Source organism: Pinus tabuliformis, chromosome 5_1, assembly GCF_031772625.1.
Source record: "Pinus tabuliformis cultivar Carrire ecotype Pingquan chromosome 5_1, CPIR1, whole genome shotgun sequence".
NCBI lineage: Eukaryota > Viridiplantae > Streptophyta > Pinopsida > Pinales > Pinaceae > Pinus > Pinus tabuliformis.
In genome coordinates this window covers 308,959,234-309,103,412 of record NC_142305.1, presented here as the reverse complement: position 1 = coordinate 309,103,412, position 144,179 = coordinate 308,959,234, and positions in this window count along the sequence as shown.

The window sequence follows — 144,179 nt, the reverse complement described above, 5'->3', positions numbered from 1 at the left end:
TGAGAAATCAGAATTCTATCTTTTTGGGGCTACATAGGAGCTCTTTCCTCAAACCATGGTCCTTGAAGGGAGGAGTGAGGCCAAATCCACCTACTAATAGATTTTTGATATTCCTTTATCTTCCTAAACTACTACTAAAGAAATTCACAAATGGAAGAAAACTAATCAAATCCACAACTACATGCAATGAAATAATGCTAAAGACAATTCACCCATTAATCTATGAAATCAACTGAGCATACAAATACAAGAAGAGGAGCCTTTGCTGCTAGGGTTGGTCCCTAACCCAAGAGCTTCAGCCCTCTGAGTCAATTCAGTGTTGGATCAAGGAAATGTTCATTCTCATTATCATATCAGAAAATTACATAACAATGTCTTCCACAAGTCTTGAACTCAAAAAATGCTTAGTGCTTTTACATCAAAAATTCGAATCCTAATGAGGCTCTAGGCCTGTTTATTTATAAAATTGAAGTGTTGGGCCTTAGTTTTGGTCTTATTTTTGCTCTAAGAAACTTACTAATCCATCTATTTACCATCCATTTTCCCTCCATTCATCCCATTTTGATGTATATTTGATATCCATTCAGGTATTTAATTTTAATTTCTCAATTTCTAAATTTTTTATGAAAGTTTGATTTTTAGTGCAAAATTGGCAGATTCAGAAATTCCTGTAATAGCTCTATGGTTGATACAGTTTCAGGACACTTGGGCACGAATTCAATGCATGGATGGACAACTTGGGAACTATGACTAAGCCAGCTATGCTTAGTTCGAACAGAACAAGCTTTATTAGGCCCATTTGGTGCTAGTCAATCATGACTAGTCATTCAGAAATCCCATAGAAATAGGGCAGTTTTGAGATTCTATAGGATTGGTCATCTTTCTTGGGATGGGAGTAATGAATTCGACTTAGATAGGTGGATGAGAGTAGATGGGTTTGTTTGAGTGAATATAGATCAGTTTGTTTCATGAGACTTCTTATTTAAAAGCCAAAACTTTGATGGCTTATGTATTGCATTATTATACTTTTATGTTGTGGCACCTTTGGATTGAAGAGTTAATTTGAAGACTTGTGTTATTATTATTTTTCTGTTCAATTCTATGGATGTGTGACTGAATTTAAGCTTCTGATATCACCTCTCAAGTGTGCAAGGCAAGGGTGGAGGGCCCCCATTCCAAGTTAAGTACACTTCCTTGTTAACTAGTTTTATTTCCTTGTAATTTGGTTATTGTAGAACTGGTTTTTCAAAGCTTTATTTCAGATTGCTTTATGGTTCATGCATAGTGATTGATTTCATTAGTTCTTAGCTTATTCATCACTTTATCAAGTTGGAAAAAAAGTGGTCAAGTTGAGCATCCCTTCTACTAAAATGATGAATTAAAACTAGTTTCCTTTGTTTGCATGCAAGTAGTTTCTTATTGAGATTTTGATATTGAGATGAATGAATTATGATGGAATACCTTATGTGTCTCTTAAGTTAAGAGCTTCTTTCATTAATAATTTATCCATCTTAAGTTCTTGGTTTTAATCTCTGATTCATTAAGTGGTAATTGAGGCAAAAGTGGACTTCTTGAGTCAAGAACCATTTCAATGTTTTTCCTCTTTTAAACTAATTGAATTAGAGTTATAGGATGTATTACTTTCAGCTTTTGAATAACTTATCTTTCAAGGTTTGATTACATCTGATCTTCACATACAGTGAACTTTCCTCAAGGCATAAACAACCCGGATTGATAAGAAATAATTGTGTTAATTTAGGTACACAAATTAGCTCAACATTTTGGCGCCGTTGCCGAGGAGGCAAATATCGGCATAGTCAATAGAAAGATAAATTTCAAAACAACAAAAACATTAGTTACATCCCTTTTTAGTTATGTTTCTTTATGCCTAGATATAGAGATCCTCAAGGTAGATTTATTAAAAACCCCCCACAAATAGAGATAGGATCATCAAACACCCCAGTTACTGGTAATCCAATAATTGAGGAATTGGCAAAAAAACAAAGAACTGGACAAAGATTAACTTTAATTGAGAGGCAAACTTTGTTAGCTTGGGAAGCAAAGCAAAAACAATCTTCAATTTCTGGAAAACAAAAAGAAATTATCAAAGGAAAACAACCTGCCTTTCCATCCATAAATCCTCCTATCTTCCAACAACCTGAAACTCCACTCAAAATTGAAACAAATCAACCAATGGAAGAAGAGGGACATGGATCTGTTATTTTCACTCTTGAACAACGAGCTGAATATGAAAGACAACAAAGAGAATGGAGAAGAAAGAGAGAGGAGGAGGCAAAACAAGAAAATGATAGAAATATAGAAAACGATCGGAAAAGACAAGAAGATGGTAATGATCAAGAGGCTACCTTTGGCTTTCCAATAGTAGACACAAGTGAAATATTAGGAGAAGAAGTGAAAATGAAAAATATTCCACCTTCTGTATTGCCAAATTTTTATGGAATGTCCACGGAAGATCCTGAGGCATTTATGTTTGAATTTGATATTCTATGTAGAACATATGGATACACTGATGACATTCATAAACTTCGTCTTTTCCCTGCAACATTAAAAGCAGCAGCTTTAAAATGGTTTATGGGTTTAGGAGAACAAACAATAGCTTCTTGGGATGATATGAGATCAGTCTTCCTTAAAAAATATCAAGCTTATTGTAGATCTAGAGATTCAAAGGAAGATGTTTTCAGAATGACACAACAAGAAGATGAAAGTTTAGAAGAATATTTGGAAAGATTTGCATATAATCTACAAAAATCTAAACAACACTCTCTAAATCAAGAAACCATTCGAACAATCTTTCTCAAGGGTGTAAGGGATGAATACCTTGACATTTTGAATGTGATGGGTAAAGGAGACATTTCAAACCTACCATTCGAAGAAATTGTTGAGTTATGTCAAAAATATTCTAGAGGAAGATCAAAAACAGGAAAAAGAGAAGCAAGTTCAAAAGCAGCAAAGTCAGCTGCAGGAGGGATAACAAGAGCTGAAATAGGAAGCTTATTGGAAAACTTCAAAACAGACCTCTTGAGTGTTAGCCTCCTGTTGCGACAGGTGTTCATTTTTCATGATTGACATTTTACATGCCAAATATGTCATACTTTGCATATTGCAATGTTCCATATTTCCAGAAGAGACCAAAGAAGAAGCCATGAAGTGTGCTAGTCCAAATGCCACTGCTGAGTTCCAAATTTTGGTGACTTAACCATTTTTAAAAGAATGTTCTATAAAAGGGAAGGCCAAACAGCTTAATCTTGGCCTCCCTAGGTTTCAATTTCCTGTTTTAGAAAATAGAAAATGATATCTGTCCAAACAGCTTAATCTCGGCAGATCTGTAGATAGGTAGAGAATCAAAGGAGCCCAACTGCTTAATCTGGGCCCTTGGCAGAAATAAGTATAGACTTAGATAAGAGAACAGAAAAAAGAAAAAATTGTAAAGCTGGGTCTGCAAGTCTAAGTGCACCCACCAAAAGAAGAAAAAATGTTAGGAAAGTAGGCTAGGTAGGCCGTTTTCGAGGTTGTAGAGTGATGATCCATGATCAATTTTGTGGTTCTAAGTGTTATATCTTTTCAGATCATAGTCAGGATGTAGTTTTTCATCTGGAGGAACTCAAACTGGACATAACTAACTCCCCTCTCTTATTATTCCCCAAATCACTCACTAATTTTCCCAAAGAGGTCAAGATTTGCTTGAGCCTCTTAGTCTCTTCATGTTCCATAACATTGGCCTTGGTGAAGATTTGCCTCACTCAAGGATTTCCATTCTTCTTTTACAAAGTTCTATTTCCCCAAAATAGCATAAGGTTCCTTACCTTAGCGCTTTCTCATCATCTTCATATTAACCACTAACTCTATTATGTAAATCCCTATCTGTTTTTCCCTTCCCCTACTAAAACTATGTTAATAACTCCCCTATGTACATACCTCACCTCATAGCACTATAGCTATGTATTTTTCAGTTCTGGGACACAGTAGTCCACCTGGGACTATTGTGAACCCACCCATGTCATGAAACTGGGATTGGTCTAAACCTCTGGTTAGACCAAGAACCTTTACCCACCTCGCTGTCCTTAAAACCCTATAACTTTAGCCCTCCGCATTCGTTTGCACAAAGATAATGTTTAAAGTGTTATTAAACATTAAATTTTGTTCTCCCCCGCTTGTATAAACCCACAAAACCAAAGTATAAACCCTCCCCGCGGCGTTTATGAAGATCCGAATATTCGCGCGCTCGTCCATTATTCCCCCGCCGATTCACCTGTTCCGTCCACCGTTAGATCGAGCCCTCCCCATCCGACGGCTCTCGGCGATTTCGAAGGCGCCCCGCTGCTTGGCCGTTAACTTCCGATGGCGAGGCGGTTTCTCCGCCATACAAAAGACACTTGTCCACTTTCTATTGCATCGGAAGGGCTCTGACGGATACCGCCCTCGTACAGAAAGCAGTCCGATGAAACCGCTTTCTGCCTTCTGTATACGCGCCCCATGTCACTTATCCAGTTCTACGTGCCTGCCTCGTCACTGCACCACGCTATCTACACAGTATCGGCCTCCTACCAAGTCACTCCTACCACATCATCCACCGTACATGATGACGTCACCCTGCTGACGTCATCCTGCCACGTCATCCGTCGTACCATGGTCCCACCCGATGACATCATCATCAATTTTGAGGCGAAAGGCGAAAATCGTGCTTAGGAAGCCCGGATTCAAATTCCGAGGCAATTTTTCATGCGCGATTAGTGCCTAGCATTAATCGCGCATGGCTACGGGAAAAGGGCCGAAGTGGAAAGCCCCTTATTGCACAGCCTCCAGCAAGCCCAAAAGGCGCCGAATGACTCGTTTTTCTTCGCGAGGCATACAGAAAGGATAAAAAGACAGTTCTAAAGGAAACAGAGGGCCGAACAACGGCCATTAAGTTTTGATTTGACCCACAACGAAAGAGAGAACTGGCCCGATTCGTTCATCAATGAGTATCAGAGGAAGGATGAAGCGGCAAAGAGTATCAGTTAAATTTTTTAATGAAAATCTTCAGTTCCCAAAGCAGGTCAACATTGAATGGCCTCCAACAAAGTCAAATTAGGAGGTGGAAGCCCATCCCAGCTCTCAAATCACTGTTAAAGAACTTAAAGCCACCGAACTACAATGGAGCAGAATTCCATGCATAGTTATTGCAGAAGCACTGCACCGAGCCACCAAGGACAACGCATTAATTCAGTTTTGATACGGCTGCCCTCGGCATAGCCCATAGATATTTTCTTGCATTTATTTCTGATAGGTTTAGGTTAAAGTAATCTTTTACTTTCAGACGTGTTTAGGTCACAACTATAATAAACAATTTTGGAGAATTTTCCCTATATATACCACCCTCTCTATTGTTTCAAGGGTTGGTCGATTGATAACTTTTCATTAGAGACTCTCACTGTATGTCTGAGACTTTTTCTTTAATCAAAGATTGCTGAAGAGATTGGAGGAATGACTGTCTGATGTGTTGTTAATGGTCTCTAGAGACTAAATGATGGAATTCTTGTGCTGCAACATGAATCAATAAGTGCTTCTTACCTCTGTTTTCATTTTTCACCATCTAAATAGCAAAAAGGAAGATTAGCTTAGAACTTGTTTAACTGCACTCTAGGATCAATTTCTGTTGTTTCTTTATGTTTTCATCTAAAATGAATTGGACATGAATATGAATTTCCCGTGGCTCATATTTACCCTAATTCACATGTTTTTGACAGTTATCTAGGGATTCTTTACTGCCCTTAGATAGAGCTCATCCGCCCTTCTGTGTTAAAAAGACTGAGAGATTCTTAATTGCCTCTCCTTCCTTAGCATTCTTTCCATCATTTAGACTTTGAAAATTGTTCCATGTGCAGCTACCTTGCTCCTTATTCCTCCCGTGACCAAGAAAACACACCAGCAGTCTTACTCCTTGACTCCATGGCCAATGGTTCGAAACTTTCACACTATACTTGCCTCTTTACCTGAAAACATCAATCTTCCCACCAAAACACAAACGAAACCCCAGAACTCAATAGCTAGCCTAAAATCATCATCAACAGAGCTAAATCAGAATGAGAGAGCCCTATCTGATTGCAGGTGGGCTAGAACCTGCAGTTCAAAGTTGGTTTGTGGTTGCCTCGGCCGTATCCCCTTACTCCAACCTGAGGGACAACCTGAGTGATAACATTGAGTACATTAGGGACACAAGTAGATGTGCTAAAGGCAAACAAGATGAAAGAAGAACAAGAACAAGCTCTAGCAATCTTTTGTTCCAAATGTAGAAAGAAACATCCATTGAGAGAATGTCCTTTGGATAGTGTTCAGGTTTGTGGTCTTTGTACAGAAAATCATTCCACAGAAAATTGTCTAAGATTGAAAGAATTACAAATGAACACAATGGAAGAAGTGCCAGGAATAGAAGGTTTTCATTATGTAGCACCACGAAGACCATGGCAACCTAGGATGCCTCAACAAAATCAACAACAATTACCTCAACAAAATTACCTCTATCCACCTCAAAATCCTTGGAACCCTCCAATGCCATGGCAAGCTTGGCCTCCACAACAATATTCACAACAAACTGCACAAGTTTGGAGAGGATATGGTTATGGAAACCAGCCACCTCAACAGTATCAACAACAATACCAGCAACAATACCAACAACCATTTTCATATCGACAATATTCACAATCCATACCATTTCAACAACAACATTATGCATATCCACAATCCATCCCATTTCCACAGCAGAATCCACCACCGTTGTTGACCCAACCACAACAGCTACAACTACCCACAAATCAACCCAGACCAACTCAATTACCAGCCCAACCAATGGCAAATCCGAATAATAAGGTGGACAAATCTGCATACACTATAGAGGAAGCAGCATGTTTTCCCACATATTCAATTCTTCCTCTTAATGATGTCCATCTAAGGTCTGGAAAAGTGCTTAAAAAGGATTCTCCTCCAATCATAGAAGAACCAACTGAACAAGGAGAATCACCTGAAACATCAAAAACTGAGATACAAATTCAGAAAGGAACAAACATTACAACACAAACACCACCTTATCCTGAAAGGTTAGTGGAACAACAAAAAGAAATAACCCTTCCTGAATTTGATATTTTAGATGAGTTAAAAAATGCTTATGTAAAAATTCCTTTGTTGAAGGCAATTAAAGAAATACCAATATATGCTAAAACAATAAATGAATTGTGCATTAAGAAACCAGGGAAAAAGAAGAAGGATCCTACTACAATCCAAGTCATTGGTAAACTAGCAAGCCTCATGTCTACACAAACCATAGTAGAGAAATATATTGATCCTGGTATCCCTATGGTTACTATATCAATAAATAATTTCTCAATACCAAACACATTAATAGACTTGGGAGCAGCTATAAATGTAATGACAATGGAGACAATGAAAACTTTGCATTTAAACAACATTAGATCAACTTCTACAATTTTAGAACTAGCAGACAGATCTAAAGTTGTTCCTGAAGGAATATTAGAAGATATCATAGTATCTTTGGATTCATGGGATTATCCTGTTGACTTCCTTATCTTGCAACCAAAAACAAATTTGGGAGGACACCCTCTAATCTTAGGCAGACCATGGTTAGCTATTGCTGATGCCTTTATAGGATGCAGATCAGGAAGCATGATTATTTCACATGGAGATGAAAGGAAACACATTGCTCTTTATTCACCTGCACAATCAACTTCTTTAGAATCAGTGCTTGAAACTCAAGAAAAACAACAAACTAAATCAGTTTTAAGTATAAATCAATTCTTTGATTTTAGAGAAGAAGAAGAGAATGAAGACTTAATGGATCTTTTCATTTCAGAACCAAGTATTTCAGAGCAGCTTAGAGAAGTCCAATATGAAGCTGCAAGTAACCTTTTGAATCAATGCTTTCAGGAAACTTGTACTGTTCAAACTTTGCGGAAATCTTTTATAGACATCTTTCCTGTAAACACAATCTCCAATCCAATAATAAAAACAATTGAGGTATATCCTGGAAAACATTTAAACATTGGAAACCAGTTGCAATCAACACAAGAGAAAGAGGTAATTGCATTATTACAGAAATATTCAAAAGCTTTTGCCTGGGATTATACTGACATGCAAGGAATCCATCCTAGCACATGTATCCCTATCTGTTTTTCCCTTCCCCTACTAAAACTATGTTAATAACTCCCCTATGTACATACCTCACCTCATAGCACTATAGCTATGTATTTTTCAGTTCTGGGACATAGTAGTACACCTAGGACTATTGTGAACCCACCCGAGTCATGAAACTGGGATTGGTCTAAACCTCTGGTTAGACCAAGAACCTTTACCCACCTCGCTGTCCTTAAAACCCTATAACTTTGCCCCTCCGCATTCGTTTGCACAAAGATAATGTTTAAAGTGTTATTAAACATTAAATTTTGTTCTCCCTCGCTTGTATAAACCCACAAAACCAAAGTATAAATCCTCCCCGTGGCGTTTATGAAGATCCGAATATTCGCGCGCTCTTCCATTATTCCCCCGCCGATTCACCTGTTCCGTCCATCGTCGGATCTGGCCCTCCCCATCCAACGGATGTCAGCGATTTCGGAGGCGCCCTGCTGCTCGGCCGTTAGCTTCCGATGGTGAGGCGGTTTCTCCACCGTACAAAAGACACTTGTCCACTTTCTATTGCATCGGAAGGGCTCTGACGGATACCGCCCTCGTACATAAAGTGGTCTGATGAAACCGCTTTCCGCCTTCTGTATACGCGCCCCATGTCACTTATCCAGTTGTACGTGCCTGCCTCGTCACCGCACCACACTATCTACAAAGTATCAGCCTCCTGTCGAGTCACCCGTGCCATGTCATCCACCGTACATGCTGACATCACCATGCTGACGTCATCCTGCCACGTCATCCGCCGTACCATGGTCCCACCCGCTGACGTCATCATCAATTTTGAGGCGAAAGGCGAAAATCGTGCTTAGGAAGCCCGGATTCAAATTCTGAGGGAGTTTTTCATGTGCGATTAGCGCCTAGTGCTAATCGCGCATGGCTACGGGAAAAGGGCCGAAGTGGAAAGCCCCTTATTGTGCAGCCCCCTGGCATATTGGCATATCTGTTATCCCTGTTGTTCCTGTTATCCCTGCCAATATGGCTAATAGATATGCACCCCTGCAACTACCCGCTAATCCTGGGGCTTTACCTCAGGAGTACCAATCCAAAATTACCTATTTTGACAGTACCAGTCCTTTCACAGCCCTTCAGCATACCAAAAAGATGCAAGACTATTTTGAAAACTACGAAATAGATGATGATAGCGTGAGAATGAGAATTTTTGTTCAAAGTTTAACAGGTGATGTAAGAACTTGGTTCAGATCACTTGTTGCAAATTCCATCACTACTCCGGATGAGCTTTACCAATCCTTTACCAACAGATGGGAGAAAAAGAAAGACCCCTTGCACATATTAGCTGAATATGATACAATTAAGAGAGGTCCTTAGGATACTGTTTTGGAATACTGTGCAACGTTCAACAATGTCTATAATGCAATACCACAGAACTTAAGACCCCCACCCGACCTTGCGTTGTATAAATTCCCTGATGGATTCGACCCGGATATGGCATACCAGTTAAAAGAAAGAGCTCCTTAGACCCTTGCAGATATGCAAAATGTTGCTGTTAGCGTAGAGGCCAACCTAATTGCCAAAAGAAACAGAGCTAGAGTGGAAATAAGAACCACCTTTAAGGAAGAACCCTCAGCCCTTGATCAAAAGCTTGAAGCTATTATCAGTGGCCTACAAAGGCTGGGAGAAAGAGTAGAAAGCATTGAGAGGAGATCATCATGGGAAGGACAACAATCCAATACCATAAGGAACCCAAATTTTAGGAAAACACAGAACACAAATGTTGGTAGGTCAAGCCCAGACCATGACATAAGACCCCCTTTTCAAGATAACTATGTTGAAGGATCTACATCCAACGAGCAAACATAAGACACTCACATGAATCTGATGAATCTAAAGGGTGAGAATCAAACTTTCCTAAGCCAAGAAGACCAAGATGAGCATAACCTAAGTCAATTTCAGACTAAGTCTGGTGAGTCTTTTGATTTTAAACAAGGTTATGATACTGCTGTGTATGAAGTACACAAACAATACAAGCTGAGAACTAGGACCATTGACATTTCTGAACCTAGCAAAACAAAGGATGGCAAACAGCCCAACAAGATTAAGAGAAAGGCTGTCATAACAGAACCAGCTGATACAACTATCCCAAACCCACATCAAGTGACTGTAGAAGACATTACAGAAGCGCAGCCTTCTGTAGATCAGTTTTGGCCACCTTCTTCCTCTGAGCAAAACTCGAACAGTGTTCCAAAAAGCCCTCCTGAAGTTAAAAAACCACAAGCAATCAATTCCCATAACGCTGATAAACAAGAGCAAATAGCAGATAATCCAAATGAAACAGAAAAAACTGCCATTATCAACACCAAGACTCCATTGGAAAAGCCATTTAATTTAGAGGCAAAAATAGCTGAGTTGAAGATATCCATCCCCCTCTCAGAACTTGCCAAGCATGATGTATATAGGAACCAAATTCAAATATCACTTCAAATACCAGAGAATAAGGATGATGTAAATATTCTGGATGATACCCCTGAACTGTTGTTTGGCCCAGAAGTTAATGGAAAAACAACATATGGACCTATTCCACCATTTTATGTCAGTTTGCATATACATGACAAAGTTTTGCACAATGCTATGTTTGATTCAGGAGCATCACACAATCTGATGCCCAAAGCAGTTATGGAAAAGCTGAACCTTGATATTACAAGACCCTACAAAGATTTGTACTCATTTGACTCAAGTCAAGTCAAGTGTTTAGGCCTCATTAAAGACTTGTGTGTCTCCTTAGTCCAATATCCCAATAAGACCATCCTCATGGATGTGGTGGTGGCTGACATCCCACCAAAATATGGTATGCTCCTGTCTAGATCATGGGGAGCAAAGCTCCAAGGATCCCTTCAACTAGACCTCTCCTATGCTACTATTTTAGTCTTTGGGAAACCAAAGAGATTGTACAGAGAAACACTCATGAAATATGTGGTAAGTAGTGAGAGTAAGCCTGAAAATTTTCCCATTCACTCAATCCATTCTGATATGGATTCCTTTATTTTGTTTAATGACAATACAAATTCTCCAACTGATGATGAGCCTTTGGCTCTAGAACAACAAACACAAATCAACAAAGAATCGGTTGCACATACCCATGAGACTGTCACAACAATTAATGCAACCAGCATCCTAGAACAACCTCCCCAAACAGAAATTTCAAATCTGCCCGCTGCAAGAATGACTGAAACTCTTAGTACTAAACACAAGCAAGAAATCACATGGTATTTAGAGTTTGACGGCTCGGTCAACAAGTTAGGAGCAGGGGCAGGTGTATGGATTCACAATACACATAACAATCATGTGGAAGGTCATGTCTACAGACTGAATTTCAAATGCACAAATAACATGGCAGAATATGAGGCTCTGCTTTTAGGCCTTAAACTGCTCAAAGCTCTAGGAGCTGCAAAAGTGTCTATTTTAGGGGACTCTGACTTAATCATACAACAGATGAAAGGTAATTTTGTAACCAATGACAATAGAATGAGGGCCTATAGGACTGCTGCCACTAATATACTTAATGCGTTCACATAATTCAAGCTGGCCAAAATTTCAAGAGAGCATAACATTCATGCACATAGCCTAGCCACCTTTTCTAGTACATGTAAGCTTCCTTTTGAGCCAAACCATCACTTTACTGCCGAAATAAAACATAGGCCTGCTGTCCCAAATAACGTTAAAGACTGGCAAGTTTTTGAAAATGATGCCCAGATCAACAATTTCCTCACCCTTGAGCAAGAGTTTTCAAATATCAACATTGACATGGATGCTATGAACGATGTCCAACAACAAACAAATGAAAACCAGCAGGCTATAACAGCTGCAACAGCCAAACAAATCCTAAACCCCACTGCTTTTGACAAAACAAATATAGAATGGCTAAAACAAATGCATTTGGAAGAAATTGCCAAAACAGAGGCAGAGATCATTGACTTAAAGGACAATTTTCTGCCTACTGGCCTAACCCCATTAGAAGACATGTTTGACGCTAATGATGTCCCCAGAAAGCCAAAATTACAACCATTGAACGCTGCTATAGAAGAACACAACATTGGGACAGCAAAGAATCCCAAAATGATCAAATTGTCCAAAAATTTACCACCCGATCAAAAGCCAAAGTACATTGATTTGTTTAAAGAGTTCCAAGATGTATTTGCTTGGAGTTATGAGGACTTGAAGTCCTATGACGCTTCAATAATTCAACACACCATTCCCTTAAAACCAAACCAGAAACCTTTCAAACAGAAACTTAGAAGAATTAACCCTATGCTTCTTCCCATGATTGAGAAGAAAGTAAAGAGGATGTTTGAAGCAGGCATAATAGCACCCATCAGATTTTCTGAATGGGTATCCAATCTGGTTCCCACAAGAAAGAAGACAGGTGAGATTAGACTCTGTGTAGATCTGAGAAATTTAAACCAAGTCTCCCTAAAAGACCACTATCCTTTGCCCAAGATGGATCACATCCTACAAAGAGTAGTGGGGTCATCTAGAATCTCTTTGCTAGATGACTTTTCAGGTTTCAATCAAATACTCGTTCACCCAGATGACCAAGACAAGACAGCCTTTACCACACCGTGGGGAACATTTAAGTATGTTAAGATGCCGTTCGGACTTAAAAACGCTGGTGCTACCTTTCAAAGAGCAATGGATATTGCTTTTGCCAAAGAAATACATGACTTCCTAGTTGTCTATCTGGATGATCTCACCCCATTTTCCAAATCTGATGAAGAACACCTCAAGCACTTGAGGCAAATATTCATAACATGTAGGAAATATGGCATTTCCTTAAATCCCAAGAAGTCCCTGTTTGGCCTTGAAGAAGGCAAACTACTTGGCACATCATATCAAAAGATGGGATTAGAATAGATCCTGAAAGAATTCAAGCCATCCTCAAAATCCCTTATCCCAGAAACATAAAAGAGCTGCAAGCATTCCTTGGAAAAATCAACTTCTTAAGAAGATTTATCCCAAATCTAGCTGAACTGATATAACTATTAAACAATATGTTAAAAAAGGATGCCAAGGTAAAATGGTCTCTTGAAACCAAGCAAGCATTTGAGAGTATCAAAACGGCCTTAACCCAAACCCCTGTCCTCACCAGCCCACAATTTGACAAAGATTTTATCATTTTTTCTTTTGCATCTGATCATACTATAGCTGCTATCCTTTTGCAAAAGGATGAACAGGGAGCTGAAAAGCCGATTGCATTTTTCAGTCGAGCCTTAAGAGACGCCCCTTTGAAGTACCCAATCATGGAAAAGCAGGCCTATGCGCTCGTTAAGGCCATCAAGGATTTCAGAGTGTACATTTTATATTCACATGTGATTTCCTATGTCCCAAGTGCTGTTGTAAAAGACATACTAACCCAAGAGGGATTAGAAGGCAAAAGAGGCAAGTGGATAGCAAACATCCTTGAGTATGACATAGAAATAAAACCAACCAAGCTGATAAAGGGACAAGGTTTAGCCAAACTGATGTCTGAAACAAACTTTCAAGCCTTAGATATTAACCAACTGGACAATGAACAGGAGCTGGCGACTCCACAGATCAGTGAGACCTTTTTGCAATCTCCATGGTATGCTGATATATGTTTTGTACTATTAAACCTATTTGCTCCCCCAGGATTGTCTAGAACCAAGAAAATATTTTTGAAAATGAAAGCTTTAAAGTTTTGTGGCATAGATGGTGCATTATTTTGGAGAAATCATGAAGGTATATTGCTTAATTGTTTAACCATGAGTGAAACTAACAATGTCATGAAAGAATTCCATGCAGGTGACTGTGAAGGACATCTATATTGGAAGTCCATTGCTGATAAAGTCTTAAGAGCTAGTTTCTATTGGCCCTCTCTTTTTGCAGATGTAAAGAAGTTTGCCATGTCATGTCACAAATACCAAATCTTTGAGGGCAAAAGAAAGTTGTTGCCCCTGCCCCTGAAACCCATCTCAATCGAAAAGCCTTTTCAACAATGGGGCCTTGACTTCATTGGAGAAATCCATCCCTTTTCCTCTGTCTAGCACAAATGGATCCTAACAGCCACCGACTATTTCACTAAATGGGTTGAAGCCGTCCCCTGCAGGCAAGCCAATGACACCATCATCATCCAATTTCTTGAGTGCAATATCCTTTCCAGATTTGGCTGCCCTGAGAAAATTATCATTGACAACGCTACTGCCTTCAAATCCAAAAAGATGGTTAGTTTTTGCCACAAATTTCATATTACCTTGGGCCACTCTATAGCCTATTACCCTCAAGGCAATGGCTTGGCTGAATCATCTAACAAAAGCCTCATCAACATCATAAAGAAAGTGCTAGAAGAGCACAAGAAGAACTGGCACAAAAAGCTGGTAAATGCCCTATGGGAAGACAAAATTTCAAGCAAGAAATCCATTGGAATGAGCCCTTATGAGCTGGTATATGGCATGGAGGCCAGATTTCCATCATCCCTGGGCATTCCTACTATCAGACTGTTACAGGAAATTTAGGCTGAACCAAACGACATTCAAAGAAGGATTAATCAGACCATTCATCTTCAGCAAACCAGAGAAAAAGTTTATGACAGAGCTCAAATTTTGCAAGAAAAACTCAAAAAGATGTTTGATAAGAGAGTTAAAGCTGAGGATTTCTACATTGGTGACAAAGTTCTAAGGTGGGACTCATGAAGAGAAGACAAGGGCAAACATGCCAAGTTTGATTTTTTATGGAAGGGACCATTCGTTATTTCTGCTGTTCAAGGAAATAACACTTATTTTCTCAAGTCTATAGAGGATAGTTCTGCTGAAGAAGGCCCTGTCAATGGTCGTATGCTGAAACATTACCATGATCCCTTTTAAGGGATACAGTGCAGCTTTGTATGTATCTTTTGTATAGTCATATTTGTATATGTCAACGTTTTGTTTTATTTTTCTGAATTTTAGAGGAGCAGCAATAAATCTTGTGAAGACACAACCAACACAAGTGTTCCAGTTTTAAAAGCTCTGTCTCTGTACTAATTTTCGACAAAACAGCAAGAGTGGCACAATCACATAACAACAATTCATGGTAAAGGGGAGCTGTTTACAATCTTCAGTCGAAAATATCAAAACAGAGGAGTATTTTAGTTCATATTAGCACCCTTGGTCAAAGCAAAAGTAAAGCAAACACATCAGTTTTTGATCCATGTTTTGAGAATGTTTCAAAGGCAATTCTCAAGCAACATTCTGCATAATAGCAAGCACGCAAAAGAAAGCAGGCAGTGCTATGCATTTCACAATATTGCAGTTAAGGAGAAGGGTGTTCAGATTACAAAGTTTCAATTATCTAACAGCCAGCATAAAGAAGCTCCTTCAATCCACAAAACCATAGAAGATCAAGGCAGTCTGACCTACTGTTCTTGGCTTTTCAGAAGGAAAATCCATCCCCAAGTGGAGCCACTGTTAGCCTCTTGTTGCGACAGGTGTTCATTTTTCATGATTGACATTTTACATGCCAAATATGTCATACTTTGCATACTGCAATGTTCCATATTTCCATAAGAGACCAAAGAAGAAGCCATGAAGTGTGCTAGTCCAAATGCCACTGCTGAGTTCCAAATTTTGGTGACTTAACCATTTTTAAAAGAATGTTCTATAAAAGGGAAGGCCAAACAGCTTAATCTTGGCCTCCCTAGGTTTCAATTTCCTGTTTTAGAAAATAGAAAATGATATCTTTCCAAACAGCTTAATCTCGGCAGATCTGTAGATAGGCAGAGAATCAAAGGAGCCCAACTGCTTAATCTGGGCCCTTGGCAGAAATAAGTATAGACTTAGATAGGAGAACAGAAAAAAGAAAAAATTGTAAAGCTGGGTCTGCAAGTCTAAGTGCACCCACCAAAAGAAGAAAAAATGTTAGGAAAGTAGGTTGGGTAGGCAGTTTTTGAGGTTGCAGAGTGATGATCCATGATCAATTTGTGGTTCTAAGTGTTATATATTTTCATATCACAGTCAGGATGCAGTTTTTCATCTGGAGGAACTCAAACTGGACATAACTAACTCCCCTCTCTTCTTATTCCCCAAATCACTCACTAATTTTCCCAAAGAGGTCAAGATCTGCTTGAGCCTCTTAGTCTCATCATGTTCCATAACATTGGCCTTGGTGAAGGTTTGCCTCACTCAAGGATTTCCATTCTTCTTTTACAAAGTTCTATTTCCCCAAAATAGCATAAGGTTCCTTACCTTAGCGCTTTCTCATCATCTTCATATTAACCACTAACTCTATTATGTAAATCCCTATATGCTTTTCCCTTCCCCTACTAAAACTATGTTAATAACTCCCCTATGTACATACCTCACCTCATAGCACTATAGCTATGTATTTTTCAGTTCTGGGACACAGTAGTCCACCTGGGACTATTGTGAACCCACCCGTGTCATGAAACTAGGATTGGTCTAAACCTCTGGTTAGACCAAGAACCTTTACCCACCTCGCTGTCTTTAAAACCCTATAACTTTACCCCTTCGCATTCGTTTGCACAAAGATAATGTTTAAAGTGTTATTAAACATTAAATTTTGTTCTCCCCCGCTTGTATAAACCCACAAAACCAAAGTATAAACCCTCCCCATGGCGTTTATGAAGATCCGAATATTCGCGTGCCCGTCCATTATTCCCCCGTCGATTCACCTATTCCATCCACCATCAGATCAGGCCCTCCCCATCCGACGACTCTCGGCGATTTTGGAGGCACCCCGCTGCTCGGCCGTTAGCTTCCGATGGCGAGGCGGTTTCTCCGCCGTACAAAAGACACTTGTCCACTTTCTATTGCATCGGAAGGGCTCTAACGGATACCGCCCTCGTACAGAAAGCAGTCTGATGAAATCGCTTTCCACCTTCTGTATACGCGCCCCATGTCACTTATCTAGTTCTACGTGCCTGCCTCGTCACCGCGCCATGCTATCTACACAGTATCGGCCTCATGCCGAGTCACTCCTGCCACGTCATCCACCGTACATGCTGACATCATCCTACCACGTCATCAGCCGTACCATGGTCCCACCCGATGACGTCATCATCAATTTTGAGGCGAAAGGCGAAAATCGTGCTTAGGAAGCCCAGATTCAAATTCCGAGGCAGTTTTTCATGCGTGATTAGTGCCTAGCGTTAATCGTGCATGGCTATGGGAAAAGGGCCGAAGTGGAAAGCCCCTTATTGCGCAGCCCCCAGCAAGCCCAAAAGGCGCCGAATGACTCGTTTTTCTTCACGAGGCATACAGAAAGGATCAAAAGACAGTTCTAAAGGAAACAGAGGGCCGAACAATGGCCATTAAGTTTTGATTTGACCCACAGTGAAAGAGAGAACTGGCCCGATTCGTTCATCAAAGAGTATCAGAGGAAGGATGAAGCGGCAAAGAGTATCAGTTAAATTTTTTAATGAAAATCTTCAGTTCCCAAAGCATGTCAACATTGAATGGCCTCCAACAAAGTCAAATCAGGAGGTGGAAGCCCATCCCAGCTCTCAAATCACAGTTAAAGCACTTAAAGCCACCGAACTACAATGGAGTAGAAGTCCATGCACAGTTATTGCAGAAGCACTGCACCAAGCCACCAAGGACAACACATTAATTCAGTTTTGATACGGCTGTCCTCGGCATAGCCCATAGATATTTTCTTGCATTTATTTCTGATAGGTTTAGCTTAAAGTAATCTTTTACTTTCAGACGTGTTTAGGTCACAGCTGTAATAAACAATTTTGGAGAATTTTCCCTATATATACCACCCTTTGTATTGTTTCAAGGGTTGGTCGATTGTTAACTTTTCATTAGACTCGCACTGTATGTCTGAGACTTTTTCTTTAATCAAAGATTGCTGAAGAGATTGGAGGAATGACTCTCTGATGTGTTGTTAATGGTCTCTGGAGACTAAATGATGGAATTCTTGTGCTGCAACATGAATCAATAAGTGCTTCTTACCTCTGTTTTCATTTTTCACCATCTAAATAGCAAAAAGAAAGATTAGCTTAGAACTTGTTTAATTGCACTCTAGGCTCAATTTTTGCTGTTTCTTTATGTTTTCATCTAAAATGAATTGGACATGAATATGAATTCCCCGTGGCTCATATTTACCCTAATTCACATGTGTTTGACAGTTATCTAGGGATTCTTTACTGCCCTTAGATAGATCTCATCCGCCCTTCTGTGTTAAACAGACTGAGAGATTCTTAATTGCCTCTCCTTCCTTAGCATTCTTTCCATCCTTTAGACTTTGAAAATTGTTCCGTGTGCAGCTACCTTGCTCCTTATTCCTCATGTGACCAAGAAAACACACCAGTAGTCTTACTCCTTGACTCCATGCCCAATGGTTCGAAACTTTCACACTATACCTGCCTCTTTACCTGAAAACATCAATCTTCCCACCAAAACACAAACAAAACCCCAGAACTCAATAGCTAGCCTAAAATCATCATCAACAGAGCTAAATCAGAAAGAGAGAGCCCTCTCTGATTGCAGGTGGGCTAGAACCTGCAGTCCAAAGTTGGTTTGCGGTTACCTCGGCCGTATCCCTTTACTCCAACCTGAGGGACAACCTGAGTGATAACATTGAGTACATTAGGGACACAAGTAGATGTGCTAAAGGCAAACAAGAAGAAAGAAGAACAAGAACAAGCTCTAGCAATCTTTCGTTCCAAATGTAGAAAGAAACATCCATTGAGAGAATGTCCTTTGGATAGTGTTCAGGTTTGTGGTCTTTGTACAGAAAATCATTCCACAGAAAATTGTCTAAGATTGAAAGAATTACAAATGAACTCAATGGAAGAAGTGCCAGGAATATAAGGTTTTTATTATGTAGCACCACGAAGACCATGGCAACCTAGGATGCCTCAACAAAATCAACAACAATTCCCTCAACAAAATTACCTCTATCCACCTCAAAATCCTTGGACCCCTCCAATGCCATGGAAAGCTTGGCCTCCACAACAATATTCACAACAACCTGTACAAGGTTGGAGAGGATATGGTTATGGAAACTAGCCACCTCAACAGTATCAACAACAATACCAGCAACAATACCAACAGCCATTTGCATATCCACAATATTCACAATCCATACCATTTCAACAACAACATTATGCATATCCACAATCCATCCCATTTCCACAGAAGAATCCACCACCGTTGTTGACCCAACCATAACAGCTTCAGCTACTCACAAATCAACCCAGACCAACTCAATTACCAGCCCAACCAATGGCAAATCCGAATAATAAGGTGGACAAATCTGCATACACTGTAGAGGAAACAACATGTTTTCCCACATATTCAATTCTTCCTCTTAATGATGTCCATCTAAGGTTTGGAAAAGTGCTTAAAAAGGGTTCTCCTCCAATCATAGAAGAACCAACTGAACAAGGAGAATCACCTGAAACATCACAAACTGAAATACAAATTCAGAAAGGAACAAACATTACAACACAAACACCACCTTATCCTGAAAGGTTAGTGGAACAACAAAAAGAAATAACCCTTCCTGAATTTGATATTTTAGATGAGTTAAAAAATGCTTATGTAAAAATTCCTTTGTTGAAGGCAATTAAAGAAATACCAATATATGCTAAAACAATAAAGGAATTGTGCATTAAGAAATTAGGGAAAAAGAAGAAGGATCCTACTACAATCCAAGTCATTGGTAAACTAGCAAGCCTCATGTCTACACAAACCATAGTAGAGAAATATATTGATCCTGGTATCCCTATGGTTACTATATCAATAAATAATTTCTCAGTACCAAACACATTAATAGACTTGGGAGCAGCTATAAATGTAATGACAATGGAGACAATGAAAACTTTGCATTTAAAAAACATTAGATCAACTTCTACAATTTTAGAACTAGCAGACAGATCTAAAGTTGTTCCTGAAGGAATATTAGAAGATATCATAGTATCTTTGGATTCATGGGAGTATCCTGTTGACTTCCTTATCTTGCAACCAAAAACAAATTTGGGAGGACACCCTCTAATCTTAGGCAGACCATGGTTAGCTATCGCTGATGCCTTTATAGGATGCAGATCAGGAAGCATGATTATTTCACATGGAGATGAAAGGAAACACATTGCTCTTTATTCACCTGCACAATCAACTTCTTTAGAATCAGTGCTTGAAACTCAAGAAAAACAACAAACTAAATCATTTTTAAGTATAAATCAATTCTTTGATTTTAGAGAAGAAGAAGAGAATGAAGACTTAATGGATCTTTTCATTTCAAAACCAAGTATTTCAGAGCAGCTTAGAGAAGTCCAATATGAAGCTGCAAGTAACCTTTTGAATCAATGCTTTCAGGAAACTTGTACTGTTCAAACTTTGCAGAAATCTTTTATAGACATCTTTCCTGTAAACACAATCTCCAATCCAACAATAAAAACAATTGAGGTATATCCTGGAAAACATTTAAACATTGGAAACCAGTTGCAATCAGCACAAAAGAAAGAGGTAATTGCATTATTACAGAAATATTCAAAAGCTTTTGCCTGGGATTATACTGACATGCAAGGAATCCATCCTAGCACATGTATCCACCACATCTATACAGATGATCAAATTAAACCTGTAAGACAACCTCAAAGACGAATGAATCCCATGATGAAAGAAATAGTGAAAGAGGAACTGCAAAAATTGTTAAATGTTGGATTCATCTATCCTATTTCAGATAGTTAATGGGTTTCTCCACTGGTTATTGTACCAAAGAAAAATGGAAAGTGGAGGGTATGTGTGGACTATTGGGAACTAAACAAAGCTACACTAAAAGATCATTTTCCTCTACCATTCATTGATCAAGTGTTAGACTCATTAGCTGGAAAGAAATTTTTCTCCTTCTTGGATGGGTTTAGCGGATACAACCAGATAAGAATAGCAACAGAAGACCAAGACAAGACAACATTCACTTTCCCATGGGGAACCTATGCATATAATGTTTTTCCATTTGGTTTATGCAATGCACCTGCAACTTTTCAACGAGCAGTGCTTGAAATATTTGCTGATCTAATTCATGAATGTGTAGAGGTTTATATGGATGACTTCACAGTTTATGGAAACACATATAATGATTGCCTAAATAACATTGAGAAAGTTCTGAAATGATGCATTGAAACAAATTTGTCATTAAGTAATGAGAAATTCTATATGATGTTAACAGAAGGAATAGTTTTGGGACACCATATTTCCGCTTCAGGAATTAAGGTGGATCCAACAAAAATCCAAGTCCTAGTTAACTTAATGCCTCCTACAACACAGAAAGAGGTAAGAAGTTTCTTAGGCAATGCGGGCTATTATAGATGATTCATTGAAAACTTCAGTAAAATAGCCCAACCTCTGTTCAAACTATTAGCAAAAGATATTGAATTTCACTGGACAAATGACTGTCAAAATGCATTTCAAATTCTGAAAGAGAAATTATCAGTTGCACCCATTCTCCATGGGCCAAACGGGTCTTTTCCATTTCATATATCAAGTGATGCATCTGATACCACGATAGGTGCCTCTCTTGGGCAGAAAGAGAACTTGTTCAACTATGCAATATACTTTATAAGCAAGAATCTAACACCTGCAGAATTGAACTACGTAGTCACAGAGAAAGAAATGTTAGCTGTTATACATGCAGTAAATAAATTTAGACACTATATAATAGGATATCAAGTTTTCATTCATACAGATCATTCAACAATCAAATACTTGATGAATAAACCCATCACCAATGGAAGAATAACAAGATGGTTACTGTTATTGCATGAATTTAATATCACAATACAAGACCGGCCAGGCAAGGAAAATCAAGTGGTTGACTTTCTGTCCCGAATACATTCATCCAACGATCCAAATCCGGTTATAGATAACTTTCCAGATGAACACCTATTTGCCATAACAGTAAAAACACCATGGTTTGCAGACATTGCTAACTATTTATCTTCTGGAAAGTTTCCAACTCAATTCTCTAGAAAGCAAAAACGAAAAATTGTTAGAGAAAGTTCTAGGTATAGTTGGGTAAATGGTGATTTATTTTATACTGGTTCAGATCTGATAATTAGAAAATGTGTGCGAGAAGATGAAATATTAGACATTCTAAGAGCATGTCATGATGAACCATGTGGTGGTCATTTTACAGACAAACGAACAACATATAAGGTGCAACTAGGCTATTACTGGCCATCCATCTTCAGAGACTATAAGGCATATGTCAAGCAATGTGACAGTTGCCAGAGAACAGGGAGACCGATCACATCAGATGAGATGCCGCTGAAGCCACGGGTCCTCATAGAACCATTTGAGCAATGGGCACTTGACTTTGTTGGACCTATCAATCCACCATCAAATGGAAAGATGTACATTCTAGTATGTACAGATTATGTAACCAAATGGGCAGAGGCTAAAGCAGTGAACAGAGCAACAGAAGATACAGTGGTCACCTTTCTTTTTGAATTTTTTTTTGTCAAATATGGAGTACCTAGACAAATTGTAACAGATCAAGGAACACAGTTTACATCAAATCTGGTACGAGATCTAACAGAGAAATACAAGATCAAACACAGGAAATCTACACCATATCATCCTCAAGCAAATGGGCAGGTTGAATCAAAAAATAAAGTCCTAGAAAATATCATGACAAAAACAGTACAGCTGAACAGAAAAGATTGGTCTGAAAAATTAAAAGATGCACTATGGGCCTACAGAATCACATGGAAGAATACAACTGGTTTTAGTCCATACCAGTTAGTATATGGAAAAGAGGCCTTATTGCCTATAGAGTTTCAGATACAAACATACAGACTAGCAACTGAACTAGGACTAGACCTGACAGAAGCACAACAGCAGCGGATCATGGAACTGAATCAATTGGATGAGCATCGTCAACAAGCCATAGAACATACTACATTGGTGCAACAACAAAGAATGAAGTGGCACGACAGATATATCAAAACAAAGACATTTCACAAGGGAGACTGGGCATTACTTTTTGACTCCAAATTCAAAGACTTCAAAGCAAAGTTCACAACACACTGTCTAGGCCCATATGAAATTGACAAAATCTTTGACAATGGAGCAGTCAAGATCAGGACAATCGACCAGGACTCCACCTCGTTTATAGTGAATGGACATAGGCTCAAAGTTTATAATAGGCCTATCAGTAAAGAAGCATTTATGAAACAACTGATAGAAGATACAGAACTGGAAATCATGGCACACCAGGCTCAGCCATCTTCCAGTCTTGTAGTTGAATAAAAAAAAAAACATATAAAAAATATATAAAAAACATATAAAAACAAAACATATATAAAAAAAAAACAAATAATTTGTTTGCTAGTGAAAACCAGGCAACTGGCACTTAGCAAACATGAATTCATAGGGGAAAACCAGGGCAACTTGGACTCTATGAATTCCTTATTCTTGTTCTAGTGTTCTCACATAATTTCAATGCAGGCACTCTCCACCAACAACTGACTTGAGGACAAGTCACATCCTAAACAAGGGGGAGAATTGCATCAGATCTTTAGCTGGAAAGCTGAAGTATAGAAGGAACTTGTATTTTCAATAGAGGGACCTGGAATAAGAAATCATTTCCGAGGGACCTGAAAGACCTGCCAATGTCAAAACAACATGTACATATTCCGTAAGCATTGCAGAGGGACCTGAAACAAGAAATCATTACAGAGGGACCTGAACAACAATTCAAGAACCAAAGCATGAAGAACAAGGAGCAGCAATAAAGTTTACTTTTTAATCCATCTACAACATCTGATCAATTGATTTCATCCCACTTGTACAGAAATCATCCAGGGGAGTATATGTATAGTCATTTTGTGCTTGAAAATTCAAATTTTTCTTAGAAATTTTTAGTTTTGTTAAGTTGAAATTAGTACCTGAGGATATTCATTATCATTTCATATCCTATATTCCCTATACATACCCTATAACCCTTATACATCATATGCCATTTCATTTCCATACATATTCCCTATTTATTTCATGATCATTAACCCCATTAACCCCTAAGTATTTTTCTTTAAGAGCTTAAAAAGACTAAACTAGGACAACTTTTCAACTTGCACATACAACTCAAGAATTAGTGATGGTGATAATTTTAAATATGACCCAAGATGGTCATTTTAAAATTATAAAGATGTGCTATATAATCAAAACAAACAAAAATCATGCGCTATATGGAAATCAAAGCAAATATATACCATATGAAACTATATGCCATAGTCCAAATGGTTTGCATGCGCTATAGTCATATATATATCATAACCCAAAGCGCATATGATATAAAGTTAAAGCATATGGTATAAAGCATATGGTATAAACTTAGGAAGGGCGCATATAATATAAGGAATGGTGTATGAAAGGATGGCCGCGCGCAAACCATATGGCACGACTGTGCATATAAGTATTGCGGCGGGGTATTGTTAAATGGTAATTTCATACACACTCATTGCAATACAAATGATGACTGAATATCATTGCACGCATGAGGAGCACACGACAGTGGCAATTATGTTGAATGCAGCCAAAGGTTAAGCAATGAATAAAACAACATAACCAAAACGACAAACGGCCAGCACACAGGTACGGGGTCAACACTGTGGCATGGCAACTGGTTGTCATTGGGCAGTGCACTGTACAAGGGTTATGCGCATGCCATTCAAATTAGAACGATGATTTGGCCATCCTCATGACACAGTCAGGCGACTGGTCAAACAGGACAGCCATACCAACCACGCACTGTAACACCAATAAATGAGAGGCGCACAGTACACCCATGAAACGGTCATGAACCAACCGAATTCTTGCACTGTTTAACCTCATTCCTCATTGCCGCATAGCTCAGAACGATGGTGTTTGGAGCTGCAAACTAGTGAAAAGGAGAGTGAAGCGAGTTTAGGCGGATTTAAGAAGGAAAATCATCCCGGTTCTAACGAAAAGTGATCACCGATTTTCGGGATTCAATCAAGTAATGGAATAATTTGTTTAAGCTCGGAAAACAGTGGAGTATAAGTTGTGAACTATTTGTTATTAATGGTTACATTACTCTGCCCTTGCTACCAGTCAGTTGAACGATTGAACAGGGATTTGGAGCGCCGGATATTCCTCAACGCTCATTGACAACAAGTGTTTGCTTGCTTGAACAGGGAATTAAAACAGTGTTGCTGCAGAGAAAGAGTAAAAAGAGGTTAAGGAAATCAGAGTTAAATTGTTGAGAGGAGGAAGGTAAGCTTCTTTGCTTTCAAAATTTCATTTTGAAAATAAACAATAGTTATATTTTTATTGTCAAGATGAAATTAGTAACAGCAGAGGCATTCATTCACTGGTTTTCAGAAATAATGTCAGTCAGAGTAGAGCCAAAATTTCAGATAGAGAGTTGGGGGAAGGAAACTATAGAAAAACTTTACCAAGCAGGGATGATAAGATTTTTACAAAAATTTGATGGCCACTCTAAACAGATAAGCAGGGACTTTATAAATAATTTCAGTCAGGACCAAACACGGGTAGGAGATGTTATTATTCCTATAACCTAGGAATATCTTTCCCAAGCTTTAGATCTACCCATGATAGGTGAGAAATATTACAAAGGCTTGCACTTCAAGGAGAAAGCTTGGACTTTCTTTCTTGAGAAGAACCAGAAAGGGAATTTTGATAGAACAAAAGGGATACCCAGGGAATGGTTCAATGAACCATGGGGTGAGTTGGTTTTGGTCATCCAGAAGTTTTTGACTTGTGATAGAGGATATAGCGTTGCCCACTTGTATCATGTCAGGATTCTACAGCATATTAAGGGAGAGGATAGGATTAACTTGCCTTATTTCCTATATAGGAGCCTCTTGAGAATGATTGAAACAGTAAAACATGAACACATGCCTAAAGCAGGACAGATTTACCACCAAGGATTGATCAAAATCCTAGTTGAGTATCAGGTGAGGTCACAAGGCATAGTATGGAGAGAGTTCATGTCTAAAAATCAGTTCATTGAACAAATTAATGAAGTATAGGATAAAACAGAGCAGGAAAACAGAGGATTGATGAATTCACCCTTGTATCCCAGAACAAGAGCTAAACAGCAAAACAACATGGCCATGCAGGAGAATGAAACATCTATTATGTCTATTCCTAGAAGATTTAGGAATAAAAGTCCCATTGACTTAGACAAGGAAGTAGAAACATATTCCCCAAGACAACAAGAAGAAAATGACATTGCACAAGAAGTATTTGAGAGGGATTCTTCATATGATGATGCAGCAGCAGCATCACTAATGAAAACAACACAAGATTTTGAAAAAGAAATCAATTTGGGAAGAATCAGGGACTTAACTGACCAATTGGAAATTAGCAAAATCTTGGAAAAACAATTAAAAGAGGAAAACCAAGCAAATAAGAAAGATAATGCTAAGTTGGTTAAGGCAAATGAAAAGTTAAATGAAGAATTGGGGAGACTGAAACGGAAAAATGATCTACTTTCTAAGCAAGCATTTAAATGGCTAAAGGAAAAGAATATGTGGCAGGAAAAGTATGAAAAACAGAAGGTAAAAGCAGCTTTGTTCAGGGAAAGACATGACACAGGTTTGGATTGTTTGGTCAGGGCAGCACAACAGGAAGCATCTACAGGTACAACATCTACTACAGAGAGAAGAAGGTCAAAGAGGAGTAAGAAATCATGGGGACATGCTTGATGATAAGCAAGGGAGAGTTGTTGGGCCTTAGTTTTAGTCTTATTTTTGCTCTAAGAAATTTACTAATCCATCTATTTACCATCCATTTCCCCTCCATTCATCCCATTTTGATGTATATTTGATATCCATTCAGGTATTAATTTTAATTTCTCAATTTCTAAAGTTTTTATGAAAGTTTGATTTTTAGTGCAAAATTGGCAGATTCAGAAATTCCCGTAATAGCTCTATGGTTGATATGGTTGCAGGACACTTGGGCACGAATTGAATGAATGGATGGACAGCTTGGGAACTAGGACTAAGCCAACTATGCTTAGTTCGAACAGAACAAGCTTTATTAGGCCCATTTGGTGTTAGTCAATCATGACTAGTCATTCAAAAATCCCATAGAAATAGGGTAGTTTTGAAATTCTATAGGATTGGTCATCTTTCTTGGGATGGGAGTAATGAATTCGACTTAGATAGGTGGATGAGAGTAGATGGGTTTGTTTGAGTGAATATAGATCAGTTTGTTTCATGAGACTTCTTATTTAAAAGCCAAAACTTTGATGGCTTATGTATTGAATTATTATACTTTTATGCTGTGACACCTTTGGATTGAAGAGTTAATTTGAAGACTTGTGTTATTATTATTTTGTTGTTCAATGCTATGGATGTGTGACTGAATTTAAGCTTCTGATATCACCTCTCAAGTGTGCAAGGCAAGGGTGGAGGGCCCCCATTCCAAGCTAAGTACACTTCCTTGTTAATTAGTTTTATTTCCTTGTAATTTGGTTATTGTAGAACTAGTTTTTCAAAGCTTTATTTCAGATTGCTTTATGGTTCATGCATAGTGATTGATTTCATTAGTTCTTAGCTTATTCATCACTTTATCAAGTTGGAAAAACAAGTGGTCAAGTTGAGCATCCCTTCTACTAAAATGATGAATTAAAACTAGTTTCCTTTGTTTGCATGCAAGTAGTTTCTTATTGAGATTTTGATATTGAGATGAATGAATTATGATGGAATACCTTATGTGTCTCTTAAGTTAAGAGCTTCTTTCATTAATAATTTATCCATCTTAAGTTCTTGGTTTTAATCTCTGATTCATTAAGTGGTAATTGAGGCAAAAGTGGACTTCTTGAGTCAAGAACCATTTCAATGTTTTTCCTCTTTTAAACTAATTGAATTAGAGTTATAGGATGTATTACTTTCAGCGTTTGAATAACTTATCTTTCAAGGTTTGATTACATCTGATCTTCACATATAGTGAACTTGCCTTAAAGCATAAACAACCCGGAGTGATAAGAAATAATTGTGTTAATTTAGGTACACAAATTAGCTCAACATGAAGCGTCCAACGACTTCCTTAAATATAGGGAGGCTCATCTCCCAAACTCAAAATGAACTGGCTCACTAACTGTCACTAGATCGGCTACCTTTTGATCTTCATGACTCGGCTACTTGCAACTCTGAGCTAGTGTGATTTGATGGAGGAATACTCAAATGAGTGAGGAGTAAATGAGGAGGATCTATCTCCTACAATATCTCCTCCTTGTCTCATTCGAGTTTCTGCACTTAATTAGCCAAAATTGCCATGATTTTCTCTCAAAAATCTGCAATCAATGCACATTAGTCCATTAGGCATAACATCTCACTTTTACTCGTCTCATTAAGCAAAATATAATCAAAATATGTAAGGAATTATGAGAAGAGTTTATTTAAATAATATTTGAGGTGTATTAAGGTCCATATAGTTACCCAATGATGAGGCTCATCATCACCCCCTACTAAAATTGTTTATCATCGTCTCAGCAACTCAATCTATATCCATGTTCTTCATTTCTCTAGTGGCTTCCCTGACATCCCATGCTTCTACTGTAGTTTCCTCTTCCTGTGAATAGAATCCTGCCTTCCTCTCTATCTCCTCCCACTTCTTTCTTTCTTCCTCTTCCTTCCTTCCTTCCAACATTCCTAAGAGCAGTGGTGGACTGAGCCCCAAGCCAATCCAATTGACTTTGAGTCTTCGAAGAGCTTGCTTGTACATGGGTGTTCTGTTTTGTTCCTCTCTCGTTCTCTAAGGAGAATGGTACTCTCTGATTTTCAGGCTATAGAGAAAAGTGTTCCATCTCCTTTGGAAATATTGCATGATACCATCCCCTAACAACCTGAACATGTCGTCAAAGTGTTTGACTTCTTGCTCTTGGGCAGCAAGGTACCTAGGTGCAAGCTTAGGGTCATTTGTAATCAGGTTGTGGGAGCTGATGAGAGCCATTGGATTTGATTGCCTAGATCTTATCATTAGGGGTTCTTTCTCTTCTCTTACCATTACTTTCTTCATCTCTGCAGCTCTTTCCTCCTCATGATTCATCCATGATGCCAAGGCCATCAATTGGTAGTCCCCTAGTTTTGAATTTGGGTCCCACAAATTTAGATCTGTCAAGGCCAAGTTGTGTAGGTAAAACTCAGACATTTTAGCTCTATCCTCCAAGGTGCTTTGATCACAGATACCAATGAATTTTCTATAGTCTTGGAAGGGAATAGTGCCTCTCTGTGCTAAAGTCTTAATTTTGAACTGTAGTCACTGTTCCTTAAGATATAATGCATAGGAATTTGTTGGCATCCTGCACTGGATTTCCTCTAAGGATAAGCTGGACATGGATGCCAATTGACTTTCTCTGTCTTGTAAATGTCCCCTTAGCCATGCATTCTCTACTTCGAACTGAGCTTTCATCATTACCTCTCTGTCCCTTACGCTGCTCAGTTCTCCACCCATCTCCTTTACTTTCTTCTCCATGTGGCCTATATCCTCCACTCCTTTAGATTTGGCAATTTGCATCCACCTATGTGTTCTTGCCCTTTCGTTTTCAATCTCAAATAATAAGGGGATAGAAAATTTATGTGGAATGACCCTACCCCCTTCAATGAACCTGTAGTAGGAGTCAATATTGGGTTGAGGACTAGGTTCTCTCAGTTATTGATCTTCCTTCTTTGTTTCTTGCTGAATGATCCCTTCTTGGTCCATTTTCTGAGTTTCCTATAGGTTTAGGAGTTTCCTATAGGATGGCCTCTGCCTCCTATAGGTCCTTTTTTGTCTCCTGTAGGGGAATTTTTCCTTTGGATGAGGCAGACCTGGTGGCATGCTTCCTAACATAAGTGATTGGAGATTTGGGAGAGGCTTGTCCTAATGATCCTTCTCCTTGATTTTTAACAAGAGGAGCTAGATTTTATTATTGCTTTGATAATAGGAAATTTGATGGATGTTTGAGGTTTTCCTTGCCTGATCCTTGTACTTTTTCTTGTCCTAAAGTACAATGGGGTTTGTCTCTGTCTCTTCCCTTTTTCTAGATAGGTGTACTTAGGGCAGTAAGAGCAGCTTCTGCCTCTTTCTCAGTGGGTTCTTGAGATGCCCTTGGTGATTCTTCCCCCCATTTTGCGTTGAAATGTATACCTTTGTTCTTCCTTGTCCTTTGTTCTTCCTTGTCCTTTGTTTCCTCTTTTCCATTCTCCTTCTCATCCTTTTATTTCTCTTCTTCTTCTCCCTCGAGTTCCTCATTCTATTCATCAATTTCTTCTTTTGCATCTTCTTCTTTCTCTTCATCACTTTCCTCTTCCTTTTATTTCTCTTCTTCCTCCTTTGTTTCCTCTTCATCCCTCTCACTAGTTGCGGGGCTTTTGTAATATTCAAGAGCTTTTATTTCTCCGTCTGCCTCCATGTCTCTGAAATTTTTCCACCTAATAGGTAGTCTTAGGTTTTGGAGGGCATATTCTAGGATAAGTTTGATTAACCCATGATGGGCTAGTTGTTGATGTTTTCCTTCCTACTACTTGATGCTCATATCTATCACTAATTGAAGAAGAAAGTATGGTATGGTTAGTCCATTTTTAGGAGGTATGTCTGCTCCAAATCTCATTTCTTTTAGAAGCCTGAAATGGTATCCATATACCACACTATATCTTCCTTCACATGATATATACTTAATGAGGTGGTAGTTAATTTCATTCCAAGGGTATGCCAGGCTTTCTCTCCTGACCCCATTTTTGTCCTCCATTGCCTCCTCTCCTTCCAAAAAGAATTTCTTCTTTGCAAGTTGGTTGTTACCCTTATCTTCCTTTCTCCAAGGAAACCCTAAAGGAAGTGTGGTGATTCTACCTATGACTTTAGGGGTGATTTCTACTGAGAGGCCTTTCACCACAACAGTGGCATGGGTCCTATTTAGTGGTATGAGAGATAGATCAAAGTCTCTGGCCACCTCATCATCATATCCCCTCATTTTTTCAAAGAAACCCATCCAACTATGCCTTGTGAAGATATCTACTACAGGAGGGTGCTAATGAATTCTCACTATGTTTGTGGGTTCCCTCTTGTTAAATCCCCCTGTCATTTTTCCTCTGATGATTGTGGAGGCTTGTATGGGTCTAATTCCAAATTCTAATGGGTGAGAGATTTTAAATGACAATTCTATATATAATTCCCCTAGACTGCAATCTCCTTAACCAAATGGAAGGTTTTTCTATATTTTTTTTTAACTTGGAAAATGTGGGAAGGTATAGCTCCTACCTCCTGGTTACTGCCTGATGAAGCCAACCTTTGATTTTTCCTCTCTAAATTGTCACTGCCAATCTTGTAGATGACTGTTCTATATCCTGTAGGTTCTCCTGTAGGATCCTGTAGGCTTTCCAGTAGGATCTTGTGGGTGCTCTTGCGCTAAAAAATTTCTCATTGTCTTTCCTGTAGACATTGCTTGAAGAGCCGAGAGAAACCTTGCTTTGATGTATCCTCAAGATTGCGAACGCCTCCTATGCATGGGAATCAGTGTTTTATTCCCCATATGGGTGATTGTGTGGGATGGTGTGCTGGCGACCGAAGTACGAGCGCCTACTTTTGGACCATTGGTACCATTACCACTTCATCATTCCTCCTTACCTCGTAATCATCTCCCACTTCGGTCATCCATAACTTAACTATTTTTGGCCTCATCTCCTTTTTCTCCTGATTTGACTGTTGCCAAGTGTGTAGTGAAATAACTGTATTCTCCTCATTCACTGGCCAAAGGTGGCCAAGTTAACTAGCCACCTTTACTTATAAAACAAACTCTTACATAATCCTACATTTTTTATCATATTAAGCTAATGAGACGGCTTAAGCGAGATGACATACCTATGGGTAAGATGCCTTGATGATGATACTTGTTGAAGAATGATGTCCCTGTTGTGTATTTGCTGCATATGTGTTTTTATATTGGCCTCCTTTTATGCCTTTTCTTTGATGTGCAGGTATTGGAAGGTGATGCTAATGATCCTACTATTGCTGCTAAGCCCTAGAGGAGCTTCCTTGACAATAGGATTTCCATGCTAGAGATGATTGCAACCTGTGAAATCTCTTTTTGTGGGATAGGTTGCTACAGGATTTCCTATAAGAAACCTATAGGATGTCCTATAGCTGCCTCTCCCTTAAATTTTTATTCTTTCCTTCACTTCTAGAGCAAGAGGATTGTTGTCATTGGTAGAGAAGGGGTCTAGTGATTGGTAGGTGAGAGGTATAGCCTTTAGGTATTGTCTCCTTGTCCTCTGTTCTTACCCATTTTTTGTTTTGTTTTGTTTTGTTTATTTATTTTTTCTTTTCTTTTCTTAAAACTATTATCTTTTTTGAAACTGACTTATTGGATGAATACAAGGGTAATCATGGTGGTGAGAGGCATGGTGATGAGGTGGTGAAGTAATTTTTTTTTTTTTTTTGATGCAAGATGGTCATCCCCTTGCTCTAGGGTCACATTCCTTTGGATTCCCAAGACACTATAATTCCTACAAGATCATCCTGTAGGTTTTTAGGGAATCCTGTAGGTTTACAGGGAATCCTATAGAAAACACAGAACCCATCCAAACTGAGGTAGATGAGTTCATCAATGGAGGGAATGATGTGATGATGAAGAATATGGAATGGAGTAATGAAAACATGAACTCTATAGGTCCTTATGTTCCTCTCTTATTGCTCTGATCCTCCTCCTGCTAACCCGCAAACAACATTTTCAAATTTTTTTTCTCTTTCTTTATATATATATATATATTCTTTTTATTTTTATTTTTTTGAAAACAACTAGTCTACCTCCAAGAGGTTTTCATCCTAGCTACTTGCTATGGCTGCTTCAAAAGAGGTTTTCACCTAGGGATCTTTTTATCGTCCTTTTTTTTTCTTTTTTGACACCATTGGGATGCCTCAATGGGTTTTCAACCCAACAATGGAACTCAGATGCCTCATGGAGGTTTTCACCTGAGTCTCTTTATTTTTTCTCTTCTTTTTCTTTCTTTTTCAGTGACTTGATGGGGGAGAAGCTGAGACTTGCTCCACTACCATCATTGTCTTTCTGATGCCATTGATCAATTCTAGCTTTGACAAGTGCTTCTTGTAGACCTGCAATCTATGCCCATTGACAAGTAAAGGAATAACCTCTACATTAATGGTTCTCATCTACACTAAACCATTATCATGTCATTTATCTATGACATAAGGCCCTAACCATCTAGTCCTTAACTTTCCTTTAAAATCCTTGTATATGAAATCATACAAGAAATCCAAATCACCATCTTGAAATTATTTGTCCTTTATGTTCTTTTCATGCCAGATATTCCTTTGAAATTAAGTCACTTTGTGTGCAGGAGGGCCTACATTTGAGACCCATCTAACCCATTCAGCTGGAGCAATCTCTCTTGTTGTGCCCTCGTGAGATCTAGATCTAGTTGTGCTGTCATTCTTAAGGTGTTGTATTCAAATTCAATGGAAAGCAGGGCCTTCTTCCCATATACCAACTCATAAGGAGTGAATGCAGTGGTGGTCTTCCAAATGGTATTGTAGGCCCAAGTGGCCTCAACTAATTTATCTACCTAGTCCTTTCTACTGTTGCTAATCACTTTGGTTAGAATGCCCTCCAGCACTCTATTGGTCGCCTCGACTTGCCCATTATCTTGTGGGTGGTAAGGAGTGGATGTTCTATGCTTGATCTTGTGTTGGCTTGATAAAATTTCAATCATGTGAGATGTAAATTGGTTGCCTTGATCAGTGACCAGTTCTCTAGGGTACCCAAACTTATAAAATACATTTTCCCTTAAGAATTCAGCCACTTTCTCCTCTGTTGCTGCTTTGATGGCCTTAGCCTCAGCCCACTTGGTCAAATAGTTAGTGCACACAATGATGTACTGCTTTTGCCTAGATGGAGGGTCAATGGGTCCAATGAAATCCATGCCCCACTTGTCAAATGGATTGAAAGTCACTTGAGGTTGCAGAGGTCTTTAATCCCTTGGGGTAGGTTTTCCCATCCTTTGGCACCGATCACACTGACTAGTATACCTCCTCACATCCTGGTGAAGAGTGGGCCAATAATAACCAACTTGTAGCACCTTGAATGTCATCCTCTTGGCTACAAAGTGACCTCCACATGGCCCATCATGACAGGTCAAAAGGATGTCAAAGAATTCCTCCTCCCTCACACATCTTCTCAGAATTTGATCCGGGGCCTAGTTTGAAGAGGTTGCCCCTAATCCAAGTGAATGGGGTGCTCTTCCTAACAATATTTCTTTTCTCTTTGGAGGAAAAGTTCAGTGGAAACTTTGCAGACACCAAATAGTTTTCTATGTTAGAAAACCATGGAGAGAGAACTGAAATGGTGAGTAAGTGCTCATCTGGTAACTAATCATCAACCATTCCTTCCTCCCAAGCAGGCAAAGTTAAGCTGGATAAAAAAATCTGCAACAACATTCTCCTTGCCAGGTTAATCAATAATAGTTAGATCAAACTGTTGTAATAAAAGTAACCATCTAATAATCTAGGCATTCACATCAGGTTTATTCATCAAGTATTTAATTGCAACATGGTTAGTATGTACAAATGTTTGGTAACCTATAATGTAATGCCTAAATTTGTTCAATGAATTCATAAGAGCTAGGAGCTCCTTTTCAGTCACTGTGTAATTCAGTTTTCCTTTTGACAGATTCTTACTGATAAAGTAAATTCCATAAGGTAACTTGTAATCTATCTAGCCTAGAGCTGCTCCTATGGTTTTGTGTGGGGCATCATCATGTATATGGAAATGAAGGGCCCAATTTGGGCCTCGAAGAATAGATGCAGTGGTAAACTTGTCCTTCAGGGTGTCTAGGGCCTCTTAACAACTTTTTGACCATAAAGATTCCAAGTCTTTGGCCAATAAACCAAATAAAGGAGAAGATAACTTGCTGAATTCTTTTATAAATATCCGATAGTATCCATATAAACCTAGAAAACTTCTGACATCCGTGTGTTTTTGTAGAGGTGGGACCCTTTAGATGATGGCTATCTTATGGGATATTGAATGACCTAGAACAGTCCCTGTAGTCATCAAGAACTCACATTTTTTGGGACTAAGGGACAAGTTAATTTCAATGCATTTGCTCAACACCTTCCCCAAGTTGGATAGAACCTCCTGAAAATCACACCCATAGGGTGTAAAATCGTCCATATAAATATCTACTACATCATGGTGTTATACAACAAAATGACCTCCTCATCAACTCAGAGGTGAAAGACATGATGACTGAAGCAAATACCACAATTACAAGCCTTGATTCGACACTAACGCTGGTTGTACACTACCAACCTGCTTTATAAAGCTTGTTACCAAGCCTGGAGGTGCATTAATGACCCTACTAAAGCATGTTGCTAGTTAGGGGACAACATTAGTGAAGCTAAGGGAAGTTCAAAGGGTCAAACCAACAAATTGACTCACAAATATCTAGATATTTGTCCCTAAATTTACTCAAGAAAAGCAAGGAAACATCCAAAAACAACCTATTTGGAGAAATTCTAATATGAGAAAAGGATGCAAATGGGAAAGAGCTGAAAAATAGGGCAAGTTCATTACTTTTGCCCTAGTGAACTCTATGAAGAACTTGGCAACCTTAACTTGATTGCTATATAAGCAATGAGAGGATCATTGTGAAAGGCATCAGAGCATTTGAAAGGATAGCCTACTAAGCTGTTGTGAATTTTCACATATCTGAGGAAGTGAGCTAGAGAGAGAGAGAGAGAGAGAGAGAGAGAGAGAGAGAGAAGCAGAAGGGGCAAAGGAAGACTGATACAACAGATGGTTGTAATCACTCTTCTGTTATTAATACAGAACTGCAGTTGTGTTCCCTACTCCATGGTGTCGGTAACATTGTTCATTAAGTTGTTCATTCGATACTTGTTTATATGAGTAGTTTAGTTGTATGCAAATATATGTTCATTGTGTATTCATATATTAGTTTTCAAGGTTGTATGCGGTGATTGTGTTTTCCTTTCCTTTGTGCAGGAATTGATTTGGAGCCAGCTTTGAGGGAGTTCCTCTTGGTTGCATTGTGATCTCCAAACAAATCTAGAAGGAGACTTGAGGTAATCCTCTTTCCATACTTTGTTAATTGATATTTGTATATGAACATGTGTATAACTTGGTAGCATCTGCAGATAATATTACAGTCTGTCGAAGGTCCCGGGAAGGCCTTTGAGGGTAGTTTTCATTCTCCATACACCGTGCATTTTACCCCATAGCAGAATTGGCGACTCCGTTGGGGACTATGCACCTAGTTCTTGGTTTACCCAGACTCTTCTCGGTTCTCTCCTCCTTCTAAGAGCTCCCTATTCTTCAGCAATCCTTTTTTGACCCACCAAGAATCTTGCTACATCTTGCTTGTATACATTCATCTCAAAAATTGATCTTGGAAACCCTATTTTTGATAGATTTACCACACTAACGTAGGTTAGAAGGCTACACAAAGCTTTATAAAGCACCGTGCCTGTTCACAGGGCACGTTAGTGGGCCTACTAACTCTCTAAAGCCACTGTTACAGAGCATTAGTCTCCCATTACCTTGATTTTCAGCAGTGTCTGTGGACCAAAAGGGATAGGAAATCTTCTCATGGTATGAAATAAGATCTGTAACTGTATTGTGTCAGCAAAATTAGTGTCCTAGAAATTTATTTTTAGGAAAAAAGTTTTGGTTTTTCTCTCTTAAAAACAATTTTCTGAAAGAAATACTGACAATTTGTATTCATCCTTCTGTTTAACTAGTTGTAAGTTGCTTCATTTTGGTTTCAAGTAGTTGTTAGGAAATATTGGAAAAGAATCTTTTGGTTATGCATGTGTTGAAAGACTATAGATGCATGGAAGAAACTATGAATATGTGAAAAATATGAATATGTAGAATACAACTTGTTTGCATTAAATTGAAAAAAAAAATCAAAGCATTGTTTTTGCATGATTTATTGAGTCAAGAGTCTCACCATATTTCATATGTCAACTCCCCTACCGAAGACAATAATCAAGTACACATAAAATTTACATAAAAATCAATCAGTAACTCTTTTGAGCAAACCAACATTAGCTAGGCTAGGATCTTGGGATAAGCATGTGAGTGAATTGCCCAAGGTCGAAAACCAAAACTAGTGTCATTAACGAGCAAAAAATTCCTTCTGCACTCATACTACCAGGACCACTCCAATAAAATCGGAGCAAAATACAAGACAACATCAGACTGTAATTGAAGGTAGCCTGCCTTCTCTTACAAATCCTTTGGGGATTTTGTGTATTGGGGATCCCTTCGGGGATTTCGGAACTAAGTCGGGGACTCAGGTATCCTGTCCACACAGTGTGCTCTCTACAACTATGTCCCCCCGGTGGTGTATATGATCTAAGGTATCTTTAGTGGCCAAACTTATAGGGACTTACACAAGGTTACTGGGACGGGCTGTCCTAGTACCTAACATGGGCATATCTACTCTGTCTTCAGTTTTTGGGAGGGTGATTGTCTTCACGAGAGTACTTGGCCCCTCAATCTGAGGTTTGGGCGAAGCTCTAGAGTAACCGTAACCATACATATGGCCATCCTTCTCTGTTATTCATTGAGATACTGGGTTTCATCTCCAGTGATCGGTGCTTATTAGACGAGGTAATTTCCCTCTATTTTCTGATTGATCCATTTAGTGTATTTTTTAGGTACCTGTACTTCCTGCTTCGGTAGTTGGAACATTTCCATCTATCCAGTCGACGACTAACAGATTGTGGAACTTTAGGGACACTTTTGGTCCTTCACCACTCCACCAGTCGACAGTCACCACAACATCGGTAATGGTGAATCCCGTTATCCCATTTGTCCCAGGTACAACCATTCACATGACACCCTCTATGAGCGGAATCCAACCGATGCCGGGTTCCACTCCTATGGTGCCAAACTACATACCTTCAACAAGTGCCACATATAGTGCTCCCTATAAAACTCAATGCAACACTATGGGAGTGGTTCCCATTTATCAACAATATGTTCGGCTGCCAATGTACAATTCAAACCCCCACATTCATATAGCTGGGGGGGTTCCCAATATGGACATGCCAGTAGGAAACATAATAGTTCCCCCTCCGTTATCAGGCATGCATGGTCAGTTGCTAATTGACATGAGCGTTCTCTCTGTCAATCAAGGACAAATAGTTAGTTCTGTGTTGGGTGGGAATCCTCAAGGGGTTCCCAACTAGTCCATGGGGGCACCCTACTCACATATTCAAATGAGTCAAGGGGGAACCACTTATGTTGGGGGCAATTTCATACCCCAATATCAAAAATCCTCATGGAAATCCACTCTACAACACCATACCTCAAAGTAACTTCTACACCATGCAACCCATGTACACTATGGGGAACCCCGATGGGAGGAGAGCAAAGCTCCTCAAGTCATCCATCATCACCATGGTCCAAGTCGGGGGCACCTAACTCTCTGCCTTTTTTGGCAATTTTGGATATACCCGACTTATACAAGATGACAAACGACCCCATCTATCACAATTACAATGGCTGCTAATCCCACATAAGATACCAACAGACATCCAAAGTTCGATGGAAAACAAGGGGAGGATCCGGGCACCCATATCACCACCTACCATCTCTGGTGTGTTTCAAACTCTATGATGAATGATAGTGTTCGGTTACATATTTTCCCCGCACCCTCACTGGCAATGTAGTGAAATGGTATATTGAGTTACCACGCATGTCAGTAAACACCTTTGATGCTTTAGCGATGGAATTCCTAAAGCACTTCCAGCTACCCATCTGCTATGAGACTGGGATAGAGCTCCTCACTTCATTTTGTCAGGATACTGCCACCCACATCTCTGATCATATTCATGAATGGAGATGTAGGCGGAGGTTAGTCAAAGCTCCCATCCCAGACTTTCTCTTAACAGACTAGTTTTGCAAGTCCTTACTCCCACAAATCACTAAAGATGTCACTCTAGGTGGTGCGGTCACAGAAGACCAATCCATATGTCATGCCCCGCACTTAGATCAAATAGATTCATAGTCTGACACTCTTTACGACATAATCCCTAATGCTCCTGGTAACCCCAATGCTTCCGCCACTCAGCACCCTAGATTGCATGCCGACAGGATTGTCGACGCAACCTCTGGGGCTACTGTAAAACAACTCAGTGGTCACATTGCCAAGATGGCAATGGACTCCTCTACCAATACGACTACTCTTCCTGCCACTGCAATAAAATATGTGCAGTCTACGCAAAAATCTTGTGGCAAGAATAAGAAGAATAAGAAAAAGACTGTTCCTTTTGAAGATCAGTCAACAAAGCAGCCCAACCTAAAACAGAAGGCTATTGCACCTACTGACGAGGAAAAGGATAAACCCACCAGATATCCATGCAAACTCTATGTTGAAGACCACACGACTTGGCATTTTCTACAACTTTAGGAATGCACAGAATACCTTGCCAAAAGGGATTCTGGTAAGGCCCCCACTGTCCTTAGAAATACTTTTCCCACTCAACAGTAGCAAAATCTTATTGCAAACCAACCGCAACCCTCGCAAGGGGGCAACGATGGTTCACAACATCCTTCGGTTGGTGAAGGATCTTCTACCGTTTACACATTTGAAATGGTAGAACTTGCCATAAGAGCCAAATCTTATGGAGCTCCTATCATTCCTGCAGCAGAACCATCCTCAGGTCAAAGCCCACCGTCACCCAATGATTTTCATATCGAAAGGCTAGTTGAGGACCTTGTAATTCGACCCCCAAAAGGGGCACTTTGACGCACAACACACAATACATTTGCACGTGCTGCCCAACACTACAACATTGTAGAAGATTTGGCGCAAGCGCCGTCAGCTATGTCGGTGCTCGAAGTATTAAAAAATGCCCAACGCAATGGAAATCTTTGCTTTCGGCTATTGGAGATATTGACCCAACAGATTCCATGCTTGCTATGTTCAACATGGACAAGTGTAAACCTCCCCTTTCTCACCAGCTTTCATTCTAGGTGCATATTACTTCGAAAGGTAAAGGTATACACACAACTGTCATTGACGAAGGTGCTTCCACCTGTGTCATGTCGGCTTCATGTTGGCTCACCCTGGGTTCTCCAACGCTATCCCCACTATCAAACTCCCTTAAAGCTTTTGACAGCCACACCTTTATCCCAAAAGGATACCTAGCCAGTTTCCCCATCACTTTGTATGGGAAAACTGTAACGGTGGACATAGAAGTCGTAGAAAAAAAAATCAACTATAATCTCTTGCTAGATCGCAGCTGGACATATGCCATGACAGTCGTCATATCTATTGTCTTTCGCATCATCCTATTTCCATTGGATGGAAAGGTTATTACAGTAGATCAATTGTCTTTCTGCACCGCTAATTATTCACCATTACAAAGTGGCTCTGTACCCCTAGTAGGAGGTGGAACTGACTGCTATGTTAGTTTAGGTACCGGTCTACTGAAGGCTTCTTCCCTCATGGGTTGTTTTCCTCTTCAGCTACCCAAGGTTTCACAATCGGTCAACATGCTTTCATCCATTCCTCATGAACTGACCGATCTATGGATCCTACTGGCTCCTTCAGACCTTGATACATTCAGAGACCAGATGCTTTTGTCACCAGTTGAATTGGCCTACCAAGCCATTCAATCCGCATCCGCATCTCCAGTCATGTTGGTTACTGTCGACAGTACCACCGCCCTTCCCACAACCGCTCCTCCTCTAGATCCATTCAATCAACTCCTACCTACGGATGAAGCTGTTCGAGAAATCATGAGTTTTGGAGAGCAACATTGGGAGGATTGGCACCATCATGTTCTGATATCTGATTCAGACATGATGCCTCTCCAAATCCTATCCCGTGACATACCAGAAATTGTTTCCTCTCCCTATACGACCATCCAAACTTTGGATGTGGAAAGAAACATGGGAAACACTTCCAGATCATTGCCCATCGATATTTCTGTCAAGACAGGAATCGTGGAAAACATCCAAATGTGAGTGGATTGCAATCTTGAGGAAATTGCAAGCTCCACCTGCCTATTAATGGAATCCCACGATGTATTCAGTGGGTCTCACAAGGAAATGCCCGACATTAATCCGTCTACTGTCGCAAATGAGATCTAGTTTTACGACAATGAAAAACCCATTGAGTGTCAGATCCCTTCCCTGGAAATAGCCGTTGAACCCATGCCCAACACTACCGCTGAAGAAGAACGCTTACTATACCTTAAACAGATGGATAAAACCCATCAAGATGTCGAATTGGCACTCGAGGCTCACAAGCAGCAGGTACAATCCCAATTTGCAAAAGAGGTTAAGTTTTGTTCATTCCAAGAGGGAGACTTTGTGTTGCTCTATCATCCATAAGATGATCTCTTGGATGCATGCACACTTCAACCCATCTGGCTAGGTCCCTATATCGTAAAGAAAGTCCTCCCCATGAGGGCATATGAACTGCAGGACCGGGAAGGAGTCCCGCTTAAGGAGCCCAGATATGGGCTCTATCTGAAAAATTATTATGCCTAGTATTGCATTGGGCATGTGCTTTGTAATTTTATGTATTCATGCATTTTTCTTCCCTTTTTGGTGTGATTGGATTGTTTTGTTATTTAGTGGAGTACTTGCCTCATGCATTCTTCTCACAATGAATATGTCGTCGTTACCTTTAGCATACGTAGGATACGTGGATGGTGCTAGTCGTCACACATGGCACATTGCATCAACTGCTTGGGTCATTTACACACCCGATTCAGAACTATTTTGCTACGGGGGGGTCTTTCTTGGTACCACCACCAACAATATTGCTGAGTACATGTCTGTCATTTCACTTCTCACAAAAGAATCAACAACGGACATCTCCAATCTGGTGGTCAGGTTAGACTCCCAGCTAGTCATTACGCAATTGACAAACCGTTATCACATTCGTAATCCAACCTTGTTACATCATTATCTAAGGGTGGGAATCCTGGAACATTGATTTGAAATAATCACATATGAACATGTTCCCTGAGAATTAAATATAGTTGCTGATTCATTAGCTAACTATGTGTTAGATTGGCATTTGTCTCATTCTTTATAGAAGCATGCATGAAAAGTAAAACATTTATTGAGTTAAAAATTTTTTTACAAAAAATATTTTAAAACACATTTACACCATCAAAATACCAAAAATGTATGTATATATATAGATCAAAATCTAGTGTTTTACATCAAAATATTCCAAAACTTGGATGTTTTAAGTACAAAATGGCTATAAAAGACCAACTACAAACACTCATGTGGCTACACCAAAACACCTGCTAAAAAGAGCCTATTGCTCCAAAAATGCTAAAGCCTCTCTAGCTACCGTCCGAAGAGGAACAAGGAAACGCTTAGGTACACCAACTATGTGCCACTGCATATGAGCGAGAATCTCCCTCATAGGAAGGTGGGGGACACCCATGGTCAAACCCTCTAGGTTCCTTAGAACCTCGTAGAGATTGTCGGCATCACCCCCTCCAGCAAGTAGTTGGCCTCCTCCTCGCATATGGCGAGGTTCGCTTGCAGATCGTACTGGAACCACATATGTGTTAAGAATAAAAGTTTCATGTCAGTACTTATTTCACCTATAAAAACATCACATAAACATTCAAAAGCTAAAAATACTTAAAACACTATAAAAAATTATTCTCACCTTAAGGATCCCAGTTGGTCCCGGGTGGTAGCATCAAGTCCGGGTCGTTGGTAAAGTCCATGCCCTCATAAACATAGTCATCAATTATCACAATTTTGCTACGAAGCCACTAGAATAAATCTTTGTCGAAGAAATGCCAGATTGGTCCTCCTCTTGTGCGAGGATCGAGTGATGACCAGTGACCCTACCTTGGCTTCCTCGGATCAAGGGGACCTAAGCTCATCCTTAGGTGCATAACAAGCACCCTCTCAAGGAAGAATGAGACTATGATAGTACCATACCCAAAACTGTGTTGGGTATGAGTCTTCCATGCTGTTAATTCTTCCTTCAACTAGCGAAGCACTACTTCACACCAGTTGAACATCTGTGGCTGGACACAGTCAACTGCAAGCAAAGGTTGGGCCTTTGTCCCAATGTGGGGACTCTTTGACCCCGCCAATCACACAATCAACCATAAAACCACCCTCATAGACCGGGATCTTATCCTCTCTATGGGGACTCTGTTGCTTACTAGTCCACTCTTAGGGATGCAGTAGGATTGCACCAGCTCTGAGGTAGATCATGGATCTGGCCTGCCACCGGTGAGGTTTTCCTGTACCCCACGGCATGAAAAACTAGTAAAAAAATATATGTCATCATGGTCAATATCCAACACTTGATCTCCAATCCTGAACACTTGCTCGTGTTCATCCCAACACTGGATAATCCATCTCAATAAATCTTCCTACCCTTTCATCAGCTCCAGCTTTGCCTACTTCAGTAAACCGCAGTGGCACAATCCAAGTATGCATGCTGGATCGTTTCACATCAGCAATTCCTCGTTATCATGGGCCCGTTCTCTCCATAGGTGAGTCATTTCGGCCTGAAACCTGCACAAAATAACCCTAAAAATAGTTAAAATGGGGCAAAAGCACTTAAGGAATCCATGCATGAGGGTTTTCACTACGCCCTTTAGCTCTAACACCACCCCCAGTGCTTCAAAGGAAGGATTAATGCCCTCCAGTGGCTCGTATAGAGAGTCTAACGCTCCCTACTAGCCATCTAGAGGGCGTTAGTGCACAAATAGGGCTTTAAGGCACCTCATATCTCCAAAGTTTCACCCATAAAACTATCAAGAAAGGTTAAGTAATGCATAGAGCAAGGTTTTATCCTTCACCTAGGACTGACGGCACATCAAATGGTCACTTGGATCTCCCGCAATGGTCCGTGGAAAATTTGTTCCTCTTTAGCTCCAAAATGCTCTCACAAAATCTCAAACTAGTGAAAATGATGCATGTGAAAGCTCAAAGCATTTCCTTATATTTATTTTGGAGACATGATTTTCTGAAATCATTAAAGAGGAAGTAGTCCATTCTCCATGATTTTTTATCATGCATGAACCCATATGATAGGAATTGCTGCCTTTTTATACTTTTTACCACTTTTGATGAAAGTACCTTCAGGAATGAAAAGCAGTAAAAGCTGCATGCAATTCTCAATAGAGCACTTTTTGAGATATTTTATTTCTCTTTAAAAAATAGAACCATCTTTGAGTTTTCATCGTTGCACTCGTTAAATCTATACAACGATGCTCTGAGCAACTCTTTTTTGATCTTTTTCCAGCTTATTAAACTAAAAAAGACCAAGAGAGCATTCTTTTTAGACGCTTTTTTCTCACTCTTTAAACTGAAAAAATCCCAAGCTTTGTCTTTAGGCTCGTTAAAATTTATAAATATGACTCAAGCATTCTTTTAGGTACTTCTCTCGCTCGTTAAACTAAAAAATCTTGAGTTTTTGTTATCAGGGTTGTTAAAAATATACGGAAACAACCAGAGCACTTTCCTTTTTGGGACCATTTCTCACTCTTAAATCCAAAAATCCCTGATTTTTTCTCCTTGTTCAAGTTCATTAAATCTATGAAGAAGGAATGAGCAGTTCTTTTCCTTCTTTTTCTCACTCACTAAACTGAAAAAGATACCCTGAGTTTTCTTCATTTTACTCATTAAAAATTTTGATGAAGGTATTGAGTTTGTCATCACGTGACTCATTAAAAATTCACGCTGAAAAATGAGTTTAGTCTATTGCCTCGAACTAAATGAGGTCGACATCCATTGAAAATAGGTTTCTCTTTATCCGGGTTCAATAGATTATATTACAGAAAAGTAACCGATCCAGGTATACTATTAACCTTTTGTCGCACCTGGTTAACAACTATGACAAAGGGACCACCATGGAGTCTCTCTTTATGATCTTTCCAGACTCTCTAAATATGAAAAGACCACCGAGTTGTCTAGTTTGGACTCTTTAAATTAAACAGACAAGATATAGAGTCATTCTTTTTACAATACTTTTCAAACTCTTAAAACATGAAAAAATTGATGAGTTTTCCTATTTAGACTCATTAAACTAATCAGATAGGGAAAAGAGTCACTCTTTTTGCAATCTTTTTCAGACTCTTTAAATATGAAAAGATCGATGAGTTTATCTGTCTGGACTCATAAAATTAATCAGATGGGGAAAGTGGACAATCTAACTATATTCCGTATTAGAAAGCGTGGTTTGGAAGTAGTTGTTCCCTTGAACATGGCACTCCCTCAAATAAACCTTCCTTTTGATGGCCTCTCAATATGAACCCTACCATCCTATGATTTTTAGCCTATATACCCCGATGTAATTGCATCTTTGTATCCTAACACTCTATAGTGTTCATGAGTCTAGTGTTGTCTGGTTAAAACCGTTGACGTGCCTTCCATTGTTCAAGGGTTAACCATTTGTTTCCTCCATCAACCGATCAAACATATCCTTTCATCATTCCCTCTATTGTTTAGACCAAAATTCTTAAAATATTCCTCAAAAAACAAAATCATTCTTGTCTCGTTTCGTGTCGATTGATGTAGGACACATTATTGCCTAGCGTTCGACAGGTTTCTTCCTATCGACTTTAACACTCTATCTAGGGAGATAACACAAAAACACATTCAGTGCCTTGGTACTTATAGACATTAGTGGCAGGTTTCCTTGTGTTTGATTAGGGGTTCTCATTATTGGCTCTTGGTTAAGCAATTCTACGGGTGTTCGACGACAAAGACATCTTTCACACTCGTTAGATTGCACTATGCATCTTGGAGACCATCACCATTATTGGTGGCCTTCCTCACGTCTGTTAACGGTCTCCATTATTGATTGGTAATAAAATGATGTCGTGCATGTTCGACGTCAATGCATATATTCGCATGTATCAATCTATGTTGTTCAGTGAAGCAGAAATCAAGACCTTGGTTAGAGGCTTGCATCATTCAGCCTTGTTTCCTCTCCCAATCTGCGGATATTGTTTTCTGGAGACAGCTGTTTCAGGATGATTCTATTATGACATTGGATCTGCATTGTGCTTATCGTCGGCTAATATCGTCATATCTCTTTTGAGAAAATTACTCTAATATAGCTATTGAGCATGGGAATGCCCGACTTAGGACATGATTTTAGCAGTTTTATATATGTATCTATCTATCTATCTATCTATATATATATATATATATATAGATATATCTGTGCATGTGTGTTGTATTAGGTTTCCCTTGCCACCCAAAGCTTCTCTCTCTCTAATTTTTGACATAAAATTACAGTTTTGGTAAAGTATTTCGGCCATCGTCTCTGCCTCTGATCTCATTCTTTAGGGGGCATCTTTTATACAACAAAATGACCTCCTCATCAACTCAGAGGTGAAAGACATGATGACTGAAGCAAAGACCACAATTACAGGCCTTGATTCCACACTAACACTAGTTGTACACTAACAACCTGCTTTATAAAGCTTGTTACCAAGCCTGGAGGTGCGTTAGTGACCCTACTAAAGCATGTTGCTAGTTAGGGGACAATGTTAGTGAAACTAAGGGAAGTTCCAAGGGTCAAACCAATGAATTGACTCACAAATATCTAGATATTTGTCCCTAAATTTACTCAAGAAAAGCAAGGAAACATCCAAAAACAACCTATTTGGAGAAATTATAATCTGAGAAAAGGAGGCAAATGGGAAAGAGTTGAAAAGCAGGGCAATTTCATTTCTTTTGCTCTAGTGAACTCTATGAATAACTTGGCAACCCTAACTTGATTGCTATATAAGTAGTGAGAGGGTCATTGTGAAAGGGGTCAAAGCATTTGAAAGGATAGCCTACTAAGTTGTTGTGAACTGTCACATATCTGAAGAAGTGAGCTAGAAGAGAGAGAGAGAGAGAAGTGAAAGGGGCAAAGGAAGACTGATACAACAGATGGTTGTAATCACTCTTCCGCTTTTAAGACAGAACTGCAGTTGTGTTCCCTACTCCATGGTGTTGGTAACATTGTTCATTAAGTTGTTCATTCGATACTTATTTATATGAGTAGTTTAGTTGTATGCAAATATATGTTCATTGTGTATTCACATATTAGTTTTCAAGGTTGTATGTGGTGATTGTGTTTTCCTTTCCTTTGTGCAAGAATTGATTTGGAGCCAGCTTTAAGGGAGTTCCTCTTGGTTGCATTGTGATCTCCAAAAAAGTCTAGAAGGAGACTTGAGGTAATCCTCTTTCCATAATTTGTTAATTGATATTTGTATATGAACATGTGTATAACTTGGTAACATCTGTAGATAAACTTACAGTTTGTCGAAGGTCCCGGGAAGGCCTTTGAGGGTAGTTTTCATTCTCCATACGCCGTGCATTTTACCCCATAGCACGTGGAATAGCTCAGCAAAGATACTCAGGAATGCCCTCTGGAAAGTGGCAAGGGCATTGCATAGGCCAAAAGGAAGGACCCTATAAGTGAAATTACCCCAAGGATAGGTGAAGGTGGTTTTATCTTGGTCATCTGGGCTAATCTGCATTTGATTGTACCCACTGAACCCATCAAGGAAGGAGAAAAACTTCTTCCCTCACAGGCCATTTAGCACTTGGTCAATGAAAGGTAGAGGGAAATGGTCCTTCTTTGTTGCTTCATTTAACTCTCTATAATTGATGCAAATCCTCCACTTCCCATTTTTCTTTGAAACCAACACCAAAGGAAAAACCCACTCACTGTTCAAGATAGGGTAAATGAATCCTGCATCCATCATCTTTTGTGGTTCTTCTTTGACTATATCCTCGAGAGATGGTTTCATTCTCCTTTAGGGTTGTCCAACTCGTTTGCAACCTTATTTGATATAAATGTGGTGAGTACACACCGAGGGGTGCACTCCCTTCATTTCCTTGTAACTCTAAGCAAAGGCATCCAAATGTTCCCTTAGCATGTTCCATAACTTTTCTTCTTGGTGTACAAAAAGAGAGGGGTTGATTTTCAAAGTTCTTTTAGGGAAAAATTCTATTGTTTTGACATGGGCAGAGTTTGAATCAACTAAGCATAGATCAATCTGATGGTTTCTCTTGGTTTCCTTTACTACTTCCTCTAAGGAAAAGGTGTTGGGAGTTGGACTTTGGAGTATGTGTTCAATCAAATCATCTTCATCTGGTTGTCCTCCTCCCATGGTTGTTTCTAAGGTATAGAGTTGGGTTGAGTGAATTTCATCTTCTTCCTCCTCCTCTAACCATAAAGGTAAGTCATGTTCTAGAGATTGTTGAGCAGAAGGGTACAAGACTAACTGCTTGGACAGATGCCCATTTTGATAGTCATATTTCCAGCCCTGCAGCTGATGTAGGCATCGGTAGTGGCTAACCAAGGCCTCCTAAGTATGAGAGGATAACCAATAAGCTTGGCCTTACGCTAGAGAACTAGGAAGTCTTCAAGGTACTCCCAAGAGTCAATGGATACCATCACATCCTCAACAATCCCCTTAGGGGTTACTATGGAATGGTCTGCAAGTTGTAATACTGTTGTGGTCTTTCTTAATGAACCCTGGAGATTGAGCTTGAGCATGTTGTCCTTGGTCATTACATTAATGGAAGCCCCAAGATCAATTAAAGTGTGTGGGACAATGGTGCCATTGATGTGCACATCTACTATAGGGATTCTAGGGTCCAAATACTTTGGGCAAATTACTTGCCCTAGCATTAAGTCGGATAGTTGCCTAATGAAATTAATGGTAGGGGTGTGTATTTTTCGCTTCCATGGATGTTTGAAAGAATTCTCTTTAATCAACTTGTTGTAAATAGGTACATCCTTGATGGCTTAGAGAAGTGGAATTTTGAAACATAAATTTTTCAATTCACCTACAAGTTCATTCTCTTCTTGGGTAGGCTGGATTGGATGAATTAATCTCTCAGGAAAGGGTGGTGGATCCACTCTAGGCATGCTTTCCTCTCTTTCCTCCTCACTCTCCCTAGGTGGAGGTGGAGGTTGGTTGTCTAGTAGTACTCTTCTAGATCTTAGGTTGATTTCCCAAATATCCATAGCATAAGTAGGATAAGATGTCTCTCCACTATACACTTGTTGTGGTTATCTATTGTTCAAGTTCAGATTTGGTTGGGAAGGCATATGAGGGTTTTTAGGTGGAGCAGGGTGTAAAAGTTGTGGTTGAGTAGGAGGTGAAGGAAATAAAGCTAGAGAATTGTTGTATGGGGGCCTCCACCCCTGGGGTAGTGCATTCCACTAAGGTTGTGGCAGAGTATATGGCTGAAATGATTGGCTGGTCAGCTGGGAATGGTACTGAGGTGCAAAATACCAAGGAGGAGGTGTAGACCAGGAGGGATGAGCAGGGGGGCCCCAAGAGGGAATGGATGTGTTCTGGTTAGGGTTGTAATATGCATGGGATGACCCTTGCATGCCCTGCTGGTATGGTCGAGGCCCATGAGGTCTCCTTTGATTTATGTAGTAGAGCTATTCAGTCACCCCTTTAGTTCCCTGATACACAACTTTTAGTCTAGGTAGAGAAGGGCACTTATCTGTGGAGTGGTTTTCTTCACAGACCGAGCATATTTCGATCAGGTTTAATGGACATTCATTCCTAGGGTGCCTCCTTATGCATCTAGGGAAGAAGATGGCTAATGCTCTTTATGCTTCCCCCTGCTTTCTCTTGATGTGCATAGTGTCCATCTCTAGGGAAAGGTTTTGTAGCATTTCACTCTTGAAATCTTCCATCATATTTCCAATTTCACCTTTTATGGATGTGTTGGAAGAGGATGGGCTGGACATTGGTTGACTACCCCTACCCTTTTTCCTAGTTTCCCTAGAATGATTCCTAAAGATAGTATTAATGCCTTGAAGGGGTAGCTGGTAGATGTCCCCTCTTTCTAGCAGGTTTAGGGTATCCATAAGATCTTCCCTTACCCCTCGAAGTAGGACTAGCATCAGTGACTTAGGATCAAGTGTGCACCTAGCCCTTTTGTATCTAAGTTGGAATCTTTCTCCATAGTCTTCTAGGGATTCATCATGCCCTAAGATCATCCTAAAAAATTCTTCTTTAGAGTCTTTGGACCTATAGTAGTCTCGATACTTGTTGTTGAAGGCATGCTGCATATGAGCCCAGGTTGTGATGTTATCCCTAGGTAAACCCATGAACCAGCGCAGGGCTACATCCTTGAGAGTGGATGGGAATAGTTTCAACTTCTGCTCATTAATGGTGTAATCATAAGTTCTACATATGACAACAAGCTCAAACAAGAAAGTGTCTGGATCTTCTCAGTTTAGGCCATGGAAATGAGAAAGAGAAGAGGGGCTTATGTTTTTCATGTTTGTATCCCCATTAGTTTCTCTGATGGGAAAGGCACCCTCAATTCTTTCTCTATCTCCTCTGTCATTTCTATTTTCAACCATTAGGTCAATTAGCATGGGTTCTCCTTCTTCTTCTCCCCCTGTAGGCTCTTCAAAAAACTTTGGTTGTTCGCCCAAGGGGTCCTCCAATTCACATCTACCAAAGAAGAGGGAAGGTTTTTTGTTTGAAGTGGTGGGAGTATTTGGTAGAAATTTTCCTAATTTGTCTCTATTCCTACGAGGCATGAAAGAAGTGTTTTTTTCTTAGTTTGGTGTTTTTTTTCTTCAAGCTTTGAAACTGATTTCAAAATTGAAATCACAAACTAAATGGAAACTAACTTCTTGAATGAAATCTCACTTGCAAAATGGAAAAAAAAAGAAAACTAACTGACAATTACTTTTGAAAAAATGAAGCTAATAGCAAAATGTTAGAGATAGGAAATGGAAGAAAGAAATCAAAAATCACAACTTACTCAAACACCTCCCCGGAAACGGTGCCAAGATGTGATGAGCACTAGTATTTCAGTAAGGATGCTGCAACTCCTGGGGCTACCAACTTTACTTTATCAACCCGGGGTTCGTACAAACTTGGAGGTGACAGTGTTGTATACACAAGCATATGCGATGGGTCTGCTCTTTGTCACTGCTAAGTTGGCAATAGACCACTATGGTTTTTCAAACCAGTCTTCTATTGATTTAGAAGAAGCTTGATTACCAATGAGAAAAAGGGAAATTTACACTAAATGAAATCTTGTCTATTGTAGTAAGGAAAAGACTGAAATCAAATGCTTAAACACACCATTCATCTAACTACTGCTAAGAGGCTTTGCTTTAAAAGAATGCTAAGTTAACATGTGTGTAACCCTATTGTCCTAGGCATGCAATCTGAAATAACCAAACATTCTACTGTTGTGCATGTAAATGAACACAATAACTATTTTTTTCTTTTTTGTCTTTTTTGTGTGAAAATTTGAATGCTAACTTCTCTTGGTGATGTGGTAGGTGGATTAGGGATGATGGTGAATGGTCAGATGGCTTGGGAGGAAAGTAGGGGTCTTCTCCTATCTTCCTAGATGCTTTTTCCACAATTCAGCCTCAAAACAGGCCACTACAGGTTGACCTACAGGATGTCCTAATGCCTCCTACAGGATGTCCTAGTGCTCCTACAAGATCCCCTATATCCCTATAGGATCTATGCGAGAGAAAGAGGTGGGATTTAGAAGGTTGTGTAGGGCTTAGGGAAGGAGAATGGTGGGAGAAATGAGGCAAGGGAGTCGCTAGGACACCTTTAGAGCTCAAAACAAAGTTTATGAGATGGTTGGATTTGCTCACCAAACTTGGAGAAATGTTCTTATGGAATGATGAATTTGGTGAGGGATTTAGTGGAAAAAAGTGATAACCATGGATATATGAGGATAGGATGGGGTTTCTGATCATGGAATATCTCTCCACTACTAAATCTCCTGCATTGCATCAATCGTTGACATTTAAACAAGAAATATTTTCAGTTAATTAAAGAAAAACAGAATTTCATTATCCAAATGCCTATTTCATACATGGGAAAACTTGCAAAACAATGTGAAACCTTTATGAGATCTATTGTAAGGTTGAAGATATCATAAATGACAATTAAATCCTATCCTTAAAAACTAGTAAAATTTTGGCCTAAGTAACAGAAAACCCTAAATTCCGTGAGAAATCATACTTCTGCCATTTTAGGGTTGCATAGGGGTTCTTTCCTCAAACCATGGTCCTTGAAGGGAGGAGTGAGTCCAAATCCACCTACAAAAAGATTTTTGATATTCCTTTATCTTCCTAAGTTACTGCTAAAGCAATGCACAAATGGAAAAAACTAATCAAATCCACAACTACTTGCAATGAAATAATGCTAAAGACAATTCAACCATTAATTTATGAAATCAACTACGCATACAAATACAAGGAGAGGAGCATTTTCTACTAGGTTTGGGCTCTAACCTAAGAGCTTCAGCCCTCTCAGTCAACTCAATGTTGGATCAAGGAAATGCTCATTCTCACTACCATATTAGAAAATTACATAACAATGTCTTCCACAAGTGTTGAACTGGAAAAATTCTTAGTGCTTTTACATAAAAAAATTCGAATCCTAATGAGGCTCTAAGCCTCCTTATTTATACAACTGATGTCTCCAATGACTTCCTTAAATCCAAGGAGGCTTGACTCCTAAACTCAAGATGAACTGGCTCTCCAACTGTCACTGGCTCGGCTGCCTTTTGATCTTCATGACTCGGCTGCTTGCAACTCCGAGCTAGTATGATTTGATGGAGGAATATTCAAATGAGTGAGGAGTAAATGAGGAGTATCTATCTCCAATAATCTCTCCTCCTTGTTTCATTCGATTTTTTACCCTTAATTAGCCAAAATTGCCATGATTTTCTCTCAAAAACCTACAACCAATGCAAATTAGTCCACTAGGCATAACATCTCACTTTTACTCATATCATTAAGGAAAATATAATCAAAATATGTAAGGAATTATGAGAAGAGTTGATTTAAATAAGCTTGGAGGTGTATTAAGGTCCATATAGTTACCCAGTGATGAGCCTCATTAGTGGCCCAAAAGGATATTATAGAAATAGATGCCTCATTGAAAGGGAGGCACATTACAGGACATAAAACATGAGTATCAGTCAAAGAGGAGCATTAACTGTCTTAGTGCCCATCCTAGTCATAGCCATTGTTAGAGATTGCAGTTGTTGATGAGCACTAGTATTGTAGCAAAAATGCTACAACTCCTGGGGCTACCAACTTTACTTTATCAACCTGGGGTTCATACAAAATTGGAGGTGATATTGTTGTATACACAAGTAAAAGTGATGGGTCTACTCTTTGTCACTGCTCAGCTGGTGATAGACCACTAGGGTTTTTCAAGCCAGACTTCTATGGATTTAGAAGAAGCTTTATTTCTAATGAGGGAAAGAGAAATCTATTCTAAGAGAAAGCTTGTTTACTGCAGTAAGGAAAAAGGACTGAAATCAAATGCTAAAAATGCACCATTTTCTAACTAACTGCTAAGAGGCTATGCTTCAAAATAATGCTAAGTTGACATGCATGAAATCCTACTATCCTAAGAATGTAAATTCAAAACATCAAACATTCTACTACTATGCATGGAAATGACTAAAATAAATCTGTTTTTCTTTTTGTCTTTTTTTTATGTGAACATGTGAAATCTAATCTATTTTGGTGATATGGTAGGTGGCTTAGGGATTTCGGTGAATGGTTGGGAGGTTGGGAATACTAGTAGGTGAATTCTAGCTTCCTAGAGGCTTTTCCCTCAATTCGACCTCAAAATAGGGAACTAGAGGAAACCCTACATGATGTCCTAAAAACATATAGTATTCCCTATATTTCTACAAGATATAGCCCAGAGTAAAAGGATGGGTGTTGAAGGTGGTGGAAGGATTATGGAAGGTGGTTAGTGGATGGAATGAAGAAAGGAAATACCTAGGATCACTCTAGACCTCAAAACCAAAGTTGGGAGATGGTTGGATTTGCTCAACAAGCTTGGAGAAGTTTCCTTGAAAAATGATGAAATTGGTGAGGATCTTAGTGAAAGAAAGGAATGATCATGGATGGATGAAGTTGGAAGGAGGTTGCTGACTATGAGATCTATCTGAACTTTTGAAACACCTGCACTACATCAAACATTGACATTTACCCAAAAATCATGTAAACAAGAAGAATTTGAATGATCTAGGAAAACAGAGTTTAATGAGCTACCTTTCTACTCCATACATGAAGAAAACTTGTAGAACAAGATGGAATCATTGATGAGATCTAATGTAAGACTGAAGATGGAAGAAATTATAACTAAATCCTACTCTTGCAAACTAATCAAATGTTGGCCTAAGTACAGAAAACCCTAAATTCCATGAGAAACTAGAATTTTGTCTTTTTGGGGCTACATAGGAGTTCTTTCCTCAAACCATGATCCCTGAAGGAAGGAGTGAGGCCAAAACCACCTATTGACAGATTTTTGATGTTCCTTTATCTCTTCTAAACTACTGTTGAAGTAAAGCACAAATGGAAGCAAACTAATAAGCAACTAATCAAATATACACTACTTGCAATGAAATAATCCTAAAGACAATTCAACCATTGAGCTATGAAATCAATCTAAGCATACAAATACAAGACGAGGAGCCTTTGTTGATAGGGTTGGGCCCTAACCCAAGAGCTCCAACCCTTTGATTTAACTCAGTGCTTAATCAAGGAAATTCTCATTCTCATTAGCAATGTCTTCCACAAGTCTTGAACTCGAAAATGACTAGTGTTTTTACAACAAAAATTTGAATCCTAATGATGCTCTAGGCCTCTTTATTTATACAACTGAAGTCTCCAATGAATTCCTTAAATCTAGGGAGGCTCGGCTTCCAAACTCGAGATAAACTAACTCTTTAACTGTCACTTACTCGACTGCCTTTTAATCTCCATGACTTGGTTGCTTGTACTCCGAGCTAGTGTGATTGATGGAGGAATACTTGAATGAGGGAGAGGTAAATGAGGAGGATTTACCTCCTACAATCTCTCTTCCTTGTCTCATTTGATTTTCATCCCTTAATCTAGCCAAAATTTCCTGATTTCCTCTCACAAACCTGCATTCAATGCACATTAGTCCACTAGGCATAATATCTCACTTTGACTCATCTCATTAAACAAAATATAATAAAAATATGTAATACATTGTGAGAATAGTTTATTTGACTAAGCTAGGAGGTGAATTAAGGTCCATATAGTTACCCAATGATGAGGTTCATCATCACCCCCTACTAAAAGTTTTTCTCATCCTCTGAGAAACTCAATCAATATCCATGTCTTTCATACATCTAGTGGCCTCCCTGAAATCCCATGCTTCTGTTGTAGTTTCCTCTTCTTGTGCATAGAATCCTGCATTCCTTTCTTTCTCCTCCCACTCCTTTATTTCTTCCTCTTCCTTCCTTCCTTCTAACATCCCTAAGAGAAGTGGTGGACTAAGTCTCAAGACAATCCAATTGACTTTGAGTCCTTGGAGAGTTTTTCTTGTACATGGGTGTCATGTTCGGTGCTTCTCTCATTCTTTGAGGAGAATAGTACTTTATGATTTTCAAATTGTATGGAAAATTATTTTGTATCCTTTGGAAATCTTGCATGTTGTCATCCCCTAACAGCCTAAAGATATCCTCAAAATGTGTAATTGATTTCTTTTGGGCAGCAAGATACCTGGGTGAAATTTGAGGGTCATTTGTAATTAAGTTATGTGTGTTGATGATAGCCATTAGATTTTACTGCTCATTTCTTCTCATGAGAGGCTCTGTTTGTTCCCTTGCCATTATATTCTTCATTTCTATAGCCCTTTCTTCCTCATGGTTCATCCATGATGTCAAACCCATCAACTGTAAATCCCCTAGTTTTGCATTAGGGTCCCATACATTCATATCTATCAAGGCTAAGTTATGTAGGTAGAACTCAGACATCTTAGCCCTATCCTCCAATGTGCTTTGATCACAAAGATCAATGAACTATCTATAATCCTAGAATGACATAGTGCATCTCTACACTAGGGTCTTGATTTGGAACTGCAACCACTCCTCCTTAAGGTATAATTCATAGGACTTAGCTGGCATCCTAGACTGGATTGCCTCTAAGGATAGACTGGCCATGGATGCCAATTGATTCTCTCTTTCTTGTAGCTTTCCTTTCAACCATGCATTTTTTGCTTCCAACTAAGCTTTCATTATGGCCTCTCTGTCCCTCAAGCTGCTCAGTTCTCTGCCCATTTCCTTAATATTTTCTTCCATGTGACCTATGTCCTCCACTCCCTTGGACTTGGCAATTTGCATCCATCTATGTGTTCTTGCTCTTCTTTTCTCAAGCTCAAAGAATAATGGGATGGTAATTTTTTGTGGAATGACCCTACCCCCTTCAATAAACCTGTAGTAGGACTCAAGGTTTGTTGGCATTATGTTACAGATGTTTCTGGTATGGCTATATGTTACAGATGTTGTACTTGATGGCAACTCCCGTGGCAAGGCTCTCAATCTGTTTGAAATTAAGAAGTACGCAGAAAATCAGTTCAGAAGGTGCGTACCCGCAGGTACACCATGCAGGGACCGCGTCTAGATACGCAGGCCAGCCGTTCAGGAGGTGCGTACCCCCAGTGCACACATTTCAAGGCAAAGAAATTCACATGTGGGGTTTTCTTATGTGTTACTCTTGGTATTTAGCCGACGGTATTGGGTTATTATGGTGTCGGCTCGTGGTATTGTTCCATGATTTTAGGAGGAGCTTGCCTATATAAAGCAAAGGAGATCTCTTGGCTAAGCATCTTTTGAAATTGAATATCTTTAGATCTGAAATATTGGGTTATGGTCTTAAAAGCTTGATCTATATGAAAGGGAAGTTGAAGGCGAATCTGTGAAGGGTGATCTCTTGAGCGCATGATCAGATCTGAGCAACTGTGCCACTCTGGTGGACTGCCTATTCGGCCCTAATCAGAAGGACGCAGGTGTTTAACAGAAGAGCTGTGTGGGTACGCAGTGCAGAAGCAGGAGATCTGCGTGGGTACGCAGTGCAGAAACAGGAGATCTGCGTGGGGACGCAGAGCAGAAACAGGAGACCTGCGACGGTACGCAGAGCAGAAGAAGGAGAACTGTGTGGGTACGCAGAGCGACTAAGGTTCATGTGCGTACGCATAGTAAAAGTACGCGGCGCGATAGTATTTCTGGGTGCGTACCTGCAGTAACAGTACGCGGCGCGATAATGTCTCTGGGTGCGTCCCTGCAGTAATAGTACGCAACGCGGTTCAAGGAACAGTGCGTGGGCACGCAGTTCGACAGAAGGATCCCTGCGGGTATACGCAGGAAAGTAGAAGGTGAACTGCGTAGCGACGCAGGCCACAGAAGGGAAAACTGCGTATCTGTCTTAAAATGGTCTGTTGACTGAATTTTTCTGTTGATAAGGTGTTCTGGGTTTGTTCTGTTATTGCTGATCTGATAACTGTAGTGGACTGTAACTTTTATGTACTTAATGATCATTTGATGCTTTATGAAAAGAAGTAGGGGGTTGTAGCTCCCTTCCAGGAGAGACTGGAAAACGAGAGAGAGAGAGAGTTGTAGCTCTCTGCAGGTTGCAGCCTGCGTACTGGTAAAGGACCGCACCAGTACAAAACCATTGTAAAAGGAGTTTCTAATTTGAAAGAAGATAGAGACATATTGCAGCAGGTGGTTTTCACCCACATTGGGTTTCCACCTTACATCTTGTGTTCTTTGGTGTGACTATCTGTTTTCTTTGTTCATGCTCATTATTTTATGGTACTGACATGCAAAACTAATTCAAAGAACAAATAAGGAAGATTTATTAAAAGAATTAGATAATACTGATTCACCCCCCTTCTCAGTATTATTTCCAACAATTGGTATCAGAGCAGGTCCTTCAGAGAAGCTTGATCGCTTGAAGGTAGATCGTTCATCATGAGCAACTACGAGAGAGAAGCATCAATCAGGCCACCAGTTTTTGATGGGACAAACTTCAATTATTGGAAGGTAAGAGTTACTGCCTATCTTCAATCTCTTGGTACAGAAGTTTGGGACATAGTAGAGACAGGATACGCTTTTCCTTCAGCTACTCCTACAGATGCAGCCGAGAAAAAGAAGTATGAAACAAATGCGAAAGCAGTCAGTACTCTATTAGGATGTATATCTCAATCAGAATTCATGAAGTTAATGCACTATAAATCCGCAAAAGAGATATGGGACAAAATTGTCACGAGCTATGAAGGAGATGAACAGGTAAAGCGTGCTAAACTTCAAACTCTCAGAATTCAGTATGAGACTCTCAAAATGTATAATGATGAAAGTGTGGCTAACTATTTTCTTCGGGTAGATGAGGTTGTTAATTGTATGAAAAATTTGGGTGAAAAAATAAAAGAGGCTATTGTGGTTGAAAAGGTTCTAAGATCATTGTCCCCCAAGTTTGAATCTAAAGTATCTGCAATAGAAGAAAAGGAAAATCTACGAATTCTTACTATGTCTCAGCTACATGGAATTCTAACTGCTTATGAAATGAGAAAGGGAGGTCCATCAGACAGAAGAGAAGCTGCTTTCAAGGCATTAGGCAAAGGAGATTATTATGAAGCAAGCCACGTCCCAGAGGAAGAGGAAGAAGAATCAAATTTTGTCAGAAATCTTCAAAGGGGTTCTGGAAGGTTCAGGGGTAAGTTACCTTTTAAATGCTTTGCTTGTGGAAGAGTAGGTCATTATGCTACAAAATGTCCTTATAAGGATAAAGGAAAGGAACCTGCTAGATGGAACAAGAAACAGAATGCAAATAAGAAAAGCTACTACACTCATGAAGATAGTGATGGTCTATCAAACAGTGATGAAGATGAACAAGGTAATGAATATAAGTTGTTAATGGCATTTGAAGATGATGATTATATGGATGCTATAGATGTGGATAACCTTTATGATGAAATTACTAGACTCAAGAGATGTATAGAAGAAAAGAACATAATCATTAATACTCTACAATTTCAAATTGATGAAAAGGAAAAACATCTTGAAAAATTAGAAGGTGAAATTGTTGGTCTTAGAAAAGAGATTGAGAAAACAAAAGCTATTAATCTCAAGTTTTTCAAAGGATCTGAAACTTTGGATGAGATTATCAATGTGCAGCGGTCTCCACTAAACAAGACAGGTCTGGGCTATAATGGAGAAACTTCTCAAGCATCCACCTCAAAAAGTTATCTTGATGCAGCAAGAAGAAATGAGCAAAAGCAAAATGAATATCATCAGGTAAAGCAGGGACGAATTACAAACAGAAACTATCAGGGGCAATCCATCTTAAGGGTAAACAAAAGCTACAACCAACCACAGGTAAAATCTTCTCAATTTGGTTCAAGAATGGATGACAATAGAAATTACAATCATTTGGCCAGTAGATTTGATAACCGCAGAAGTTTCTTCAATGGACAATGCTTTTCTTGCCATAACTTTGGTCACAAAGCAGCTCAATGTGTTGCATATAAAACAATCATGACTAGGGAAGCTCAAAAACAAAGAAGTATGACCGGGATTACAAAAGGGACCTATAACAACTTTTCGGTTCTTGAAAATGAAGTTGAATGTTCTATTTGCAATAACTTTGGTCATGAAGACTCTGAATGCAGGAGCAGATTTCAGCAGAAAAAAGAACAAGCCTCAAGCACCAAAACATGGAGAATAAAGGAACCACAAACAGAAAGATGTGGGATAGCATTTTATGCAGAGGGACAGGAAAATCTATGGTACATTGACAGTGGATGTTCGAAGCATATGACAGGTGATAAAGAAAAACTTGAGTCTTATTCTGCTCTAGAAAAGGGAAAGAAAGTCTCTTTTGGAAATGATACTCCTGCAACTATAAAAGGAAAGGGCATTGCTCAGTTAAAAGAAAAGGTCAAGGCTGGAAATGTTTTGTATGTTGATGGATTGAAGCATAATCTTCTAAGTGTCAGCCAGATGTGTGATCAAAGAACCGAGGCTATATTCAGATCAAATGGATGTCTTGTTCGTGATCTTGATACAGGTAAAACAGTGATCAAAGGCAAAAGAACTCCAAATAATCTGTACATATTTGAAGAAGGACAACAACAATGCTATCTGAGCAAGGATGATGAGCACTGGTTATGGCATCGGAGGTTGGGGCATCTAAGCTTTTCACAAATAAGGAAAGCATGCAAATATCAGGCAGTTCGTGATCTTCCAGATATCAAAATTCCTGACAACACCATATGCAAATCATGTCAGTTTGGAAAACAAACCAGAACTAACCTTCCAGAGAAGGAAGGATCAGCTAGCATGCCTCTTGAGCTAGTTCATACAGATACATGCGGTCCATTCAGGAAAAGAACACCTAGAGGAGAAGAATACTTGATATTATTCATTGACGATTTCTCCAGGTTTGTCTGGCTAGGACTTATGAAGCACAAAGATGAAGCATTCGAAAAATTCAAATCCTTCAAAGCCTTGGTTGAAAATGAATCAGGTCACAAAATTAAGTGCCTCAGATCCGACAGAGGTGGGGAGTTTACCTCAAATGAATTTTTCGATTTCTGTGAAGAACATGGGATAAGAAGAGAATTCTCTACAGCTAGAACTCCTCAGCAAAATGGAGTTGTGGAAAGAATGAACAGAACAGTCCAACAAATGGCTCGTGCTATGCTTGATGAATCAGGAACTCCCGCAACTTTCTGGGGTGAAGCTGCACATGCTGCGGTTGTTATTCTCAACAAAACAAATGTCCGGGTGAACAACACTCAAACTCCTCATGAGCTCTGGAGTGGTAAGACTCCTTCGGTAAAGCACTTCAAAATCTTTGGGAGCAAATGCTATATCAAGAATACTGATGAGCAGCTTGGCAAACTTGAACCTAGAGCAGATGAAGGCATTCTTCTTGGTTACTCTCCACATAGCAAAGCATACAAATGCTACAATAAAAGACTTGGAAGAATTGTTGACAGCATTGATGTAGTGGTTGATGAGAAGGGATACATTCCTAGGAAAATACATCATGAAGACATCGAAGAAGATGAAGGCTACCCTCAAAGACAGAATGATGAAGAAGAAGAACCTCAAGAAGAACCAGAGGAGCAGACAAGAATAGAAGAAAAGACTCCATCCAGATATGTTCAGAAGAATCATCCAGAATCTCAGATTATGGGGCAGAAAGAAGCAGGTGTACAAACAAGAAGAACAGTTGTAGAAGCTTCAAGCTATTTGGCATTACTCTCCTCTACTGAACCACAAAGTGTGAAAGAGGCATGCAAAGATGAATGTTGGGTGAAAGCAATGGATGAAGAACTTGAGCAAATCGAAAAGAACAACACTTGGGAGTTGGTTCCTAGACCAAAGGATAAGAATGTTATCGGAACAAAATGGGTCTTCAAAAACAAATTGAATGAAAATGGAGAAGTAATTAAAAACAAAGCCAGACTTGTTTGTAAAGGGTATGCGCAGCAAGAAGGAATAGACTTTGAAGAAACCTTTGCTCCTGTTGCAAGACTTGAGGCCATCAGAATGTTCCTTTCTCTCTCAAGTTTTCAAAACTTCAAAGTATTTCAAATGGACGTGAAATCAGCCTTTCTGAATGGAGACCTGGAAGAAGAAGTATACATTGAACAGCCAGATGGGTTCATTCTTGGAAATGATCCAAATCTTGTATGCAGATTGAAAAAGGCTCTCTATGGTCTCAAACAAGCTCCAAGGGCTTGGTACTACTGTTTGGACAAATATCTTCATCAACAAGGTTTTTCAAAAGGATCAGCAGATAGCAATCTTTATATAAAAGTTGAAAATGACAAATTGCTAATACTTGTTGTGTATGTAGATGACATTATTTTTGGGAGCAATGAAGAAGCTATGAGTCAAAGCTTTGCCTCGGTCATGCAGAAAGAATTTGAAATGTCCTTGCTAGGAGAACTGACATATTTCCTTGGTTTGCAAATCCAACAAAAAGAAGGAGGAATCTTTTTATCTCAAACCAAGTATCTCAAACAGATTTTGAAGAAATATGGTATGGAAGATGCAAAACCAGTATGTACACCCATGGTCACAGGATGTAGCCTCAGTGCAAATGATGAATCTGCAGCAGTACATCAACCAACCTACAGATCTATGATTGGAAGTTTACTTTATTTGACAGGTACCCGACCGGACATCATGCATGCAGTTGGAATAGTTGGAAGATTTCAGGCAAATCCGAAGGAGACTCATCTTCAGGCAGTGAAGAGAATTTTCAAATATCTTCAAGGGACTCAAAATTATGGCTTATGGTATCCTAGAGATACAGATCTTACACTTCATGCTTATACAGATGCAGATTGGGCCGGAAGCGTGGATGACAGGAAAAGCACAAGTGGTGGTGCATTCTTTATGGGTTCCAGACTGGTATCTTGGTTCAGCAAGAAACAGAGTTCGATTGCCTTGTCTACAGCTGAAGCGGAATATGTTGCTGCTGCATCTTGTTGCACTCAACTCCTTTAGATGATGCAGACTTTGCAGGATTTTCAAATCACTTGTACACCACCTATCCCCATCTTATGTGATAACACAAGTGCAATCAGCATCTCAAAGAATCCGGTTATGCATTCAAAAACCAAGCACATACCAATCAAGTACCATTTTCTCCGGGAACAAGTACTTGAACAGAAGGTCAAGTTGGAGTATGTTCCTTCTAAGGAACAAGTTGCTGATATTCTCACCAAACCATTGCCCAGGGACACTTTTGAATACCTCAGGCAAAAGCTGGGGGTTGTTGATGCATCATCTTATTGTTGAAACTTTTCTGATTGATGGTACAGGTTCAGGGGGAGCATATAATGCATTGTTGGCATTATGGAGGATGGTCAGAAGGAGATCTTGGGAATAGCTGCAATATGTCTCTATCTCTTTCATGGTGGATTATGGTTCTTTGTTGCAGATATGGTTCATTTTTCAGGGGGAGCATGATCTTAGGGGGAGCATACCCCTTTGCCCTTGATGTCAAAGGGGGAGAATGAAGCTGAAGTTTGTGAGGTTGCCATCAAGTCCAAAGGGGGAGATTGTTGGCATTATGTTACAGATGTTTCTGGTATGGCTATATGTTACAGATGTTGTACTTGATGGCAACTCCCGTGGCAAGGCTCTCAATCTGTTTGAAATTAAGAAGTACGCAGGAAATCAGTTCAGAAGGTGCGTACCCGCAGGTACACCATGCAGGGACCGCGTCCAGATACGCAGGCCAGCCGTTCAGGAGGTGCGTACCCCCAGTGCACACATTTCAAGGCAAAGAAATTCACATGTGGGGTTTTCTTATGTGTTACTCTTGGTATTTAGCCGATGGTATTGGGTTATTATGGTGTCGGCTCGTGGTATTGTTCCATGATTTTAGGAGGAGCTTGCCTATATAAAGCAAAGGAGATCTCTTGGCTAAGCATCTTTTGAAATTGAATATCTTTAGATCTGAAATATTGGGTTATGGTCTTAAAAGCTTGATCTATATGAAAGGGAAGTTGAAGGTGAATCTGTGAAGGGTGATCTCTCGAGCGCATGATCAGATCTGAGCAACTGTGCCACTCTGGTGGACTGCCTATTCGGCCCTAATCAGAAGGACGCAGGTGTTTAACAGAAGAGCTGCGTGGGTACGCAGTGCAGAAGCAGGAGATCTGCGTGGGTACGCAGTGCAGAAATAGGAGATCTGCGTGGGGACGCAGAGCAGAAACAGGAGACCTGCGACGGTACGCAGAGCAGAAGAAAGAGAACTGCGTGGGTACGCAGAGCGACTAAGGTTCAGGTGCGTACGCATAGTAAAAGTACGCAGCGCGATAGTATTTCTGGGTGCGTACCTGCAGTAATAGTACGCGACGCGATAATGTCTCTGGGTGCGTCCCTGCAGTAATAGTACGCAACGCGGTTCAAGGAACAGTGCGTGGGCACGCAGTTCGGCAGAAGGATCCCTGTGGGTATACGCAGGAAAGCAGAAGGTGAACTGCGTAGCGACGCAGGCCACAGAAGGGAAAACTGCGTATCTGTCTTAAAATGGTCTGTTGACTGAATTTTTCTGTTGATAAGGTGTTCTGGGTTAGTTCTGTTATTGCTGATCTGATAACTGTAGTGGACTGTAACTTTTATGTACTTAATGATCATTTAATGCTTAATGAAAAGAAGTAGGGGGTTGTAGCTCCCTTCCAGGAGAGACTGGAAAACGAGAGAGAGAGAGAGTTGTAGCTCTCTGCAGGTTGCAGCCTGCGTATTGGTAAAGGACTGCACCAGTACAAAACCATTGTAAAAGGAGTTTCTAATTTGAAAGAAGATAGAGACATATTGCAGCAGGTGGTTTTCACCCACATTGGGTTTCCACCTTACATCTTGTGTTCTTTGGTGTGACTATCTGTTTTCTTTGTTCATGCTCATTATTTTATGGTACTGACATGCAAAACTAATTCAAAGAACAAATAAGGAATATTTATTAAAAGAATTAGATAATACTGATTCACCCCCCCTCTCAGTATTATTTCCAACAAGGTTAGGTTGAGGACTAGGTTCCCTTAGCTCTAGATCCTCCTTCTTTGTTTCTTGCTGCATACTCCCTTCCTTATCCAATTTCTAGGTTTCATATAGGTTTAGTAGAGTTTCCTGTAGGATTTCCTCTGCTTCCTGTAGGTCCTGTTGTGTATCCGTACGATTCCATTTCCTTTGGATGAGGCAGATCTAGTCACAGGCCTTCTCACATATGTGATAGGAGACTTGGGAGAGGCTTGTCTTGAGGATCCTTCTCCTTAAGTTTTCATAAGAGGGGCCATCTTATCCTGTTGTTTAGGTGAGTCTTCAATAACAATAGGAACCTTGGTGGGAGTTTGAGGTTTTCCCTGCCTTATTCTTGTACTTTTTCTTGTCCTAAAGTACAATGGAGTTTGTCTTTGTATTTTGCCTTTTTGTTTGATAGGAGTGCTAAGGGAAGTGAGGGCAGTTGTTGCCTCTTTCTCAGTGGGTTCTAGAGACACCCTGGGTGCCTCCTCCTTGTTTTCTGCCTCCTCTTTTCCATTCCAATTTTCATATTTTTCTTTCTCCTCTTCTTCTCCCTCTAGTTCCTCACTTTGTTCATCAGTTTCCTCTTTGGCATCTTCTTCTGTCTCTTCACCACTTTCCTTATCTTTTTCTTATTCTTCTTCCTCATCTATTTCCTCTTCATCCCTCTCTATTTCTTCTTCCTCTTTCTCAGTTTCTTCTTCATCCTCTTCACTGGCACTGGGGCTCTTGTCATATTCAAGGGCTTTTATATCTCCCTCTATTTGCATGTCTCTGAAGGTTGCCCATGTGATAGGAATTCTGAGGTTTTGGAGGGCATCTTCTATGATGAGTCTAATTAACCCATGATGGGCTAGCTATTGATGGTTTCCTTCATGCACCTTCATGCTCATATCTGTCATTGATTGAAGAAGGAAGTAGGGTATGCTGAGTCTGTGTTGAGGAGCTGTGTTTGCCCCAAACCTCAATTTTTTAAGAAGCCTAAAGTGGTATCCATATACCACACTATACCTACTTTGACATGAGATATACTTTATAAGTTAGTAGCTAATTTCATTCCAAGGATAGGGTAGACTTTCTCTCCTCACTCCATTTTTGTCTTGCATGGCCTCCTCTCCTTCTAAAAAGAATTTCTTCTTTGCAGTTTGGTTATTTCCCTTATCCTCCTTTCTCCGAGGCACTCCTAAGGGAAGTGTGGTAATTATGCCTATGAATTCAAGGGTGAGTTCTATGGAGAGGCCTCTCACCACAACAGTGGCATGGGTCCTAGTAAGTATGAGGGAGAGAGAAAATCTCTAGCTACTTCATCATCATACCCCCTCAATTTCTCAAAGAAACCCATCCAATTATGCCTTGTGAATATCTCTAGCACAGGAGGGTGTTGATGAATCCTCACAGTGTTGATGAGCTCCCTTATATTAAACCCACCTATCATTTTCTCTGATAGATGGAGGAGTATAGATGTCTGATACAAAATTTAATGAAGCAAGAAATTGAACTGAAATTTTTGTGTATACAATTCCCCTATACTGTAATCAATTTCAACAAAGAATTTTTTTTATGTTCCTTTAACTTGGAAAAATGTGGGGAAATGTAGAGCCTACCTTCTTAAAGTTTCTTGATGAAGCCACCCTTTGTTTTTCCCTTCTGAAGTTGCTCACTGCCAATCCTGTAGACTATCTAACTGTATCCAATAGGATCCTGTAGGATTTCTTGTAGGATCCTGTAGGTGGTCCTGCATAGGAAGAAAATGAAATTTTCCTTTCCTATAGACTACCTGAGGGCTGAGAGTGATTTTTCTAGTGTGAGCCTCAATAATGTGAATTCTTATCGCATCAGGATCAACATTTATTTCTTCTTATAGGTGATTTGAGTGAGGTGGTGTGCTGGTAGTCGAGGTACGAATATCTATTTTTGGACCATTGGTTCCACTACCACATCATCATTCTCTTCACCTCGTAATAAACTCCCACTTCGGGCATCCGTAGCTTAAATAGTTCCGACCTCATCCTTCTTTTCCTTGACTTGACCGCTGCCACGTGTGGAAGGACTAACTAGTTTGTCCTTGTTGACTGAACGAAGGTGTCCAAGTTAACCGGCCACCTTTCTCTTATAAACCAACTCTTTCACAACTTTTACACTGATTGATCACATTATGTGAATGAGAGATTGGAAGTGAGATACTTACCTGTGGTAATGATACCTTGATATAGTTTGTTAAATAAATGAAGTCTTTGATGTGCGTTGGCTGCATGTGCTTTTCTCCCCTTTTTTCTTATTGTCCTTTGATGATTTTCTTTGATGTGAAGGTACTTGGTGTTGATGATGATGATGATGATGTTACTGCTAGGCTCTGGAGGGGATTCTTCTTCCTTTGGATCTCCATGCTTGAAACTGACAAAAATCTGTGATTTTTGTTTTGTGGGATAAGCTGCTACAAGATTTCCTACAAGATGTCCTGTAGCTGCTTCTCCCTCAAAAAATTTAATCATTTTCTACTACTAGGACTTGAGGATGATTAGCATGGGAAGAGAAGGGGTCTAGGGATTTTTGCATGAGGAAAAATAACCTTCAAGTGTTGTCCCCTTTCTCTTTGTCTTCATCCTCTTTCCTCTATGTTTTTTCCTTGAAAACTGCAAATTTTTGAAAATTGAATTTTGTGATGAATGCAAGGGTGATCATGGTGGAGATAGGTATGGTGATGAGATGGTGAAGTGGGGAATTATTTTTTTTGACATGGGAAGGTCATTCCCTTTATTTAGGGTTACCTTTTTTAGGATTCCCAAGCCATTGTAAATCCTACAGGATCATCCTGTAGGTTTTCAGGGAATCCTGTAGAAAACACAGAATCCTTGCAAACTGAGGCAAATCAGTGGAAAAATGGAAGGAACAATGGAATGATGAAGGATAATGAATGGAGAAATAAAAAATATGATCTTAATAGGTCCCTTTTGATTCTCGTTTTTTGCTATGATCGTCCTCCTGCTGACTTGCAAACAATATTTATATAATTTCTCTTTTCTCTCTCTCTCTTTTTTTAATTTTTATCTATTTTTTATTGAAAACAACTAGTCTAACTCCAAGAGGTTTTCATCCTAGCTGCTTTCCTTGGGCGTCTCAAGAGAGGTTTTCACCCATATTTTTTTTTTCTCATTTTTTTTTCTTTGAAACCATTCGGCCGCCTCATGGGGTTTTCAACCCAACAGTGGGACTCAAGCGCATTAAGGAGGTTTTCACCTGAGTCTCCTTATTTTTCTCTTTTCTCTTTTTTTATTTTTTATTTTTATTTTTTCAGTGGCTTGATGAGGTAGGAGTTGAGACTTTCTCCACCACCATCATTGTTTTGCTAATACCATCAATGAACTCTTGCTTTGAAAATGGCCTCTTGTAAACTTTCAATTTGTGCCCATTAACAAGTAAAGGAATGGCCTCTGCATCTATGGTTATAATGTGCATTGAACCATTATCATGACAATTCACTATGACATAAGGCCCTAACCATCTAGTCCTTAACTTTCCCTTAAAGTCATTATATCTGGAATCATATAACAAAGCCCAATCACCTTGTTGAAATTTCTTGTCCTTCATGTTCCTATCATGCTAGATCTTCTTCTGAATTTGAGTCACCTTTGTGTGTAGGAGGGCCTGCATTCTGAACTCATCCAACCCATTCAACTAGAGCAATCTCTCCTTTTGTGCACTGCTGAGATCTAGATCTAGTTGGGCTACCATCCTCACTATATTGCACTCAAATTCAATGGACAATAGGGCCTTTTTCCCATAGACCAACTCGTAGGGTGTGAATTTAGTGGTGGTCTTCCAGGTGGTATTGTAGACCTAGGTGGCCTCAACTAATCTATCTACCCAATATTTTCTATTGCTGCTAACCACTTTGGTCAAAATTCCCTCTAAAACTCTGTTGGACACCTCCACTTTCCCAATAGCTTGTGGGTGATAGGGAATGGAGGTTCTATGCTTGACCTTGTGCTGGCTTAACAAGTCTTCAATCATGTTGGATTTAAACTGGTTGACTTGATTAGTGACCAGTTCTCTAGGGTACCCAAACTTGTAAAATACATTTTCCCTTAAGAACTCAACCACCTTCTCCTCTATTGCTGCCTTGATTGCCTTGGTTTCAGCCCACTTAGTCAGATAGCTAGTGCACACAATGATGTACTTCTTTTGCTTATAAGGAGGGTGAATAGGTCCAATGAAATCCATGCCCCACTTGTCAAATGGCTCAAAAGTCACTTGAGGTTGCAGAGGCATTTCATCCCTTGGAGTAGGCTTTCCCATCCTTTGGCACCGATTGCACTGACTAGTATATATTCTCACAACCTGATGAAGAGTGGTCTAATAATAACTAGCTTGTAACACCTCGAGTGTTGTCCTCTTTGCTGCAAAGTGACCTCCACAAGGCCCATCATGATAGGTCAAAAGGATGTCAAAGACTTCCTCCTCCCTAACACATCTTCTAAGAATTTGATCCGGGCCTGGTTTGAAGAGGTTTCCCCCAATCCAAGTCATGCTCTTCCTCACAATCTTTCTTTTCTCTTTGGAGGACAAATTCAGTGGGAACTGTGAAGATACCAAATAGTTCTCTATGTTAGCAAACCATAGATAGAAAACTGAAATGGAAAATAAATGTTCATCTGGTAACTGGTCATGAACCATTCCTTCCTCACCTACCCGAAAAGTTAATCTGGACAAAAAATCTACAACAACATTTTCCCTACCAAGATTATCACCAATAGTTAGATCAAACTGTTGTAACAAAAGTAACCATCTAATAATCTGGGCATTCACATCAGGTTTGTTCATTAAATATTTAATTGCAGCATGATCAGTATGTACAAATGTTTGATAGCCTATAATTTAATGCCTAAATTTGTTCAATGAATAAACAACAGCCAGGAGCTCCTTTTTGGTCACTGTGTAGTTCAGCTCAGCCTTTGACAAATTTTTACTAATAAATTAAATGGCATAAGGAAATTTCTCATCTATCTAGCCTAAAGCCTCTCCTATGGCTTTGTGTGAGGCATCATCATGTATATTAAAAGGAAGAGCCCAATTTGGGCCTCAGAGAATTAGTGCAGTGGTCAACTTGCCCTTCAGGGTGTCCAGGGCCTCTTGACAGCTTTTTGACCATACAAACTCAAAATATTTGGCCAACAACCCAAATAAATGTGAACCTAACTTTCTGAAGTCTTTTATGAACCTTCGATAGTATCTAGATAAACCTAGAAAACTTTTGACATCTCTCTGCTTTTGCGAATGTGGGACCCTTTGTATGATAGCTATTTTGTTTTGGTCCACCTGTAGTCCTTGCTGGGATATTAAATGACCTAGCATAGTCTCTGTAGTCACTAATAACTCACATGTTTTGGGAGTAAGGGACATGTTCGTTTCAATGCATTTTCTTAGCACCTTAACTAAGTTGGACATAATATCTTGAAAATCACACCCATAAGGTGTAAAATCATCCATATAAATCTTTACTGCATCATGGAGTAGCTCGGCAAAGATACTTAAGACTACTCTCTGGAAAGTTGTAGGAGCATTGCATAGGCCAAAAGGAAGGACCCTATAAGTGAAAGTACCCCAAGGACAATTGAAGGTGGTTTTATCCTGGCCTTCCGAGCTGATCTAGATTTGATTGTACCCATTGAATCCATCTAGGAAAGAGAAAAACTTTTCCCTGCCAGGCCATCTAGCACTTGGTCGATGAAAGGTAGAGGGAAATGGTCCTTGTTTGTGGCTTTATTTAACTCTCTATAATCAACACAAATCCTCCACTTAGCATTTTTCTTTGGAACCAACACCAAAGAAGAGACCCACTCACTATCTGAGATAGGGTAAATGAATCTTGCATCTAGCATCTTTTGCAATTCTTCTTTGACTATATCCTTGAGAGCTGGATTCATCCTCCTTTGGGGTTGTTGGACCGGTTTGCAACCTTATTTGATATAAATGTGGTGAGTACATACTATACTCACCGAGGGGTGCACTTCCTTCATTTCTTTGTAACTCCAAACAAAGGCATCCAGATGTTCCTTTAGCATGTTGCACAACCTTTCTTCTTGGTGAATAGAAATAGATGGGTTGATTTTCAAAGTTCTCTCAGGGAATAATTCTATGGTTTTGACATGGGTAGGGTTGGAATAAGCTAATCATAGATCAATCTGATGGTTGTTCTGGGTTTCCTTTACTACTTATTCTAAGGCCAATGTACTGGGAGTTGGACTTTGGAGTATGTGTTCAATCAAATTATCTTCATATGGTTGTCCTTCTCGCATGGTTGTTTCTAAGGTGTAGAGTTGGGTGGAATAAACTTCATCTTCTTCCTCCTCTTCCAGCCATAAAGTTAAGTCATGTTATAGAGATGTTTGAGAAGGAGGGTAAGGACTAACTAATTGGACATATGCCCATTTTTTATAGTCATATTTCCATCCTTGCAGGTAATGTAGGTATCGACAGTGGCTAAACAGGGCCTCCCAAGGATGAGAGGATAACCAGTACGCTTGGCCTTAGACTAGAGAATTAAGAAATCTACAAGGTACTCCCAAGAGTCAATGGAGACCATCACATCCTCCAAAATCCCCTCAAGGGTCACTGTGGAGTGGTCTGCAAGTTTCAGGACTGTTGTGGTCTTTCTCAATGAACCTTGGAGGTTGAGCTTCAGCATGGTGTCCTTGGTCATACATTAATGGCAGCCCCAAGATCAGCCAAAGTGTGGGGGACAATGGTTAAATTTATGTGCACATCTACTACAAGGCTTCCAGGGTCCAAATACTTTGGACAGATTACTTGCCCCAACATTAAGTCAGAAAATTGTCCAATGACATTAATGGTAGGGGCGTCTCTTTTTTTCCTCCCTGGATGTTTGAGGCACTTCTCCTTAATCAACTTGTTGTAAATAGATACATCTTTTATAGCTTGGAGAAGTGGAATTTTGACACATAGACTTTTCAATTCTCCCAGAAGTTCAGTTTCTTATGGGGTAGGATGAAGTGGTTGGGTTAATCTCGCAAGAAAGGGTGGTGTATTTACTTTAGGCATGCTTTCCTCTCTTTCTTCCTCAACCTCCCTAGGTGGAGGTAGAGGTTGGTTGTCTGGGAGTACTCTCCCAGATCTCAGGTTGATTTCCTGAATCTCCACAACATAAGTAGGATAGGATGTATTTCCATTGTATACTTGTTGTGCCTGCCTGTTGTTCAGGTTCGGATTTGGCTAGGAAGGCATATGGGGTTGTTTAGGTGGAGCAAGGTGTAAAAGCTGTGGTTGAGCAGGTGGTGAAGGCAATAAAGTTGGAGGATTGTTGTATGGGGGCCTCCACCCCTGGGACGATGCATTCCACTAAGGTTGTGGTAGAGCATATGATTGAAATTACTAGCTGGTCAGCTAGGAATGATAATGAGACACAAAGGACTAAGGAGGAGGTGTAGACCAGGAAGGATGAGTAGGGGGCCCCCAAGAGGGAATGGGTGTGGTTTGGTTGGGGTTGTAATATGCGTGGGATGACCCTTTCATGCCCTGTTGGTATGGCCGAGGCCCATGAGGTCTCCTTTGAATTATGTAGCAGAGTTATTCAGTCACCCCTTCAGCTCCTTGATATACAACTTTTAGTCCAGGTAGAGAAGGGAACTTGTCTTTGGAGTGGTTTTCTTCATAGACTGAGTAGATTTTAATCGAATTCAACGTACATTCATTCCTAGGGTGCCTCCTTGTGAATCTAGGGAAAAAATGGCTAAGGTTATCTTTGCTTCCTCCTATTTTATCTTAATGTGCATAGTGTCCATCTGTAGGGCAAAGGTTTGCAACATCTCACTCTTGAAATCCTCCAGCATGTTTCCAATTTCACCCTTGATGGATGTATTGGAAGAGGATGGACTGACCATATGTTGATTACCCCTACCCTTTTTCCTAGCTACCCTAGAATGGTTTCTAAAGACAGTCTTGATATCCTCATAGGGTAATAGGTAGATGTCCCCTCCTGCTAACAATTTTAGGGTATCTAGAAGATCTTCCCTTACCCCACTAAGCAGGACTAGCTTCAATGTCTCAAGGTCAAGTGTGCACCTAGCCCTTTTGTAGCTAAGCTGGAATCTTTCTTCATAATCCTGTAGGGATTCATCATGCCCTAAGGTGATCTCAAAAATTTTATCTTTAGTGTCTTTAGACCTGCAGTAGTCTCGATAATTGTTGTTGAAGGCTTGCTACATCTGAGCCCAAGTTGTGATTAGATCCCCAGGTAAAACCATGAAAAAATGCAAAGCTGCATCCTTGAGAGTGGATAGGAATAGTTTCAACTTCTTCTCATCATTGGTGTATTCATAGGTTCTGCATATAACAACAAACTCAAACAAGAAAGTGTTTGGATCTTATGAGGTCAGGACATCGAAATGAGGAAGGGTAGAGGGGCTTATATTATTCATCTTAGTATCCCCATTAGTTTACCTGATGGGGATGGCACCCTCAACTCTTTCTCTATTTCCTCTGTCATTTATATTTTTAGCCATTGAGTTAGTAGGAATGGGCTCTTCTTCTTCTTCTTCTTTTTCTTCCCCTATAGGCTCTTCAAATATCTCTGGTTGCTCACCTAAGGGTCCCTCCAATTCACAGCCAGCGAAGAAGAGGGAAGGTTGGCTATTTGAAGTGGTGGGGGTATTTGGGAAGAATTTCCCTAAGTTATCCCTACTCCTATGAAGCATGAAAGAAGTTTTTTTTTTTAGTGTTTTCTCAGACTTTGAAAATGATTATAGAATTGAAATTGCAGAATGAAAGAAAACTAACTAAATGAATGAAAACTAACTGCTTGAATGAAATATTACTTCAGAATGGAAAGGAAAGAAAAGAATGTAGAATGGAAAAGAAAGCAAACTAAATTACTCTTGCAGAAATGAAACTAATAGCAGAATATCAAAAACTAGAAATGGAAGAAAGAAAGCAGTAATCACATATTACTCAGACACCTCCTAGGAAACGATGCCAAAAAGTGATGAGCACCAGTATTGCAGCAAGAATGCTCCAACTCCTGGGGCTACTAACTTTAATTTATCAACCCAGGGTTCGTACAAACATGGAGGTGATAGTGTTGTATACACAAGTAAAAGTGATGGGTCTGCTCTTTTTCACTGCTCAGTTGGCGATAAAACACTAGGATTTTTCAAGCCAGACTTCTATGGATTCAGAAGAAGCTTGATTGCTAATGAGGGAAAGAGAAATCTATTCTAAGAGAAAGCTTGTCTACTGCAGTAAGGAAAAAATACTGAAATCAAATGCTAAAAACACACCATTTTCTAACTAACTGCTGAGAGGCTATGCTTCAAAAGAATGCTAAGTTAACATGCATGCAATCCTACTGTCCTAAGCATGTAAATTCAAAACATCAAACATTCTACTACTGTGCATGGAAATGACTAAAATAAATCTATTTTTCTTTTTGTATTTTTTTATGTGAACGTGTGAAAGCTAATCTCTTTTGGTGATGTGGCAGGTGGCTTAGGGATGTTGGTGAATGGTTGGAAGGTTGGGAAGACCAGTAGGTGACTTTTTATAGCTTCCTAGAGGATTTTCCTCAATCGGGCCTCAAAACAGGCCACTACAAGAAAACCTATAGGATGTCCTAAAAACCTACAGGATTCCTTGTATTTCTACAGGATACAACCGAGAGAAAAAGGATGGGTGTTGAAGGTCATGGAAGTCTTAGGTAATGTGGTTAGTGGATGGAATGAGGCAGGGAAATACCTAGGATCACTCTAGACCTCAAAACCAAAGTTGGGAGATGGTTGGATTTGCTCAACAAGCTTGGAGAAGTTTCCTTGCAAAATGATGAAATTGGTGAGGGTCTTAGTGAAAGCAAGGAATGATCATGAATGGATGAAGTTGGAAGGAGGTTGCTAACTATGAGATATATCTATAATTCTGAAACACCTGCACTGCATCAAACATTGACATTTACCCAAAAATCATGTAAATAGGAAGAATTTCAATGATCTAGGAAAACAAAGTTTAATGAGCTAAATGTTTACTCCATGCATGAAGAAAACTTGCAAAACAAGATGGAATCATTGATGAGATATAATGTAAGACTGAAGATGGAAGAAATGATAACTAAATCCAACTCTTGCAAACTGATCAAATGCTAGCCTAAGTACAGAAAACCCTAAATTCCATGAGAAACTAAAATTTTGTCTTTTTGGGGCTGCATAGGGGTTCTTTCCTCAAACCATGATCCTTGGAGGAAGGAGTGAGGCCAAAACCACCTATTGACAGATTTTTGATGTTCCTTTATCTCTTCTAAACTATTTTTGAAGTAAAGCACAAATGGAAGCAAACTAATAAGCAACTAATCAAATCTACACTACTTACAATGAAATAATCCTAAAGACAATTCAACCATTGAGCTATGAAATAAATCTAAGCATACAAATACAAGAAGAGGAGCCTTTGCTGTTAGGTTTGGGACCTGACCCAATAGCTTCAACACTCTGAGTTAAGTTAGTGCTAGATCAAGGAAATGCTCATTCTCATTATCAAAACAGAAAATTACATAGCAAGGTCTTCCACATGTATTGAACTAGAAAATGAATAGTGTTTTTACAACAAAAAATTGAATCCTAATGAGGCTCTAGGCCTCTTTATTTATACAACTGAAATCTCCAACAACTTCATTAAATCTAGGGAGGCTCGGATCCCAAACTTGAGATAAACTAACTCCTTAACTCTCACTTGCTCATCTACCTTTTGATCTCCATGACTTGGCTGCTTGTACTCCGAGCTAGTGTGATTAATGGAGGAATATTTGAATGAGGGAGGAGTAAATGAGGAGGATTTACCTCCTACAACCTCCTTCCTTGTCTCATTCGAGTTTCAGCCCTTAATCTAGCCAAAATTCCCTAATTTTCTCTCACAAACTTGCATTCAATGTACATTAGTCCACTAGGTGTAATATCTCACTTTGACTCATCTCATTAAACAAAATATAATAAAAATATGTAATAAATTGTGAGAAGAGTTGATTTGACTAAGCTAGGAGGTGAATTAAGGTCCATATAGTTACCCAATGATGAGTCTCATCATTCGTCTTGCTATATGAACACATATCTCATTAAATTTGGAATTAATAGTGGATCTAGAATTTCAAACTAGCCAAAATACTCAATTGTAATGATGACCTTGTAATAAAAAATTTCCAATTTTAATGAAATATGTGATTATGGCCTTTCATGCTACTCGATCAACTCCCATCACTTATGCTTTTACTACTTGGAGGCCTTCCTCTATGGAGTAGAGGTTTGGTCAACTGAAATTTCTCACCTTTGCAGTCCATTGCCGTGTAGAGGGACGAGGCTCCATACTAAGCCATTAATCCTCTTGAGTCCCATGTACCTCTCCAGCATTGTGCCATGCTCCATTAAAATCTTCTAGCTACTGGCCCATCTACCCATTAAACTTGTTTACCGCACAATTAGGGCCTTGATGTAGTGGATGATATGAATTCGTAGGTAATCATCATAGTCTCGTACTCGTGGATGTTTCCTCTAAAACAGGTGAATAGGTGTTTTTGATTTCCCCGTTAGCTCCTCGCCTTATTATAACCCCTCATGTGGCTTTCCTCATATGACCGGGAGCTGGAACTAGGGGTTTATCCCTCAAGCGCTAAGGCCTTCAGACCTATGAATGGGAGCCTTTTCATTTGCTATTACAAATCCTATACATCGGCATTTAAACCTTGCTTTACCTTTTCCTTGGAGTGGGATGACAGGCCAGATGCGAGACTTTTATAGGCCCTTCCATGATAATTTATCGCATCTGGGGGAGGATTCCCGCATATCATAATCGTTTTCAGGAGGGGAGGACCCTTAACCTTTTGCTTTGGAACAGGTGGACAGTCCAAGCACGAGATTTTTATAGGCCCTTCCGTGATAATTTATCGCATCTGGGGGATGAGTCCTGCATATCAAAATGGCATTGCACCATTATCTTTAGCCTCTTCCCCTTCATAGTTGTGATCATTGATCCGTGGGGTGATGTCATCACTACCATGTGTCACCTTGTGAGTGGTGACACATGGCACCCAAAAATGGCCCCTTGTCACCCCTAAAGACACTGAAACTGAGTAACATGTGTCCCCTACCACATTAGCATATGTACCATCACATCACATGTTGTATTGCCACATGGAGGAGAGTGAAGGAGGGCGGTCCGCCTTTGTTTTGGTCTCGCTTTCCTTTGTTAAATTGTTGGGATGGGTTCCCCTAGGTCAGGTTTGGGGCAAAAGCCCAAATTTTGATATAAAAATATGTAAAGCCTCCACAAAGTGTGGTTACAGTGCGCGTAGCTAGTTAAGAGTTAAAAAGGGTTTTACCCTTCTTTTATGTAACTTGAGTCGGCTTTTGAAGATCTACCGACCATGGGATTGTATAAATAGGTGTGTCTTAGGGACGTCTAAGGGAAGAAAATTGAAGTTGTCTATGGGTATGACGGAAAGAGTCTAGAGAGTTAGCACATGAGAGTAAGAAGGAAGAATCTGCAGTTGAGTGCACAGAGGCCTAGAGTATTGTCCACAACTGAGTGCGTAGACCCCTATAGCAGAGTGCGTAGGAAAGTCTTGAGTCTGTAAGCTTAACTGAATATCAATAAAGAAGATTGTTATAGAACTTCCTGTGTTTTATCTATTAACTTCTGTTATGTATGAATGCACTTTATTCTTTGATGAATAATGGTTTTATGAAATAATGATGTATTGATACTTGACTTTACTTGATCTACATTGTTATCTGAACGCAATTAATGTTAAGTGATTACATGAAGTTCATAATGTTTTCTATTAAAGTTATCAAACACTTAAGTATATCTGAGAAAATAATGGTCTAAGAGTAATCTATGGAGCGCGTAAGTAGCTAATTCGCATGTTCAAGGTCCACAAAATCTAGTCGTAGACCTTCGCAGAGGTCTAGAGGCTGATTAAAGGAAGTTACAACAATAGGTTGCAAGAGCATAGAGGTCTGTGCAAAGGCAGATCTAGGTCAACAAAAGGACATCGCATTGATCTCTGGGTGTGGAAACTTGGTTCCAGCATCCCCCCATACTACTTTAGGTGAGACTTCAATCTACACACCGCGAATTGATGCCAAAAGGGCTAGTAGTGTAGGGATTTGTTTAGTGCAACTAACTTTGAACCTGGGTCAGGATGCCCTAAGCCAACAAATGGTTTTGTTGACGAGACCGGGATCTGCATAAAGAGATGTGTGATGTCATATCACTAGAATCTGACCAGGAAGGAAATCAAGAAGTGGTTGGATAGAAAGATTCACGAATTTGCGACACAAGAAAATGAGAATCTGCGCCTGAAAAAAGAACAGTGGTTGGATAGATATTTATACACATAAATATAGAAAATCTTCTTCTACACCTTCACAATCGAACTATACAAGTGGATCGCTAAACTCGCAAATGGCCAAGGAAGGTGGAGGCTTGATGGTCCGATATTTTGGACCCTGGAGATCATGCAAAGGTTGGAAGCTTATGAAGATAAGATTGTGCACACATTCGACCACTGGGTTGATCGAGTCATCAAAGGATTTGTTACATAGTTCGTGGTTGATACCTCAGTCAGTTACAATGAAGTAGAGCGACTCTTATTCAAGGTGCCATGAGGTAACTATTTGAGATCTTTGAATACTTGGATTAAGATTCTCTTGTGTGAAAAGCGGATTATGCCATTACCTTGATGTTTAGATCTATGCAAAGTGGATGAAGCTTTAGAAATCAAGGAAAATTAGGTCTTGAATATAGTCCATTGATTGGACCTCCTTCAAGTGACGATGAGGGAGCAGCAGGAGCTTCACTGCAGAGCACTGTCCAGTTGATAAGGTAGGGTTTTCCATGGATACCTCATCCATCCACACCACTTCCAGCTTCACCTCCACAAAATACACCTTCACTCACACTACCACCACCACTGTCGCTGGTCAACATGTCGAATACGATGAAGTTGCTAGTTTTCAAGGGCTTAGGAAGTGACGTTCCATATCAGTTCTAGTTTGTTATGAAGGTCGTGTGGACAACACAAAAGACTACGGATGATAATATAAAGAAGGCGCAGTTAGTCACTGCTCTTCAGGACCACATGTTGACATGGTATGTTAAGCATTGCACTGATAATCCGTTGGTGTCGTTGGAAAATACTTATAATGTTTTGAACAAGGAATTTAGTAATCCTAAATCTGAATCATAGTCGATAGTTGGATTTAAGGAAATCATGATGAGGCCCAGTGAAACACCATGGGAGCTAGATCAAAGACTAAAGTGCGGAATCTGGGAAGCCAATATGAATCTCACAGATAGCCATCACCACGATTGGTTTATAGATGCACTCCTGCCCCACTTAAGGATTGTTTTATCACAAAAAAAGATAGGAACTCAAGCAGAAGCCCTACAAATCACGATGAGATTGCATGAGACACCTATCCAAGATGCTTCTTTAGGAGTTCAATAGATACATGCAAAGTTGCAGAACCTATGCATGGAGTTGCAAATCTTGAAAAAGGAAAAAGCAGCACGGGTCAGAGGTGCGCGAAGAAGTTTGGTGTCTCAAGTGTAAAAAGCAGGGGCATGATAAATATCACTACCCTGTCTTAGCGAATTACATCACAGGAGGGGGGTCTATGCCCCTAAGGAAAGAATATCAAGTAGGGCGAAGTGTGCGGCCCGCACTATGGTGCGCTATTTGTCAAGTAGCCAAAAAACATGTAACAAACAATTATCATTTTCTACAAATGTTTGTATAGACTCCATAGCTATTGTTTTGCAATTTCTGCAAATTGGTGGGCCACAAGTCGAATCTATGAATTAATGATGGAGAGGATGCCTATGTATCAAATGCAAGTAGAAACTTGGCCTCTAGATCAGGGTGTTGGGGGAACATGCAGAGGATATTAGGGGCGCAGAGGAGTCCAAGGAGGAGGAGGACCTAATAGGGGTTGGGGGTAGGTCATTTGTTACAATTGTGGAATGCCAGGACACTATACGTGGGAGTGTATGAATCAGAAACGCTCATCATGTCAATATTGTACTCAGTTTGACCACACAATTGAATAATGTCCTATGTTGATGGCCAAGATGTAGGAGAATAAGGTGCAGCCTCTGCATCCTACCCATAACTTACAAATGATGAGGGCCAAGCCTCACAAAGAGAATCCGAATGTGAATATCGTACTACGAAGTAGGATCGCGACTGGTGATGATAAGGGAAAGTAGCCTGAAGAAGGTGGATGGGTCTGCAAGGCTCCAGAAAAGGAGGTTGGGTTTGATTTGGAGCATGTGAAGGAAACTTTCATGGAAGTGAAAAAAAGCTTCACTAAGGCCTATACCTCAAGAAGTTAGGATAAACTACCTACAGAATTTTCCCTTCTGTGCTTACCACCTTCTTGGAGACTTGTATGAAACTACTGTGTGATAGCAAGGTTGTGAAAGGGATACACGATTTGATAAACAAATGTTCTATTAAGGATAATACTTCTGATGGACCCTACGTAGTCAAAAAGATCGGTAAGCATAAGGCAAGAACAGGGTGCGAGATGAGGCTTACCGCACAAATAGGAGACTATGAGATGGACTAGGTTATTTTGGATTTGGGGTCTGACGCGAACGTATTGCCTAAAAAAACCTAGGAGAGAATGGGGAGACCTGCGTTGTAGTGGTCTCCGATTCAACTAAGGATGGTGAACCAACAGAAGATTATCCCTATGGGACGATTACAGGGAGTTACCATAGATATAGAAGGTGTGAGCGTGCTCGCTGATTTTGAAGTAATAGAGATTGTTTATGATAACAATCCATACCCTATACTCCTGGGAAATGATTGGGCTATCGACATGAATGGGGTAATCAATTTGAAGAAGTGGACAATGTCATTTGAAATGAAATCGCTCCCCATTGTAGTACCATTGAACCCTGTAGAAGGGCCATGCTATAGTGAACTGGCCCACGACTATGAGGAGAGTGATGATGATTTGGATCAGATATATAAAATCACAGTGCGAGACCAAGACTGGGTTAATCCGACAACTGATGGATTAATTTCATGGGACCATGAAAGTTCCTGTACCTTGGATTCAAACGAAGAGTTGGAGCATTGGAAAAACTGGCTGCATGAAGTATCCACACTACGCTACAACATGATGACCAACTCGTTGTGTTTTGTGTCATCGGAGCTAAGAAATATACCTTATTACGATGGTTTAACTGATGTAGATAAATTTTTGGATGCTTTTGAAAGAGAATTTCTAGAGGATTACCGCTTTCAGGCGTTGGACTGGGCACTGCGCACTATGCCCACTCGGTGGTGGGGTACGCACAAAGACAAATTTGATGAGTGGCACGATTATAGAAGGATGATGAGAACATGATTTTATCGACCTAAAGTATGGGTAACTGAGAAGTATGATGGAAGGAATGATCCACACGATCATTTGGCCAAATGGACTAAGGTATATGGAACAGAGCCGCAACTAGAGTGGGTGCATTTATTCTGTCACACTCTAGACATAATCCCTATGAATTGGTATTTGGAAATGGAGCTCCGCCATGACATCGTGGAGTGGGATGTCTTAAGAGAAGATTTAGTAAGGAAATTAAACTTTGAAGATGGGTTCAAAAGAATTTATGAGGCACTACAGGAGGTTAAGGCAGCGATCTTCCCAATCCCATAGGATGCTTTGGAATTGATTCAACCAGATTGGAGCACCCAGCTGTGCCATGCACTAGAATGATATAATATGACTACTGAAGTAGAGGATGAGGATCCAAGGAATATCAATATCCCAGAAGCAGAAGGCCACCGTGAGGTTGAATGTCTATAGATAGAGAACCTAGATATCACTGCACCATTGAAAACTAGGAAAGTAAACATTGACATAGAGGTGGAGCTGAAGTTTGGGGATTACTGGGATGATGCTACGGTAGATAAAGTCATTGATTTTCTCCGTGAATATCAGGATTTTTTCCCTACAAAAGTTTCAAACCTAAAAGGCATCATAGGTGATTTGGGAGTGATGAAAATAACTTTGAAACCAGATGCGAAGACCATTAAGAAGAGGCCATATCACCTTAATCCCAAATACAAGGGAAAGGTTCGCTTGGAATTGGACAAGATGCTTGAGGCAGGTATTATTGAACTGGTGGAGGAATCTAATTGGGTGAGCCCAATGGTAGTTCAAGCAAAGAAGTAGAAGGATGAAATAAGGATTTTCATAGATCTAAGAAATCTTAATGATGCCTGTTTCCATGATCCTTTCCTGACACCATCTATTTGATGAGGTCCTGGAAAATGTTGGAGGATAGGAGGCCTATTTGTTCACCGATGGGTTCTCTGGATACTATCAAATCAAGATAGCACTAGAAGACAGGAGTAAGACAACCTTCATGACAGAATGGGGGTGTTTTCAATACATAGTGATACCCTTCAGACTCAAGAATGCACCAACGATATTCTCTCGTGTATTCATCATGGCATTCAAAGAATTTATTCATAAATTCTTGGAGGCATATTTTGATTACAGGATAGTGTTTGGACCAGTAAAGCGCCATGTAGCCAGTCTACGCTTAATGTTGGACAAGTGCCGAAGGTATCAGATCACACTGAACCTGAAGATGTGCTTGTTTTGCGTCCCCTTTGGGATTTTTCTAGGTCATGTGGTATGCAGGCAAGGAATCATGGTGGACCTTGCCAAGATCACGATAATAATCAATTTGGAAGCCCCAGGGAGTGTTAAATAGCTGTGCGCAAAACTAGGCCATACTGGTACTATCGGAAGTTTATCAAGGCTTATGCTCAGATTACCGCACCCGTGAAGAAGTTGCTAAAGAAGGATGCTACATTCTCTTGTAATGAAGAATTTCAGCATAGACTGGATGTCTTGAAGGAGAAAGTGGTACCGCGTTGATCTTGATCTTCCTGGATTGGAAGAAATAATTCCATGTGCACGTTGATGCCTCCTGTATTGCATTGGGATCAGTGCTAACATAGGCCGATGAAGAAGAACTAGATCACCCTATAGCATTTGCGAGTAGAAAGTTGTCAAATGATAAAAAGAATTATCCGACAATAGAGCATGAAGGATTAGATATGATGTACGTGCTCCAAAAATGTTGGGTGTGGAGCCTGATTATCTTCTATATTCAAAGGTTTCATCCAGATATATACCCCAGGAAGACTATACACCCCTCCATGCGAGGGGGTGTGGGGGGGACTTGTCCCCCCTGCGAGGGTCTAGAGGGTAAATCCCCCCCCGGCTAGGGGTTCTAGGGGCTAGCAGTCCCTTGGCGGGGATTCGTGGGCAGCGCCCCTGAAGCCAAAAATAGATGTAAAATTTCCATGTAAAAGTCTAGTGATTTCTATTCAATCTGGGTTGTTCATTAGGAAGATGATCTGACAGTAGAAGTTGTGTTTAATTTAGGGTTTTTTGCCCTAGAAGGCAACCCCTCACTATATATGAGGGAATTGTATTGTGTCTATGTAGATCTGTATTCTGAGTGAGGAAGAGGGAGGAGATTGAGAGAGAAGAGGGTGTTACAGGGGATCTACTGTAGGTTGTATATCTTTAGTTTCCTGGATAATATAATAAAAGAAGGACTGGTTGTTTCTCCGTGGATGTAGCCAAAATTGGGCGAACGACATATATCTGTGTCTCTCTTGTTTTATGTGTTTTCTGTGTTTATATTTATGCAATATTTTATGTGTTCCATTGCTCCGTAATATATAATTTTCTAACAAAAAATTCAAACACTATATGTGGGGTGGGAATTTAAAGATGTACACAGACCATTCTATAGTGAAGTATCTAGTCAATAAGCCTATGTTGGGGGGGGGGGAGATATGCAGATGGCTATTGTTATTCCAAGAATATGATTTTGAGGTAATTGTGAAACCAAGAAGGATGAATGCAGGACCTGACCATATGTCATGCATTGAAATGGGAGAGGAGCCTACTAATTTATAGGAAGGGTTTCCCAAGGCAAAGCTCTTCTCAGTGCACGTAGCGGATAACCACATTGCGGATATTATCCACTTCTTGACTATAGGGATAGCTCTAGAAGGATACACCAGCCAACGAAAAAAAGAGTTGGTAGTGTGTGCAACATATTTCTCTGTAATTACCAGGCATTTGTATAAAATTGGATCAGAAAAGATACTTCGATGATATGTGCCTGATTTTGAATGAAATAGCATCCTCACTGAATCTCATGGAGGCACTGCGGGAGGGAATTATGCAGGATAGGAAAGAGCGCAGAAAATTTTGTGCACTCGGTTGTGGTGGTTGACGCTACATAAAGATTCTAAAGCATATGGTAAGGCATGTGATGCATGTCATAGGATGGGCAGGCCATCACGAAGGGATGAGCTGCTGCTGAATCCGCAGGTGTCAATGCAGCCATTTGAGAAATGGGCAATTGATTTTGCAAGACTGATTCATCCCCTAGGTACGAAGACTAGTGCGTGCTACATCATCACCGCGACAAAATATTTGACCAAATGGGTAGAGGCAAAGCCTATGAAGGACTGTACAGGGGAAAAAACAACAAAGTTTTTGTTTGAATATGTGTTAACAAGGTTCAATTTCCTGAATATATTGATGAGTGACGTGGTACACATTTTCTCAATGAAACTATCAGTGCGCTGACAGAAGATTTCCAGGTTTACCATCAGAAAAGTACAACATATCATCCCTAGGCCAATGGAACAATTGAGGCTTTCAATAAGATATTAGAAAATGCACTAACGAAGATTTGCAACATGTGATGGAATGATTGGGACATGTGTGTACCGTAGGTATTATGGGCATATAGGACTACTTGTAAAAAGATAATAGGTCAGATGCCTTTCCGACTGGGTTTATGGTGTAGAGGTTGTAATGCTTATGGAATATATATTGCCTATTCTACACATAGTGGCTTTCACAGGAATGGTGGACCGCAAAGCCTTAGAAGAATAGCTTGCGCAACTAATGGAGCTCAAAGAAGATAGGTTTTTGGCTGGATTCCATCAGTAGGTTCAGAAGGAATGTGAAAAAGCTTGGCATGATCGGCACATCAAACTGCACACCTTCAAGGTAAATGACTTGGTTTTATTATATGATAGCAAGTTCGCTAAGTTTCCAGGAAAGTTTTAGATGCATTGGCTAGGGCCATCTGTCGTCAAAGAAATTAAAGATGGTGGTGCAATTCAACTCGCAAATTTGAATGGAGAACCATTTCCAGGAAGGGTAAATAGAAGCCGTTTGAAGCCATACATAGGGGATCCGGTTCAATGACTACATGATGACAGGACAGTCTTAGTTCTCTAGGCAGCTGCAATGGAGCGTGGGACTAAAAACTACACTGCTTGATTGGTGGAACTACGTGATAGAGGGGATGCGTGGAAAAGGGTGATGTCACAGTATTAGAAGGAATGTGAAGTAAGCTGCCCTATGAGGGGAGATACCATGCAGCACAACCAAAAAATGACCATTACAATCATTGTTCATGATTTGATAGACAGAAGATGGTTAAGAGGAGTGGGGGCAGCATTTAAGGCTAAAATATTTGAAGATCTGCCACCAAATCAACATTTATGGACGGATTTTGGGGGGAACGATCAAATTTGAATTCAAATTCACCTATAAATTACACATGGCCATCTAGTAGAGAACACTTCGAATCCTTAGAATTTTTTATTTGTGTTGTCAATCATTTATAAATCCTCAGTTTTTCACAGATTTGGTCACCATAACTTTGTTTTATACTTTACCTAAGGATACCCAGTAGTTTATTCTCAACACTATGTCTAGACCAGGTGAGATTGCAAGCACCAGAGGAACTCTTGACTCCAAAGGAGCTACTCCAAAAGTTGTGAGCATGGAGGCTCTAGCTCCTGTGCCTACAACACTAAGGTCACCTAGGCCTAAGCCTACACCAGTGCGTAAAAATCCTAAGCCCAAGAAAGATAAGAAGAAGAGGCTAATGCCGGTGCGTGAGTCGTCAAGGAAGCACTATGCTACCTAGGCCTGGAAGAAAGATAAATAGTCGGCGAAGGATAAGTAGAAAGTTATAGATTTGGAGGCCGAAAAGGTCACAGAGGATATAGATGTCGAGGGCATGGAGCCCATCTCCAAATTTCCAGATTACATCCCTATGCGTAAGGGAAAGGTGAAGGTCACTAATGACCTATATACAACACAATTCCTCCTAGATACACCCTTGCTACCAGTAGGCATCACCTTCGAAAGCCTGCACCTAGTGTGGATTCCCCATTTAAAAATATGAACACTGGGATTTGGCAGACCATGAGAGGTTCCCCCACCTCACGAGAGAGAACTACATGAAGCATGTGTACTATAAAGAATCTGGTGTCACTACGTTGGAGCCAATCGAGTGGATTTGCAAAGTGAATCAAGGGGGGATACTGAACCTTCTATGGGTGCCCCACTACCACTGCTTCAACATCAATATCATCAATATCAAGCAATTGATGACCCTGGTATATGATGAATGTTTGTGGCTGAGCGCACTAATTCCAATTACACACATGTTGATCCATCAGATCATGCTCCTGCCACATTCAGGCTTGAATCTGGCCAAGGAGTTTGGTGGAAAAACTAGTGAGCGCGACCTAGCAGAAAAGATGAAGAAGAAGTTTGATCTAGTTAAGAAGCCACATGGGTACTCCATCACGTATATCATTGACCCCATGGTGAAAATTTCCACACATATCCTCATTGGTAAGGTCATGAGGAAATGTTGGGTAGACAAGGTTTCAGTGCCAGTAATCTTGTTAGCTACAAAGTGCACAGAAGGCATGCAGTTTAATTGGTCGCACTACCTCTGTAGCAAGTTCCTTGCAAATTGTCGTGAGGCTCAAGATGTGTTGGGCAAAAAATCCCCCCATAACATTTTTTTAGGGCTTAAAGCCCAATTTTTGGTCAATGTAATGTAAAGACTTTGTGAAATGCAGGTGCAGAGTGCGAAAGTCTAGGGTTGTCCACCCTAAAATAAGGTAATTTAATGTAAAGTTGTGTCGGCCTACCCATGGTCCACGGACCATGGGATTGTATAAATATATCGAGGCTATAAGTGTAAAGATAGCTTAGCCGAGTAGAGAATAAGAAAGAGATAGACGTGAAGGCATGGTTAGAGGATAGGAACGGATCTGAAGGTATTGGGTCATAGTAGTAGGTAGAGGCTCTGCAGCTAGGTGTGCAGAGGCCTAGTAGAGTCTGTAGCTAAGTGCGCAGACCCCTGCAGCTGAGTTCACAGGGTGGGGTCAGGTCTGTATTGAACTAAAGTTGAAAAGGATCATTAATAAAGCTAAGTTGATTCAACATATTGTGCATTTGTTTCATAGATCTATATTTTGATGTTCGGCGTTAATGGTATCTGTTTATTTATATGTGCACACTTGTATGTATGGTTATGTATGAAAACTGTCTAAGTAATTAATGAACAAAACCTAAATAAGGAAGCCTTGGGTAATTAATACTGGTCGCATTGTGGCTGGATCTGTGCGAGGGCAGTCCCACAAGATGCAAGGAGCTCGTTGGTGCACGTAATCTAGTAAGCACGAAGGTTGAATCGTGTACCTATATTCCATATCAAACATATCCAGGGTGCGGAAACCTAGTTCCAGTACCCTCCCATACTACTTCGAGTGAGACCTCAGTCAGTGCTCCATGGACTGTTGCCGAAAGGGCCAGTAGTACCAGGATTTTCTTGGCTAAACTCACTGTTGAACCTGGGTCCACATAGCCAACAAATGGTTCTGTATCTGAGATCGGGATCTGCCTAAGGGATGTCTAATGTCGTGCCAGTGGAACCTAACAAAGAAGGAAATTAAAGAGTGGTGGGACCAGAAGATTCAGGGGTTCGCGAAACAAGAAAATAGAACTCTGCAAGTATCTGAGAAAAGGTGGTTGGATTGCTACATGTATACGAAAATCCATGAGATTTTCTTTGCATCCTTTCCCTTTGAACTGTATGAGTGGATCACAAGATTAGCTAACAACCAGGGAAGGTGGAAGCTTGACCAACCGATAGTGTGGACTTTGGAATTAGTTCGCAGACTAGAGGCATCAGAAAACAAGATCGCATGAGCTGTAGACCATTAGCTCGACCGGATAATAGGGTGATTTATCACTGAGTTTGTGGTGGACACGACTGTGAGCTACAACGAGGCAGAGCCACATTTTCTCAAGGGACCACGAGGTAAGCATATTAAATATTTGAATACCTGGATTAAGATGTTGTTATGTGAAAAAAGGGTTATGCGAATATATTAATGTTTGGGACAACGAGGAGCGGAAAGATCTCCAAAGGTAGTGGGGAATAAGGAAACAATCCCTTAATTTCACCTTCGTGAGAGAGCAAGGAAGAGCTCGCTCGGGTCTGTCTGAGAAGTGCGGCCAGTTTGATAAGGTAGTGCATTCCACAGTTACCACCTCCACCCATGCCACCACCCGCTTCACCTCCCTCACCTCCATCTCCACCCACTCCACCTCCACCAACCCCGTAGTTCAGCATGGCGAGTGCGATCAAGTTACCAGTATTCAGAGGAGTAGGGAATGAGGGTCTGGACTAGTTTTGGTTCGTGGTAAGAGCAGTGTGGGAAGCACAAGGGGTCACAGATGACAACATTAAGAAGGCTACATTAGTGAGCGCACTGCAAGATTGTGTGTTGACTTGGTATATCAAGCACTCTAGTGACCACCCAAACGCAAGGATAGCAGAGATCCAGAATGCACTGAACAGAGAATTTAGCTGGCCAAAATCAAAGACATAGTCAATCATCGGTTTTAAAGAGATCGCGATGCTTCCAGTGAGACCCCCTCGGATCTGGATCAGTGGCTGAAGAGTGTGATCCATGAGGGTAATATGATGCTAACAAATGCACAACACCGCACATTGTTTGTGGCATCTCTGACACCGCACCTGAGGATGACACTGTCACAATAGAAGCTTTCAACCCAGGCCGAAGCATTGGAAATGGAGATGAGGTTGCATGAGACCTCGATACAAGATCCTGGGTTGGGAGTTCAACAAATCCACGCACAACTACAAAATCTCTACCTGGAAATGTAGAGCTTGAAGTACGATAGGGCACTGCGGCTAGAGGCGCGCGAGGAAGTATGGTGCATAAAATGGAAAGGTTAGGGCCATGACAAGGATCACTGTCCAGTATTCGCGAACTACTTAGCAGGAGGGGGGCCAATGCCGTTAAGATCAAAAGCATAGGAGGGCCAAGTGCAACACCGACGTCATGATGCGCGATCTATCAGATAAGAGGAAAACATATGACAAACAATTGTCATTGGTTGCAAAAGTATACACAGACTCCCCAACAACTGTTTTGTAATTTTTGTAGGTCGGTAGGCCACGACAAGTGCACTTGTCATAGTTACGAACTAATGATGGATCAGACCCCATCCTATAGAATGCAAACATAAACGTGAGCCCTCGACCTAGCTGCGAGGATGGCGCACGCTCGATTTCAAGGGCGAGGTCGAGGACGAGGAGGAATGGGACCAGGAAGGGGCCGCGGATAGTTGATTTGTTACAATTGTGGAGGACCAGGGCATTATGCCCACGATTGCACCAACCTGACGAGGATATCATGTTCGTACTGTGCTCAGTTTGATCATGAAACAGTGGATTATCCTACGTTGATCACACAAATGAGTGAAAAAGGGGTACTCCAGCCTCCTCTGACTCAGAATATCCAAATGATGAGGTCTAAACCATGCGAAGAAGACCCAAATGTGAACATGGTGCTTAGAAGTGGTGCGACCATAGGGGAGGATAAAGGGAAGTAGCCCGAGGAAGATACATGGGTTCACAAGGCTCCTACAAAGGAACCTGAGTTTGACTTAGAACGCGTGAAGGAGGTAATCATGGAAGCTAAGAAGAGCTTCACGGAGGCCTCTACTTCAGGTAGTAAGGATCAACCAAATCCAGGGATGGATCCTGATATCACTTAAGAATTCTAATGCCCAAATTTCTCACATTATTTTGATGGTAAAGGTCGGTGCTAGTCTAAGTTTGATTTTTGTTTGCCTTATAGTCTGAGTCTTAGGAGTCTTGATGGTATAATTAAATAAAGGTCAATTATGCATTCTCATTCATCATTGGTCTCATAACCATGTGTCAGCTTTGTTCAAAGGTTACTATGTGACACAAAGCTCTTTAGGTGATTTTGTAGCGCATAAATCATTTTGAAGTGTTTTCACAGCGCATAAATCCTTTTTAGCAGTTTCGCAGCGCAACATGTTTTAGGTGATTTCGTAGCACATAATTCAGATTTTACACTGGCTGCGCTACGAAATCGGAGATTCGTGCAATCCGTAGCAAATATTTCCTAACTGTAAAATCTGTCAAGTTCAGTGATGTTTGCATCATTCACTGTCAACTTATACTCTCCACATATCATGTCCAACCGCTTATCTCCATCATTACAACCGCTAGGTACCTTGGTACGCTCAGATTGCAAGTTCCAAGAAAAGCCAGGTATTCATAGTCTTAATTATGATTGTATTTGTTGCATGAGGAACAAGTCTGCAAGTTTTCAATTTGAATGCATTTTTATCAAGCGAGGCAACCATTCAAGCGAGGCAGAGATTGAAGATTGAGCAGCGCTAGTATTTCAAACCTTCATTACGCTGAAGTCTCATGGAGGGATCTACAGAAAGAAAAGACCACAGATCATGCAGGTGTTTGAGAAACAAACCTGAAGGTGTAGACATTATCTTGAAAAACAAAGAAGTTGAACATGCATTCAAGGAGGTTGGATGTTTGAATTTTTGTGAGAAACTCCAGGGAGGTCATGCGCAAATCACCAAGGAATTTGCTTTGAATTTCACAGGGCCGAATTCAAAGGTTGGGATGCTCGAATTGCGAGTCTCACCAGAGGTAATATCCACAGTTACTGAGATTCCAAGGGGACAAGAAACTTGGTTTAAGAATTTCAAATTTGATATGACCCCCTGCAAAGAATTTCTGAAGCTAGAGTACATTGACTCAGATTTAAACAAGTCTGTGCTTAGAAATTATGTCAAGGACTCATATGCCAATCTGCTTACCTATATACAGAGGTACCTTACCTGTGAAGGGAGATATAATAAGGTGTATTCATATCATTTCAAGCTTCTGCTACATTTTACAGGAAAGATATACCTTGATTTACCTTTTTACTTATTTCGTAGCTTAAGAAAAAATGTGTGATAAGGTGCAGCTAAGGAAAGAAGCCTGTGAGACCTCATTGTTTCACCACGGTTTAATTAAGTTGATCGTTCTGCATGAACTCCAGAGAGTAGGTAGGGACTGGCCCACATTCATATTCATGTCTGGTTTCAAGAACGAGACCGATCTCAGTCCTCAAGCTGCAAAAGGTCTTCCAACAACAATTGGTCATCACGCAGAGACAAGATCCAGGAGGTTTGCAAAGTTGAAGGCTAGGAAACAAGTAAGGGAATCCACCAAGCCATTGACTATCCAAGATACACCCTAGTAGTCCCTTAAAGAGAAAACTCAGGTCAAAGAAGGTGCACATGAATCAAACACAGGTGAAGGAGTCCAAAGAAGAAGGACTAGGAGCCATGTAGCTAAAGAAAAAGGAAAGTCAGTGATTATTGAGCAAAACCCTATTTCAAAGGGAGACTTGAATGAATTAATGCAAGCCATTGATATTGAATAATCTCCCCTGGTTCAAGCAAATTTGATAGAGTCAGGAAAAGACAAGGCTAAGAGAGTCAAAGCCTCGAAAAAACTCAAGTTTGATGATCAGGTTGATCAATTTGTCTTTAAGACAAGAAGACCCATAACGAGGAATTTTAAACACATATAGGATGTACTGCCAAGAGCAAATGAAATAGGGAAGGTAACACAACCTCATGAAGAAAAAGATAAAGGCAAAGCAGTTACCCTTCAAGAAGAAGATAGTGTGGAAGAGTTGAAAAGGAGGTTGGAATTGGCAAACTTTGAAATTGCTAGACTGAAGAAAGCCTCCAGGAAACTTGCAATCAAGGAGGCTTATTTTAACCAAATGCAAGCTTGGTGGGAGGACAAGACATTTCAAATACCCGAGGTGGTTGATTGTAATGTTCAATTCTGTAGCTGGACTGTCCCTGCAATAAAGGAAGCACAATTCATCAGAAATGTCAATACAAACCTGAGAGCTGGGATTAGAGTCATGAAGAAACAAATTGAAGACTTAAAGATAAAGTTAAGCCAGCAGAAAGAATCTCCTTAAGGAAGTCACACATCAAGTAAGGTTATGTTTCAAATTTTGATGGTTTTCCTTGTTATAATCTTTCTTGAAGAATCATACATTTCCACTCAGTTTTGAAAAGATTTGGAGCAATTGAAAAGGATGTTTAAATATAAAGAAGCTCAAGATAGCAGATTTTTGGTATTAGGCTGTGTTTTGGTAATTACACAGCAGTTTAGTAGCATGCTACAAAACTGCTGAAAATGATTCCTAACGCACAGCAATTTCGTAGCGCGCTACGAAACTGCTTTAGCTACATAATTAAAACCCAGTCAACCAATTTTGAGGGACCGAGGGGAAATTTGTGAAAAAGGAATCTTTTCAAAGGATCATGTAACAGGTGTCAACATTCAACAAAGGAAGAAATAGGTGGAAGAGACCTATATTTGAACTCTAAACTTTTTGTTATAAAGTGATCAGAGTTACTATAGTTCATGATATATCAGACAGCTTGGAGGAGGTCTTGTCTTCACACATGGAAAAGGTTGACAACACATCAAGGACGTGGAATCCTAGTATATTTTTGTATAATCAAAGAATAAGGGCATGGTTCATTGGTTTCGAGTATCTTTGAGGAAAACCAAACGCAGGTAAACAAGGGCACTTTCCTACTTTTCAGGAGCAATGGAGAAGATGTGACATTAAGGGCTAGCAGGCAGCTACAAACACCTACCACAGCCAAACTAAAAAACACCACTTGTCAAAGAACGAGAATTGATTGTAATTAAGGCTATTATTAGCATGATATGGAGTTAGATTCCTATTTGACTTAGATCTCTAAAAAGTCTAGTTAGCAGTTTGTTACATTTAATAGGTAGTTAAAATTTGAATAGGTGTCATAAGAAGTAGAATTCGAGTTCCCCTCATGTTGGAGGAGGAATCTCAGCCTTGTAAAAGAATTCTATATATAGGAGAAAGGGCAATGTACCAAGGGTTGGAAATTTATGGAAAAAAGCTTTGATATTTGGCTTATGTAAAGACTGTTTTTTGGTAATACAGTACTGGCTTATGCTTCTCAAGAATCGTAAAGAGTTCAATGTAATGAGTTTCTTTTGTTGTCTTTTCATGTTATCTACAGTGTTATGAGTATGTGATTACTTAGAAATCATTAACAGTGGTCTAATTTCCTTCATATACTCGTAAACTACGTTCTATATGTTTAGTGTGTTGGAATCTGAATGCCTTGAGTTCTATGCAAAGCCAACCCTACTGTTAATACTGAATCATATATGACTCCATAATCCCAATGGATACTTGTTATTCGTGTTTCCACCATTTTCATTTTTTATTTGTTTCACAAGAGTTAGCCATCTTGATCATAATAAAAAACCTTTAATCCTTTGAGAGAGCCCTCTCAGGCTGGGGAGGCTAAACATCAGCCTAAAGTAGGTTTGAAATAGTTACTTGAAGTCTTCCTGGTCTGCAGCCTTCCAGGGCCTGATTTTGAGATAACAGATCCTTCCCTGCTTACCACCTTTCTGGAGACATGCATGAAACTACTCTGTGACAACAAGGCAATTAAGGGACTACAAGAGCTGATCACTAGGTGCGTGGGGTCAGGAGAACCGCATGTAGTCCAGAAATTAGGGAAGCACACATTGCGCACTGGAAGGGAGATGAGGTTGACTGCGTAGATTGGTGAGTATGACTGGTTTGCCTAAGAGAGGTGAGTGTTTGAAAGAAAAGGAAATTTTCGTGAACATAACTAGTTGTCTCGTTTTTTAGTGTATTGGAAAAGACAAAAAGCTCTTCTTTTGATTTGATTGTTAAGGAAAGATTTGTTTTTACAAGCATTTGCATTCTCAACTCTTTCTCTAGCTAGGAATTCATTGAAGAAAAAGGATTGCTTTTCATCTTAAGTGCATTTTTTAGTGATTTGGAGTCGAGTTCTCACACCATAAGTTTCATCTTCGCACCTTTTTACTTAAGAAAAAACCAATAAAAAATAACGCTTGAAGTAAAATCTATCTAGTAATCTTTTTATTTCTAGGGCTCTTTACCACCAACATAGCTTAGGCTAGTATCTTGGAGTAGCGAGTAATTAACTCTCCAAGATAGTAAAACAAAAAAGTAGTTGTATCTTACGGTAGAAGATAAATTCCAATTGTTACATCTATGCTCTAGGAAGCTCCTCTTATAGGAGTCAAGCACGAGATCGTGTCCGAACCAGTGGGGTAATCAATCCTTCCTCATTGGGAACGATACTAGATATACACATATTAAAAATGGTAAACCTCGGATTGACCATTGTCGAGGAGCCTGGGGTCACTTGTTGGTAAACCTTGGATTATGTCAAGTAGCCTTCAAGGGGATTGAGCTTACTACTCTGCCCTTGAGTGTGTATCGGATCACAGACCGTTCCCCCAGGTATATTTGTTTCCGTTGGTAACCATAGTGACCATATTCTATAGATTCTTTCCTAAGGTGACGATGGAGGGAAGATCCCACTGTACCTGGAGCAGACGTCGGCTAGACTCACTTGGATTTTCTGGGGGGTTCTCTTCACTCGAGACGATTTAGTGGAGAAACTTGTGCCAGTCTATTCATTAAGCAGATTGTCAGGGTAACTGTTCCAACCGCCATTTCTGTATTGAATTCTGCGACGTTGGATTTCATCACCAACTAGTGTTTTCGGTACAGAAAGTTATTGTTTGTGTGTGGTTTTACCTCCTAGATTCTTTAGGCATGTGATTCAAAATTGTTTGGTTCTTTAGATACTTTAGGTGGTTTTCATTGAGATTTTTCTTTGTTTGCATGTGAAGTAGTCAAAATATTTAATCGTGGCTGAATTACCGAGGAAGTCCCGTAGACTTCGGGGCCAACCTCCTAAGTTTTCACCGAGCCAGCTTGAAGGGCTTCATGCCCTTGTAACTTCTAGTGACAGTAGAGTTGGGTCACCTAAAGAAGGAGAGTATTCTTTGGTTATACATCCTGATTACCAAGTTCAAGCACCAGAGTATATTTTAGAACCTATTTCATTTTCCAAAATTATTGGTAGTTTTTCTTCTACTAGTGATTTAGCTGAGGAACCTAAAATATCGGAACCTAAAACTGAACCTGCTGCTACTCCAACATCAGGATTTGCCTCTCCAACTTCTAGTGGTCCTGGTTCACCTAGGGTAGAAAGAGTAATTACCCAAAATCTTCCTTCTAGACTCATTGCTATTGAAGAACTTGTTACTCCGGAAGAAGGTATACCTATCCCTGAAAATCAACCAGCTATAGAACTTAGGGAGGGTGAATCGATCTTTTACAGTCCACCTAGGAGGGATGCTTGGTATCTTTCATTGACCAATTTTTTAGAAAACCTGGGACTAAGTTTTTCACCACCTCGCATTCCTTTTCACCCAACACCTAGGGGTTATTATCCTCCGTTAAATATGTCAAGACAGTCATCCATGTTTTCTCAATCTCCAGAAACCTTTTTATATGGCGGTCCTTCTGTTCCCTCTGGGTATCAGTCACTTACTGGTACTTTTTTGGGAGCATCTCCTCAACCTATTGAACAAGGTTATTAACTGGTAATAACAGAACTAAGCCGTTGAGTGTAGAACATATTCTTATGATGTCAGGTACTATTCCTAATCCACAACCTCAAGGTGGCCAGTTACTGCCTGGGGGGTAGCTTCAAGGTCCTCAATTATCGCCGGGGGACCAACCTCAAGGTACCCAATTACCGCTTGGGGGGCAACCTCAAGGACAGTACATACCTACAGGACAATTCATTCCTCAAGGTCAACCCCAGACTTAGTATGTACCTCAAGGTCAACCCCAGTATCAATATGTACCTCAAGGTCAACCCCAGTATCAGTACGTGCCTCAAGGTTATCAACCTCAAGGTCAGTACCCAACCCAAGGTTTCCAACCACCTTCCAGTCAATCATTTTTCCAAGGAGCTAGAAATGTACCTTTGAATTATCAACCCTACCCTCAACCCAGTTATGGTCCTCAATATTCTCAACTTGCTATGGGTTCGTACCCCGGAATGAACTTAGTGTGGGATCCATCTCAATCTCAACAGATCTTGCAACCGAATGTGCAGTTGTCTTCTCAATCTGGACAACCCTTGGTTTCTGGTTCAACCCAGCAATCTGTCCAGTCTACTATTCAAATTTCTACACCTTCTGTAGTTTCTCAGCCTGGGCCTAGTACGCCTCGTACTCCGCCTCAAACGACTGCTGCAACTGCTACAACATCTGTTCAATCTACCCCACCTACTTCTGGAGTATCGACAGCTCCGATTTCTACTGTTCCTGTATCAACTCCTCAAGCATCTTTACCTCAGTCTGGATCCACAATTCAGACCTCGGTTCAAATTCCTGTAGGACAACTTGGTCCAAGTACAGTTGTCACAAGTCAACCTCAATTTACTTATCAATCGTACTAGGGACAGTACCAATTCGGTCCTGCTGTGCAGCAGCCAGTCTATCAGTATCAACCGTAACCTGGATATACATATCAACAACCTCAACAAACCCAGTACGGTCTGGTAATCCTGGTTTTCCAAGAGGATATAATATCCCAAATGCAATTCCAATTCCTAGTTATCCTGGATATCCTCCTCCTGGGGCTGGTCTCATGACCCAGGGTTTCAGGGACCCTAACCCTCAGTTACCATTCATTGCAACTTTGGACTTGCCTGACTTGCCGTGCCTTATGAATGATCCAATTAATTATCTTCCGTTTTGGCCGCTAATGCCAAATAAGTTGCCTAGTGATATTCATAAGTTTGAAGGCAAATCAGGAGAGGACCCGTCGAACCATGTGATGAATTATCACCTCTGGTGTGCGTCTAACTCCATTTCAGATGATTCAATCTGTTTACGGATTTTTCAACGCACTCTAATTGGTCTTGCAGCCAAGTGGTACATTGAGTTACCACGAGCCACTTTTTATAACTTTAGTCAGTTAGCTACTTCATTTTTAACTCATTTTCAGTTGCCAGTCAGATATGACAATGGCACGAAATTATTAACTTCATTAAAACAATCAACGTCCACTTACATTTTAGATCACATTCATGAATGGTATGTCGATGGCGTTTAGTGAAATTTTTTATCCCAGATCAAATCTTAGCTGAATGGTTTGTCAAATCTTTATTACCAAAAATCACTGAGGATGTAGCTAAGGCAGGAGTCATTACTGAAGAGCAAGTAATTGCTCAAGCTCAGTACCTTGACTTAGTTTATACACAGTCAGGTACGTTACACGAGAAAATCCCCGACCTTCCTAAGCAAAATCAAATAACTGCAGCTCCTTCCGAATCTCATGCCGCTGATGGTATGATTGGTACGGTTAATACCAAAAGTAAGAAGAAATATTCCAAGAATTTTTCTCCTATAATAACTTTACCAGATTCCCCGACAGGAGATTCTTCCGTGGAAATTTCCACCGATATTCATGTTGTAGAGTCATCTACAGCCAAATCAAAATCCGGCGGTAAAAGGAAGGGAAGAAGAAAAATAAAACAGATAAAAATTCGAAAGAGAAATCGGAAAAAACAGAATCAACTGATGAGAAACGCAAACCTCGTTATCCTTGTCACATTTGTGACGAAGAGCATTTTACAAGAGACTTCCCTCATCGTGCTGAGGTTGTGAAAATCATCAAAGGTTCTCAAACACCTACTGTTTTTAAGGATACTTTTCCTAGTCAAGACAGTAAGATGATAGGTTCTTCCTAAAATGCCTCCAAAGAACCCATAATGATGATGTCCCATGTTAGGATTGCGACTCGATCGCAAGATTATGGAAGTAAAAGTCCTGTTGGTGGTAAGGAAGCAAAATCTTCTAATTCGAACCCATCAACTTCAACTCCCGGTTCCGATCCACTACAAATCGAGAAACCTAACCCAGACTTAGTAATCAAACCACCCGCCAAGGGTATACTTTGACAGTCAGCTTTCAATCCACATGCAAGAGCGGCTCAGAACTATAACATTGTTGAAGATTTGGCTATTTCACCTTCAGCAATGTCGGCTTTGGAGGTGCTGCAATCATGTCCAGCACAACGTAAATTGCTATTGTCGGCTATAGGAGTTGTTGACATTCAGGACTCGAACCTTATAATTTTCGATCTAGAAAATAGTACACCTCACTTACCTCATCAAATAGTAGACCTTGTTATAGGACTGTGATTGATGAGGGAGCCTCAACGTGTATTATGTCGATCTAGTGTTGGATATCGCTTGGTTCTCCTACACTTAATCAATCCCCGATGATTCTAAAGGTCTTTGATGACTGTGGGTTCCATCCTTTTGGCATTCTACAGGATTTACCTATAGGGGTTGAAGGCAAAACTGTTAATCTAGATGTGGAGGTGTTTGATGCCCCTCTAGATTACAACCTTCTCTTGGGTCGTAGTTGGTCTTACGCTATGACAACTGTTGTTTCATCGGTCTTTCAGCTTATAAAGTTCCCTCATAATGAAAATATTGTAACTATAGACCAGCTAACTTTCTTTTCATCCGACCCAGCCTCTTCTGAAAGTATTCAGCATGTTGGCAAAACAACTATCCCGTATAAGGATGTTGGAGTAGGACTAGTTAAAGATTCTGGTTTACTAGGAACTTTTCCTTTTCCTCCTATCAATGCATCATCTTCTACTGCAACCATTCATATGATTTCATCAGACACTATTGTTTATGATGATCCTTGGATCGTACCTTCCGAATCTGAGATAGATTCATTTGGTGATGTTATGCCTTTGAGTCCATATGAAATTGCGTATCAGGCCGTGTAGTCATTTTCCAACCCTTCTTCAACCGAAATTGACTTCATGAATGTGGTCCATGAAGAATCACTTTAAACATCAAACTCATATTCAACAACATTTTCCAAACTTGTTCACACTGATGAGCAAATTCGTGAAATCCTGTGTGTTGATGATTTACCATGGGAAGATCTTCATCATAGATCTTCGTTTTTACCTGAGATTGATCGCTTTGAAAATGATTTTTCATCTGTTTTTACGACTGATTATGTCAAGGAACCTTAGAATCCAATGAAAAATCCTGATTCTGAATTAAATTTGTGAAATATTTCTCGAACTATTCCTATTGACATTTCGGTTAAGCCTGGAATTGTTGAAAACATTCATATAGGTGCCTCTTGTATGGAAAATGAAATTCAAACATATAAGGCCCTATTTCAAGAATTCTGCGACGTGTTTCCCTGGTCATATGAGGAAATGCCAGGAATTGACCTAGAAATTGTTGTTTATGAAATCAAAACTTACCCGGATGCAAAACCCGTCCGGCAACATTTGCGTCAGATCCACCCGCGAAAAGCTGCTACCATTAAAGTAGAAATTGAAAAATTACTTAAAGCAGGTTTCATTTATCCAATTCCGTTAACGGATTGGGTATCGAATATTGTTCCCGTTAACAAAAAGCAAGGAACAATAAGAATATGTATTGATTATAGGGATATTAATCGAGCTCGTCCAAAAGACAATTACCCAACTCCCTATATCGATCAAATCATTGATGATTGTGTCGGCAGTGAAATATTCTCCTTCATGGATGGTTTTTCCGGATACAATCAAATAAATATTCTACCTGCTGATCAACTGAAAACGACTTTCATTTGTCCATGCGGGACATTTGCTTATTGCAAATTACCTTTTGGGCTCAAGAACGCCAGGGCAACTTTTCAAAGAGCCATGTCTTACGCGTTTCATGATATCAAGCACATTGTGCAACCCTATCTTGATGATTTACCTGCTCATTCATTACATCGAGTTGCTCATCTCATCCATTTACGAGCAATTTTTATGAGGTGTAGGCATTATCAAATTAGGTTGAATCCACACAAGTGTGTTTTATGTATAGAAACGGGTCGGTTACTGGGGTTTGTTGTTTCGAAAGCCAGCATTCGCGTCGATCCCTCGAAGGTTGAAGCTATTGTCAAATTGTCTCCTCCTTCGAGTCTTCACCAACTCCAAAGTTTGCAAGGGAAAGCAAAATTTTTACGTCGATTCATTCCTAACTATGCTGAGATCACAAATAGTTTTACCTGGTTGTTGAAACAGAATACTCCATTCTTTTGGGATGAGATAGCTGAAAAATCTTTTGATGCACTAAAACACGCGTTGACCCATGCACCGTTACTGCATCCTCCCAACTACAACCAGGACTACTTCTTATATCTTGCCGCCTCGCATTCCACCATTGGAATGGTGTTAGTTCAGGAAGATGAATTCGGTAGTGAACATGTGATATATTACCTTAGTCGAACTCTAAATCCAACTGAGCTAAAATATTCACATGTGGAGGAATTGGCATTGGCAGCTGTTCAAGCTGTCCAACGTTTTCGTCATTAGATTTTACTATGAAAAACTACAGCAATTTCCGATTGCAACCCTATGATCCATATTTTGACCAAACAATTGCTAGGGGAAAGTATTCGAAATGGATTTTGATCCTGCAGGAGTTTGACTTAGAATTTGAAAAGTCTAAGTCAAAGAAATCTTTAGTTTTTGCAGAGTTGATGTGTGACTTCCCGTGTGCTGACACGGAAACTGTGGTGGAGGAGCCCATTGCGGACGAATCCTTGTTTCTAATCAGCACTTTAGATCCATGGTATGGGGATATCATAGTTTATCTCCAAACCCAATCCTTTCAGCCAGAAATTTCAAGATCAGAACATCGAAAAATATGATTCCAGTCCCAACAATTCAAAATTATTGGAGATACACTTTATTGTTGTGGGGCGGACTCTGTTTTCTGACGTTGTTTAACTCATGAGGAAGCTGAAAGGGTTCTAAATGACTATCACTCTGGAGCGTGTGGCAGTCATATGTCTGGGTTTGCCACAACCCAAAAGATATTGTGCGCTGGCTATTTCTGGCCGTCTTTGTTTAAAGACTGTATTAACGCGGTTCGAAAATGCCACAACTGCCAAATTTTTTATCGAAGGATGCACACTCCACCTGCTCCTCTCCACCCTATAATTTCCGTCGGTCCTTTTGTGAAACTGGGTATCGATTTTATTACATGTAACCCTCACTCGGCCGGGGGCATGTGTATATCATCCTTGCGGTAGATTATTTTACCAAGAGGGCCGAGGCGATGCCTACATTTGAGGCACATGGCAAAACTGCTGCGATTTTCGTGTTCAATCATATAATTGCTAGGTTTGGTGTTCCACAAGCGATTATCACTGATCATGGGTGTCATTTTCAAAATATTATGATGACTGGACTTACAGACCAACTTAGCTTGCATCACAATAGTTCAACTCCATATTATCCACAGGCTAATGGTCTGGTTGAAGCCATCAACAAAGTTCTAGTCATCATGATCCGATGAATCATTGGGATTCATAGGTCAAATTGGCATAACATGCTATATCCAGTGCTTTGGGCGTATCAAACCTCAGTAAAAATGTCAACCGGTTTCACTCCTTTCCAACTAGTTTACGATTTGGAAGCTGTGTTACCCATTGAATGCGAAATCCCGTCATTGGAAATGGCCATAGAATTACTTCCAGCCACTTCCGAAGAGGAAAAATGTTTGTTGTACTTGGCTCAGCTAGATGAGAATCGACATGATGTTGCATTAGCAATCGAAACTCATGCCAAACGTATTAAAGCTCGGTATGATCAAAATGTTACCCCTCATAATTTTTCAGAAGGATACCTAGTCTTATGGTATGATCAAGAAAATGATAAATTAAGCGCTGGAAAATTCGTACCCATGTGGCATGGTCCTTATGTTGTTAAGTGAAAGCTGGCAAAAGGGGCCTATGAATTGGTAGACTTTGACGGGGTCTCTTTAGGTAAACCCAGAAATGGTCTTTACCTGAAGAGATATTATGCTTAAATCTGGGTGTGGAGATTTTTAGTTAGGTTAGTTTTCTTTCTAGCCGGTGTGTTTTAGATTAAAAAGTGTGCTTAGCTTAGAGAGTGTTTTTTTTGTCATTATTCCTGCTTATCTTGATTTTACTCTTGATATTGCAAATGTCGCCTTCTCTCCCAACATACATTGGTTTTGATGATGGTGCTTGTCGTAATACACGGAACATTTCTTCCGCAGCTTGGGTTATCTATTCGCCCTCTGATGAGTTGGTATCTATGCATGGGGTAAGCCTCAGTCAAACAACAAACAACATTGTAGAGTATAGTGCAGTGATTGAATTATTACCTGAATCCATCTCATTTGGGATTCGGAGTTTGATTGTGAGGTTAGATTCTGAACTCGTTGTGTTACAACTTAATAGAGTATATGCCATTAGAAATCCAGTGTTATTGAGATTATTTTTGAGAGTTTGTCTCTTGGAACGTGAATTTGACTATATTGAATATCAGCATATTCCAAGATATTTAAATACAATAGCATATGCAATTGCTTCTCGAATGTTAAGTAGACATTTGCAATAATCATACAAGTAAATTTAAAAACATTCCATAATATGTTTTACAAGATAAGCTGGTAATAGTGATATAGTATAGCATAGAAGTGTGTCAAATATACATCGTCTTCGATCATAGGTTGAAAAACACCTTTATGATCGGCAAAAATGATAGTACAAAAGGCAAAAAATGTCATATGAGTCTACAACGGGCGATCATCCTATCACTAGTGATGATCACGATAAGAAACCACTGTACAGGCCACCCTACAAAGGAACCTCCTGAAAGGTCCTGGGACCCCAATCACATAGCGTTGTAGCCTAAGAGGAATGTCATCTATGTTGGTCTCCAGAATGTCTGCTGTCAAACGTTCTAGATGACTCTCCAATTTGGCCAAGGTCTCTGTAGATTCGTCCTGTGGGGCTGGTGTTGCTGCAGCTGGTTGTTTCCTCTCATAGGGCCGGAAAGTGGCTGGTCACCGTGGGCCTATATCTGCATTTGAAATTTTTACTATCAATTTTGGGACAAAATAAAATAAATAAATAAATAAATAAATAAATAAATTAGGAAATGTTGAAAATGATTTTACCTGAGTCATACCATTGCTCTCCTGGTGGAAGAGCCATGTCTGGGTCACCACGATAATCTACCCCAGCATAAGGGAAATCCTGAATGGCAAATACTTGGTTCTCCAACCAATGAAAATACTCAGGAGTCAATTGAACGACTTCTGTTCCCTCCTCTGAATGACAGGCCATAACTGCAACCCAACGCATCAGTTTGGGCTCTTGGGGAAGTCCAGCTCCAACGGTAAGATGCTGTGGGACCAACATTGGGACACTCTCTAGACCAAAGCTCACAACTAAAGCACCATATCCAAAGGTCTTCAGTTGTCCATTCTTTGCTCTAGTCAGTTGGCCTTTCATATTAGCCAACACAGCCTCGCACCAGTTGAAGATGGTGCCTCGAAAGCAGTCTATTGCCATCCGCATTTGGGATCCAGTGGCTACATGTAGTGCTGCGCTTCGGTAGAGCCTGGTAATAGTAAACGCAATCACTTTGAGCTCATGATGGGATATGTTTTTGATATCAATCCCTTTGTCTCTAGTTTGGTCGTTGTAAAACTCTAGCCGGAGGCTATCGACAGACTGGCCACCTAGCCTAGTCCCAAATAGAGTCAAATGTTCACCTCTCTTAGGCAAACCAGTCAAAAAGTAAATTTCTTCCGACACCATTTTGAGCTAGTGGACACCTATAAAGAAGCACTGGTCCTGTATATTCCACTTGTCTACCAGCCACTGCAAAAATTCCACCTGGGCCCTCATTCCAGGTATGGCCCAGAATTTGTATAAACCGCATGCCTTCAATGCATCAATCGAAGGTTGATGATTAATCGTGGCAAGATCCACATCCTCGTGCTCCCATTCCCACCAATCAAGCATGATGTATACCCTACATTCAATAAAAAGGCGGATTAGAATATCTAAAATAAAAAAATTTGGGTGAAATTTGAAAAATTTAGGTTTAAAAACCTTTGCTGCGGGGACCGCACCCTATCTATTAAAGACAGTACGTGGGTCTGCACTTTTCCTTTATGGCAGGTGTGGACCCCTGACTTTTTCCTTTTACGAAAAAGTCGGGGTCCGCAGGTTTCCTACGCTATGCCTGCGGACCCGCGCGCGTGGGTTTTTAACCTAGAAATTTTCTAAAAAGCAAAATAAAGCCCTAAAAACAATTTTCAAATGGATGAAATGAAAGAGTATGATGATGTGGATTACCTGGAGGAGATGGCGTTCGATTCCAACGGATAGATTTTCCACAATCTTCACGGGAAGTTTCTGACCAAAAGCTCTCTTTTCTCAATATAAAGTCAAACGGTAAAAATGAATTTACAAAAGCCCTTTTTATAAGTTTTTTGGAATAAATGAGTTTTTAATTTGTTTATTTTTAACTTTAAAGAGGTAACTTTTGAAGCGTTTTTATCCATCTTAAACAGGTATGAGTAATGTTTGAGTTTCTGTGCAGGATAATGGATTTTTCAGGAAAAATTGGTCATTTTTGACAAAAAACATTAGAGTCACCTTTAAGCTCGTTTCTGACTCCTAAAATATGAAAAGATTGCCGAGTTTTTCTTTTTAAGCTCGTTAAAATGGAACTAAAAAGACGGTCCACTTACAGCCCTTTTCTGACCATAAAAACATGAGAATATTGCCGGATTTTTTTTGTTTCAAATTCGATATTGGTTATAAAACGACGTGTCATTGGTCATTTTTTTACTTTTTCGGATCAGAGGCACTAATTATGAAAAGTACTCCTTGGTCGTAATGATCAAGCGGTTCTCTCAAGTATTATTTTATACTTTTTTGGGCTTGGGAGACAAAAAATTACGAAAAAGGACAACCATGGAGTTTTCTTAAGTTTTTTTAGACTCTATAAATTGAAAACGCCGAGTTTCTCCTATACTAGACTCGTTAAAATTTAACAGTAAAGGACCTATTCAATTACAAACAGGAACAGACCACTCCTTCTTAGGGTTCGAATTTAAACTAAGTTGGACTCTTCTGAAGGATGAGCTTATAATCAAGAAAATGTTATCCTCCTCAAGCTTGTTAAAAATAAAGAGGTACTTGCCAGAAATGGTGGGGGAAAAGAGAGAAAGATGAGCTTGTTTGTCACACTTTGTAACCACTCTTGAACATGACACTTTTTATTCACCTGGGTTGGGAAATCCTTTGCCTAACAGTTGATCAAACCATATTGAAAGTTTTCAGGCAATTTCTGGGTATTAACTTTGGGTCAATTGTCACCAAACCATCTGCTGTGTCGTTATGTGTTCAAGAGGTTAGTGCAAATAAAACATTCATCTGCAAAATATCTGTCATCCATCTTGACCATCAGTGAGTCAGTCCTTGCAACTAGATTTCTTCAAACTTGATCTATGATTTCGTGTTGTGGGCTTGCCTACGACGGATCGCTTTCTATCGACTTCAGCTCATTATCTAGAAAGATGATCTAGAAATCGTCAGTACCTTGGGAATTGCATGCCTCAATGGCATGTTTCTCGCTTTCGACGATAGGTTGCATCATTGACCTTCGATCAAAGGATTCCGTGACATGTTCGACATCAACCCATCTATTCACATATCATGGATTGTACTGAGTACTTTGAGAGCCATTGACATTACTGGTGGTTTCTCTCACACGTTAATAGTTTACATCATTGATTGGTAATCAAGTGGTTTCTACCATGTTCGACTTCGACAAATTCATTCACATGGATAGAATCATACTATTTCGGGAATTAGAAATCAAGACCCCGGATCTAGTTTCCACTATCCAGGCTGTGAGGAATTTTGTATTCATTATATAGTAGACCATTCATAAGCAGATGGTTGCGTCCATAATGTGTCTACATGTGTCTATACTTGTGACGTATTACAAGATCATTCCTATATCAGAGCAGTAGTTGGTTTTCTAGTCAGTTTTGATCTGAGTATGGGAATGCCTACCTCAGCGATGATATGATCTCATATGTATATTTTGTATTGAATGTTTTTACAGGTTCCAATCAGGCTCTCCTCAAGATGATCCTCAAAATGATAAAGTACTTCACTCTTCTTAGATGATAAATGAAATCCTCATCTACTACAGACTTCACACTTTAGGGGGCAATCTGTTACACAAAATATTGTCACCATGACTATTTGCAGTCAATATGGGTCTATCATCATTCATACTGTCCTCCTTAGCAAGTCTCAAACCTTAGCTCTTCATGTCAAGCTTTAAAAATAAGAGAAAGACTTTGAAAATCAATAAAGCTATGGTTCCGTACTCTCTTACTATTTTCTGCGGTCCCACACCCCTTGTTCATGTTACCTGTGGACCTGCCTGCTCTATCTCAAAGGAGTGGGTGCGGACCCGTATGAAAGTAAAAAAGGCACAAGTTTATTCTTAAAAACTCACTTGTGGTTAATTCTGGATGATTCTAGAAGGAATTTTGACGTGGATGGTTCGATCCTAGGTGGTTCATGCATCCCAAAACTAAAGGAGTTAATCCCTTGATGAGAGGAGCTTATCCCTTTGAAGGAGGGCTTTATCCCTTTGAAGGTGGACCTAATAACTTCCCTCCATTGCACTATAAATTAAGGCATTGGGCTGGTTCCTAGGGAGGTTAGAAGCTGAACATTTTTCAGGGTAAATGCTGTTGGAATTGAGACTTCCTAGTTAAGCTTGAGAGGAGAGATTACATACCTTTTGGCTTCATTGGGAAGAGAGTGAAACTTGTCAAAGTAGAGGAGATTCTTGCTAGACCCTAGGAGGAGCTTGTACAACATCAAGGCACCAAGGTTGTAAAGTTCTTCTTTGATTAAAGTTAATACAATTAGATTCATTTTTCTCAACAAATTGTCTTATATAGTTTATTTCATGAATTCCTTGATCATCATGATAAATATGCTTTATTATATTGGCTTTTCAGGTGCTATTTAATGTGTTTGCATATTCTTTACAAGGGAGCTCATTTGGATCAACGGAGTGTGGCTTCCACAAACTTGCACTGGACCTAAGGTACGCCTAAAACACTTGTTTGCCTTTACTTATAAATTGCATATTTAGAGAAAGACAGAATTTGTTTGGTTTGCTTGTCGCTAGATATCATTAGATACTAGGGAGGTCGGTCTTGTCCTCAAGAATGACTTATTCGGCCGACAGTCTTTGAGCGTGAAATCGGCCGATGAAAAGGTCATCGTGAGTACTCTGAAGAACATTGGCCTCAACCTCGTAATGCTCCCCAACGAGTATCTTCACACGTTGCAGACAGGTGTGATAATGAAGCTAAGAGCACGAGAGCAGCATGCTCTCAGCTTAATCAGCAAATACTGGGTGAACATTGAGAAAATGTTCGTTGAGAAGGCAAAGGCCTTGAAGGGAAAGGAGACAATCGAGGCGCAGAGAGCCCAACTCATGGCCGTAGTGGCAGAGGCTTGCAGGCCAGTGTCAGAGCTACACATACCTAAGGAGGCACCGCTTAAGGCCAATATTAGGAAACTTGCAGCGGGTTTCCACGATGCTAAGATAGAGGTGGCCCAATTTCAGTTTGAGCTCAACCTGAAAATCATAGAACTGGAACTTAGGTCATAGCCTTTGACCCCACTAGAAGTTAGGGAACAATGCAAAGCTACTGTTAAGGATGTAATAGCCACTGTGGACATTGTGGTTGTGGACTTCACACCATTGCTTGAGTAGGCCATGGAAGTAGTGATGACCTTGCAGGAAGATTCCAACTTATAAAGATTAAAAATGGAGACCCGCGAGCTTCAATAGTAGTACGACGAATTGCAGGTGACGAAACACACAGTGGCTACAGTGTAGTTCCTCGGAAGGTTGCAAGAGGGGAAGAAACTCCTTACACAAGTGGAAGCCACGCAGAAAAAGGATGTAGTCCTTAAGGTGCGGTTGGATCCTTGGTTGGAAGAAGCCTACCAATTCTCTGCCAACATATAGGAAAATTTGGCAAAACTACAGCTTACACAACAGAAGATCAAGTAGGACAGCGAAGAACCAACCATAGAACAATTGGTCGAACAGGTGAAGTAAGAAGCCATGTAGAGCGTGGCTGAAGTCACAGTGGTGCAAGTGGAGCTGGGGGATCTTCACAGCAATATCTCCATGCTAGTTGAGTGACTCGAGGGCAAGTCACTATCTTTGTGTTCGGGGCCTATTGGGATGGGGCCCCTTGGATCAAATTTGGGGCAAAAGCCCAAATTTTGATGTAAAAATATGTAAAGCCTTCGCAAAGTGTGGTCACATAGTGCGTAGCTAGTCAAGAGTCAAAAAGGGTTTTACCCTTATTTTATGTAATTTGAGTCAGCTTTTGAAGATCTACCCATGGTTTGCGGACCATGGGGTTGTATAAATAGGTGTGTCTTAGGGATTTCTAAGGAAAGAAAATTGAAGTTGTCTATGGGTACGATGGAAAGAGTCTAGAGAGTTATCACAGGAAAGTAAAAAGGAAGGCTATGCAACTGAGTGCGCAGAGGCCTAGAGTAGTGTCCATAGCTGAGTGTGCAGACCCATGCAGCTGAGTGCGTAGGAAAGTCTTGAGTCTATAAGATTAACTGAATATCAATAAAGAAGGTTGTTTCAGAAATTCCTTTGTTTTATCTATTAACTTCTGTTATGTATGAATGTGCTTTATATTGTGATGAATAATGGTTTTATGAAATAATAATGTATTGATGCATGCATTTACTTGATCTACATTGTTATTTGAACATAATTAATGTTAAGTGATTACGCCAAGATCATAATGTTTTCTATTAAAGTTATCAAACACTTAAGTAGATCTGAGAAAATAATGGTCTAAGAGTAATCTATGGTGCACGTAAGTAGCTAATTCACCTATTCAAGTTCTGCAAAAGCTAGTCGTATACCTTCACAGAGGTCTAGAGGTTGATTAAAGGAAGTTCCAACAATAGGCCACAGGGGCATAGAGGTCCATGCAAAGGCAGATCTAGGTCGCCAAAATGACATCACATTGATCTCTAAGTGCTGAAATTTGGTTCCAACATCCCCCCATACTACTTCAAGTGAGACTTCAGCCTACACATTACGGATTGATGCCGAAAGGGCCAATAGTGTACGTATTTTTTTTGCGCAACTAACTCTAAACTTGAGTCAGGACCCCCTAAGCACATATTTGAGGAAGCGCCGCTTGAGGCCAAGATCAGGAAACTTGCAACAGATGTCTGCAATGCTAAGATAGAGGTGGCCAAAGTTCAGTCTGAGCTCAACCTGAAAATCACAAAATTTGAGCTCATGTCACAGCCTTCGACCTCGACAGAAGTTAGGGAACAACATAAAGATGTTTTTAAGGATGCAATAGCCACTATGGATGCTACGGTGGTGCACTGCACAGGTTTGTTTGAGTAGGTCATGGAAGTAGTGACGACCCTGCAGGAAGATCTCAACTGCAGAGATTAAAAACAGAGACCCACAAGCTTCAACAGTAGTACGATGAAGTGCGGATGATAGCACGTACAGTGGCTACAGTGCAGTGCCTCACCAAGTTGCAGAAGGGGAAGAAACTCCTTACATAAGTGGAAGCCGTGTAGAAAAAATAGGCAGTCCTTAAGGCGCAGTTGGATCCTTGGTTGGAAGATGCCTACCAAGTCCCCGCCAACATACAGGAAAAGTTGGTGAACCTACAGCTTACACAACAGAAGGTCAAATAGGGTAGCGAAGGACCATCCATATAACAACTGATCAAATAGGTGAAGCATCTAGCCACACAAAAAGCGACTGAAGTCGAGTGGTGCAAGTGTATCTAGGTGATCCGTTAATGAAAAAGGTATTATAGACTATGTGTGAATTCATTTATGTTACTTAATGTAACAGATCAAAAAGATTGTGAATAACATAAACACATAAACAATTTGAAGACACATTTAAACACATCAACACAGCCAAATTTAATAAAGGAGTTCACCAGACTTTCTGGCTACGTCTCTTGTTCCTTTCGCTTCTAGTGCTGACCTCTTTATTTTGTCTTCAAAATGTTGTTTCAGACATGAGATCAAAAACAGAGTCTCAAATAAGAAAATGGACCTCACCACTGAACTCAGCTCGAAATTTCAAGTCAAATGAGTATAAACTTGCCCATATTTGGCCATTGTGACCTCTAGACCCCCTAGAATGAGAAAAACCACCTTTGTGCCTTCAAAAACCACCTTCTACTGTGCAAAACCACCTCTGTAATACAAAATACTGCCTCTACAAAATTGTATGCTCCTTGGGCGGACGTACTTACAATGGTTTATAAAAAAAGGTGGTTCGGCTTTCTCTCAAGCCCAAACATTGACACACTGGTTAGCAGATTGGTGTGAAGTCATTTGTATATATGTGTTTTGGAAGGTCGACGGTTCGAAACCTCCGCCTAACACTTCTGCCATATCTCGTTAACTATGTTTAATATATATATATATATATATATATATATATATATATATATATATATATATATATATATATATATATATATATATATATATATATATATAATATCATATGACATTTGATAATGTCGCGCATGTGGGATATTCTTAACATATGGTTACACGTATATATATGGTTTGCAACTATGGTGTGGTTTGGCGGTTATGATAACTACAAATGTTTAAGGGGTTGATGGTCGTGGGGTTGACCCCGACCATCCGGCCCTTTTCCGGCAGTTTCAACCTAACCACAATAAATACAAATGTATCACTTCTGATAACAAGATCCAAAGGAACCCAATCAGTGCACTATTCTAGCAAAGTCTTAGCCTTTCCCCGAGGTTAGGGATTCAATCCTCCCTGACCCCCTAAATTTTGGGATTCATGTCAACATTGGGCAAATCTGGGCTACCATGTGTTAGCACTGGATTGGCCGTATCAAACAATCAAATTATGACACATCATCAACCTTGATGACATCACCCTGGACATATGGTGCATTCCTTGGACAACATGCATCTTGCTAACATCACCCTGTGTTGGCTGTTGACCTTGACTATTTGAATTTGACTTTAAATTTTACTCTTTTTTCCCTAGTTTTCCTTGAAACTTTGACTCGTCTTAGTTTCTTCATCCAAACTCGGATTTACATGTCATTCACACCATTGGAATTGTCTTGACGAGCACTTTGACTTGATCCCACTTTCAACTGAATTTGAAGACTTTGATCTGGAGGAAAAACTGAATCCATTTTGGATCACTCCTCTCCACTTGAAGCTTTTGTACCACCAAAAGTTAGTTTTAGTTGTCGAGTAAGTGAGGATAAACTTCCTTCACTTTTCCAATCTCTATCCATCGGGTTTTACTTAGATGTGTACCTTTGAGTCCAACTCGAAGATACTCAACATTTCCCCGTCGTGAAGTCCTTATCCTCCTATCAAGAATTGTGTCCTCCTATAGCTCATTGAGATACTCGAGCAGAAGATCCTCAATGGAAGGTAGCTGACCTTGCTCTTCGAGATCTTCAATCAACGAAGGCTCATACAATCGCAAGTTTTTGACATTTACGATGGAATAGATCTGCATATAAGCTGGTAGATCTAGGCGAAAAGCATTTTCACCAATTTTATCAAGTATTTTTAAAGGACCATATCTAATTAGTTTTAACTTTTTACCTTCCCCTTGAAGTATTTCTTTGCTGATGTACAACCAGACTTGATCACCAACTTGAAAACTATGCTCAACTCGATGCTTGTCATGTCACGCCTTATACTTTTCTTGAATTCTTTCCAGCTGTTCCTGTACTGCCTGGTGAATTTCCTAGATTTTCTCAATGAACTTGGTCGCTTTGTCCACATCATTGTGTCCATCAACTGCTATGTCTTTACCAAATACAAAATCCAAGGGAGACTTTGGTATAAAACCAAAACAAGTCTCAAAAGGATATCTCTAAGTAGAAGAATATTTTGCATGGTTGTAAGCATGCTGCACATAACACAAATGCACATCCCAATGTTTGGGATGCTTGTTGCAATATCCTCAAAGCAACTATATCACTGTCCTATTGACCACTTCTATCTGACCATCTGTTTGCGTGTTAAATTTCGTGCTCTTCTTTAAATTTGTGTCCATTAACTCCCATAGACTTGACCAAAATTTCCCGACAAATCGAGAATCTCGATCGGATACAATAGAAGTGGGTAACCCAAAATGGACCCATACATTTTGAAAGAAAAACTTTGCAGTTTGTTCAGCTATGACTTGTTTATTACATGGTGTCAAAATACACATTTTACTGAACTTATCCACAACTATATACAAATAGCCATGACCCTTTCTAGACTTTAGCAATCCCCCAAAAAAATCCACAAAAACACTTTCCCAAGGATGAGAAGGAATTCACAATGGAGTATACAAGCCTAGTTTTCTATTACTTGGCTTGCTTGTAGCACACATAGTACATCCTTTAATATATTAGAAACTATCTCATTCATTTGTGGCCAATAGCAGAATCTTTGTAATTGTGCAATTGTTTTACTTACACCAAAATGACCTGATATGAGAGAAGTATGTGCTTCTCGAATTATGTTAACTCTTTTAGTTTGTGGAATGCATAACTTTCCCAAATGTTATAAGAGTTTGTCCTTTGTGTAATCATCTAATTCTTCTACCTACTTGTCATGACTTAAAGTTTCATATACATCATTAAAATCAATGTCTTGAGCATATTGTTTAATGTAACTTTCATGAATTATTGAATTATGCTTCAGTATTGTGGATGCATTTATGATTGGTCTTGATAATATGTTTGCAACCTTATTATGTATGCCCTTCTTATATCTGATAACAAGATGGAATTGTTGTAGAAAACCCATCCACTTGTAATGTCGTGATTGTTGCCATTTAGTTTGTGAGTGTAAGTATTGTAGTGGTTGATGATCTATATGTATGATTATTTCTTTACCTATTATGTAATGTTCCCAATTTTTAACACTCCAAACTAATGCATATAATTCCTTATCATATGTAGGATAGTTAACTACTACTGATGTGAATGTCTCAGAATGAAAGCATATAGGCTTTCCGTGCTACATCAACATTGCCCCCATGGCATATTCACTTGCATCTGTCTCTATCTCAAATGGATGTTGAAGATTTGGCAGTGCTAGTACTGGCGCTGTACTCATCCTTTCTTTCAATTTGTTGAAGGCTTTTTGCTATTTGCCTACCCACTAAAACACTTGTTTCACACTTGTCAAAGCAAGTAAAGGAGCTACAATCAAATAAAATTTAGCAATAAACTTTCTCCAATATTGTACTACCCATAAGAAACTTCTAACTTCTGTAGCAGTATTGGGCTTAAGCCAATTTACAATGACTTTGACCTTAAAGGGATCTATCTTCAATTCACCACCCCTGCTATATAACCCAAATAATTTAAAGATGTTCTGCCAAATTCACATTTTGACAGTTTTACATAGAGATTTTCTCTTTTCAAAACATATAAAATCTGCTTTACATGCTTAACATGTTCATCCCATGTTCTATTGAAAATAAGAATATCATCTAAATAGACTATTACAAACCTTAAAGGGATCTATCTTCAATTCACCACCCCTGCTATATAACCCAAATAATTTAAAGATGTTCTGCCAAATTCACATTTTGACAGTTTTACATAGAGATTTTCTCTTTTCAAAACATATAAAATCTGCTTTACATGCTTAACATGTTCATCCCATGTTCTATTGAAAATAAGAATATCATCTAAATAGACTATTACAAAATCATCAATGAATGGCCTAAACACATCATTCATGATCGCATGAATGTAGCTAGAGAGTTAGTTAAGCCAAAAGGCATAACCATCCATTCATAGAGTCCTTGCTTCATTTTGAAAGCAGTATTCCATACATCCTATTTTGGAACTCTAATCTGGTGGTAGCCACTTCACAAGTCCAATTAGAGAAGTAAACTGCATCTTTTAATAGATCTAACAAATCATCAATACGAGAAAGAGGATATCGATTCTTTATTGTGATTTTATTCAATGCTCTAAAATCAATACACGGTGATGTGCTTGGTCGAATAAACCCTTGATTGAGCAACTCCTGTACCCGCTTCCTTATTTCTGCATTCTCTAGATTTGATAACCTATACATTCCAATTTTAGGTAATGGAGCATCTTGCTGCAAATAAATCTCATGTTCTATCTCTCGCTTGGGTGGAAGTCCTTTAAGCTCTTGAAACACAATATCATAATTGGAAACAACAACTAGCTCCGCTTTCTGTTTAGGATTACAGTATTGGAATGCATCGGATTTATCAATATCCATTGCTTTTACAATCATAAGTAAAAATTGTTTACTTTCATTTACAATTCTTTTCATCTGTCCAGAAATTATGAGAGAGAAGTTATCTTTGAGTTTATGAGCCTTTACAATATATTCAATTCCATCCTTAGTGAGTTGATACTAATTATTTTCAGTTCGATAGAAGATAGCATTTCTATTGTACAAGTATGGACTTCCTAACACAATTCCATGTATGTCCAATGGGACTATGTCTAACTCAACTTTATTTACAAACTTTGACCCAATAGAAAAACAAAGTTTACATTGTTTCGTAACTTGTAGCTTAGTTTTATCACACACCCAACCTAATGGATATGGATTTTTATGAGGTTTTGTTTCTAGACCCAACTTCTTTACAATTGCTTCAAAAATCAAATTAAATTGTAACCCACTATCATATAAAGTATCAATTTTAGTATGCTTGGAAATTACTCTTATGTGAAATAGCTCATTTCCTTTCATCTCATCATTATCATTATCAATAGAATTTGAAGAAGTACTTGTAGATGCTTTAGAATCTTTACCTTTTATACCTGTAGTTGTAACCGTTGTCTCATCGCCTGAATTTGATCCCAAGTCCTTTTGAATAAAAACAACATTCTTTTACTCTTTACCTACAAATTTCTTAGGCTTCAATTCCGGATGCAATGACCAACAGTGTGCCTCATCGTGTCCGTCCTTCTTACAATGAGTGCATGAAGGTTTATCTTTCTTCACAATGTTTACTTTCTTCTCCTTCCACTTAAGTTTCTTCTTGCCTTTATTCTTGCTTTCAATAGGTTTGGATTATTTCCCAACATCTGGGGTTACATTTTTACCTCTAGCTTCTAGATGAGTTGCTTAAACTGATACATCATCTAATCTAGTTGGATTAAACATAAGTATGGTATGCCTCAAATAACCATGAATACCACCTATGTATTTCAACAATGTCTCTGTTGAGTCCAATGATATGCCTAATGTTAAAGCTCTCTTACAGAATTCTTGTGTATAACTTTGAACACTTTGACCTTTTAATTGACGTAGTGTTTTCCAACTCATCATTGCTTGTTTCATATAAGCCAATGAATAAAATTTATTTTTAATAGAAGAAAAAAATTCATTCCGAGTTGAAATAATTTTACCCTGCTTTTGAAGATCTTCTTGTGTCTTTCCTTCCCACCATACAAGTGCGGTTCCTCCAAGTTGAAGGCTAGCAAGCTGGATCTTCTTTCTTTCTGAATCAACTTTCTGCACCCTGCAATATACATCAATTTTCCTTATCCAATTATCAATCTTTTCAACATTAAGTTCTCCATCATAAATTGGTAAATCAAATTTTACATCTAATTTGATCAAAGAGGCTTTCTTTTTCTTCTTTTTAGAAGAACAAGTTTTATGAGAAGAAGACAATGATGATGACGATGATGGTGATTATGGAGGAGATGGAGGAGGCTTTTCTCCTTTTCCTTTATCTTCTTTATCTGGAGGAGTAAAAATAAAATGTTCTTCTGCTCCTTTGTCTAGTTTAGGTGATGAAGTTCCTTCACCTTTACCCTTTTTAAACTCATGATACATCTCTTCCACCATGGCACGTATCATCATGAAACTATCCAAGAATTTGGATTCTAACCCAAGTGGAGTTTCATCCGCCATCCTTCTTTGTGAAAAGACCCTTCCAATCTCTAGATTTTCTTCAACAAGCTCTCCTTCGCCTCGTTTGAGCCCCAACCTAGTAAGCATTCAAATCTCCACACAAACTTTTCAAACCTTAAAAACCTTGCTGCTCTGATACCACTTGATCCGTTAATGAAAAGGGTATTATAGACTATGTGTAAATTCGCTTATGTTACTTAATGCAACGGATCGAAAAGATTGTGAATAACATAAACACATAAACAATTTGAAGACACATTTAAATACATCAACACATCCAAATTTAATAAAGGAGTTCACCAAAATTTCTGGCTACGTCTCCAAGTCCTTTCACTTCCAGCGTTGACCTCTTTATTTTGTCTTCAAATGTTGTTACAGGCATGAGCTCAAAAACAGAGTCTCGGATAAGAAAATGGACCTCACCACTGGACTCAGCTTGAAATTTCGAGTCAAATGAGTATAAACTTGCCCATATTTGGCCACTGTGACCTTGAGATCCCCTGGAATGAGCAAAACCACCTCTGTCCCTACAAAAACCACCTTCTGTTGTGCAAAACCACCTTTGTAATACAAAATACTACCTCTGCAAAACCGCGCGCTCCTTGGGCGGACATACCTGCAATGGTTTATAAAAAGAGGTGGTTCGACTTTCTCTCAAGCTCAAACATTGACACACTAGTTAGCGGATTGGTGTGAAGTTGTTTGTATATATGTGTTTTGGAAGGTCGGCGGTTCGAAACCTCTGCCTGACCCTTTCGCCATATCCCGTTAACTATGTTTAATATATATATATATATATATATATATATATATATATATATATATATATATATATATATATATATATATGTATATTTATATATATATCATATGATATTTGATAATTCCGTGCATGTGGGATATTCTTAACATATGGTTACACATATATATATGGTTTTCGAATATGGTGTGGTCTAGAAGTTATGACAACAACAAATGTTTAAGGGACCGGCAGTCATGGGGTTGACCCCGACCATCTGGCCCTTTTCCAGCAGTTTCAACCTAACCACAATAGATACAAATGTATCACTTCCGATAATAAGTTCCAACGGAGCCCGATCGATGCACTACTTTAGCGAAGTCTTAGCCTTTCTGGGAGGTTAGGGGTTCAATCCTCCTTGACCCCTAAAATTTTTGGATTCATGCCAACATTGGGCAAATCCAGGCTGCCATGTATCAGCACCAGATTGGCCTGTATCAACCAATCAAATTATGACACGTCATGAACCTTGATGACATCACCCTGGACATATGACGCATTCTCGGGATGACATGTGTCCTGCTGACATCACCTTGTGTTGTTTGTTGACCTTGACTGTTTGACTTTGACTTTGACTTTTCCTATTTTTGCCCTAGTTTTCCTTGAAACTTTGACTGGCCTTAATTTCTTCATCCGAACTCGGATTTACACACCGTTCACACCATTGGAATCATCTCGATGAGCACTTCGAGCTGATCCCACTTTCAACTAAATTTGAATACTTTGATATGGAGGAAAAAATGAATCCATTTTGGATCACTAGGAGATCTTCATAGCAAGATCTCCATGCCAGCTGAGTGACTCGAGGGCGAGTCACGATCTTTTTGTTTGGGACCTATTGGGATGGGGTACCCTGGGTCAATTTTGGGGAAAAATCCCAAATTTTGATGTAAAAATATGTGAACCCTCTACAAAGTGTGGTTGCAGAGTGTGCAGCTAGTTAAGAGTAAAAAAGGGTTTTACCCCTCTTTTATGTAACTTGAGTCAGATTTTGAAGATCTACCCATGGTCTACAAACCATGGGATTGTATAAATAGGTGTGTCTTAGGGATGTATAAGGGAAGAAAATTGAAGTTGTCTATGGGTACGATGGAAATAGTTTACAGAGTTAGTGCAGGAGAGTAAGAAGGAAGGCTATACAACTGAGTGCGCAGAGGCCTAGAGTAGTGTTTACAACTGAGTGTGTGGACCCCTGCAGCTGAGTGCGAGGAAAGTCTTGAGTCTGTAAGCTCAATTGAATATCAATAAAGAAGATTGTTGCAGAAATTCCTATGTTTTATCTATTGACTTATGCTATGTATGAATGCACTTTATTCTGTGATGAATAATGGTTTTATGAAATAATGATGTATTGATGCGCGACTTTACTTTATCTACATTGTTATTTGAACACAATTAATGTTAAGTGATTACAAGAAGTTCATAACATTTTCTATTAAAGTTATCAAACACTTAAGTAGATCTGAGAAAATAATGGCCTAAGAGTAATCTATGGTCTGCGCAAGTAGCTAATTCGCCTGTTAAAGGTCTGCAAAAGCAATAGGTGCAAGAGCATAGAGGTATGCACAAAGGCATATCTGGGTCACCAAAAGGACATCGCATTGATCTCTAGGTGCGGAAACTTGGTTCTAACATCCCTTATACTGCTTCGGGTGCGACTTCAATCCATGCACCATGGATTGATGCCGAAATGGCTAGTAGTGTAGGGATTTGTTTGGCACAACTAACTTTGAACCTAGGTCAGGACCCCCTAAGACAACATAAATCGTTTAGCCCTCCCCCAGCAGTGCAACCCCTTTTCACAAATCATCCCCTGCAAAGGTCTATTAGGTTTGGAGATCAATCGATACGACTATCTTGCAGGATGAGGGAACCTACCACGTGTAGGAGAGAGAAGGGGGGAGGCCCGGTTCTATTTTGTTTGTCTTTCCTACGTTAACCTTTTTGGCCCTTCCTCAGTGGTGCAACCATTTGTCTCAAATCGATCCCTGCACGGTCTTTGGGGTTTTCTATGACTACGGGCCTTTAGTGACAATCGATTTGAGAGGTTTTCCTCATACTTAGCCTTTACTTGATTTTCTGAGCTTTCCAAAGGAATTCTTCAACAAGCCCTAACTTCTAATCTAGGAGTCCTTTTTTGGACTTCTATATACCATTGGAAATCTCTTTTTGAGGACTAGGCATTGGAGGGGTGCTAATCAAGATATGAGATCTTCTATGACCTGGGACAGTGGCTCCAAATTTCACTATTCTTGGGAAACCTTGACCAATTGAAACCCATAGTGTAGTGAGTGACAATGGTACCTATCGAAACCAGAACTAGAATAGAGCCTATGTCCATCACCTCTCCTATCAGGTGTATCCAAGAACCTACCTTCTCTGATCGTTTCATGCCTATCTGACCTATTACCACCATGAGACCTACTGTCGTATGCCCCTTTAGTCATGTCCTCTTGTCCGTGAATGATACTAAGCGGTCCTTGTCTCTGCAAGTCTGATAGACTCTAAAGGACATCTGCATTAACCTTTACTTATTTCTCCTGTGCCTAAATGATTCTATCATTATTTGCTTTGCAGCTTCTTATTTCTACCTTAAAACTTGTTTATGTGTCTGCAATGTCAGGAGAGTTCCCATCACCATGTTTCTCTTCTGATCTATAGGGATAATCTTGTGAACTATATTCTACCATCTTGCTAGTCATCTTTGATCTTCTTCTTGCAAGCATATGATGTCAGCTAAACCAAAATATAAACATAATCAACATACCTCAGTATAGTTTAGGGGAGGATATCTCATCTGCAAGATCAACTAGATTAGCAAAATATATGTAAAATCATAATCATAATATTATATAAACATCATCTCAATCATCATCTAGTTACCATCCATGACCATACCAACTGCATACCATGACCTCATCCATGACAGTTATAACCATGACAATGTATGCATACATCCACATAGACAACAATCATACATAGAAAATGCATATTCGATTGACATTCATTCATGATAACACATCCCAAAAACAACACCTTCAAATTCTACATGAAAACACAAATACAACAATTACCATCACAATACATACACATCAATCACATACACAACCTACATGTATGCATGACAACCATATTCCACCCATCCATTCCAAGGGGTAAACCATGCTCTGGTACCACTTTATAACACCCTCCTCCCACATTTACCCATGATAACTAGTCCACCAAGATAAACATGTGATGAATATTTACTATGATATGATTCAACTCTCCATGTACAGTTAAGGAAGTGTAATCAACAAGACAAGACCAATCTGACCTTCCTCAAAAGCTATTGAACCTTTAGGAGCCAACCAATCTCTCCAGGTGTCTAAACCTTGATACAACTTGATGTTTTGCTGAGATAGACACAAATTCACTCCCATGATAAGCCTTCCATGTGATTGAGACCCTCCATTCACTCCCACACCAAGGCATCCATCCGACTGCAGTGTTTTTAAGGCAGTTCTATGCCAACGACCCCGAATTCTGAGCCACTTTTTCAGGGCTACGACTGAGGCATCTGCCCAAAACTTAATGAAACTTCTAGAATTGATAAATAATAATGAAATAAGGCTACTAAGGAAAACACTTGAAAAAGGATTTGACCTAACTCCTACCAGCCATGATAGGAATTTCATTAAACACATCATAAATATGTAATGTACTGGTCATATAAACACATCTAAACATATGATGGCATACTAATCTGAGATTCATCAAGAAGGTCCGATCTCCTTTCACAATAGCTATATTATCATCTATTAGGTATTACATTTCATAATAGTTCATTTACTAATCAAAACATGATGAGAGCCAAAACCCAAGTATCTCATAAATCATGCTTATAACCATCATATAACCCATAGAATAACAATGATGGAACAACCATTAAAACCACATATTAACAAGTACATTTACACATGGAACAAAAGAGGAAAAGAGATCTTATTAACATATGAAAATTCTAACCAATTCAGAGACTTCCACCCACCACCCTACCATAGATTAGGTTGAACCAAATATTTCTTTCATTCAATCACACCCGTGCCATATTCCAAGCATGAATGTGGGACTCATAACAAAACATACTAGGGCTTCCTCAGGCTTTATCGTATATCCTAGTAATACCATTCAAGGATCCCTAGGCCCGAAACCATCATTTATACAACTAGGCTTTACTATAATCTTGCCAAGGGATTCCTAGGCCCAAACAAGAAACACACACGACTAGGCTTTACCACAATCCCACCATATACTGGTCTAGGGATCACTAGGCCTATACAAGCATGGATGCATGTGGTTCTCTCCACCTAAAGTGTGAGGATTTTTTCTGTCTCCACCCTCTAGGCATTAACGTATATCTCACCATTTACTAGTTGAGGATTCCTAGGCCCAACGAGGGTACATACAACTAGGCTTTACCACAATCCCACATTTACCAGTCCAAGGGTTCCTAGGCCTTGTGATATTTCCTAAGACCACCCCACTCAGTTTTGAAACCATCTAAAAATCTAGCTCAACCAAGTAAGCTAAAACCCATCACGCCATGACTATTTGGAAATGGAAAGGAAATGATGAAAACCACTATCAAACTTGGAAAAAACCATGTCAATGACAACAAGGGAACCAAAAACACACATGCATATACCATGCATGCCAAAACTAGCAAGGAAATCATACATGCAAATCGATACCTGCAAGTAATCTCATTGTAGCCACTTGATCCCACTCTTCCTTGCTTGATCTTTGCTTCCCTTTGCTTTCTTTTCCTTCCTTTTCCTTCCTTTCTCCAATGATAGAGTGCTCCAAGAATGCTCTAAGTGTGCAAGAGTAGAGAGAGAGCTCCAAAAATGAACTGATAAAATGTTGTCAACTAATCCTTAGAAACCTTTTTATTAGTGAGGCCTCTATTTTCTTCAATTTCCATTATTTTTCCTTCATTTTTCTCCTTGCATGTAACATGCGACCTTTAACCTTCATTTTCTCGTATTTTCCATTATTTTCATAAATAAATGTCAATTAATGTCTCTTGCCTTTTCAAATCATTGTCTATTTCCTTTTCCAATTTCCTTTAGCCATAATAAACCAAATGAAAACCCATTAGGATGTTTTTCCCAACATTCAACTTGGAATAAGTGTCCCATGACCTTGGTCTTATTTTTCCTTTATTAACTTCTTTACATGAACTTTTGACCCAAGGTTGTTACAACATATATATACTAGAGATTTGCAGTATCGCTTGTTGATGACATTTGATTAGTTCTATTCTAATTTTTTTGTTTGTCAATGATGTCTCTATCATGATAATATGTGTGTGACAATATTTATTGGGTTGAACTGGTTATGGGATGGAATGTTGAGAAGTGATGATGCTACAATGTGGCATTCTGTAATTGGTTTAGTACATGATTCGGTGGTCATTTTAGTATTACAGTGATTCAAATTTAGTTGCTAGTGATTTGAGATATGTATGCAGGTATGATACAAAGGAAGCACATATATACGCAGGTCTTCTTCAGAGAAGTAGTGTATACATTATGATGTATGGTTTATCAGGGTTTGCAGTGACAACAATTGGTTTCTATGATGACTAACAATGTATGGCTTGGTATATTGATGGGTGGTTGTGCATTGACATGATCTGATGGTTTATATCTATTATGGATTGGTTTGAGCTAGTTGTAATGGTTGGTTGAGATTTAGTGATTAGTTTGTTGATGTTATAGTGATTCAGTTGGTTCAATGATTGAGCTTAATGATGCGTGTGGGTCCAATTTGAAAATAAAATGAAATATGGCCTAAATGTTTTGATGTTTTGATTCAGGTGGATCTAGTATGAAATATTATGAGACATGTTCCAAAAGAGGTGTTGAGGGTTGGAGCATTTAGTGAGGGAGTCAAAACTTCCTTCCAGTGGTAGCTGGTAAATTTTTGCAGGGGGTAGGTGCTTCATTCCAGTAGGAGCTAGTAAACAAGATCAAGGGGCTGGAGCTACCTTCTAGTGGGTATTGGAGAATGAGAGAAGGTTGTATCCTTCTGCAGGTGGGTGACTGTGTGCTGGTAAGAGTATTTTCTAGTATAATATTGTAAGATTTTTTCCTTTATAATAAAAGAAGAATAAAAATACCACGTTTGTGGTGGTTTTCTCCTAAATTGGGTTTCCACCTAAGAATATTGGTGTCCTCGTGTTGTTATGTTGCTTATGTGTGATGCTTTATTTTTCTCTTTACTACATACTTATTTCTAATGAAATTAATAATGCACTGGTTAAAGATAAATATTTGATGGAACTTGTGAAGAATTAATTAACTAGATATACACGGTTGTATTTCATTGAAGTTGCATACATACATTGGTTTCTTAAATAAAAATAGCGTACATAATTCAGAATAAGAAATTAAAAAGTTTTAGTGAGTTTAAAATATTGATTTAACCCCCTCCCCCCACCCCCCCCCCCCGCCCCCACCCCCCTCTCAGTATTCTTCCTAACAATTGGTATCAGAGAAAGTCCCTCAGAAGAATCTTAGTTGCTTAAAGGGAGATCCATGAAGATGAGTAGTCAAGAAGGAGCATTTTCTATTAAGCGACCTTTGTTTAATGGAACTGCCTTTGTATTTTAGAAAGTCAGAATGAGAGCATTTTTGCAGGAACTTGGCACAAATGTATGGAAAATTGTTGAAGGTGGATATCAATATCCAACCTTCATTCCCATGGATACTGCAAGGAAGAAAAAATATGAGACCAATGCAAAGGTTGTAAATGCCACATTGGGAAGTTTGGCTGAGTCTGATTTTGTGAAATTCATGCAGTTGGACACCACAAAAGAAATGTGGGATAAGCTTATCCAAAGTTATGAAGGTGACACCAAAGTAAAAAGTGTTAAAATTCAAACGTTCAGAATTCAATATGAGACCCTTAAAATGCATGATGATGAAAGCATTGCAAGATTTTTCCTTAGAGTAGATGATATTGTTAACTCAATGAAAAATATTGGTGATAAAATAAAGGATGTTATTATTGTTGAAAATATTTTGAGATCACTAACTCCAAAGTTTGATACCAAAGTCTCTGCCATTGAAGAAATGTAGGATTTGAAGAGTCCCACTATTGAACAACTCCATGGGATCCTAACAAATTTTGAGATAAGAAAAGGGGGTCCACCAAATATGAAAGAAGCAACCTTCAAATCCACATATAAAGGGAAAGAAAAGGAAGAACCTAAAGAAATAGGTTACATTTCAGAAAGAAGAATAAAATTTTGTGAAGAAACTCCAAGTAGTTGAACTGGCAGGTTCAAAGGTAAGCTTCCTTTTACATGTTTTACCTGTGGAAAAGTAGGTCACTATGCTACTAAATGTCCTTATAAATAAAGTCATGAGAAAGAAAAGAATGTTCCAAAGAGGAATGTTAAAAGAAACTTCGATAGCAAGAAAAAAAATTATACTCATTAATATAGTGAATATTCTTCCAATAGTGAGGATGATGAAATAGATCAGGATTATCTGTTATTTATGGCATTTGAAGAAACATATGTAGATGAATATGGTGATGTATTTATGGATGCTCTAGAAGAAAGTGATACTGAATCAGATTAGGATTATTTGTTACTTATATCTCTTAAAGATCAATCGATTAGTGAATCAGATAGTTGTTGAGAGGATGATTTATTGAAAACATTAAATGAAATTGATAGACTCAGGAATGCCAACAATGAACTGGAAATAAAATATAGTGTGGTCAAGGAAATAAACATGTTAATAATGAAATTAGAAGCAACCAATAGAAGAACAAAAGTCTTTGAAAAGCAACTTCAAGAAAAGGAAACACATTGTGAAAAATTAGAATATGAATTTGTAATGCTAAGGGAATATTATGAGAAAATCAACAAATGGGAAAAGACATCTGAATCTCTAGAGAAGATTATTAATGAAAATTCTCTCCTCTAATCAAGACATGCATTGGATACAATCACATGAATTCACATACACAATGTGATGACAAAAACTAGCATAATGTTGTTCAAAGGAAAACTAAATCAAGTCACACATCTGAAAGGAAATCTCCCATATCAAAATCAAGACCAATCCCTAGGCATAAAGGATAGTTTCATGGATATTATTTTTCTTATAACTCATTTGGGCATAAGGCCATTGAATAAAGTTCAAGCATTTGGGATGGAGGCAGAAGATGGGATAAGTTATAGCACATGATTAGAAATTGCAAGAAGACTTGGAGGAATAAGGAACATTAGTTAGAGACGCAGGGAATATTACCCCTACTATAGTCCATTTCTCTTAAAGCATACTTCTGACAGTGATTGTAGAAGTGAATTTGAGGTACATAACCTCATGGAGAACAAATGTTGATTATTAGGTCCACAATATCACTAGTGTATGATCTCATGGAGAGCTATTCATATGTAGATGATGATTCCCTATGTTGTTTTGATATTTTGGTAATGTTTATATTATTCACACTGCATTTGATGAAGTTACAGTGAACAAGAACAAACATGTCATGTTCAAGGGTAGCTGTAGTTATGAAAAATCAACAGTTTATTTTATGTACGTGGATCACAGGAAGTATAGTCTTGTGTATATGTGAGCTTTGATCTAGACATTTACGTATGTTTTTCTGATATGAAGAAAAAGTGAAACAGATTAAGGGGGAGCCTCTTATATGCTTCCATCATTTATTATTGGCTTTCTAGTTTCGACACTGATTAGCTACACTCTGTTGATGATGCTCACATGTTGATTAGGAATGATGTTGGTTCACGATGGTTCATGAGTTGTTACAAAATGTTATTGTTGTTGTGGTTCTTTTGATGGATTTGATGATTAATTAGATGAATATGATCAGTCTTGATAGTAAATAGTTGGCACATGTTAAGGGGGAGAATTTGTGATGCTTCTAATGATCCATTGTTTGCATTATGATTTCTTGAGCATTTCTTGTTGCATGATGGTTTATGATGAATACATATCATTGTTGATGTATGGTTGTTGTTGTTGTTGTTGTTGCTGAAGATACACATATTGTTGTCATGAGTTTTCAGTGATGCATGGTGTGCATGACAAAAATGTATGGATGATGACTTGCACTTGGTAAGATTGGTTAATCTTGCTTAATACTAACAAGAATGATATTTATGCTATGTCCATTAAAATTTTTGGTTATGCTAAAGGTTTTCTTCATTTGGACACATGTTATTGAGGCATGTATATGCAACCTATATGCTACATATCATGATGTATATGTTTCTTGAGTATTGTGGCTCTTCTTATGTGTGAAGAGAGTATGTTGATCTTAATGATATGATATCAAGGAGATGAGTTTCTAACAAATATTGATTGCACAATATTATGCTATGATTGGTTGATGATGATGATTTCATGATTTACTCAATGTTGTTGGCATCTCTCAATGATGAGAAGATATATACATATTTCTGCCACTATGTCATGGGTTATCAATGATTAATGAATTGAAAATAGTGACCTTATGGATGATTACTTGAGTTTCATTTTGGTGAAGTTGTTTATGGTGCGTTAATTCTACTTGATACACTTGATGAATTACATGCTATGGTCATTATTAATGTTGAAGGTTCTCCTTAACTTTGATGGATGCATTATGGTCCAAGAGATTGATATTGCTTCCTATGGATTATATCTCTTCCTAAATGTGGAAAATTCATGTTACATGAAGTCAAGAGGATATTATTGATATGTTGTTGTTACAGGTGCCTAGTGATGCCTGGAAACACTGCACATTTGGTCACATATTGATGACTACACTATCCCGCGTGATGTTAATGAGGATGCTCATATTGTTGTCTATGTTTTTGCGATTAGATGTTCATGTTGTAGGTTCCTATGTGGTGTATGATGGTTTCTGATGACTATCATGTCTTTCTAACTCACTATTGAGGTATCTAGTTTTGGTTATAAATGTCATATCTTTCTCTAGATGTAAAGATCGTGTAAAAACCCATGTTGTAAATCATTGTAAAATTCTATGATATATGGGTTATTGGGGTCAATTCATTCATGTATGTAATCCCATTATGTTGGAACATTGATGTAGAGTTGGGTCAAATATGTAACCCCACAGTGTTGGGTGATTCATGTAATCATGAGTCATTGGTCATAGGAAAGGCCATTTTTGGTTGAGTCATAAAGTATTTTACTCTATTGAATATATTAAGAAGGTCTAGCATCAGCTCAAGGGGAGCACAATCAGTATGCAATATTTTTACTCAGTAGATCAGACCTATAGTGATCCTCTCTATAAAGGGGGAGAGAAGCCTTCATTCAACATTGGTCAACCTTTTTCCGTTGATGTCAAAGTGGGAGAGAAGCTTGGTGTTTGGAGAATAATTCTTGGCGAAACGACTTTCTATTTGCAGGTGATGACCAAATGCCAAAGTGGTTGTCATAAATTTGAAAGGGGGAGATTGTTGGAATTATGGTTAATGTGTTTCCCATGATGGAAACCTACATGATAAATATGTCAAAATTTTCATAATAGGATGACTATGTAGATTGATACATATGCTACAAATGGTATGGATATAGAAATGACAATTCAAAGATAGATGCAATAAATGTGATGATTGAGAAAGTATACCTGAGTCCTATGAAGCAAGGTCCCATTCATACGTAGGTATTTTGAAGAAAAGTCACATACAAAATATGCACCATGGTAATCTATATACTAAGGGTATTTACCATGGTATTGGCCCATAGTAATCGGGGCAAAAATGGTTATTTGATCCCATCAGAGAAATATAACGACATTACCAAGGGATCTACCTAAGGTATTATCTAATTCTAAATCTATATAAGGATATGGATAACAAGGTGTTAAGTGTGCAAGTTATGGGTTATTAATGTGTAATATGATATGAAACAGGGATGCACCAAAGAGCATGGAGATGGCTCAAATATGATAGATCTAAAATGAATACATATTGCTTGATCTGTTTATGTTTGTAGCTAACAATGATAGATCTATTATCATGATATGAATCTACATATAATGATGTGTGACTATAATAGTATGTATGCCAAGATTTGGGTTTGACAGATGTTGTGTCATGTAGAAAAAGTATAATTAAGTGATTTCAGATATGTACGTTGGTTTGCCTCTAAATGGTTGCGTACATACATGGATCTATCTCTGCAATGTTGCATATAAATTCCACAAAATTATTATGTATTCTGAGATTTGTACTCGGGTGTTATGCATGGTTGTTGCGTACATATGTTGATATGTTTTGTGGAATTCATGCATATATACTAAGATTTTTTAGTATGGCTTGTTGATGACATTTTATCAATTTTGTTCTATTTGTTGTTGTCTATCGATGATGTCTTTATCATGATAATTTTTGTGTGATAGTATTGATTGGGTTGAATAGGTTGTAGAATGGAATTTTGATTAGTGATGATGCTACATTTTTGTGATCTATAATGTAACACCCTCCTCCTACATATACCCAAGTAATCATCCAACCGGGGTAAACACATGACGAGGGGCTACTATGATGGGATTCAACCTCCTAGGTGACCTTAAGGAACTGGAATCGATAGAAACACCCCATATAGACCCTCCACGTCAGCAACAAGACTCCCATGAGCCTACCCAACCACTTAGGTACCCAGCCCCTGAGACAAAATGAAGTTTTAGACCACTAAAACCCCAAACTCTCCCTTGATATGGGCATGCATGTGTCTAGGAGGCTCTGGACAATCCCACAATATGGGTATGCATGCATCTAGGGATTTTTCTGCTAAGTGTTGTGCTTGCATCTCTGGGATTTGAGCCACTTTTTTAGGCCTAGATCCCATGTCAATGCCCAAAACTCAATGACACTTTCGAAAATGAATTTACACAACATAAAAATGATGCATTTGTGAAAACAAGGACAAGGTCTAGACTAGACCCCTACTAACCATGACAAGGATTTCATCAAAAATGTCACAAATATATAATCTACAGGTGTAAACAATAGATCTAAGCATAGGGGTATCATACTTATCTTTGAATCACTAAGAAGAATTATTCCCTTATATCATTAGTTGCATTATCATTTATTAGGTCATATACATATTATTCATTCTTTGGAAAATCAAAACATGAGGAGAGCCATACTTCGTCATTGTCATAAAACATGCTTATAACTAGCATAATAACAACATAAACACCAACTATACATCAGCCATAAAATCCACATATAAAGTAGTACATTTACACATATGATATCAAGGAAAGAACCTCTTATTGATGAATAGAAAAGCCAACCCGAGATGGAACTACCACGTTCCACCCGACCATAGAATGGCTGTGCTAACTCTCTTTTCAACCATTCACCCTCATGCCATATTCCAAGCAGGAATGTGGGACTCAAACCAAAAGAACCAACTAGGGTATCTCAAGGCTAAACCACCTCAACCTCATCAACAAAAACTATGCTTTACAACAACCCACACTAGATCACTAGGCCAAAACAATAAACATGTGATAACATGCTTTACCATTGTCTCCACTAGATCACTAGGCAAAAACAAGCATGGATGCCATCAGATTTCTCCACCTACACCGTGAATAATTTTCTTGCAAAGAATCCTATTGTAGTTGGTTGATCCTACTCTTCCTTACTTGCTCCTTCCTTCCTCTTGGCTTCTTTTCCTTTCTTGATCCAATGCCAATGTGCTCCAAGAAAACTTTGTGTCCAAGAGTGAGAGATAGAGAGAGAATAATGAGAGAGCTCCAAAACTAAATTGACAAAAGGTCACAAACTGATCCTTAGAAGCCTTTTTATCAATTAGGCCTCTATTTTCTTCATTTTCCATTATTTTCCTTCATTTTCCTCCTCACATGCAACCTGTGACCTTTCACCTTCCTTTTATCCTAATTTCCATTATTTTCATAAATACATGTGCCAAAATGCCATTTTTCCTTTCCAAATCCTTTGCCATTACCTTTTCCAATTTCCTTAGCCATAATAAACTAATTAACACCCACACAAGGACGTTTTTTCCAACGTTCAACTTGGAATATGTGTCCCATCAACCATGGTTATTATTTTTCCTTTATTAACTTTTATTACATGGAATTTTGACCAGGGTTGTTACAGAACCCTCCCCCTCGGAGGACATCATCCTCAGTGTTCAATCACACCTATACCTTAGAAAAACTATTTAAAAGAAAACAGATGGCCCATGGAGCTTTATAACATAGCTCAATGCAGTATTTACAATTATAACCCTGTCGAGAAGCAAACCATCATGACAACATAACAACATGCCAACTATAATGACATGACACTCATACCACTTACTGGAGCTTTATAACATATCTCATGGTGGATTTACATCCACATACATATGTACATATACCTAAACATCACACCAAAACATATGCCAAAAAATAGACCAAACATAATACCAAAATTACTTTGCGTCAACTGGCAAACAATGAAGGATACATAGCTTGCATCTGATCCTCCATCTACCATGTAGCTTCATCAGGCCCAAAGTGCTTCCTCTACACTTTAACCTACTCATTTTCTTGGTTCTGGAGCATGAGAACCTTTCTATGCAATATAAATTGAGGCTCCGCCTGGAATTCTCCATGTTGTTCCACCTAAAATACAAACCATTCAAGCACATGAAAAACATATTTAACATACTTCTTAAGAAATGACACATGGAAAACATCATGAAATTTTACTATCAATGGTAGTGCAAGTTTATAGGCTATTGGTCCAATCCTCTCAATAATCCTAAAAGGTCCACAAAACCATGGTGCCAGCTTGGCACATGACCCAATACGCAAGGAGATATTCTTCGATTTGATGTAGAAGTACACCTATTCCCCAAATTGAAACTCCTTGAACAACCTATTCCAATCTACATAGCTCTTCTGCCTATCCTATTATGCTTTCAAATTCCTCTTGATTACCTGCATTTCTTGTTCCATTTCCTCCAACATGTCTGGTCCAATCAACACCCTATTAATCATATCACTCCAACTGATGGGAGTATTGCAACTCATCCCATGCAATGCCTCAAATAAATTCATCTTCAAGTATTTTGAATACCCATTATTGTAAGAAAACTCTACTAGTGGGAGATACTCTTCCCACTTTCATTGTTTATGCATAACGTACATCCTCAACATGTCCTCCAATATCCTGTGATAAAGTCCATGGAAATGACGTCCATTTCAATTATGGAATCATAATTGGTTGTAGCAGTCCACCTGGATGCCTACACTCTACCTTTACCTGCTGACAATACAAACACCTAGCCACAAAATCTGCTACATCCTTCAAATTTGGCCAATAATAGAATATATTCATTGCCACCAACGTCGTCTGATATCCTAGGTGACCTGAATATGGTTTCCATGAAACTCCCTCAAAATCACCTTCTTGAGTTCACTGCTGTCTAGCATATATATCTTGTCTGTAAACCTGACCAATCCATCCGTTGTAAGACAATAGTCCACATCCTATGAACCTACACTTGTACCAATACTTGTACCTGTACCTGTACTCTGCTGAAATCTATGAACAATCTCCATATACTTGACATCCTGCTAAACTACCTGCAAGATCCCATCTTATAGATTTGTCCCATAGGAACTCACAGTTGCTATATGATTACACGTATCCGCCTTATAAGAGAATTTGTGACCCTGTTCTCCTTTCCTTTGATGTATCTAGTCTCAAAATCAAACTCATTGATCGTGGCTAACCATCTAGATTGCCTAGCATTCAGATTCGGCTAGTCAAATAAGTATCTCAACCCATTGTGATCACTCATCAATACAAACCTTCTTCCAAGAAGATAGTGCCTCCACATCTTCAATGCATGTGTGATCATTTCCAACTCAAGATCATGTGTCTGATAGTTTTTCTTGTGCTCATTCAGTTTTTGTGACTCATAACACACTACCTATCCTTCCTGCATAAGGACTCAACCACGCCCTCTCTTGAAAGCATTTGTACATACTACAAACTCTTTGTCTAGATCTGAAATCTTTAACGCTGGTGCATGTGTCAACTACTGCTTAAGCTAATCAAAATTGGCCTCACACTCCTCTACCCATTCAAACTTCTTACCTTTCCTCTGCAATGATGTAACCGGATAAGCAATCTGTGAGAATTTCTTGATGAACATCCTATAATATCCTACTAACCCCATGAAAGATCTCACCTCATCCACATTCTTCAGAGCTGCCCACTCCATGATGGCCCTTACCTTTTCTAGATCTATTATCCCTTCCTTGGAAAAAACATGTCCCAAGTAATGCACCTCTATCTGAAAGAAGCTACACTTGCTGAGCTTTGAATACAACTAATTCTCTCTCAAAAATCTCAACATTGTTGCCAAATTCTCGGCATGCTCTTCCTCATTTTTAGAATATACCAATATGTCATCAATGAACACAATAAAAAACTTGTCCAAATAGGGATGCAAGACACTATTCATTTAACACATAACTGTAGTTGGAGCATTAGTCAAACCGAATGGAACTACAAAAACCTCATAATTCCCATACCTGGTTTGGAAAGTTGTCTTGTAAATATCCTCCTCTTTGATGTGTACCTGATGGTATCTGGATCTCAATCAATCTTCAAGAACACTACTGCTTTCTTCAGGTGATCAAACAAATCATCGATCCTCGACAATGGATACCTATTATTTATGGTCACTTTGTTCAACTGTATGTAGTCAATGCACAATCTGAGAGTACCATCCTTCTTCTTCACAAACAATACTAGTGTGCCCCATGGCGATACACTTGGCCTAATGTATCCTTTTCCAAGCATATCCTTCAAATCAAAATTTAACTCCACCAACTCAGGTGTTCTCATCCTATAAGGAGATTTTGGTGCTGGAGCTACCCCTAGCACTAACTCAATAGAAAAGTATATTTCCCTATGATGTGGAAACTCTGAAATATCTACGTGGAAACACATATTGAAACTATTGTAGAACTGGGTACCCTCTAAAAACATTCACATCCTAAAATTCCTTACCTTTGTCACTAGAGATATGTACTACAAATAACACACACCCTTTCTTGTGACTACGCTTGGCTTGCATAGTTGTCACCATCCTAAGTGATGTGGCCTTCTTCTTTCCCTATAAGACTCTTGGTTCCCCATTATCATCCAAGCACTCAATGGATTTTTCAAAACAATCCACCTTGGTCCTATGAAGGTATATCCAGTCCATACCTAATAGCATATTATATGATCCCAATGACAATATGTTCAAGTGTGCTACTATATACATACCATTCAAATCAAATTCACAAGCTCTTACCCAATGAAGAACTCGCTTCTTTGTACTTGTAGCCAACTTCACTAGCCAAGATTATGCATGCGCTTCATTATTCAAACCACACTTATCCAGGGTCAATCAAAATAGAAATAAATTGACCACAAATCTTACTATCCATCTTAATGATAGATGCCTGATGGTCTTCCTATTTGTTGTCCAATGCTACATAGATGCAAGGAATGCTCTGACCATCATCCCAAATAGTTTTCACGCCATCTGCACTAGAGATATGAGGCCTACCACCCTGATTCTATGGAAAATCTCTCTTAAGTTGTTCCTTACTACATGTCCAACACTCCAACCATCCAATACCATTAATTCTAAGCTACTGTTGTGACCCATGTCCCTGTCTAGCTGCATTGAAATTGTTTTGTAGTGCCACATTTTCTTTCTCTTCCACATTCTGAGGCATTTACCCTTACCTTTATCGTTATCCTTACCTTTCCATACTTGTTTAGATTCATTCTTACACTTTGAATATTCATAACAATGATTCAATTTCCCAATAACTTCTTCAAGTGACCAAGGCTCATCATACTCAATCCAATATATAAATGCTAACGACAAACCATTGATAAATTGATGAACTTTTTCTTTTTCATATTTAAGATATGGTACATACCTCAATAGCTTCAGGAACTTAGTCGCATACTCTTCATCTGTCATTGATCCCATATTTACCTCATAGAATTCTTTGGCGTTATTGTTGTAGTACCTTTCTGACAAGTACTTCTTCCTAAAAATCCCCTTTAACTCATGCCATCTCAAGTCCTTTGTCCTGATGTCTTTGACCCACTTCACATCTTCCCACCAAATATCTGCTTTACCTTTCACACTGAAGATAACAATTTTGGCCTTCATGTTTTCTAGTGTACTCATGCAACTCAAAGAACTTGTTCATCCCAAGTATCCAAGCCTTTGCATCTTCTAGTTTCTTCAAGTCTCCATGAAACGTAGGTGGATTTTATTTCTTAAATTCATTTGGAAAGTATCCCCTATCGCTCATCCTATAAGGATGATAAAGATGACGATCATGATGGCAGTCAGAACCATAACTAGAATAATACTTGTATCCATCATCTCTCCCATCTGGAGTACCCAACAATCTACTATATCTAACCATGTCATATTTATCTAACCTGTGACCACCATGAGACCTACTACCATATGCCCCATTATTTCTGTCCTTGCATCCATGGCTGATTCGAAGTGTCCCTTGTTGCTACAATTTTGACAAACTCTAAAGGAGTATTACATTAACCTCTACTTGTTTCTCTTGTGCTTGCATGAGTTTCTCATTGTTCGCCTTACAATTCCTTATTTCTTCCTTCAAGCTTCTCAATGTGTATGTCAAATCAGAACAGTGTCCAACACCATGCTTCTCATCTTATTCATAGGGAGAATCTTTGTAGCCTACCATCTTGTTATTCATTTTTGGTCTCTTTCCTACAAGGCATACTATGTAAGCTAAACCAAATCACAATAAACCAACATACCTTAGCAAAATTTGGGGAGGATATCTCATTTGCAAAATCATCCAAATCAATGTAATACATGTACAAACATAATCATGACAACATATATACATATAATGCATAACCACATAACCACATAACCATATAACCATATAACCAATTAGGTACCCATCCCCTGAGACCAACTAAATTTTTAGACCACTAAACCCCTAGATGCTCCCTTGATATGTGCATGCATGCATCCAGGAGGCTTTGGACTCTCCCACAATATGGGTATGCATGTGTCCAGGGACTTTTATGCCCAGTGTTGTGCCTGCACCCCCGAGATTTGAACTAATTTTTTAGGTCGAGAGCCCAGGTCACTACCCAGAACTCAATGAAACTTTTGGAAATGAATTTACACAACATAACAATTATGCATTTACAAAAACAAGGACAAGGTGTAGACTAGACCCCTACTGGTCATGACAGACATTTCATCAAACATGTCACAAATATGTAATCTATAGGTGTAAACAACATATATGATTGTATGAGTCTCATACTTATATAATAATCACTAAGAAGCATTGTCCCCTTATATCATTAGCTGTATTATCATCTATTAGGTCATAGATACATTATTCATTCATTGGAAAATAAAACATGAGGAAAGCCACACATCATGACTGTCATAAAACATGCTTATAACCAACATAATAACAATAGAAACACCAAGGATACATCGACCATAAAATTCACATATAAACCAATACATTTACACATAAGATATCAAGGAAAGAACTTCTTATTAATGAATGCAAAAGACAACCTGGGATGGGACTACCAAGTTCCATCTGACCGTAGAATGGCTGAGCCAATTCTCTCTTTAGTCATTCAACCTCATGCTCTTGAGATTGCAACAAGATGATGGAGCTTAGTGAAAAGAGTCACCTTCACTAAGTGGGCCCAGGCAAATTATGGCGCAAGTTCTATTTTTTATCACAGTGTGGATGATCACAGTGTGGGTGACCACAGTGTGAGTGATCACAGTGTGAATGATCACAATTTGGGTGACCAAAGTGTGGGTGACCACAGTGTGGGTGATCAAAGTCTATTTTTAGACTGGCTGTCAAAAATAGAAAAGTCAAATATTATTGTCTCATAATAATATTTGGACTATAAACTTGATCTTATTCTCTTGGAGCACTTTAGTTTGAGCTACAGATGTGGCCCATGCAGCTGTCAGAAGGAAGTATGCTTTTCTTATGAGTCAGTTGAGTTGTTGCATGCATGACTTCAGCTAGAACTCAATCAGTTGAGTTTGGTGGAGTTGATTGTGGAGTTGATGGAGTTGTGTTCAGTTTGACTTGGTTAAACTAGTTGTAGTTAGTCTAACTGCAAATAGACTAATGATGGGTTGTTAAACTAATTATTAACTCATAATACAACTATAGAATACATCAGTTAACTCAGTTGCATGTCAGTACATGTTCAGTTCAGCAGGGACAGGTGTTAGAGAATCAGATTGCTATCAGTTGTGACTATAGTTGTGCATCAGATCTTGCACAATCAAGGGATTGAGTTTGCTCACGTATTTTCCCAGTATTGTAGCCTTTGCTCACGTCCAACAAAGTGTGAGTGATTCTTTGGAGGTGAAATACGAGTTTGGTAGACCATTCTCATTCAATTCTTGAGCAGGTATTGAGTAGTGGAGGCAGGCAAGCAGTGGAATAGATTTGGAGATCAAATCTTAGCTGTATTGTGTGTAACAGGTGGAGCTGGTACTGGATTGCTTGTGATAAGCATTGTACTTTGTAATGTTACATGGTCTCAATCATTAATATACAGATAGTGTGGGGTTTTTAGCGAGATGCTTTCCCCGGGTTACATACTGTGTTAATGTGTGAATGCTCTTGATGTTTTATTGTTATTGATGCTGCTATATTGATGATCAACGTAGAGGAGCTTATGTATTGTGTATGTATTTCGAAATAGTACATGATCAGGATAATCTCTGTTGAATATGTGTTAAATTATTCAAAATTTCTACATTGTATCAGAGCTGTTGATCATCAGATCTACTATTCAGGAAGTGTTTACATTCTATTTCTTCAGGCAAAGTCTGTAATCGGGCCAGGTAGCCTCTGGATTCATCCTTCCTTTAGAAGGTGAGATATCCGGTGAATGCCCATACAGTCAATCTCTGTACGAGAAATATTGTGTTCTCACGAATTCTAGATCGGAAGCAGTTGAGTTGGTTGCTGGTGGAAATCGAATTTGTAGCAATGTTGTTGAGAATGTCTTTCAACGGATTGCAAATGTTATTCCAAAGCAAGAGCGACCTGGCGCTCAAGGATAAACTCAGAAACAATAAAGGTGAGAATGGATCTTCATCAAAGGTATCTGATGAAGAGTATTGTGCTTTGGCTGCCAAAGCAAAGAAGGGGAAGAACAAGAAAGCTTCTCAGTCTGGTGCGAAAGGCAAGAAGCAGGATATGTCCAAGGTGAAGTGTTTTCACTGTCACCAGCACGGACACTATGCCACAAATTGTCCGCAGAAGAAGAAGAACAAGCAAGTTGTTGGATCTGCAAGGGGAGAGGCCTTAGCTTCTCAGTTTGAGCTTGATTTTTCATTGATTTCATGCTTGGTTTCAAGTGTGATGGGATCAGTGTGGTTCTTGGACAGTGGTGCGTCTTTTCACATGACGGGAGATAGAGATTTTTTCTCTGATCTGGAGGACAAAGATCTTGGAGTGCACATCGAGATGGGTGATGATGGTAGATACAGTGCGACTGGTATCGGTACCATTCCTTTGAGAGGGAGTTTGGTAAACCCTTCGTATTGAAGGAAGTCATGCATGTTCTAGGATTGAAGAAGAATCTTGTCTCAGTGGCGATGTTAGAAGACAAGGGGTATGATGTTGTTTTCAGCGAGGGAAAGGCTTTCCTGCGCAGCAAGACAACTGGTGAGACCCAGAAGATAGGGGTTCGAGTGAGGAACCTTTATTAGTTGCATGTAGATGGATGCGCAGCAATGGCGGGCAAGGCAGAAGGATTGGTGAGCCGGGATGATGGCGAGTTGTGGCACAGGAGATTGGGTCACCTTCACCATGGAGCCCTGAAGATACTGCAGCAGATCACTACAGGGCTTCCTAAAGGCACACTTGCGCAGTCAGATCAGTGCAAGGGGTGTACTTTGGGGAAGTTTGTGAAAGCCACCTTTCACGAGAAGGATAGTCGCGCCACGATGATCCTTGAGAGAATTCACACAGACGTGTGTGGACCTTTCTCAGTTGCTTCGACAGCAAAACACAGGTATTATGTGATTTTTGTTGATGATTTCTCTCGTAAGTGTTGGATCTTCTTCATGCAGAAGAAGAGCGAGACATATTCAAAGTTCTGTGAATTCAAAGCACTAGTCGAGAAGGAGTCGGGGAAGAAGGTGAAGGCTCTTAGGAGCGATAATGGTGGTGAATACATCTCGAATGAGTTCAAGGATTTCTACAAGGAAAAAGGGATTCGTAGAGAGCTCATAGCTCCCCATAACCCACAGCAGAGCGGGGTAGCTGAGCGAAAGAACAGAACGATTGTGGGTGCTGCACGGGCAATGTTGCATGATCAGGGCCTACCCCTTCACTTGTGGGCAGAAGCATGCAATACAGCAATTTATGTGCAGAACCGTTGTCCTCATAGGATACTTGGCATGAGTACACCCGAGGAGGCTTATTCTAGTAAGAAGCCTGATCTTTCTCATTTGAGGATTTTTGGTGCTAACGTTTACATGCATGCGATGAAGGATGCCAAGAAGAAGTTGGAGCCGACCGCAGAGGTTGGGATATTTGTGGGGTACACTGATATGCCCCACAACTATCGTGTGTATTTGTCAGACAGTGGTAAAACTGTTGTGCGACGGGATATAAAATTTCAGGAGGAGAAAGCCATGAAGTGTTCGCTTGAGAGGGAGCTACACTTGCGTGCAGATGAGGAGCTATTAGTTCCTAAGGATGAGCTTCAGGATGTGGATCAGCCACAGGATGAGGTTCATGGAGTGGAAGAGACCACTCATGCAGCGCCAACCATCAGAGGGCGAAAGCGCTTGACAGAAGCTGAGCGACTGGCTCAAGATGCAAAGAAAGTTGTAGGACCACCTACAGCCCAACGCAGGCAAAGACAGTCACCTAATCGATACACTAGATACATGGCTCTGATGAGCAAGTGTGTTGTGACTGAGCCATCCTCTTTCGAGGAAGCTGTGGAGGATCCCGCATGGGTAGATGCCATGGTGGAAGAGTATGATTCTATTGTCAGAAACAGTGCATGGGAGATTGTTCCTAGACCGGAAGGGAAATCAGTGGTGGGTTCGAGATGGATCTACAAGGTCAAGCAGGCAGTTGACGGGAGTGTGGAGAAGTACAAGGCAAGATTTGTTGCCCGAGGCTTTTCACAGATAGAGGGGATCGATTATGAGGAGACCTTTGCACCTGTCACAAGGTATTCTTCCATATGGACGATTCTTGCTCTCTCAGCGCATATGATATGGCACATTCATCAGATGGATGTGAAGACTGCATTCCTCAACGGAGTCATTGAGGAGGAGGTGTATATTGAGCAACCCGAAGGCTTTGAGGTCTTCAACAGCGAGTCGCATGTGTGCATGCTCAAGAGAGCGTTGTATGGGTTGAAGCAAGCACCACGTGCTTGGTACACACGGATAGACAACTATTTCACAAGACTTGGATTCTCTAAGAGCGAGGCAGATCCTAACCTATACCAGATTATGGTGGAGGGTAAGTTGCTTATCATTGTACTGTATGTTGATGATTTGATTCTAACGGGTGATGAGCTGTTGATACTGTCATGCAAGAAGGATCTTGCTACAGAGTTTGAGATGAAGGACTTGGGCCTCCTTCACTATTTCCTAGGATTGGAAATATGGCAGCGCAGTGGTGGACTGTTTGTTTCTCAGGGAAAGTATGCTCGGGAGATACTGGAGAAGTTCAACATGCATGGCTGCAAGCCTGTTGATACTCCTCTTCCTGGAGGTTGGAGGAAGGAGGATGTCACTTCGGGAGAAGAAGTGGATGCCACTGTTTATCGACAGTTGGTGGGGTCGCTAATGTATTTGGTCAATACATGACCTGATATATTCTATGTTGTTAACCAGCTTTCACAAGATATGGTTAAGCCTACCAAGCTCTTCTGGAAGGCGGGCAAGCATGTATTGCGCTACTTGAGAGGCACATCGGGATATGGTTTGTGGTACAGACAGGAGGATGAGGTGAAGCTATGTGGCTTCACGGATGCAGATTAGGTAGGGAGCCCAACGGATAGAAAGAGCACATCAGGAGGGGTCTTCAGTATTGGATCGACAACAATTTCTTGGTACAGCAGGAAGCAGAGATCCGTGGCACTCAGTTCAGCGGAGGCCGAGTATATGGCAGCAAGTTTGGCTGCATGCGAGGCTATATGGATGAGGAAGATCCTGGTTGGTTTGTTCGGTTCTCATTTGGATCCTACTGTGATTTACTGTGATAACCAGAGTTGCATTAAACTCTCGGCTAATCTTGTATTTCATGATAGATCTAAGCATATTGACATCAGGTACCATCATATCAGAGATTGTGTGCAACGAAGGATCATGTTGCTTTCATACATTCCAACGGAGGATCAGGATGCTAATATTCTGACGAAGGCTCTCACCAGGAGCAAATTCGAGTACCACCGAGGCAGGATAGGGGTTGCTGATAATCCATATCTTTTCGAGAGGGAGTGTTGAGATTGCAACAAGATGATGGAGCTTAGTGAAAAGAGTCGCCTTCACTAAGTGGGCCTGCAGGCAAATTATGGCGCAAGTTCTATTTTTTATCACAGTGTGGATGATCACAGTGTGGGTGACCACAGTGTGAGTGATCACAGTGTGAGTGATCACAATGTGGGTGACCAAAGTGTGGGTGACCACAGTGTGGGTGATCAAAGTCTATTTTTAGACTGGCTGTCAAAAATAGAAAAGTCAAATATTATTGTCTCATAATAATATTTGGACTATAAACTTGATCTTATTCTCTTGGAGCACTTCAGTTTGAGCTACAGATGTGGCCCATGCAGCTTTCAGAAGGAAGTACGCTTTTCTTATGAGTCAGTTGAGTTGTTGCATGCATGACTTCAGCTAGAACTCAATCAGTTGAGTTTGGTGGAGTTGATTGTGGAGTTGATGGAGTTGTGTTCAGTTTGACTTGGTTAAACTAGTTGTAGCTAGTCTAACTGCAAATAGACTAATGATGAGTTGTTAAACTAATTATTAACTCATAATACAACTATAGAATACATCAGTTAACTCATTTGCATGTCAGTGCATGTTCAGTTCAGCAGGGACAGGTGTTAGAGAATCAGATTGCTATCAGTTGTGACTATAGTTGTGCATCAGATCTTGCACAATCAAGGGATTGAGTATGCCAATGAGTTTGCTCACGTATTTTCCCAGTATTGTAGCCTTTGCTCACGTCCAACAAAGTGTGAGTGATTCTTTGGAGGTGAAATACGAGTTTGGTAGACCATTCTCATTCAATTCTTGAGCAGGTATTGAGCAGTGGAGGCAGGCAAGCAGTGGAATAGATTTGGAGATCAGATCTTAGCTGTATTGTGTGTAACAGGTGGAGTTGGTACTGGATTGCTTGTGATAAGCATTGTACTTTGTAATGTTACATGGTCTCAATCATTAATATACAGATAGTGTGGGGTTTTTAGCGAGATGCTTTCCCCGGGTTACATACTGTGTTAATGTGTGAATGCTCTTGATGTTTTATTGTTATTGATGCTGCTATATTGATGATCAACATAGAGGAGCTTATGTATTGTGTATGTATTGCGCAATAGTACATGATCAGGATAATCTCTGTTGAATATGTGTTAAATTATTCAAAATTTCTACACATTCCATATTCCAAGCATGAATGTGGGACTCAAACCAAAAGAACCAACCAAGGCATCCCGAGGCTAAACCACCTCACCCTCATCAACACAAACCAAGATTTACCACAATCCACACCAGATCACTAGACCAACACAATAAACATGTAATAACTGGATTTACCATGATCTCCACTAGATCTCTAGGCCAAAACAAGAATGGATGCCACCAGATTTCTCCACCTACACCTTGAGGAATTTTCATGTCTCTTAGTCTCTTAGACTTTACCGCAATCCAGAGTGTGATCCAGGGATCACTAGGCCCTAAAATGAGACTCCACCCTCTAAGATTTACCATATATCCCACCATTCATTGGAAAGGATTCCTAGGCATAATCAAGGGCAACCACCTCTATGCTTCACCGTATATCCCACCATTCATCGGTCGAGGATTCCTAGGCCCATCGAGGTAACACAAAATCTGGCTTTACCACAACCCACAGTCTGATTCAAGGGTTACTAGACCATGTGTTCTATTATTTAGAGATCCACCTCACTTAGCTTCGAATCCATCCAGTAATCCAACTCAACCAAAACATGAGAACCCCATCACACCATGGCTATCTAGAAATGTCAAGGATAGGATAAAAACATTGTCGCGCTTGGTAAGACTCGTGCCATAACAACAAAGAACCACACGAAATACCATGCATGTCAATTATATAAAGGAAAACACACATGCAAATCGATACATGCAAATAATCTTTCTATAGCTGCTTGATCATGCTCTTCCTTTCTTGCTCCTTCCTTCCTCTTTCCTTCTTTTCCTTTCTTGATCCAATGTCAAAGTTCTCCAAGAAACTATAAGTGTCCAAGAGTGAGAGAGGGAGAGAGAGAGAACAATGAGAGAGCTCCAAAACTGAATCGAGAAAAGGTCACAAATTGATCCTCAGAAGCCTTTTTATCAATTAGGCCTCTATTTTCTTCATTTTCCATTATTTTCCTTCATTTTCCTCCTCACATGCAACCTGTGACCTTTCACCTTCCTTTTCTCATAATTTCCATTATTTTCATAAATAAATGCACCAAAATTCCATTTTTCTTTTCCAAATCCTTTGTCATTGCCTTTGCCAATTTCCTTAGCCATAATAAACCAATGAACACCCACACTAGGATGCCTTTCCAAACATTCAGCCTGGAATAAGTGTCCCATCAACCGTCGTTATTATTTTTCCTTTATTAACTTTTATTACATGGAATTTTGACGAGGGACATTGTTACATATAATTGGTTTAATACATGATTTAGTGGTTATTTCATTATTACAGTGATTCAAATTTAGTTGTCAGTGGTTTGAGATCTGTACATAGATATGATACAGAGGAAGTGTGTATATACACAGGCCTTGTTTAGAGAAGTAGTTGAAACTAGTCCAAATCAAATAGAGAACTGACTCAAGACATGACCAATAACTCAAATAAGTTTTGAAATAGTAAAGTTGCATCCAACGTTGGTTTAAATTCTAGAAACAAAAATGATATTTTCCTCCAGGATATCCAAATCCAACGCAAATACCAACTACAATTGTTTCACATCTTAAAACAAATCTGTAAAATAGGAGCTTGAGGAAGTGTGGCCCATATCGGTAAAATGGTCATCACCCCCATCGAGTGATTATAAAGCTCTTGAACGAAGTCTTCAAGGGAAAATCCTTAATTTTCTAATACATTTTGAGGTAAAAAGCATTCGAGAACTAAATAATAGCAACAATAACAATGGTCTCAACAATTCTCCTCGACAATGGGCAAATTCCATACATCATTCTTCTCACCTAAGTCACTGAGCCATAAAATATGTATTTTCCTCTTGATAGCTTCAAAATTTTTCATGAAAAGTGTCCTTGAGCCATTTTTATTGAGTGGTTTTATGACTGTAGAATTCATGGAGTTATAATTGATTTACTACATTATTGGTTGTTATGGATGTATTCTTAACTGATGTGATGCTTAGGGTGACTTGTGATAGGTTGTTGACTTATTCCAAGGTTTCCAATGATAGGTGGTAGATCTTTGTGTTTTTATCCTGGTATGGCTTTAGTTTTAGTTGGTGATCTGCCTAGGAAGACTTGCAATACGTGGTTTATTTGTTTTGAGAGATTCCAATGTTGAGAAGCTAATGTTTTTTACTTTTGATAGATGTAGGATCTTCTTCATATCATATATTTTCTAGGATGGATATGGTTTTGGTTGTTAGAAAAAAGTAATACTAAGAGGTGGGGGGGTGAATCATTATTATTGAATTGTAAAAATTATTTGGAAATTTACTTTAGAAAGATATAACAAGATAATGCACATGAAAAAAACAAATAATCATCACATTTAGACACTTGGATTTTAAGCTGGAAAAAACGTTTTAAGCTGGAAAAAAAACCACCGAATTGTTTGTTGCTTCTTCTTATTATCTATTGCTTCAAAATATTCTCATTTATATTACATCATCTAGCCACCACTAGCATTGGAGCACCCACCCCTTGAATGAAATGAGAAATGTTGGCTACAACCAACTTGGAGCACCCACTCTTACAATAGACAATCAACATTCACTTAGCTTCAAGCCGCCACTCCAAGTACAAACAATTCTGCAATAAGAGAATGAAATTCAGAACTGAAAACATTGTTGAATAAACAAGACTATAAATAAATAAGCACTATCATGCAACCACAAATCCACACTCCAAATGAGAGAACAAATCTCTATACACACTCTGTCAAAACTAATCTTCAATCTTTGCACACAGCTTTGAAACACTAATGAAGAATAATATCTGAATCACAGTACAATTATGAAACTATGAACTCACAGCAAAACTCACTGGTTGTGCACTAGTAACTCATGCACACTCACTCACTCATACTGCTAGAGAACCAACGAAATGAACTTCATGCCTTCACATATT